Raw genomic sequence first — 121,896 nt, 5'->3', positions numbered from 1 at the left:
GAGCTGCCAACATCTTGAAAGACCCTTCCCTCCCTGGACATCAACTGTTTGAGTTGCTACCCACTGGTAGATGGTTCAGGTCCATCTAATCACAGACAAACAGACTTAAGAACAGTTTCTACCCCAGAGCCATATGAGAAGTGAATACTACTAAGCATTTATAATGATTGACAATGACCAGGATAACAACAGTCACTTTTGCACCACAAGTACATGTTTAAATTCTTTACAAGCTATATTATTTATCTATTTCTATTATTGCACTCAATTAAAATGTGCATTATACCCAAGGGCAATATTTAATTATCCAGTTTTATTGTATTATATTGTACTGTAGTATAATTTAATTATGTCCTTTATTTGTGAATGCACCTTTAGGATTGCTGCAATTGTACTACGTGCAATGACAATAAAAGGAATCTGAATCTGGAAGTAAAGAAATTTGTGCTACAAATATCACAATTCTCTTAAACCTTCCAGTTCATTGGCAAAATGAAGCCATTGTATTGTTAGGCACGGTTGGCACAGAGGGGTGGCATTGCCACGTCACAGGATCTGAACTGACTGGATCTTTGTTGAGTTGTTTCTTCTGGATAACCCTAATATATCTGCAAAGATTAGTGACTCTAAATTGACCTGGTAATGAGTTGTGCTTCAGATGGCCTGGAAACTTTGGACAGATATACATTTTAGGGTGGTTCCTGGGCCATTGCTATCAGGATAGACCTCGTGTTCTTTCAGTCCAAACCAGTAAGACATGAGTTTAAAAATATAAAGAGCAAAGCCTGGGACTTTAATGGCTAATCACTAAGAAAAAGGGTTTTGGTGGAAGCAACAAATGGATGCTGGTGTGAAATAATAACCCAAAATGAAGCACATTGGGTAATGGTAATCCCCTCACTCATTTATCTACAGAATAACAGTGAATTAATTGCAGTTTAAGGAGTTGTATGGTTCTTTGCATTTGTCATTTTGGAAAGGGTTCTTTACATTTGAAATGGGTTCTTTGGACTTTAAAAATGTGACTAATATGTGCACAAAACAGAAATCTTTAATTTCTTGTAGGCTACCTAACAGGATACTAACAGATCACACAATCCTGTACTTACCATATGCAGTAAAGAGTTCATTAAAAATCAGGAACCTACTTGTATTTTACAAATCTGTTATCATCTCTTAATGGCTATATATGGAGCCAGTGATAGATCTAAAGAAATAAAGATTACTTCTAGAACCTTCATGTAGATGGCTATTTTGGAAACTAAAAATGGTTCCCCTATGGCATCACTCTGATGATACATGTTAACACCATTAATTTTTAAGAGAATACTGCATGATTAGGAGAAAGTTGAACCAGTTGAACCTGATTTGTGTTGCAGTCAAGGATGAGCTGGAAGTCAATTAATTGTTAGGCCACCACAGCAGGATATGTAGGAGTCACATTTATTGGAGGTTTTAGGAACCCCTCGGAATGATTCAGTATTTGATGGAGCTGTTTTATTTAATTAATCTTGTGAAGTAATTTGGACAGCAAGATAACCGGTAAAATGTACTTTGTAAATACAACTTTAAAGAAAAAGCAAGTGGCCCCAAAGAGAAACCATGAAACCTAGTAAAAGAAAAACATGGCCTGCAGTAAAAGAAAGAAAGAGGACTAGAATAAATTTAGCAATGTAGAAACAGTATTTATTATGGAAAGAAAGATGAGTGATCCTTTTGATCACAGCCTTAAATAGGCATCTATTAAATGAGGCAAACACATGATGTTTGAATCTGATTTTATTATCAGAATGCTCAGTGTAATATAAATCTTTAAGGAATTACATTAATCTTAAGCAGCTAATTTACGCTTGTGTCGTATACGCACATTTGAGATGAATCTTCTGGTACTATTGACGTAAATTATCAAAATAATATGTGCATGGATTCAGTAAGGTGCATGAAATATCCCTTAGGAATTTTAGGCTCTGCTGACTCAAGAGCATCATACAGTCCCACGCCTTCTTCCTACAAACCTCCCTTTCTGCCTCTGTTCAAAGTGTTCTTTTGGTTTGTGTTCTGAGAACTGTGAAGACTATTGGAGTAAACTGAGATCACCATCATTTTTATAGCACCAGTTTAGGATGAGACTGGGATTTGTGACATGGTGCATGATTATGCTGGAATTATCAATTTGCAAAACTTGAGAGTCCACCTTAATAAAAGGCTAAGCGTCTCTGTGTCTGATGTGTGTCTGTGTGGTTTCCGTGTCTCTGTCATTCCAAAAGATTTTGATATGGATATTCTTTATTAAGGGTGTATCACAAACATTTTTATTGACAAAATGCATTGCATTTGTCGTTCCAATAGATAGTGCATCAAAAATATTTAACACTGCTTTTACGAATCTATGTCCAAATGGCATATAACAAAGATGTTTGCATTGCATGGTGCTCTGCAGGCATTAACACTGAGGTGTATTTTGATTACGTAGATTTCAATTTGTCTTAGACGGGTACCACATTGACATAAAGGGGCACACGTGTTCAGCAAAAATGCTTAGATTCTCAGTGGCATTCAAGTGATGCACAAATGAAATTAGGAGGCAGAATGTTTGTCCCATTTAAACATCATTACACTACCACTGCCAACATGTATTTGTGAGAAAAGGCAGGATAGATCCATGGATTCATCCCATTTACGTCAGATTGTAATCAAAGCATCTGTAAATTGTAGCAGAAACAGAGTCATCAGACCAGATGACATTCTTTCAGTCTTCAGTTGTCCAGTGTGTGTGATCAGGGGTCTACTGTAGTCTCATCCTCCTGATCTTAACTGACATGAGGGGATCACATCTTGGTCTTCTGCCACTGGAGTCCATTCTTTGCAAGATCCAAAGCATTGTGTGTTCAAGGAAACCATTCTGTACACCGCTGTTGTAAAAAGCTGTTATTTGAGTACATGCAGCCCTTCGGTCACCATGAATGTAGTCATCATGTCTGGCACCACAATACTAGATTCATTGAGTCCGGCCTGTCATCTTAACAAAGTGCTTTCACGGACAGAATAGACACTCAATCAATGTGTTTTGTTTACTGTACTGTAGCAGTCATGGGGACATTAAGATTCACACTGTTCAAAGATGGTGATTTCCTTATTTTATTATGGGGACTGCAGGAACACACCCATTCTTGACCCAGCACGCACACACTCACACACAGAGACACCGTTAGTGGCACAAAGAATGGATAATTAACAATGAATTATATAAATTGAATAATGAAAAAAGCCACGTGTGTTAGTGTGACAACACTAACAGTAAACATAATTACTGCCAACAACAGTCCAAAACAGTCCAGTATAACAAGGTCAGTTGATGATGGATGTGTGATTAAAATACCTTGTGAACAGCTTTCTGAAAGCAATGTATACTTTTATCGTGCCAGGTTCCTCATTCTGTGTGGGGTTTGAAGTGATTGGGACGCTCCCTAAGACAAAGACACATCCAGTCTGTATGAATTCACGTGGACAAGCAGGCACAGTACAGCACATAGTTACGGTGGTCAAGTCATAATCCAATTGTGAGTCTGAGGTGCATTACCAAACAGACAGATGATCGCAATCCCCCTGGTATCTTTTAGGCTTCTTTTTAAAGGGCCCACCTGCTCTATCTTCTTCCCAGCAGTCTCTATGCCCACCAAAACTGCCCAATAGTATTATACCACCAGGACTGCTGGGAGATGTGGGACATTTTAAGTTGTACTCCTAAAACAGTAACACTCTCTGTAAACTCTGTAAAATAGTCTGTTTCTGAAATGCTGGAGCCACAGCATCCATCCCCACTGTTCATACTACATTAAAAGTCACTTGGATCAATTGTTTTTCTATTGTATGATTTGGTCAAACAACAACTAAATCTCTTGATCATGTGTGCATGCTGTATATACTGAATTCAAGCAATATGATCTGCTGTTTGCAGAAGTAGGATATTAATGATAATGAGCAGATGAATCTAATGAAGTAGTCACTGAGTGTAAATATCTCTGGGCATGTTCCAACATTATAATCGTTCCTTATGCTGCATTTCTTTTCAAATTGCCATTTTTCGTTTTGAACACAACCACCCACTTTTAACTTTTCAGTACTTGTTCTGGTACTCTGTTTCATTTTGTTTATGTGATTTTCTTATGCATTAGAATTGTGTATTTTCTTTTCTGATACTAAGAAGCTTTACTATGTTTTTACCACATCCTGCTTTGAAGACAGTAACGCCCTGTTGGCAGGTGCTCCTTCTAAATCTATTATTTAAGCTCCAGCTACTTCAAAACTTTTCTCCAAGAATTTTCACTTAAAAATGTAACTTTGAGAATAGAATGCCTGATCTCTTACCGCCCTGTGTCTTACAGAACTGAATATGTGATTCAGTTACTAACCTATATGAGTAAAAATTGGCCTACATCAGTAACTTCCTGCCGCACTACAGTCCCATTTGCCTACTCTTGTCCAATGATGCCGTCAATCTTGATGTGCCCCAAACTAATCTGTGCTCTGTGGGTCACAGAGCCTTGCCTTCTATTTCACCTAGACTTTGAAATGGCCACCCCAAAACTATTAGATCTGCCAACTCAATGTATTCTTTTAAAAGGCAACCTAAAACACATCTGACATTTGACTTACACTGACATTTCAACCCTTTCAGTTCATTCTGTTTGACCAGGAGCTTATGACGGTACATGGTATAAACAGTTTGTCTATGGTTTTCTTCTAGCACTTTTAATTTTTTATTTCTGTGTATTTTTTCTTATTCTAATTCTGAACATTGTGTTTTTTTGCTTTATTTATATTTTATCAAGTTTTTAACGTTTAATATTTGTTTGTGTTTAGAGTTGGTTGTTTGAATGGTTTCAGTGGTTATACGAGTATATTGTTAAGCATTATGTACTTGGGTAAGGTGCTACATAAATAAAACCTATCGTTGCTATTTTATTATTATCATTATTTGTTCGCATTGAATTCTTAAAGTGTCATACTGATGACATCATGAATGAGTCTGGATTTTCCAGCAAGTAGTGCTGTTGCTGCAAGGCATATTTATTCATTACAACTTCTTTTTATTTCATGTTAGCCTTTTACTATTTAGGCGTGTGTAACATGGATTCTTTGTCTGAATCTTATTTGATCAAAGGGAAGGAAAAATTCCAGTAGATATTAAAGTATTTATGTGAAAAATAGAAAATTAAGCTGCGGTGGGCTGGCGCCCTGCCTGGGGTTTGTTTACTGCCTTGGGCCCCATGTTTTGGCTGGGATTGGCTCCAGCAGACCCCCGTGACCCTGTAGTTAGGATATAGCGGGTTGGATAATGGATGGATGGATGGATAATGGATGGATGGATAGAAAATTAAAATCTTAATCATCTGTTAGATAATGAAAGAAGCTCAGACCACATAGATCTGACAGATTGAAAAAATCCCCTCTAAAACGTTCACACTGACTACAATATTAAATATATCTACAAGTTAAGGTGTCTTACTTCCACAAACTAGGTACAAATATTTATTTTTCTGTGGATGCTGTACTGTAAAATTCAAGTGCCATGCCTGCAGGATCCCTTCTCTGAAGTTTGCTGAAATGCAATTCATCCACATTAGTCCAGAAATCCAAAGTGTTTTCAATCACCCTCGGTTAGTTTTTAATTTACAGTCCAATTGTTTTAATTCAACAATTGATTGGAATAAAGGAAAGCTAGTCAACCTCCAGTTTTATTTTAAACGTTTCCAACCTTTAAGTATGATTTGAAGCAAATATTTACAATATATTTTGAGTCATATTAGGAAGTTGCGTCTTGGTACTGTGAAGGAAAAGCAATTATGGTTGGCAATAATACAACTGATAGAAGGAAGCGAAATCAGAGAACTATTACAATAGTAGTGGGATGATCTTCCTGCTAATAGAATAGATGCCCTTTCTGTCTCAACATTTAAATCCAGGCTGGAAATTTACTACTTTAGTCTGGCATACCCTGACTAGAACTGCTGATTAGTTGTGCATACTGCATTTCTGTTTGTTAGTCATTTGTACAGATATATAAGTATCACAATAGTTTAAACTGTTAATAACACTTCTCTGTTCTGTTTCTCTTCTTGGTATTTGGATGCAGCATTTGATGTCACTGCTCTACTGCTAAGTGATCCTTCTGCCTCTGAAAAGCCATCTGAGATCGTGGGGGCCTTAGAATCAATGGATGGTAAGATTCTCGCATCAGATTGGACAACCAGCACCGACTCCACTATAGAAAACACAGGAGTTGGTAGGTAATCAGTTGGCCGAAGTCATCAGCACTGTGACTTGATTTTTGACTTTCTCTTGTATGATTGTAATAATCTCTATCGTTGTCAACTGATAATCTCTATCGTTGTCAACTGGCCATAGTTCATCAGTTTTGAAATATGCTTAATTAGAAGTCTACGTGACCATCATCATCAAGTCCTTCCATGAGAACCCTAAATACAAACAGGACTGTTTCACTTATGTTAGGTAGATTGCCCAGAGGGGACTGGGCGGTCTCATGGTCTGGAATCCCTACAGATTTTTTTTTTTTCTCCAGCCGTCTGGAGTTTTTTTGTTTTTTCTGTCCACCCTGGCCATCGGACCTTACTTATTCTATGTTAATTAATGTTGACTTATTTTTATTTTTTACTGTGTCTTCTATTTTTCTATTCTCCATTTTGTAAAGCACTTTGAGCTACATTTTTTTGTATGAAAATGTGCTATATAAATAAATGTTGTTGTTGTTGTTAATTAGTTCCTATCTTATTTTTTGTGTGTTTTAACAAATCTGCATTTACATTTACCAGCTCTTTATATAGTATTTAGTATAGTCTATACTTCTATTTTAACTGAGAATTGTTCACAGAGCTCTGCATCTCCATTCAGTGAAGACTGCAATACAAAAAATAAGTTATAAGAAGACGGTCAGAAGGAGTGAACAGGAGGACTTACACTGAGTACAGCCTTGTGGAGGAGCACAGTAGGCATTATACATGATAGAGTAGGATAAGCCTTGTATAGTTAGGCCCCAATAGGCTCTAGGTTTTGTTATTTTTAGTTGAGATTACTACATTCTGTCTCTATTACCCTTTGTCCTTTTGTTTACTCTTTATTTGATAATAAATTCCTTCTATTTTTTTGCTCAAATATTTGATGAGATTAACTAAAGGTCACAGTATATAAAAACACCATTCTAGCTCTTTTCACCAGATTTGAATATTCGTAGTGCTCATGTGAATTAAGAGACACATCTGAATTCCATTCATTTTCATTTTTATTTCCAGGCAACAATATTTGTAAAAATGGACTGAGGATGGTGCCTTTCAATCAGAACTGAAATGAATGGGCAGCAGATCAAAATTTAACATCCAATCAAATTGATTCCTCATACACATCCATCTTTGTTCCTTCATAAAGTAGGATGATAACGATTCATCTGCATAAAGTTGCTACCCACATTTTGTAGAAAACACTGAAGAGAACACCCACCTCTGTCTTCACCCAGGCCTGGGCAAGTGATGCTCTGTGCTTTGATATTCAGCAATGCCTGTTGCAAGGTTTAGCTGCCACTTGGCAGATACTGATGAATGGATTTGAACCATCAAGTGAAAAACTAATTAAGCCACATAACGCCATGACATTTGGATTATTGTAATTACACGTTACACAAGTCATAGAAGCACTTTCTAAGATTAGGAGACAAAAGGTGCCCCTGTGGTGCCTTCATGCTTGGCACTGTTAGGGGAGTCAGTGATGAAATGAAGAATAGTTAATTCCACTTGTAGCTCATTGGTACAGTATATCATGTACAAGTATCTCATAAGGTCCGTTGGCTTTGAGTTAATGGATGAACCCTATCCTCTTGAATTCTCATTTGGGTGGAAACAATGGAGATTAAGCTGAACGTTTGATTGAAGTGACCAGAGATAGTGGATGATAGGCTGGGAGTTCTGCTGTTAAACTTGACTTTGTTTTGATGGAAGTGTGCAATAGTTTGCATTATATGTTATATTCTACTACTGTCAGGCTCTATCTATCTATCTATCTATCTATCTATCTATCTATCTATCTATCTATCTATCTATCTATCTATCTATTCTGGATATTTTACTGTTAAATTGGGTGTTGTCTCAGTCTCGTAACTCTCTGATGCGGAGTGCTGCTCCCACTCTGTACTTAGCTTTTTTTGAGATTTACCAGTTTTAACAGGAGTTAAATTTCAGCTATTTCAAGGTAATTCTTCAAATATATAACTGTAGGCGGTTTACCAAGATGCAGTTAAAAAAATTACTTTGGGGATGTTCATGGTTTTGTATACATTAATTAAATATGAATTAATGAACTCACAAGCCCACATTAGCCTTTGCTCTTTTACCTTTTTCTTAGTATATTCTTATCATTTTAATGGACATTGTAATGCAGCTATCAGGTCCTGTTCTCGTCTCTGGAGAAATGCTAGTAAAGTTGTACTTGGCAGAGAGGCCTGACCTCTGTGGGCCTGCCGTCAGGAGCCTGGGAGTCTGAGAGGAAGCTCAACAATTGAGGGATGTGTGGAACAATGGGAATGCACTCAGCTTCCAGTTGGGAGCCTTTCAGCCAGTGCACTGGCCCGAGACGATGCGCATGGCATTAAACAGACCTCTTCCCCTCTATAGTTTCCTTCAAGAGGCTTTAGAGCAAGCTTAAAAGAGAGTGGGAGCAGCACACACACGGGGACTCGGGCAGCTGGACAAGGAACTCAGGAAGAAGAGCGAGAGATAAGTAAGTGTCCATTTAAAAAGTTGGATCAGGCTGGGCAGTGGCTGATGTCTGCAGAGACTTGAGACATTTAGCAACTTGGTGAAAGGATGCTGGGCTTTAAAGAAATGCTGCCGGGAAATGTAATGTGTGTCTTTATTGCAATGGGCAAGTCTCCAGTCAGCACTGCATTTGTACCGGTGATGGTTGAAAGGCTGGTGAAACAAGGCTGCAGCAGCACGGGTTGAGTTTTTAGTTGTTCAGCTACAATTGTGAGGCAGGGTGGAAGGAAAGGTCAACATTTGTTTTTCAAAGCTCTTTTCCTGTTCTCCCTGTTTATCTGGAAAGCCAACTAAATGCAGAAGGATGAGAAACCAGATAAACTGATGAGAAAGAGAAAACATTCTCCATGTCAATGCATAAAGGGACTTTGACATGCGCTACATTTGTAAAACTGGTATCTTAGCAGAAAAATGGCAAGCATCTACCATAGTGAATCAAGAAATGGGGTTGATAACTGTAACATCCTGGAGCAAATCACACTTCTGTGTTATGTTTTTGAGGCAGATTCTCTGCCTATGAGCATATACATTGTTTCCATTACATAATTAATGAATCCTACTGTTCCTCTCTGAGTCTGAGTATGGGGCCTCCAATATAAGCTAGTAGCTTACTGGCATTGGAGACAATATTTTGATTAAAATTAGCCAGTGGACCCTACAACACTTCAGTTTTGTCAATGATTGCCTGTGTGATGATGATCAGAGCTACCTTATGTAACTGTAAAGGATCTAGTGTTTCCTTGTGTGTTTAGGACCCTTCAGAAACACAGCCCCCCACACAAATAATGATTGATCCCATGCGCGACTGTAAGTCAGAATATGTCACTCCCCTACCCCTGTATGTCTGAACCAAACAATTTTATGTTTTGCACAGTTAGTGTACTATAGACTTGGAACACTTTGTTCTATGGGTCACTCCCTAGGTATCACTGAGTCAGGACCCCATGTTCCCAATCAATGCAGTCAGCCCATCTGCCTGAATGTGGGAGTCATGTCATCTCACCTTCAAGCTCTTCCAGTGATTTCCTGTGCCTACTTTAAGTGTGTGCACCAATAAGACATACCACTTAAGTTTAAATTTAATGAGGTGCTAGAAGTTTCAGGTTCAAGTATTTGTAATTAACAGTCTTCTGTATTAAGTCCAAGACCAGGGGCCTCATGTATAAAAGGTGCGTACACACAGAAATGTTGCGTAGGAACATTTCCATGTTCAAATTGCGATGTATAAAACCTAAACTTGGCGTAAAGTCACGCACATTTCCACGGTACCTCATACCCTGACGTACGCAAGTTCTCCGCTCGGTTTTGCAGACTGGCGGCACTCAGCGTCAAAGCAGTGCTACTGTTCTTGTGTGGTTACCCTTTATTTCTTAGATCCACATTCCTGACGTGGCTTTATAAATACACTGAAACTAACCTCATATTGTTTATTAGTGTAATGCATCTGATTGTAATTAACTTGTAACAATATAATGGTCCAGGGAATAGCCATAGTATTCCAAATACCATAACTGCTTTAGCATTGTTACTCTCACTGCACCATCTTCTACTTCTTCTTCTTTTTCTTCTTTCAGCTGCTCCCTTTAAGGGTTGCCAAAGCGGATCATCTTTTTCCATATTACTCTCACTGCACCACTCAGAGTATTTATATCACTGTATCTGAGTGGGAATCAAAGATCTACAGAAGCTGAGAAAGAGAATTATCGGTATACAGCATCAAGCCCACGCTGCCTTAGCCACAGCAAAACGTTTCAAAGCCTTTCCTGTACGGACCTTGCAGTTCAGAAACAGTTTCATCCCAAGAACTATAAACGCACCCAATCAGTCCATCAAGTGCTCCTTGTAGAACTGTTTGTACTTATAAGTACGATTACCCCACTGTAAACTTGAACTACAGTTATAATATTGTACAACCTGCGCCACTTTATAAAGCACATATTTATATATCATGACAATATCATTTTTAAGATGAAATGCAGCAAAATATGTTGATTATATTATACAGATAAAACTTTAACTTGTATTTTATTGTTAATAATTAAACATGTGAAGACATGGTGCAGCAGAGCTAGCAAGTTCACGTATTGTTCCTGCCTCGCGCTGTATATTTACTGAGGCTGGTGCGACACTGGAAGGATAGATGGATAGAATAATTAAACATGTACTATGAAGATATTTCAATGTTCCTTAAAAGTTTTGAAGAATCGTTGTTGTAAGCTTACAGATGGCTTAACGTCTATTACAGAGCTGTGTGGTGATTGGGTATTTGGGGAAAGAAAAGCAAGGACAGGAACTGGAGGTTAGTATGTTTGAAAGAGACAGCATTTCATCAAAGGACGCGCATAGCACAGCAGCATCTTGTGTGAGATGAACAATCACTGCGCCATCGTGTTCCCATGTTTAATAACATGCTTTCATTCCAATCATCATGAAAATCCATCCATCCATCTTCCAACCCGCTGAATCCAAACACAGGGGTCTGCTGGAGCCAATCCCGGGCAGGGCACCAACCCACCACAGGACACACACACACCAAGCACACATTAGGGACAATTTAGAATCTCGAATCCACCTAACCTGCATGTCTTTGGACTGTGGGAGGAAACCCACGCAGATACGGGGAGAACATGCAAACTCTACGCAGGGAGGACCTGGGAAGTGAACCCAGGTCTCCTAACTGCGAGGCAGCAGCGCTACCACTGCGCCACCCCATCATGAAAATGATATCACATATACATCTCAGTATTTTAATTATTCAGAGAGCTGTTATATTACGAATGTAATGGATTCTGTTTCCTGTCAGAGAAAGAGAAAGAACGGAAACACGTAGTGATTCACACACATAGAGCACATAGAAGATAAAATACAAAACAAAGCATTTAACATGCCTGAGAAACTAGTAAATTAAATGATTTTCAGATGAAGTTTATGATGTTCTACTTTAATGACAAAATAAACTACATAGTTAAAGTGGAAATTTCGAGATTAAAGTTGACATTTTGTGCTTTTTCCCCACTGTGTGCCTTTTTTTTCTCTGTACCCTACTAAGCTTTGATATGACACTTAGACGGTGGGCTACAACTCGCTTTTTCACAGCGACTTTGATATGTGACTTCTTTTTTATTTTGGCATTGTGTGACTTTGTGAACTTGAGCTTTCAAGTTTCTCCAACACGCTATGTCACTCGATCAACTTTCTTTTGTTGTTTATACCACTGTTTAAATCAACAAATAGTATGTTTTTCCTTTGCCTCCACTTGGTATTCGCTGAAATGATATTTCCCCCTGTGCTTTTCCCATTGTCTTTTTACAGAATGCTGAGCTTAAGGGCTATTTATATTGATTTGCATATTCAAAGAGGCGTAATTCTGGGAGGAACTGGGGCGGGACAGCAGGCGCATGCACCATCGTTATTTTTCACGCTGACCGGGATTTATGTAGCGGAAGAACGTGGAAGTTGGAGTACGCACAGATTCCTGCATCTGGATTTTCTGTGCGTAAGCATATTTCGGCTTTTGTGCTTACATCACAATATAGTGCGAGTTCTACGCATGCCGTTATGCATGAGGCCCCAGGTGACAACATCTAATGTGTAGGTGCACTTTGCCACCATTGACCCCCCGTGTATCTGTGAGTCAGGTCAGTTATGCTTCAGAGGACAGTGTGTGTCACAGCAGTACAGGACTGCTCAATTTTTGAATAAAGGGACAAAATCTCCCATATCCTTGTTTTTTTCAAGTAATTAGTGCGTCCCTGTAGCATGAATGCTGTAGGCTCCCTCATGTAGTCCCAGCCTGGCCATTGATCATTTCCAAGCCAGACCCCCTCCCAACACCTCTCGACAGATCAGTGCCAGTTCTCTCTACCCAGAAGCTTTTCCTTCCTGTGGAGTCTGCCCCTGTCAGTCCTCGGAGTCATTGGACTAGAGAGTCTCATGCAGAATGTTTCTCCGGGTTCATTTTGAAGTTTATGTTTAACCAGCAACAGAAAAAGGAGATTTGGGAATGCCACAGTATTTGAAGACATGAAGGCACAGGTAAAAAAAAAACAATGCTTTTCTATAATGTGAAAATGAAATTAAAATTCTGTAAAAGAATTCATATCTGATCATGCAAAGAAAGGGACAAAGGTCAGCTTAAAGCACCACAGGACTTGCCATGTGCGTGTGTCTTATAATGCCTTAGAAAATGGAAATGTTTGACATTAAGTGTAGACTGTCAGATGAAAAATAACTGAGGCAGGAGGGGGCAGAGTTATATTAGAGCAAGACTGAAGTGCTGAATGTGAGACAGATGGTTCTTAAAAAGATCACAGAGCCACTTGTACTCAGCATGAGAATTCAGAAGAAACTCAGAGGGCAAAAGTGAAGGAGACTCCTCTAGAAAGCAAAGGGACTGCCAGCACAGGGAGGCAGGGCGTACCACAAGTAATCTGTTTGGTATAAACAGTGCTTTTTATCTTGTCCGGTACAAATCACTATGTGTCAATCTATTACCTTCCCATCCTGTGCATTTAAAAGGAAATGTTCCCAGGAAATGGCTTCCATAGAGAACTGGGAGTGTTGCCCATAGGCCCATGAGCTAAGTGAGCTATTTATATTGTGTCATAAAAGCCTGAAGTAAGCAGGAACATACCAGTGTTGCCACCGAGCCGCTGTGGATTGTGTGCCTGCTGGAAAATTCTTCACATCAGACTGGGCAAATCTATTTTAATAATGGGATTCAATCCCATGGACTGTGTGGCTCAGCACTAATTTGCACTAGGGAAGAATGGAAGCTTGCGCTGTGGCTGACCTACTTGTAACATAAAGTGAGTGGACTACAACAACGAGACATTGAAGGCTTACTCACACTTCACTAGTGCAATGACTTAAAGTAGAATACCTTGCTCTTTTAAAATTTGTGCATCAACTAATTTGCTAAGCATCAGTATAAGGCTGTGGAGTGAATAGATCCATCAATCCATTCACTGGTTTATCCGTCCATCCATCCACTGATCCATCCATAAGTTTAGGGCTGTGGATTATGCAAACATTATAATAAGGCTAGCATCATTTCATATTATGCAAAGGACAAATAGTGACTTTGACATCTTGGCTTGAGAAACTAACAATAACTTTATTGTTAGTTCAGTTTGTATGTGTCAGTTACAGTGTATCAAATTAAAAACATTTTATTGTTATTGCAGCTGATGCTAAAAGAAAACAGTAACAGGATAAGACTTATTGTTATTTTAGTTTTGGTGTATAATCCATTTGTGAATTTTCTTACCTGCTTTTCCAGTTGGAGGTTCTTATGTTGCATTAATTACAAAAAAGTGTATTGCTGCTATAATCTGTGAATCTACCTTAGTGGTCACTTGAGATTGTACTTGGAATTCATTCATCTATCCATTCTTTATTCTATTTTCAAAGTGTTCATAAAATATACATAATAAAACAGGACTGAATTGCTGTTGTGGTTGCTGTATTTAATGCAATGACAAAAAGAAGAGTATTGTTATTCCGATTTGTGAATACGCAACATCTAAAAAACATTATTTTGTCATTCCAGATAATATACCTAACACAATAACTGTATTGTCAATTTACAATGTGTACCTCAGACTACATTGTTATAATATAACAATAAATTATCAATCTTGTGTAGCGCAGGTCAGGGTCACTGTGGGCTAGAACTGATCCCATCAGCACTGCATGTAAGGCAAGAAGCAGCCCTGACTGGACTGCCAGTCAATTTCAGGGCCCACTCATGCATGCCACCACAATGAAATGGACCGCATTAGAATTGTCAATTGAAGTAAACTGCATATTTTTGGGATGTGAAAATAAAATCTTCTGTAATAACAACAGCTGAACCAGAAGAAAATCTATGAAGAAATGGGGTGATCGTGGGTCCTTGTCACACCCAACGCAAATCTTAGCATCTTTAACTCTGCTGCCTCCAGCTCTTTCTCCTGCTTTCTAGTCAGTTCCACCATCTCCAACCCATATAACATTGCTGGTCTCCCTACCGTCCTGTAGACCTTCCCTTTCACTCTTGCTGATATCCGTCTGTCTCAAATTACTCCTGACACTCTTTTCCACCCATTCCACCCTGCCTGCACTCTCTTCTTCACCTCTCTTCCACAATCCCCATTACTCTGTACTGTTGATCCCAAGTATTTAAACTCATCCACCTTTGCCAGCTGTACTCCCTGCATCCTCACCATTCCTCTGACCTCCCACTCATTTACACACATGTATTCTGTCTTGATTCTACTGATCTCCATTCCTCTCCTCTCTAGAGCATATCTCCACTTCTCCAGGGTCTCCTCAACCTGCTCCCTACTATCGCTACAGATCACAATGTCATCAGAAAACATCACGGGAACTCCTGTCTAATCTCGTCTGTCAACCTGTCTATCACCATTGTAAATAAGAAAGGGCTCAGAACTGATCCTTGATGTAATCCCTCCTCCACGTTGAATGCATCTGTCACTCCTACAGCAGACCTCACCATTGTCACACTTCCCTCGTACATATCCTGTACAACTCTTACGTACTTCCTTAGCACTCCCAACTTCCTCATACAATACCACAGCTCCTCTCAAGGCACCCTGTCATATACTTTCTCCAGGTCCACAAAGATGCAATGCAACTCCTTCTGGCCTTTTCTAAACTTCTCCATCGACATATCCAGAGCAAACATTGCATCTGTGGTGCTCTTTCTTGGCATGAAACCATACTGCTGCTCACCAATCATCACCTCACTTCTTAACCTAGCTTCCACTACTCTTTCCCATAACTTCATGCTGTGGCTCATCAATTTTATTCCCCTGTAGTTACTGCAGTCCTGCACTTCCCCCTTATTCTTAAATATTACACTTCTTCATTCCTCAGGCATCCTCTCACTTTCCAAGATTCCAATAAACAATCTGGTTAAAAACTCCACTGCCATCTCTCCTCAACACCTCCATGCTTCCACAGGTATGTCATCTGGACCAACGGCCTTTCCATTTTTCATCCTCTTCATAGCTGTCCTTACTTCCTTCTTGCTAATCCATTGCACTTCCTGATTCATTATCTCTACATCATCCAACCTCTTCTCTCTCTTGTTCTCTTCATTCACCAGCCTCTTAAACTATTCTTTCCATCTGCTCAACACACTCTCCTCGCTTGTGAGTACTTTCCATCTTTATCCTTTATCACCATACCCTGCTGCACATCTTTCCCAGCATCTGTGATATTCAAAACGTGTCCAACAAATTAGATGTGCAGGTTACCTCAGACATATAATTGAGGTTCCGTTCCATCTCATGGCTGGGAGTGGCATGGTTGGAGACTGTGGCTGACAGGGAAAGAACCACAGCGACAACTGTTTACAATGAAGCACATTGTGCAGGCTGACTGATTGTTTTCATCATAAATTCAAGTCATACTCCCCAAACATAATAGACAGTCATACACGCTGCTAAGGTATGACAGATATGGCTACACCCTGGCCAGAGAGACGTGTGGTTCACATGAACCATCTTTCTTCAAAAACTGGAAGTCCAAGTGTTTTATAGTCTAATATAGTAAGCAAAACAAGAGCATATTCCATCCATTTTCCAACCTGCTGAATCCAAACACTGGGTCACAGGGGTCTGCTAGAGCCAATCCGAGGGCACTAGCCAATCCTGGGCAGGGTGCCAACCCACCACACACTAGAGCCAATTTAGAACTGCCAATCCACCTAACCTGCATGTCATTGGACTGTGGGAGGAAAACCACGCAGACGCGGGGAGAACATGCAAACTCCACACAAGGAGGACCTGGGAAGTGAACCCAGGTCTCCTAACTGCGAGACAGCAAGGCTACCACTACACCACCGTGCCGCCCCAAGAGCATATTACTATTGTAAAATTGGTATCTAACACTAAGAGGATCTTATTGAAATTAGATTATACTGCCTTTGCAGTAAGCAAATCTAATTAAGTCAGTAAAAAAAAGAGTTTTCGGTATTCCAATTTTAGTTACCAACATAAAATGACACCTTGTTTTTGCGTTGCTTTGTGTATCACACTCACAGTGGTGAAGTGGTTCCACTTCACAGCTTTGATTCTCGATTCAGTTTTCCTTTGTATTTTTGGGTCTTCACTGAGTGAGGTTTAGGTTGACCAGTCCTCAGTCTGTCTTGTGTCAGTGAGTTAGTGTTTGTGTATAATACTGTGTCATAAATGGAGTGCCATCTGCTCCATGGTTGGCTACTGAGTAACTCCAGTGTAGGCTTTGATTCTCCACACACAAAGAGATGGTGGGATGTGTCTAATGCAGTGACTTAAAATAAATATAAAAGAAGGAGGTTTTATTTTTGTCCTAGTTGGTGTGCTGCAGCAAATGCAGTTCATAAAGAGATCCGAAGAAGACTACATTGTCAATAGTTTATAAGTGTACCACAGTGACTTGGACAATGAAGGCTTTCTTGTCAATCGTTTTATCAACAAATGTAATGACTTAAAAAAGCCATATAATATTTCCACATTATTCGTGGAATGCAATGGTTTTGATTTCTTTGTGCAATACTATGAGTATCATCTCCAGACAGAGGAGCAGCTTCAGCGACAGACTGTTGTCACTGTCCTGCTCCACTGACAGACTGAGGAGATCGTTCCTTCCCCACACTATGCGACTCTTCAAATTCACCCCGGGGGGTAAACATTTACATTAAACAAAGTTATTGTCTGCTTTACCTGCATTTTTATCACTCTTTAATTTAATATTGTTTTTTATCAATATGCCGCTGCTGGAGTAATAGAATTTCCCCTTGGGATTAATAAAGTATCTATCTATCTATCTATCTATCTATCTATCTATCTATCTATCTATCTATCTATCTATCTATCTATCTATCTATCTATCTATCTATCTATCTATCTGAATACAAATGGTGGAAGACTTTACTGCTTTCCAGGTTCAATTATTAATGCAATTACTAAAGAACTGTAGGCCTTCCTATTGTTTATGTATAAAGTGTAAATATGAGGGCAAATCAAAAACTAAAGGCAATTAGGATATTATTTAGTAACCTCAACAGACAGAAGCTGATGCAATCCAACATGCTCGCAATGGCATATGGGTAGTATGAATGCGCACAGTGCAGTGCTCTGTCATTAGGCTAGTTGAAGTCAAGGTCAAATGAACATGGATGCTCAGCTGTGGGATTAGACCATTGTTGAACAACACACAGTAGTGAGATTTCTTTAGGCTGAGGGAGAGAAACCTGAAAGTGAAGCCTGGATTTTGCAACAAAAGAGGAAAAAGAATAGTGTCAAGAACATGTTGCTCCATGAAGATAACCCCACAAAATGATGTAAATATGCAACAGCTGCAGTTTGAATGTCTTCCACATCCCCCTTACAGCTCTGATCTAGCACCATGCGACTATCACATCTTCGGTCCACATGATAAGACTCTGTGCAGTCGTACGTTCATTACTGTTGATAAGATTAAGGAAGTGGTGCATACTAGGACTTGGGAACAGCTGAAAAGTTTCTTCTCTCAAGGAATGAAGAATTTAGTGGAATGGTACAAGAAGTGCATCGTCCTGCAGGGAGACAATGGGGAGGAGTGATGTAACTGTTTTGTTCATCTACTCACATTTACTGGTAAGCTGCCTTTACTTTTTGATTCTCCATTGTATACAGACATTGCTATTTGCTTCTGCTTTCCAGTATTAGTGCGATAAAGAAAGGAATCTCTGAAGCGTATGTGCCTTTGAGATCAGCCCACATTGTCAAGGATGCACACCAGTTTCTAGCAGGGTCCTAATAGGAGAAACAAGGGAAAAAAGCTGGGCTTTGCAGACGGTTCACTTTGACTAAACCAGGAATTCAGGGACTTGCCAACTTATCTCATTACTTTAAAAGAATGTGCAGAATCATGTCAGTACCAGCGAATGCTCCATGATGCTGTTGGTTCTGTATCAGAAAAGTTGACTAACAGAGAGCAGAACCTTGGCTCTGGGCAGGACTGATTCAGCATCTTTTGTGATGTCTGTATTATTTAGAGAAGCACTGATGATTGAGGATTCTGGAGAGAGTCACTTTCGAGCACTCTTGTGCTTCTGTTGGGAAAGGAGGACATTGTATATGGTTTGCAGGATCTGTGTGAGCTTCCTGTATTTGGTTAAGTATCACCTGTAATGCTTCACATAGTCACAGTGAGTTTTCCCAAGATGGAGTGAATGTGTGATACAATAGAGCTTTGTTTCTGTTACAATAAATAACTCAGCCACGAGAAAACTGAGGACATCAGCTTGTATCCAATAACGTCTCTCTGCGCCCGTTTATATTCAGTGCCTTTTGCAACTGCAAGAGAAAAGCAGATAGCATTTTTGATAAAAAATGGCCTGAGTCCCAGAGTGTTGGACTGAAATATGAGAAAAAAGGAAGTGAAGATCAGGGAGTCCCCTTAAACCCCTGTGCTTGTTGCCATTGGCCTCTTTTCAAATCCTCTTGCTGCTTTCATTTTTGCTATCTTAGCAGATTCATTACCACAGGCTCTCTCTTACGTTATATGCACCCATTGACTGTAAGGTCCTTCCTTCATTTCTGGCATTTTTCTGTGTTAAGATTTTATTTCACAACCTGCTAAGTGCTTTTCATTGTCAAGAAACCAGTCCAGGGAACAGATAAGACTAAAGACATTCCTTCAGTGTGTCTGGAGAGATTGGCTCACATTTACTGGCAAGCCAGCCAGAGCCAATATGCCCTTCTGTCTAGTGCTTCAAGGGCCAAATGAAAAAGTTGGTAGGCTAGGAGCCGACTGTCCCCTGTGAATAAAACCAGCAAGACACACAGAAGGAGGTGAGTGATGAAAACTTTTAAGATGATTAAGTCTCTTTATTATTCTAATTTGCTCTGACACTTTAACAACTCTGTGTTAGATATGAGTTCACCAGTGATTGCTACAGATAATGAAACCGGTATGCCTGCTATACAGCCTGAATAGAATGTAGCCTCCATTCTTGATTTTTGTAAACAAAATGCGGAAATTGAATGTAAGCGCTACATGTGTTCTTTCCTGTCTTTGTCATTTTCTCCAGATTCTTTGTTTGCTCTTGAATCCCAATGACATACATGTTTAATTCCTTTTGGCATTTCCGAAATAGCCTGGTAGGATTATATGTGCATGTGATTATGTGCTCTAGGATGAAGTGATGGCAAGTTTCTGGTGAGTGTGACAGGTTATTCCAGTAACCTTCCAGAAGGCTGAAGGATAGGATTAAAAATCAACAGAAGTAGTAAGAGTCCAGCTTGAGGGATATGTGAGGTATAGGCCTCAGATGTTACAGCTAAGGAAATTGGAGTTAAAGAATATTTTTGTAGAAAATCAAACATAAAAAGTGTACTGGAGAAGTATAAGTGGCTGAAGGTGCAGCTAAGAAATATGGCAGATGAAGGATTCTCCTGCAGAAGAATGGGAATTAACAGGTTTATCTGAACAAAAAGAACATCACAAAGTGAAGCTGAGTAGTAGGATCAGCCTGTGGAATATGGAATTTCAAAGGAATGTGAGCATAAGTGAGAAATATAGAAGATGAAGAATCCACTTGTGAAATACGGAGGTAAAATCTGCAGCTGAGGAATATGGATGTTAGAAGAGTTTTGAGACCTCAAGGGTCCAGCTGAAGAATTTAAGTCAGAAGGCAAGCATAATAACTAAAAAATGTTATAAAACATAATATTCTCAGACCTGAAAGAATACACCATAAAACTTGAGAATCCAGATGAGATGCAGAAGATCTTCCAGAGACAGCTGTTATGTATACAGGTACAGCTTCCCTGTAAATGGGACAAGTTTGCAGTGTGCCCTCCTTGTAACCTCCTGGATTTGGAACCTTGGCTTGTACTGTCTGTGGAGTAGAAAGGTGCACAGTTTGACTTGTTGATCTAAAGTAATATTCTTCATGCCTTCGAAGTTACCCTCTTTCTGCTTCACCACTGTACTGCTTTTGTTAAAGGTTCTCTGTGTATCTCTATAAAAGTGGTCAGCAAGAAAAACCAGAAGAAAGAAATGGAGAACCATTAGAGAGAATTGTAATAGCTAGTTGTTAGACAGCAGCAACTTCATTTTCAGAATCTAAGCAAGCAGAGGTTCTGACCTCTGAAAGTTCAGGAAACAGATGATTGTGCCTAAGAATTGAGGTAAGTGTTTAAAACTGATTGTGTAAGACCATGGGGTGTTTATCAATGCAGTCACATTAGCTTTGTTCTAACTTACTTCCTCATTAACATTATTTGGTTTCTTTTTGAAGTAATAAAGAAATCAGCAGTGGATAAATTGATTGATAGACATTTCATTAATCAGTGACTAATTAATTAATAAAAAAATAAACATACATAAACAGATTATATGATTAATAAAAAATCATTGTGGTTGTGGTTGATGCCCTGGTTTCAATCAAACTTAGACAGGACCATTGCAGGGCACACAGACACACACACCCATGCCCACTCATACAGGCAGTGCTTTTCATTTTGTTTTGAGGAAACACAGTGCCTTACAAAGAATCTATATAACTTATACAATAAAATAATTACATATCATATAGTGATTTATGATTGTGGTAAAGCTTTTTTCATGTGAGCCAGTTATGTGAGGCAAACTGTATGTGTTGATGTAATTATTCAAGTGCTTGAAAATTTAGCATTTGTCATTTGAATGATGTAACATGTGTGTTATGCTATTAAATATGATGAATCAATGTCTATTGTAACACAAAGGAATGTATTAAAAGGGAATAAAGTGTGTCTGAACTCTGTGGGTGGCTTTTCAGATTAAAAACTGTGCTTTTGGTGACCCCTAGTGGAAATAAAGTCAAAGGCTGTAATTGAATGTTAATCAACTTTTAAACTCCAGGCATGCATTAGACTGTGTGAGTGTCCTATGATATCCTTATGAATTTTGCATAAGGTGTGTCAATGAGTGGAATTCTAACTTCACTGGTATGTGTCACTGGTGCGATGGCTTTTGTTTGAAATTGTGCCTTTGGTGACTTTAAGGCAGCGTTTCTCTATTCTGAACCCTGCAGCCTTTTGTGTTGACCAATTTTGAAGTCAAATGGACAAGCCAGAATTTAATTGATGGTTACATTACTGCATATTTTAAAGCAGTATACTGTAAGTCACTTATGTGTGTGTGCTTTGCACAATGGAATAATTAGTTTTTCATTTATCATTTAATCCCCATCTTTCCATTTATTGAAACTTCTTAATTTAGACTTAAAACAACGGTTGCTGCTGCTCTATTCATTATTTTCTTTCCTGAATTCTTTTGTCAGGCTATGCTGGATCAGTGGTCTTTATACACTTAGCAATAACCCTTATGTTCATTTCTTTGGGATGTGAGAGGAAAACCCGAGTTCTCACAGAAGAGTTCACACAGAGATAGGGAGAAAATCAAAGTTCAAATGAAAAGAAAATAGCAATCTATAGTCCACAGCATTATTATGAATTATTATTTATTTATTCTAAACAGAAAGTGATACCTATCTTAGAAAGGTTTTGGATAACTGTGGATGGGCCAACACACATCCTTTATTGGTCTCTACAAATGTGGCTAAATACTTTTTAGTGTCAATTTTAATGTCTTTGGCAGGATAATGTTTTATGTGTCACGCGCTGATTCCTGCCTTACTTGACAGACTGGATTAGGTTTGTTTTATAACCAATGCATAAATGGGTAAATGTATCTGTGAACTTGTCTGTAATACGTTTTTGACCAACGGCTGTTTTTGCCCATGTAGAGTACCCTCCCTTCTGGCACCTGTGATCCCATCTCTGCCACATCTGAACCATGGGTTGAGGCTCTGGTTCATCGCCTTTTAAATTCAGCTTTCAACTTAGAAGCCTCATGCTAGTCTCCTTGATTTTCTTGAACATGCAGCCATTTTAATATCCTATTATGAGACAGCAGGTTATTTATGTTTTGCTCCTCTTTTTATTGATATTCTATTTATACTCCTTTCCACTGCTGTCTTGTGTACCTGTTGTCTGGGATGCCATCACAGTTGCTGTGTGTGTGGTTACATGATTTGCGACTGTTGTGCTAATTCATCATGATTGTTAAAAAGGTCACCTTTTATCCGAGTTGTGGATAAACCCTGTCGTTGTGTGTAGTCTTGCTTTTTCCCTAGTAACAAACCTTGTGATTTTTGCCTCACATCTCAGCTTTGATTACCTGTGCTCACAAATGTTTTTGACTTTTTCACCACGCAGCTATATATACCTGTAAAGCCAAATGATCTTTCCCAACTGCTAAATTTAGAGGCATGTCTGTCAGAAATTAAAAATGGATATGAGTATGAGCTTTCTGCTCTTAAATGCTGGTAAAACAGAATTATTGCTTGTTAGACCATCCAAATATGGACATTTGTATGAGAGCTTGATTCTTAGTATTAATGGCTGTTCTATCTGTGAAAGTTCAACCATTAAAAATCTTGGAGTCATTTTCAATAGTCGTCTTACACTTTAGTCTCAAATCAAGGCTATTACCAAGACAGCATTTTTTCATCTTAGTAATATTACAAGAATCTGACCTCTTCTCTGCGGTGGGCTGGTGCCCTGCCCTGGGTTTGTTTCCTGCCTTGCACCCTGTGTTGGCTGGGATTGGCTCCAGCAGACCCCCGTGACCCTGTACAGTAGTTAGGATATATAATGGGTTGGATAATGGATGGATGGATGAATCTCTTCTACCTCTGCGTGATGCTGAAACATTAACATATGAATTTGTTTTTTCTAGACTTGATTATTGTAATGCACATTTCTCTGGTCTTCCTAGTTGTGCTACTCGAGGTCTTCAGCTTGTTTGAAATTCTACAGTTAGAATCTTGATAAAAGCAAAACATATTGAACATATAAAGTTCCTTCTAGCTTCTTCTCACTGGTTACCAGTACAAGCAAGAGCTGATTTTACAGTTTTTCTTTCAACATATAAGGCATTGTCGAGCAAACGGTGCGCCGTGGAATTTTCTAGGGGCGCCGCGAAAACTTTTGTAAAATATTTTAAATTGCTAGTGTTTTTGAACTTTTGGTTGATTAAAAAGATGATGTTTAAAAAAAAATATTTTATGTTGGAAAAACAGATAACGGAAATTAAGTCTAAGAAACGCGAGAGACTTCAAATGATCGACAAGGAAATGCGCGTCTGTCTTTCGAAAATTGATCCTCGCATCAATCTCATATGTGCTGAAAAACAATCTCAACGTTCACATTAATTAAATTTAAGATTCATCTTTTGATTCCTTTATTAATAAAATGTCTTTCAAACTTGTAAAATTAACAGTTTTTATTGGCGATTGTCGTCACGACTTTATTTATGGGCAGTCCCTCAGGTGCGCCACTAAAGAAAATTTTTGGACTTAGTGCGCCGCAACTCGAAAAAGGTTGCCTTTCACTGATATAAGGCCTTGCATGGAGTTGCACCTCCTTACTTAGCTGAGCTAATTATGCCATACACTCCAGTATGTATACTCTAATGCTGGTATTTTGGTCTTTACCTCAGTTATATAAAAATCAGTTGGTCAAAGAGCATTTGCCTACTTGTGCCCCTTATCTTTGGAATGGCATGCCATTATGTGTAAGGAAAAGCACACTCAATCAATGCTTTTAAATCAAGACTAAAAACTAACCTTTCATTATAATGTGCCTTAGAATTCAGTCAGGTCTATCATTCTTGAAATATCCCTCCTTATACTTGTATTGTTCCTTTGTTGATATACCTCAACTTTTAATGTTTTAATGTCATTTCATTTCAATTTTACTAGATATTATTCCTTCAACATTGATATTACTTTATTTTAATTTCTGTTTTTATTTTCTTATTTTATATCTGGTCCTATTTATGTCCATGCTGCGTGGTGATTTTGCACTTAAAGTGAAGTTGATTGATTGATTTATTGTCTTATCTTCAGATCAGTCTCATAAAAACTAAGACTGCCAGTTAAAAGTAGAATATATTCCTGTCCCTAATAAAAGTGAGGAGCACCACTTATCTTTTACTAATGTTCTAAAAAAGAATGAATGATTGTGATAATAAATGCTTTGTGAAGCACTTTTTAATAAATCAGTCTAATAAAACTGACTTTTTTTTAAACATCACCATAACCTTTTAGGAAATGTGAAGGAAAGTCTTTTTAGTGATGCTGGCGACCTCCAGTGACTACGCTAAGGAAGTACGGAAAGATTTCAAACTAGCTTATATTAAATTAATTTACTTAAATGATAATATTTATCCAAAGTGACTTCATAATCTAAGTGCTGCATCACAGATATGGTAAAAAGGGAAGAACCATGAAAGCAGGCCAGGGCCTTCACTGGCCAGCCCAGAAGAGACACTCCAATTCAGCTAGTCCTCTAACTACTGCCATCTGGTTTTGTCCTACACAGGTCCAAAAAAAGAAGCTGACTTTAAAAGTTCAAACTACAAGAATCTTCCCAAAAATATATCCAAATACTCTACAAGAGGGAAGTTGATTGTAATTTTCTGACTTGTAGACATAAAAGGCATCAAAAAATCTTTATTAATGAATTATATATTAACTAAAATAAAAAAGAGAGAAAATGGAACAAAAAGGCACAAACAGGACAAAAAAGAGGAGAGAGAGATTAGGAGCAGGCGCTGATACAGCACATGACAAATCAACTCAGGATACCCAGATTAGGACAGCCATGCAATAGGTGACACCTCAGCTCCACACTAGTTCAGATGGAGTGGAACAGTGGGAGGTTTTGTATGGTGGCTGTAGTGCCAATTCTGCCACCAACCCCCAGATATTTCCCTGCAGGTTGGAGAGCCTACCTGCAGGGTTGGATGCAGATTAACGTCATACCGAGGACGAAGAAATTGCAGGTTAAGGTGGGTCAGCGGAGTAGAGTCATTTCGGGCATTTACAGGATTTGAACCGGCAACCTTCCGATTACCTGTGCAGATCCCTTTCTCAGAGCCACCACTCCGCTCTACAACAAAATAGGATTTACCCACAAAGCAATCACAAGTGAACAAGTCGAACTGAAAATCCAAAAAATGAGAAAGAAAATCCACAAAGCAGTAGTCAAACAAAGACAACATAATATTGACAGACATCTAATACAAACTTGGTGCTTATTGAATATAAAGCCAGAAGGAAGACCCGGCAACAGTGATGGCAGGGTGGCCCTGCCTCCTTGGGCTCCACCCAGAAAATACAGAAACTTACAGCACATTTAAAGAGACAGAGTACAACTAACATATAATAAACACATAAAAAAGAAATAACACAAAACATGAAAAATAATTATTTTAAGTGAACAAAAATATCCATGACACAGAAAATGAATACAAGTCAGGGGAAAAAAACCCTGGCTGTAACACAACACCAAAGATTATCATGCATTATCTAGTATGCCAAAGTGCATAATACAACTGTTTTGTAAATTTCTGTAATTTAGAGCTTATTGTGACCTTCCCAGGGTCACCAAGCAAGTCACTTCTGGGAATTTAGTCTGTGACGTTTTATAGCTAACATTCTCTCAATGGTTTTTAAAGATGCAATAAAGATTAATTATTACCATGCATTACTAATTATTACTGTATTTATGAAAGCTGTGCTGGGAGTTTATTTGGCTCGCAGGAGGTCTCATGGTTTGCTGGAAGGTGCAGGTATGGAGTCTGTAAGACAGAATCCTTCACTCTTAGTACCCTTCGAAGGAGCCGTGCCGACTGCAGTTTAGAGCAATGGGGAACTATATCTCTGCCACTACAGCATTACTAGACTAAATTAAACTCGGCAGAAAGAATAAATGTGAAACTTTGTGCATTACACTCTCATGCTTGAACTCCTAGTATAATGTGATGTTTGAAAAGGAAGTATCTGAGCAGGTGAACAGTCAGACAGTGACATGTGAGCGTTAAAGAGAGAGACACAGTGGCAGAGACCTCCTTAAGACCCCGAGAGAACCTGGATAGAGTGCCAGTTAGGGAACTCCACAGATTTTTGTTTATTATTTTTTTGATTCATACTCTGTCTCCATGCTGCCATAGCCAGAGAAGACACGCTTTCCTGTGTCCATGGATGTATATGTGATTTTGAATAGTTGTTTTTATATGTTTTTCCTAACTTTATTGCTTCTTTAGAAACAATAAGACCTCAGTCCAGCTGCAGAGGCAGTCTCTGAGGAATGGTCTTGGTGGAAGGACATTTGATCTGAGCCAGCCCAAGCACATGTGGTAATCCAATTCATCCACTTTTTAGTGCTGCACTTCTTTAAGTGAAAGTGGGCCTTTGTTTATTGGGCTGTCAGATGGTGGTAAAAGAAAACAAAGTGATTTTAGGGTAACACATTACAAAAGTTATCAGAGGATCAGTAGGATTGATGGAGATGTACTCTGGCAGATTGACCATCGGGACTCTCCTTTTCTAGAGGACGAGTAGACTATCAAGTAAGAGCAATGTAGACTCTTCTTCATTTGAACAAAAACAGCTGACTGTCTTTGTTTTGTCAGGTTGAAGAGGCAAGTTTTTCTACTTATGCCCAGGCCAGTAATACTGCCTCTCTTACACACAGTTGCTCTCTCTCTCTCTCTCTCTTTTACTGCTTTGAAAAGACAAAACAAAACAAAAAAGTGCAAATATGTCAGGCATGCAAGTAATGATTGTCACAACAGACCGTGTGTTTAGAGCGTCCTACACTGGGAGACTGCTGGCATTCTGTGGCGCCGCTTGGAACAGAGCAGATATTCAGGGTCTGTGGTACACTGGCACATGGCTTTCTGCTGTGCCCTCCCGCTACTACGGAGCATCTGGCTTGCAGGTTGGTTGGCTGAACAGATTAGCAAGATAGACAGACAAAGTTGAAGAAGAAAGATCAGACCAAAGCATTTTTGTACTGATGCCTGGGACGGGCAGATGGTAGGGGGAATTGTGTATTGAGCCTTTGGGGTTAAGCTCTTTAGGTCTGGAGTTCAAACATATATTGGCTTAAGAGATACAACGCTGTAGCTCTGCTTCATGCCAGTAGATGTGAAGTTAAACTTATGTTAGATGAATTTGGATGTTTTGTTTCATTGTACTTGTCTGAATGAGGAAACATAATATATTAAATCACTGCTGATGTTTAAATAGTCAAACATTTATTCCTCATGCAAAAGTTAAACTTGAAGTATTATTTTTATTGTTTTCTTATAAGACCTACACCAGTAAAAGCAGATATTAGAAATTAGTGCATTATCATCATTATTGTTTTATTATTATCAGTGGACTGGCATCTCGTTCAAGGCTGAGTACTGGTTTGGTCCTTAGGCAAAAATGTGCACAGAACATTCATTAACGATGAAGATTGTGATTATTACAGCAGTAACACATTGCCTTCCATTTCAACTCCTTTTGTCTGCAGAAAAAAAAAAGTTGTTATATATTGTATATTATTATTATTATTATTATTATTATTATTATTATTATTATTACTGTTGCATATAGACTGGTATTTTATCCAGGGACTGACTCCTGATCAGAGATTTTGCTTGATGTGAACCTATGCAAGTTCAAGAAAAATAAAGTATTTATAATTGTTAACTTTAAAAAACACAACAATAATAATATTAATATTATTAATAATAATAATAAAGAGCGTCCGGGGGCTGTATGCTGCCTTATGTGTGGACATCCAGGACAGGTGCTTGCTCTTAGTGACAATGTAAAAATAAAAAGAGTTTTAAAGAAATGATTGTATTATTATTACAACATCATGGACTAGAGCCCTTGGTCCTTAGAGGTTGGTTTTGACTTTGTGCCCAGGGTTAATGGTTAGGCACCGGCCCCTGAGCCATGCAAGTGGGTTAGAAAATAAACAAATGGATGGATTGATAAAACATTCTCAACTCCACTTACTATAATCCAGTTCAGGGTCATGGGAACATAGAACATATCGAGGCAGCATTACATTTGAGGCTTGATCTAGCTAGAACCCACTTGTACATGCACACACAAACACACACAGACACACACACACACACACACACACACTTGGCTAATTTAGAATCACCAGGTAGTATAACATGCACATTTTTATTGATGTGTGAGCAAATCTGGAGAACCCAGAGGAAAACCCACAAAGACGTAGGAAGTGCATGCAAACTCAGTATAGACAACGACCAAACTCAGGTTTTGAGCCCAGAGTGCTAGATCCATGAAGCTACAACGCTAACCACTGCATCATCATGCTTTCCTTGATTATTACTATTCATTTTTTGTTTAATATTCTTAAGTACTTAGTCTTTCCTTGGGCCTTTGAGTATTGGAATTGGGCATAGCTCTTTGCATCTTTTCATAAGAAAAAGTGAGTTTACAAATTTATGGATTATAATATTTGGATTCTTCTTCTTCTTTTTCTATTATTATTATTATTATTATTATTTTATGGGATGGTCATTCCATTTTCTGCTGTATTCTGCTTCAGGTCCCCTATTACTGCCTAGAAGAAGCAGGTATATAAAATGCATATCTTTATGCTTAATAATCTCTCTATTATAATAAAAAAAATCTTGGGTTGTAACGTGATCTTCTCGGAAGACACTTTAATGTACTGCGAGACAAGGCAGTTAGACAAAAGGACAGCTGCTGTACAGGCTTTTAAATGACTGATGCGCAGTGCGACAAGCAGAACACGCAGCTTGGTAGCAGCAGCAACAAGCCAGCAGCTGATCTGACCGCATCTCCTTAGCGTACATTCAGCCCCCCACCTTCACAACACAAGTGGCAGAGACGCGAAGTGGCTGGCGCTTTGCGTGCCCCAAGGGGTTTGAGGGCGTGGTCGAGTAAAGCGAGTAATAATAATAACAATAATAATAATAATTATCATTATTATAGTTGCTGTTGTTATTGATGTTATTTGTGGAATATTGCCTGGCCTTAATCTTCACAGATAAAAGGGGAGATGAGAAAAAGAATGATGAATAATATGTTGATTATCATGCTGTTTATCTATTTTCTGTTTATTTATTAACTTATTACTAATAATGGAGTAGTATCTTATCTAGGATTGTTTCCTGGTTTGGATCCGTTGCACTTGGGATTGCCTTCTGCTCTTGAACCAGGCGTAAAAAATGAATGTGGATGGCTTAATAATAATGACAGTTGCTCTGCCAGCTTGGTCATTGTTTGTGCGGAGTTTACAGTTTATTTGCATCTTTAAATGTTTTTTTCTGGACACTCAGATTTGTATCCTCATCCCAAATATGCGCAGGTTATATTAACTGATGACCATAAACTGACCCAGTATGGGTGCTGTAATCTGAACTGGTGTACTATACAGTGTTGGTCAGCAGATGGAACTGACAAGTCTAAAAGCAGGCTATGTGTGTTCAGTGAACTGATCAGTTAATAATAATAAAATAAAAAATAATCACCAACATCATCATCATTATTATCACATTACTTTTTTATGATTGTCTTTCTACCATGTCTGACAGAAATCAGTTTATGTTGTTTCAGAGTTTAAAAGATGATTTGTTATTTTTTCAAAACTTCTTTAATAAACTCTGGGGGTTTAACACTTTAATTTCCACTCAGCGTACGGAACACAAGCAAGTGATGGTCTCTAGCCAGGAGATATTTAAGATTTCTTTAGTTTGGTTCTCAAGCACAATAGGAGAGACACCACTGCATGTATCATTTCAAGATTGAAAGAAAACTCCTTCAGCTTTGATTACAGTTGCTATTGATTCAGAAATCTAATCCTACGAGGCTGCAGTGAGGAGGCAAACCCATTTCACACTCACAGGCAGGCTGCGTTAACCATCCCAGGAATGTATTTTTTCAGACTTGTCTGGATGATGTGGTTGTTTCCCAGGTTGATTGCGTTTGCACATGGTCCTAGATCAGAGGAGTCAAAGTCAGATCCTGGAGGGCTGCAGTGGCTGCATTGTTCAATTCCAGCCACTTTACTAATTATTAATAAATTACTGCTGCTAATTGAACAGTCTTCTTTCACCTTCATTTTGCTTTCTAAGATTCTGAACCCTTAGTTATTCTTTTGTCCTTTTCCAGTAGACATAATTTAATGACACACACAGTGAACTAACATGACCAGATAACTTGATCTCATTCGCACTTGTGTGTCCATCATACACTGACTGCTTCAATAAAATATTTGAAAAGAAAAGATGAAAATCTGAGATAATATCGAGCTATTCTACTCCACAAAAAATGTGATGATTTTCTCAGAAAAAAAAATGTTTCAAACATCTGGTGCAGCAGTATGGGAACAGTAACAAGCCAAAAAAATAAATAAAAAGCCATTCAGAACCAAGACAACAAAGACAAATAAAAAGCCATTCAGACCCAAGACAACTGGCTTTTAAGGAATACATTAGTTGGACTCAAAATGATGGCTTACCAGAAGCTCAATTTGAGGCAGATGAGTTAGTATCCTGTAATGTGCATTGCATCTTTTTATTGATTAGCTGCTGGTTAAGGAAAAAAGAAACAATTAAGGGTTTGTAATCGCTAAAGGCAGGGCAATTAAAATTATGGCAAAAGAAGGATGTTCAGTTTGTAGCAGTAATTGGTTTGTAAATAAGAAAGTAATTGAAATGAAAACGTGCAGCCACTGTGGCCATCCAGGTGCTGAGTTTGACGCCCCTAGATGAAGGGATAAACTGATCTCTAAAATGTCAGTGATGCCTTTAGAAGATCTTGTGGTTGATTTATTTTCACTTTGTTTGGCTCCTGCATCCTTATGTTAAGGTTTATTAATATATTTTGAATAATTATTCTTATTGTACTGTACCGCTTTTATAGTCAGCACTGTCTCAAGAGCATTACTGAACCAAAGTATTCATTCCACAGGCAGATTCTCCTAGACCAGTCAAGACAACAGTGATGTTTACATCTTCAAAATTCCGCTTACAGGATTGACGGACAGGCAGGCACATTCACTTCAACTGCATGGAATAAGACAGCTGCCAAATGCAGCCATGTCTCTGACTTATGGCCATTGCTTCTAGGACAGACAGCAACTCCCTGAGACTGTGAACCTGATAGGCAGGTTGGAAGAAGAATGGTTGGTTGAGTGGATGGATGAATGGATGAATGAATGGATGGATGGACAGAAGAGAGATGGCAAAAGTCCTAAAAGAGAAACATCCTCTTCACTTTCCAGGTCAATCATTTTGAAGCATATTTTCTTTGCTGCATGCATTCCATATTCACATTCCTTGAAAAATTCTATCTCTGTATACAGTATATAAAATTCAACGTCTGTCTGTCTGTATGTCTGTCCGCTTTTCATGAGAGAACTACTTAATGGATTTAGATCAGATTTTTTTCTATCATTTGCTTGAACATTCTGGTTGCTCTTGCGACTTCTCTCATTATGCTATGTATCGTAGTTCGCTTGCGGTACCGATTTATTTGCACGAATCTGAGAGACATGCAGCGGGCCGAGGGGAGGGGTGCAGGGACCTCCTCACTCACGCAACAGCGTCAGGGTATGTACCTTACCTCCACTTAGCTAGGAAATGAGAGAATAATACATTTATTTATATAGTGTCTTTCCCATGCTCAAGGCACTTCATAGAATTTAGGAAAGAATGGCAGGGTATACAGTATATAACATTGTACAAACCAGATAAATAAATAAAGAGGATTAAGACAGTAAATTCAGAAAAAGCCTAACAGACAACATAATTGGTGGTATAGCACACACATACAGGTTACATGAGCATCTTGACAGAGAGGTAAACTGTGAGAAGGGTAATAAAGTCAAGTAGAGCTAAAAGCCTTCCTGAACAGATGAGTTTTGAGTTGTTTTTTAAAAGAATTCATGGAGTCAGCTGATCTGATTAATTTTGGTAGGTCATTCCACAGTCTTGGAGCTATACAGCTGAAGGCCCTGTCACCCATGGAGTGTAGATTAGTGTGGGGCACAACAAGATTGCCAGAATCAGAGGACCTTACTGGGCAGGCAGGCACATAGTGATGGAGAAGGTCACTGATGTAGTTTGGCGCGAGGTTATTTAAGGCTTTGTAGGTTATTAGTAGGATTTTATATTCGATTCTGTAAGACACAGGGAGCCAGTGAAGACGGAGCAGGATGGGTGTGATGTGCTCACTGCTGCTGGTTCAAGTAAAGACTCTTACAACTGAGTTTTGAATAAGCTGGAGCTGTGATATAAGATTAGAAGGGGCACCTGCCAGCAGTGAGTTACAATAATCGATGCGGGATGTGATAAAAGCATGGACAAGTTTCTCAGCATTAGAAAAGGAGAGGAAGGAGCGAACACGGGATATGTTATAGAGGTGAAAGTAAGAAAGTTTCTTAATATGATTTATGTGGGCAGAATAAGAGAGGGAGGAATCAAAAATGACACCGAGATTCTTTGCAGTAGAGGTAGGTCTGATGAGATCACCGCCAAGATGGATTGGGAAGGAGCTCATTTTTTTAAGTTGCATTTTAGTCCCAATTTGTAGGAGTTCAGTTTTGTTACAAATTAATTTTAAAGACTTCTGCTCCATCCAGGTTTTAATTTCACTGAGGCAGGATGTGAGCTGAGAAAGCTCTGATGAAGAGAACTACTTAACGGATTTAGATCAGGTTTTTTCTATAATTTGCTTGAACATTCTGGTTGATTTTGTGACTTCTCTCATCACGCTAAGAATCATAGTTCGCTTGCAGGTGCAATATATTTGTGCTAATCCAAGACAGAGACTGCGGGCCAAGGGGAATTGGAAGCGTGACGTTAGGAGTAGGGAGCCGGGCCTTCCTCACTGTCCTGTTTCACTACTATGCTTGCGAAGCCACGGGGGACAGCTAGTATGCAATAAATGACTAAAAATGATCATTTCCTTCACTTTTTCTCATTTTGTGCCTTCTGAATTCGATGTATATTTTTAAGTTTTCCTAGCAGCGGTACATAAGCAATTCCCCAGAACAAGACTTGACTGTCATCCAACCTCCTTTTTTGTTATCAAAAAAAGTTATCAAAAGAGTGAGAGATGGTCCAGAGGTTAGTGCTGTTGCTTCATTAATTTGTTGTCTTGGGTCTGAATGCTGCATCAGGTGGATTGATGGAAAATAGATGGCAAAAATCCTAAAAATGCCTTCCTCTGTGAAGTCTGTGCATTCTTCCAAATGTCTGTGTGAGTTTTTCTTTGAGTAGTCTTCTTTTTTTCTTGTATCCCAAATACATGCATGTTAGGCAATTCTGATCTCCGAATCTGCAGTGTGTGATTGTGGGTGTCTTCACTGGACTGGCTTCATGTCCAGGACTGGTTCTTGTCTTATTTCTGCTGCTAACAGGACAGGCTTCATTTCTTGCAAACCTGAACTGGATTGAGGTTTTGAGAATGTTTTGTTATCATTATGGACATGTGTGTGATAGTGTCCTGCACTGAACTGGCATTCTGTTCTGGTTAAAATTGGACTCCCTAATATGGTGGTCTAAGAATGGATTGGAGTTATATTACTTTTATTTTTGCCACACTTTGGTCACCTCTGCCCTAATTGTTTAACAAAGATGCCTCTGACATACAAAAATTGGCTGCATTTACAACAAGCTCTGGGCACTCCCATCATTCCATTTGTAATTCAGATCATGACCTTTCAGTAACAGAGAGCTGATTAACTATGCACTTTCTCTCAAGATTATTTACAGGAGACAGATGCTTGGGCCTCTCTTTCAGAGATCATTAGCTAATGTCCATGCATTGCAACTGCACACCTTGACCTTTCATTTTTCTTTTTCTTTCTTCAGGCACGGAGAAGATCAGCCTGACAGAGCCACCTTACGGAACAGATGAAGGCTTCTTGCACAGATACGGCATGAGCTTGGGTATGTCCACTGCGTTAATTAGCTGTGCTCCCCAAATGTACACAAAAACTGAAAGATGAAAGCACAAGAAAATTTCAGCCTTGATGTCTGGAGTATTTCCCCAAGTACGGATTTGTATGGCTGCTCCCAGAGTCCAGCACTGGGGCAATGACAGGTAGCAGAGGCTAACTAGACTAAACATGAAGGCGTCTTTCATCCCTAAAGTAAAAGATACTGCAGTTTGTGCAAACTTCTTAGTGAAACTGAAAACTGAGAAATTGAGAAAATGTGTTTCTCTGGCTGAGGGTAAGCTTTGAACTTAGCCACAGGGCGCCTGATGCACATTTTCATCTAGCAGATGTGAGAGGGTCCATGAAGATGGCAACATCCTGGTGGAGAGCATATCTCTCTTAATGTTAAATGATCAGGAAATGATTTACAATTCCCAGCCCACCACCTTGGGTGAGCCTAAGACTACTATTTGCATTGAAGACAAATGTGCTAAAACACTCGCTGTAACTGTGAATAGTCGGCTAATTTTCATGCCAGCTGAATAAATTTCTATGAATCCACCAGTTGGCAGCAGGGACAACAGCATCACACAAAGCAGTCCTGTATTATTCCTTATTTTTAAGCAGAAAGAAAAAGTGAAAAAAAACAAGGCTTATTTAAATGTTTAAAAAAAATGTCACAATTCTTACTGTGTACAGTGCTGCCCATATCACATAGGCATTACAGCTTTTGCTATTTGACATTTGTTTTTTACTTAACTTCATTTAAAATTCCTATGCCACTGAACTGGATGAAGCAGATCTGATAGCAGATGGATAGATCATTTCTAAGAAGGGAGAAGCATAGGAAAGCACACAAACCTCTTCACAAACCTATCAGGCCAGAGGCCCAGAAAAGGAGAGACCTTCTCGGTTTCTGGGCTGATTATTTTTAACTTTGGGTATTTTTGTGGCATTTTTTCATGTATGCATTTTGAGTTGTTTTCTATACACACAAACACTGGTGCAACACCCTGTTTATTGTTGTGCAAACAAAAGCTTTCCTTCACTGGAAAGACTGATACAATACAAAAGGATATCTTGTTGCTTTTTTCTCCCTCTTTCCTGTGGATGTATCTGTCCTAAATGATAATAATTATAAAAGCAAGCTCCTCTGGAAGTCCCTCTGTAGAGCAGAGTCACCTCCTTTACACCATACTGCTCTCTAGTGGTGTCAAAATGTCATAACAATGAAATACTTGCATTATCACTCATTGATGTAAAAATAGAACATATAGTACTTTTTAACATATGTGCTTACCCTGAATTTATTCAACAAATAAATGTCAAGTTTTCCATTGTCATCTGATAGGCGTGTCTGTTATGTTAATTGGTAACTCTAAATTGGCTAAATATCACTGAGTGTGACTGTGTTTAAGAAACCCTTTAAGTAGACTGAACTGGTTTCCACCTTCCACTCAGTGCACCTGTCATTGGCACTGGACCCCTGCAAACCTACAATAAAGAAGTGGGCTAAGAAATAGACACATGGATGGACATCCACCATATTTTACTATTGCTATTCCACACATTTTCAAAGCAGCAAAAAAAAAAAAAAGAAAAAAGAAAAACAATTCTAAAGAGCCAAGTGAGAATGAACAAATTGACAATTATGTGTACTCAGTTACAAAGCACCTTACAAATGTAGTCAAGAAGAAAACACATGTATAAATCAGCCAATTTTTATTGTAGTTACCAAAGCTGTAGTCTGCATATTTTAAAATATGTTAATTTATTGCATCATTTTTATAACATGCCATTAATAATCAATCCTTCCCATCAAACATTTAACAAAGAATATTACATAAGTTAGTCGATACTCAACATTATATAAGTAAGTCAGTATTGATCTGTTTGATGTAGTGAAATTATGTATATCATCCTTTTATTTCCAGGGCTCCCTTGTCCATCACATGGACTTGCAGAACCTTCACAGTGACACTCGCTCATGCTGATCTGATTTAGTGATGCTGACTGACTTTGGGTTTGAATCCACTATTGCACAGGGTGGGATGCAAACGTTTTTATCTGACCATAAGTTTAGAAAGATGTAAAGTTTTAACTCACACAGTTTCACTAGAGCCTCACGCCTCTAACCAAAAATGGAATGGAATCCAATTTATGAAGTTTGGTCAAAAAGACTAATGTTCTGTTTATCCGATACATTAGTTATAAATGATTATATATTATTTCAGTTCGATTGGCTTTACAATTGTTTGCAAAGCTTTAGTTTATATAGCACTTGAAAGCAATACAAACATGATTAATAGTCATTAGGGTTTGAGGGCAGCAGTAGCTCAGTCGGTAGAGCGGGTTGTCCAGCAATCGGAGGGTTGCAGGTTCGATCCTGGCTCCCGGCATGAGAATGCAGCTGCTGTGTCCTTGGGCAAGACACTTAACCTACCTTGCCTGCTGGTGGTGGTCGGAAGGATTGGTGGCGCCAGTGTTCGGCAGCCTCACTTCTGTCAGTGTGCCCCAGGGCAGCTGTGGCTACATAGTAGCTTATCATCACCAGCGTGTGAATGGGTGAATGACTGTTGTCACCCCCTAGGGGGGTTCTTGAACTCTAGTTAGGCTATATCAAATACAGGCCATTTACCATTAAACGTTGTTGTAACCAGTAACTGCTGGTTCAAATCCTGGCACTGACAGAAGGAATGCCACTCTGTTGGGTCCTTGAGCAACCTTAATTGTTAACCTGTATTTGCTCTCTGGCCCCCAAAACTCTGAGAAAGTTGGGGTATAGGAAAAAGAGAATTTCTCCATGGGGATTAATGCAGCATACCAAAAAAAGAATATTTCATATGCGATCCCAAAGACTAACTGCCATTCATCAGTGTGTGTTTCAGAATAAAACCTCAGAAGGTAGGCAGCTCAACTTAACGTGTGTTACACTTATTTCAAAGCGGCGCTATTAAAGAATGCTCACCAAATACAAGTATTCAGAATGTAAAGCTCAGAAGTTGAGTTCCAGCGTGTGTCCTCAGTAAAAGCAGCCATACCTTCCCAGCATTAATTACAGAGCTAGCAGGCATATAATAATTGACAATTTATTATTAGCAAAGTCAAAATTCTATACAGTAACAAAACAGCATGAAGATATAAAGGCTACAAAATAGAGAATACTTGAAATGCACTGATAAGCATTTCAGAAGAAATACTTATTTTTCTTCTTTTTTATACATTTGAAAATTATCCTGAAAAGCTAAAGTTATTCACAGATTAAAGCTCATCCAATGGGACAATGTGTGGTCATAAAATCTTCAAAATACTGCTAAGAAGTACAGATTTGGGCATGGGAGTTGCTGACACTTTAAATGTCATAAAACCTACAGTTCAACCTCGTGAAAGCATACCTGGATTCTGAATTATTAGTATGTATGATTATAGGAAGATTTTATTGAGGTATAATTATTGTGTTTTACTTAGGGTCTCCCCCAGACTAGGGTTCCAATTTATGTTTTACATCTGTTTGGTTCATTTTTATTTGTTTTTCATTTATGTTAATGTTACTTTTATTGATTGTTTGCATTAATCTTTTTTTTTGATTGTGTCATTGGATATAAGTTGCCTAGGTTAAGTTCTTTGTGTTTTGTGGGTGGTCCCCCAAGAGATGGGACCATCTGCCAATCACTGCCAGGAACTGCTCACCATATTTAAAATCAGAGGGTTCCCCCATAGTTCCCGGCAGTTCATTTTAAATGCACTAGGAGGTTTTGTTGAGTTATTGTACTCCACTGTGCTTTTATGATTTTTTAGTGTTTTTTTTTCTCAAATCCTGACCTTTTATAATTTAATTCTGACCATTCTTTGGATTTGTGATTTGTTACTTTGCTTAACTTACCTTGTGTTTTAGACAACTCTTTGCCATTGTGCTCTTTGGAACTTCATAATATCAATGAACAGTAAGCCTTATTTTTATAAAGTTTCTGTGTTTGCCTGTTTTTTCTAGCTGGGGTTTTTCTGTAGCAGGTTGGATAATGGATGGATGGCTGGATTGGCTGTATAGTGGATGTTATTGGAAGTGCTTTGGCATCTTTTTGGAATTTACATGCTTTGAAACGCAGCAATAATACCAGAAAAATACTCCAAAGATTTACCATAACATTAGCATCAATCTAGGACCAAACATACCTATGAACATATTGCACACGTCATATGAATTTTTAAAATAATTCCAAAGAACTATGATAATAGAAAACTGGTTGGATGTTCTTTTGATTGACTGCTGGAAGGCTTTCAACAGCTGCAATTTTGGGAAGAAAGTCCATCTTATCCTAGAGTAAAATATTCCTCACACAATAAAAGAAACTCTTTTTTTCTGTAGACAAAGAGCAGTTTATTGCTGATGTAAATGTAATTTTCTTATGCCACACGCTCCAACTTCCTGCAGGGGTGAACCAGCAAACTCCCCATAAAAAGAGATATTAAGAGGCAATAGATTTAACTACTTTGCCCCCAGCCACCATCTGGGAGAAAGAAAGCCCTGGCTTGGTATCTTTAACAACCTCTGCTAATGTTTGAAACATATCAAAAATCCCAATGTTCACATGTTTACCCCATAAATCAAGTTTGGCTTTGAATGCAGCCACTATATCTGCCAACTTGAACAACAGGTATCTTCTGCCTCTGCCCCACGTGCTGATGCTCCACCACTGCCTCAGATGTTCCTCCTCAGGCTCCTCCAGCACTCCTCCAGCCTGGCTGGATACTGAGTCTGCAGAGTGGGTAAAGGTGGGGTCCTCAATAGTGCCTGTATGCTTGTTCATACTGTGAAGTTCTTGAACTCTTTTGTGAAATGGGAACGTCACGCTGAAGTGCATCACGAAGCACGACTGACGTGTCTGTGTAAGATTGTTTGTCCATTCCCGGGGCAGGGCTACAAGAGGCTCACAGCGCTGCAGTCAGGTAGGGTTGTGACCAGGTTAGTGGCCAAGTAATACTGTTCCCTGCATTTACAATGTTCCTTGCATCACCCATCGAGATCTTTTCTGTTTGCTTTGGCGGAGAGATGCAGCAGATCTGTGAGCCTGCTGTTGCCCCGGCAACAGATAAACAGTCTTCTACAGACGCGGTGATAGGACTTCGGGACGCTCTTCGGCGTGTTGTCCCATTGAAGGAGGTCCCAAGAGAGTTTAGAAACCTCACATTTTCTTGAATGAGCGCCGCATTAATAGAAATGTTTCTTGAATGAGCATCACTGAACCACATGAAAACTGTCTTCAAATGCAGCAGTTCGCATACGTATGCAACCTGAGATTTTTCTTCTTTTTTTGCATATAACAAACACATATGCATTGCATTTGTCGTTCCAACAGATTGCCCATCACAAACATTAACACTGTTATCGTTTTTTTGTGTCTGCCGTTTCTAAAGGAGGGTGGCAATGAGTTAAATTCCAATGGATGTTTTCAAATGTTGATGAGCAATAAGCAAAAGGTATCACTGAAATCCACAGAAAACCAAAACAGCAAAAAAAAAAAAAACAATACGAGGAAATTACAAAGAAAGAAAATGATTCTACAATGTTTCTGTTCGGGATCATTGTGTAAATGTGCACAGCTGAGCTGCGACCACAGAACTAATTGCTCTGTGGATGATTCTTTCAAGCATTTTAAGGTCACTTCATTGTAATGAAAGTATCTGCTGAATGTACTTTGTAGTAATGAGATTTCTATAGACTCGTCTCATATGGGGAAACTGTCGGGACCATAAAAATACTTTGTTGTAATACTCTCTCACCTCTCTGCGCCGCTGCAAAGCCCCGAAATGCATTCTGAAAAGTGTCCTCAATGAAAGGGGCAGCCATTTTGCTGTAGCCCTTCACTAAGTGAGTCTCCATTGCTGGCAGTTCTCTTGCGGCCCGGATGTCAGACGGCCGTGGCCTGCTAGTGGGCCTCGGACCGGGGATTGGGGACCCCTGTGTTAAACCATTCCTGTTTTGGGGGTCATCTGATTGTTGTCCCTCTAGTGCACCTGTTGTTAATGTCATTAACACCAAATCAGCTGAAACTGATTAACAACCCCCTGTGCTACTTAACTGACCAGATCAATATCCCAGAAACTTCATTGATGTGACGCTGTACTCTGATTAAAAAGTGTTCCTTTAATTTTTTTGAACAGCATATCAATCAATCAATCAACATTTATTTATATAGCACATATTCATACAAAAAAAATGTAGCTCAAAGTGCTTTACAAAATGAATAGAGAAATAGAAGACACAATAAAAGATAAACATAAGTCAACATTAATTAACATAGAATAAGTAAGGTCAGATGGCCAGGGTGGACAGAAAAAACAAAAAAAACTCCAAAGGCTGGAGAAAAAAATAAATCTGTAGGGGTTCCAGACCAAGAGACCGCCCAGTCCCCTCTGGGCAATCTACCTAACATAAGTCAAACAGTCCTCTTTGTATTTAGGGTTTTCATGGAAGGACCTGATGATGATGGTCACGTAGACTTCTGGCTTTCAGTCCATCAATGTTGGTGCATCATGTTGCTTTGAGTAGGTGGTGGTGGCAGGCCACCACCACAAAGAAACCGGAAAAGAAACAGAAGAGAGTAGGGGTCAGTATGGATTTTGGAGCAACTGTGAATAGTTATTATGAAGAACTGAACATACAGAGTTTCAGTATTAAGTTAAAGTGAAGTTATAAAAAGGCCATGTTAAAGTAATGTGTTTTCAGCAGTGTTTTAAAGTGCTCCACTGTATTTGTCTGGCGAATTCCTATTGGCAGGCTAATCCAGATTTTGGGTGCATTACAGCAGAAGGCCAACTCACCACTTCTTTTAAGTTTAGCTTTTGGAATTCTAAGGAGACACTCATTTGAGGATCAAAGGTTACAATTTGGAATATAAGGTGTCAGGCATTCCGATATATAAGATGGGGCGAGATTATTTAAGGCTTTATAAACCATAAGCAGAATTTTAAAGCCAATCCTGAATGACACAGGCAACCAGTGTAGTGACATCAAAACTGGAGAAATGTGTTCGGATTTTCTTTTCCCAGTTAGGATTCTAGCAGCTGCATTCTGCACTCGTTGCAAATGATTTATGTCTTTTTTGGGTAGTCCTGAGAGTAGTGCGTTACAGTAATCTAGTCTACTGAAAACAAAAGCGTGAATTAATTTCTCAGCATCTTTCAATGATATAAGAGGTCTAACTTTTGCTATGTTTCTTAAGTGAAAAAATGCTGTCCTAGTGGTCTGATGAATATGCGATTTAAAATTCAGATTACAGTCAACGGTTACCCCTAAATTTTTTACTTCCGTCTTAACTTAATTTTGATAAAATTGTCTAAGCACATTTGTGTTAAATTGTTTCTGTCGGGGATACTGTTTTTTTATACTGTATGTTTGTATTGATGTAGTGTTTATGTGAGCTCCACCAAATCAGAATCCTGCAATAAAGTATTTACTTATTACTTACTTATTTACTTATTACTTATATTGTGTCATTCTTCATGCACTTCAAGTACACATGAACAGAGTGAATCATGCCCTTGTTTAATCTGAGTCATAGGATGCTTTAAGATACCCCTATCAGAGTTTACTAGAGCTGAGAATGCTTAACAATGTTTTTTTCAGAGGATCTGGAGAGTCTTGTGAAGCAACGGCTCAGTGAGAACGCTATACGTCTTGAGGAAGATAGTTCAGATGGAGAAACTATTGGACTTGCTGTGGGAGAAACTTTCTCGACAGGTACTCTCACCCTTTCGTTTTAGGGAGAGGGTCTTATGGAAGCAAAAACTTGAAAGGAAGCTGAAACAAAATATCATAAACTTTCAACATCATAAGGTATATAATCTAACCATCCAAAATATATGTTCGGCTAAGGTTATGAACTTTTCATTCTGCTCCTTAAGTTAACCTGATTGATTGTCAAGATAAAAACAGGCACTGACAAGGTGTTTAGATCAAATGATTGTTGGATTGTGAGTTGGATGCTTGATCCCGATATTTAGCACATATTGTGTATTTAGTCACTGAGTTTTCGGACCTACAATAGTATGCTGTAGAAGATACTGGTTTGTGAGGATTTCTAGGATGAATTTTTCCAACATTTCTTTTGGAACATTCACTGATTAGTCCAAATGCTTTGATAGAGAGATACTAAAGGAGGATGTGCATGTTATTTTTCATCCCCAGACGTGATATTGGTGTTTTCAGTGGTGAGGCACTCAACACAGCAGCGGGATGCAGTCCTGCAGGAGGCAGCACGGACCCAACTGAGAATTTCAGAAAGCAACAGCCAGCAGGTGGCTGAGCTATTCAAGGTGATCTACTAGGATCTCTGCTTGTATTATGCATTAACTCTATGGTGGCATGAATGACTAACCTGTAACCTGTCTAAAAGTGAGATTAAACCTGTAACCTTTAATTATTTTAGCCTTTGGGAGGTCTTGCTGCATGCTCAGCTTTAAGAATTTTTCACTGACCAGTGGGATACAAATTACACATTATAGTCTTGAAAGACATATGTAAATAGTGAGGTATAACTGATTTAGTTAAAAAAAAACTGATCCATTGTGTTTCTTTGGCTTGCAGGACCTCTCAGCCAGGCTGGTCTCCATTCACACTGAAAGGGATTGCTTTGTGATCACCTTTAAGACAGTGGAGGAAATCTGGAAATTCTCTAGCCACCTTGCTCTTGGTAAAGTGACTTCACCTTTGAACTCACTATCTGTTTCATATCCCTGACTATCTGTAGGGGTTTGCAAATGCACAACAAAACCCTATCCATTCTCCACAAATTACATTGGCATGTGGAATTTTTGTAGAGTGATGCCATTGTATCAGCATTGCTCTCAGCTAATTCTCACTTCTAGGTTCCTGCATGAAAGAACAACATTGAAAAATTGTATCCATTGTCAACAGTACAGCCAGCCAATCACCCATAAGCCTAGAGGTGAAGGTTTTAGCTCCAGTTGTCAACAAGCTAAGTGGGCCACACAGTGAGAAAAGAAAATGACATGTCATACTAACACATAAAACAAAACATATATTTTGAACTGATGATGACATCAATATTTACTTAATAATTATTAGATTAAGTCTTTATAGAAAAATACACCAGTGAAGAAGAACATCAAAACAACAAGAAAATAGAGCACATTTTTAATGTTAGTAAGAACAAAACGAACCCTCAGAAACCCTGTTTATTTAATTAATAATTAAAATAGCCTCTACAATTTACTTGAGCATCTTTTTAAATAAAATACTTAACAAATGCGTATACATCATTAGTGAGCTTTCTGATGCTGTCGAGAGAAAATTCTTTCTTTATAGTCATGAGCCAAGTGAATGTTTGAACAGTGAGGTTCTGATCGCAGATTACTACACTTGAGATGTTCTGGAAAATGTGAATTAATAAAGCATTTTTCAGAGAAATTGTGCTTACTATGCAAAAAAATGTCTGTATCAGTAACGATAAATATGAGAAAACGGGAGCAAACTGAACAGCCTTCTTTATACTGCTAACAATTATTGTGCCAACAGCTCACTTCATCTTTTAATTTTCTGACTCCTGAATACAGAATGGGGGCACAGTGGCGCAGTGGTAGCATTGCTACCTCGCAGTAAGGAGACCTGGGTTCGCTTTCCGGGTCCTCCCTGCATGGAGTTTGCATGTTCTCCCTATGTCTGCGTGGGTTTCCTCCCACAGTCCAAAGACATTCAGGGTAGGTGCATTGGCGATTCTAAATTATGCTTGGTGTGTGTGTGCGCCCTGTGGTGGGCTGGCACCCTGCCTTCTGTGCTGACTGGGATTGGCTCCAGCGTGATCCTGTGTTAGGATATAGCAGGTTGGATAATGACTGACTGAATACAGAATGCACCATCTCTTGAGTACCATTATCTTTCCTCTTTTGTACATCCCAACTACTACTTGTCTTCATTTTCAATTTCCTAGTCATTGCATATAAGAAAAAGAACACACAATTAGGAGAACTCACAAGGCATCATAAAATTTTATATACAGTACATACAAACTGCAAGAGGATTAAGAGCCTTTACCTATAATGTGATTTTAGAAGATTTGCTCAACATAAATGTGCAGAAGACCAATGCAAATGATTTTTGTGTGCACGTCAATAACATCCTGATGTTTGTTTGGCAGCAAGTTTAAATGAGATGAGTCACAGGTTGAGAACCCCTGTTATAGACAGTGAGTTGTGATATGGTTAGAAAAGGATTATTTTTTAAAAATATATTCTGTCTTCTTTAAGGACATGGAAAATGTCATTCAATGACCAGCAAAGAACAAACAAATCGTGCATGAGGAGCACGTAATGGAACATAACATTTGTCAACCCTACAGATCGCCTTCTTTAGCTTGGATGATTAGAACATTAGAACAACTTGGATGAAAAGAGGCTGACAAGATTATTAATCCTATTCATCTATTTTTTTTTTTCAAAATAGCATCTAGCCAAGTTTTTAGGGTCCCCAAAATCTTACTATATAGTGCATTACTTGGTAGCTTATTAGTCTATAGTAATTTGTCCATAATGTTTGTGCAAAAGTTACTTCTATTAAATTCCCATCTGTATTCCAATGTTTTTGTTGAAGTATTCATTTTAAAGTAACATTCAGCATTCCCATGTTGATTCCTTTCATAACTGTGAATACTTCCTAATCTTCATTTCCTTGAACTGAAAAGGTTAATCTGACCTGAGCATTGCATTACTTGGTGTTTCTGGTCTACAGTAGCAGTGTCAGTATGAGATCCAGGTTTAATGTAAGTGAGAAGTTAGGTTTAAATGTGAACCTGGTTCCTTGATTCAGGGATTATCACAACTGCCTTGCCAATTAGCTAATAGATGATTAGCAGGCTGTACTGTAGTCAGTTCAGAGACCAACATTTTCAGTGTTGTTTCAGTAACAGTAACAATTCAACAATATCAGAAGCCTGTGGCAGTCAAAGACGCACTTTTAATTGGGCACATTGCCTATAAATGTAATCCAACATGAACGCATGTATAGCACAAAGGCTTGTACTGGCATCCTTGAGGCAGGTATGAATTAGAATTAGCAGATGTGAATCCAGAAAACCCATCGTCTACTTGTTGGCAAGGAGAGTGACACCAATGTACTTATATAAACTGAAACAAAACTCAGTGATACCTGATAAACCAACTGGTCTAGTGCATATACCATTTTTTGTGTTATTTAGCTAATTATTTTTATTAAACCTTGCTTGACTATTTGCTCCCCTAGGTTATCCTAAAAATATTAAAGTTATATTGCAGAAACCCAGAAAGAGCTGCTCACATTCTTATATTATATTATCTACCTCTGACTACTTGGAATGCTTGAGTGTCTCCCAAGTATGTAATCTGCTTTCCAACCTTAGAGTGATCAGCACATCCCTTTCATGTATCTCCCTAGATGGGACATTAGCCATGATTATTACTTAGTAGCTGAAGCACAATTCAGGACTGACTTTCTCCACCTTCCCATCTTTACTAGGTCATGTGGCACACTCTCTGGAGAACTTTCTCTTTGACCAGACTTTCTGGCTGGACACCACTCTCATCAATGATGTGAAGATCTGTGTTTCTGCTAGTGAGGAGCACCTTGCCACTGTCTACCTTGGATTACTCCTGCAGGAAGGTGAGACACCTCATTAGCATGACAAGTTCTTATTTTGACCACTTAATTAAGCCTTTTTCCCCACTGATTATATCCCATTATGGCTAATATTAGGTCTTAATTTGCTATTATTATCGTAACTAGTAACGGCATACTGCACGATAACATGCAGTGAATACACTTGACTTGAGCACTCATAGTTTTCTTACTCTTTCTCTGTATGTTTACTATTCATTTGCTCAGAGGTTATGTGCTTGCTGCTTCCTGAGCAGCTCCTGTTTTCTCCACTCTAGTGGATCACTTCTTCTCTTCTTCCATTGGCATCTTTTTCGTTAAAACTGATTCATTGAAACTGAAGTTAGTTTTTGAGTTGCAATTACTTATTACGTTTTTCTTAATTTTTCACTTAAGCTGGCACTTAAGTGTTCAATCTGCATCAAGAATGATTTAAGATATAAAGAGGTAGGGGAAATGACGGTGAAGGTGGTAGGGATGAGAACGGCACCCGTACACATGCGCCGCATTGATTCTACAATAAAATAAAATAAAAATAAAAAGAGTAATAAAAATCATCATCCTGAAAGCAGACAGTAGAGGTCATGTAGTATATGTGTACCAAATTTCAGGTCAATAGGTGAAAAGGTTTGCGAGCTACAGGTGATTTAAAATCCTGGACAGACAAACAGACAGCCACAGTAACATATTATATAAGAAGACTGAAATTATTTTCAGTTTTTCGGAAGTATTTTTTACTATTTTCTTGACCATTTTGTGCTTATAGGGCACCATTGTTTTGCGCTGCCATTATCATGATGCAACAATAACTACCTAAAAGTAGTCCCATAAGTTACACAATTACCATCATTAGGCACTGCTGTGCTTGTTAAATACACCACCATACAGGTTTGCAGATACTCTAACAAATACAACCTTCATGCATTCATTACTTTTGCTATTCAGATCTTGTGGTTCCTGACTGTTGTTTTGTTTGTTGCACTTTAATTTCTTGGATCATGATTTTGCCCATTTGAAAGACAGAACTGCTTTTAAGTTTGAATTCTTTGCTCATCTTTCTTTTTTTCACAAGAACATCATTGGCGTATTGGTTTCATTAAAAAAAAGTGTTTGAATTTAGTAGTAAGAGTTAATCTTTACGTGTTATTCATAAAGACTTGACCAAAACTTTTGGCTTCTGACTTTGATTTGGTGCTGAATTTGCTCTTCTTGTCTTGCAGTGTTCAGAACATTTGCCTGTCCTTTAGCCTGTTTTTGCTCTGCCCTACCATTTGTCATTTTCCTTAGTGTTAGGTGAAGCTGCAGGGGGTTCTTTAGTGATAAGACCTTTTGGTTGTTTCATTCAATGACTGTTATGAGATAGATAGATAGATAGATAGATAGATAGATAGATAGATAGATAGATAGATAGATAGATAGATAGATAGATAGATAGATAGATAGATAGAGTCTAGAAAAACAACAAAGCCTAAATATTTCAATTAGGCATCAAGGCCTACACACTTAAAAATCCTGGGGCCTAATAAAAACATTTAAGAGAGCAGGGAATCAGAAAACCCTTGGTTGAAGTAACATTACAGCCCTTATTCTAATAATAATAATACAGTTTATTTAAAAAGAATAAAAAAATGAACAAACAGCAACGAAGATGGTTGCATCAAAACAGCATTCCAAAAATGAAGACACACCAAATGCTTAATCCAAAAATAAAAATCCGAAGACAAGAGCAATAGTCCAAAAGCCCTTGAATGAAAAAGAGAAATAAAAAAATCCAGAAGAGCAAAGAGAATCCAAAGATTTTTGCTGAATGATATAAGTATGAAAAACAATGCTTCAGCCAAGGTATTGAAGTAACACCGGCTTTATATAGGACTGAGGATAGTCACACAGCTAAAGCATAAGGGGGCTCCACCCCCTTAGGCTGAGAAGACAAGAAAGAATCTCTACTAATAAAAGGCAAACCCCTCACTCACTGACTCACTCATCACTAATTCTCCAACTTCCTGTGTAGGTAGAAGGCTGAAATTTGGCAGGCTCATTCCTTACAGCTTACTTACGTTAAGTTTAAGGTTAAGCAGGTTTCATTTTAAAATTCCATGCGTAACAGCCACAACTGAATCCTACTTACGCACATATATACGTCCATAGCCTGCAGCTCGGTCGCCATGTGAGGCGGGGTTGTGTCCTGCGTCCCCCGGCCTCCCACGTAGTTGGCTGCCTGCTTATATTGCGTCCCCCATCCCCACGCCTCCCACGTAGTTGGTAGCCTGCCTTATATAGATTTAAATGCTTAAACGAGCAGAGCAGACACGCTTGCAAACAACACTGAAAACTCTCTTTTGTTTATTTATTTATACTTTGCCTTTTCTCTGTGCAGTTTTTCCCCATTTGTTGTATCTTAATAATGACAATTTAAAACGAGCAGAGCAGACACGCTGGCAAACAACACTGAATAATCAACGGCTGCAAGTACTTTAGCTAAATAATACATTAATTAAACAATTAGAAGACCTAGAAAAGTAGAATGAAAATCAAGATGAAAATACTGTTAAAAAGAAAAAATACATTATTCCTATATAACTGCTTGGTACATTTTAATATTTTTTTTTAGAAAACTTAGTTTTCTAATTTCGATATTGTTCCCTAAACACAGAACTTGGGAAATATTAGTTCACTTAATTAGCCCAGGGGTTCAATTAAAAACAGATGCTGGTTGGAACAAAAACCTGCAGCCAGAGGGGTTCACCAGGACCGAGTTTGGGAAACACTGGTTTACATTGTTCAGGTACCCATTTTCTTTATCGTTCCAACCGTAACCCCATTAACATGTCTATCGAGGTGATCACCATCGATCAAAGAACTGTCACTTACCGAGTGGTTTCCATGCCCGCAGATGCTGCCTGCCTTTTCCATTCTCTTTGTTACATATTGCACGGCCATATCAGGCTCACTCTTGATATCCGGAGGAGCATTGTGTCTTATGTATTGAATGACTGGGACAGGTTCAAGGTGTGGACTGATGACAGTACAGGAGATAATTATACTACACAGGAGCACTATAAAACTGAAATGCTTAAGCCCTTTATCTATGGTTCTGCATGTGAGTTGATAGCTGCCGCTGAATTATTCGGTTGTTGCTTTCAAGTGTACCGAAATGGCCAAATATTTTACACCTTTGGAGAACCGCCAATGCCTCTTAAACATCTTAGATTCACAGGTGACAATTTGAGTAGTGGACACTTTGATGTTTATGAATATTTCAACTCTCAAAAGCTGGATGGGAAGTTATCGATGAAACAGGTTGTGTGCTTACAACGCCTGACAGATGCCGAATGTCACTTCAACACAACAAGTCCTGCAAAAACTAACATAATTGAAACAAACCATGAAACTGAAACCGATTATGACAGCAGCAATCCAAGCTGTGAAAAAACAGTAAAAAAGGTGGTGTGTCAGACGTCATGGTACATTTTCTGATGCAGCTAGATGGAAACAACTTTGTGACGCTGCCGCCAAATACTCGCAGAAAAATTCACAAGTTAATAGACATGCTGTCGCTAGAGTTTCTCCACACTCTGAATCCTCCAGGCACTCCTGAGCATAATCTAATTTTGAAGGTTGGGGCACCAATAATGTTACTCAGAAACTTACAGCCACCAAAACTTTGTAACGGCACGAGACTTCAGGTCACGTGTCTGCTAAAGAACCTAATTGAAGCAACTATTTTTACTGGCAGTGACTCAGGGGAGAGAGTTTTTATTCCTCGCATCCCCGTTATACCCTCTGATCTCCCATTTCAATTAAAATGCCTCAAATTTCCAGTAAGGCTCTGCTTCGCAACGACAATTAATAAGTCTCAGGGACAGACCCTACATAAGGTTGCCATTGATTTGAGGCAAGATTGCTTTTCACATGGCCAACTTTACATTGCATGCTCAAGAGTAAGCTCAGCGCACAGCTTGGTCATATTACAACCGGTGTGCCGAACTGACAACATGGTATACAAAGAGATCCTTAACAAATAATTATTGGTATATTTTCCCTCAGTTTAAAAAGGTTTATTTTTCTTATTAATAAAAATTTAAAAGCAGTACTTTGCTGCTGCGATGCGTGGGTATTTTGCTAGTAATGACATAAATAAAAAACTCCAAAAATTATAGAATAATTAAGGAACAGAAAAACATTCAATGAAAAGTATTTAAATACTAGAAGAAAGAAATACTAAAAGAAAATATTGTGACTAAAATATTTATATTAAAAAATATTCCAAAATAAATTATATAAAACATCAAAGTAAATAAACGTAACCTCCAAAAATTATTTCTCTTTACCATTTGTCGATATAGTTTATGTTACCTCTAAATAATATCTTTCTAATATTACAAATCACACGTTTTAAGTGTTGTGGGTTTTTAAGTGTTTGTGAATTTCCCCTTGGGATTAATAAAGTATCTATCTATCTATCTATCTATCTATCTATCTATCTATCTATCTATCTATCTATCTATCTATCTATCTATCTATCTGAGTTTATAAATGAGGTAAGAAATTTGGAGAAGAAGCTCAGAGAAGGTAGAATTGAGGGAAAATTAAAAAAATCTGAGGGGAAATTTGAGTGAACAATGAATGGAAGAGAAGCGGTAAGGTATAAGAGGAGAGAAGAAAGGCAACCAAAAGCTGGTACATTCTGAGAAAAATAAACAAAAAGGTGAAAAATGAGATGAGAAGACAGAGAAGGTTAGGTGAAAACAAAAAGAAAAAGCAGCGGACAACACCATGTGAAGAAAAAATGTGAAACAGTGTGCAGCTCACAAAAAGTCAAGATGATATAAGAAAGATAGGAGCAATAATAAGGAAATGAGGGATAGTAGAGAGGGAGGGAAAGAAGAAAGGAGGTTAAACATATTCAGGGAAGCACTATAATAAAGGAAGAATATAAAATATAAAAGATAAAAAAGACAGTACACCTCTTTGGGCTTCACCTTGTCCACTCTTATAGCTATTTCTGTAGCAGTACCACCTTAGCACCCAAAGCGACATTTGTGTTTATGACAGTGTGTACAGACTTCATTCAGCTTTCAAGGGATGGACTTTGAATCAGTTTCTGTACAGCCCTGGTTTTCCATTAACTGGTATAGAAAGTTGCCCACTGGTGATAGGTGGAGTAATGGAATCCTTGTTGAATAATGTGGTAATAATAATAATGTCCAAGACTAGTTTGAAAAACTTACCATAGTCAACAATGTGTACCCTGGAGCCTAAAACAGACAGGGCCCAAAATGGGAGTGGCTGTCCATTTTTTTTTAATATTTTCTACTTTTCTCTGGATTATGTTGTACAGATTGGAATGCCATATTTCACCTTCTTCTCTTTTCAGGAAGCTTCTATGCTAAAGCTCTGGTCAATACTTCAGGCCTGGGTGATGAAGACTTCAGCACCAGGAAGAATGATCTGATGTTGGTGAGGAACATTGGACTTCAGAACCAGTGGGAGGGCATGGTGCTTTCTACTGGGCGCTGTGGCCTGGTACCTGTGGAGGCCGTGCAGCCGCTCTCCTACCCCTTCTACCAGTGAGTGCCAAGGTGCCAGGGATGTCTTTTTATTGTTTTGTCCCCTTGCCATTGCTTACCCTGATAGTGTCTCCTGCAAAATGCCACTCTTTAAAACTACTAATGACAATTCCTTGTTTACTTTGGGGGGCAAAATAGATAGTCATGCTCAATCGTCAAAGAGACTGAGTTCAAATGCAGATCTGTTTGCTGTCTTTGTGACGTTTGCATGTTCTTCCCATGTCTGTGTGGATATTTGTCTGTGTACTCTGACTGGTGTAAGTTAGATTGATTGGATACTCACTATGAATGAGTGAGAATGTGTGTATGAATGTGTGCTGTGATAGACTGGCACCTTCTCTACAACTATTTCCATTTTGTACCAAGTGCTGCCAGGTTGACTATATCTCTATGACTCTTCACTGAGGAAAATTCTGAAATTGATTGAACTTCTACATTCTTCTAGTTATTTAACAGACATTTTTATCTGATATGCTTAACTCATCAGCTTAAATATGGCACAATTATTTCCATATTTGGGCAGCCAACAACCTTGCACACTAACTTGGGGTCACACAGCAAATCAGTGTTTAGATTTGAATCAGCAGCCACAGGGTTTTATCCAATGCCATACACAATAGACAACAAAGTCAAAATATTACAGACTTGCTCTGATAATGTAAAGAAAGCATTTCTCTGGCTCATATGCCTTGGAGATGGTAGCATTCCACCAATTCTTCAAAGAGCTTGCTAGAAAGCTTGAGGGGCCCTTGTTATGTCAGGCACTAGACCCCTGCTTTTGAATCAGCACTCCATACGAGGAGACAATCATATGCTTTTAGCCAGTTTTCATTAGTGACGCTGCCAGGAATGGACAACAAACTCTTGGCATTCTACAAAAGGAAATCACAAGTATGATTGCAGCACTACATAAACAAAGATCAGTTTCACGTTTCAGTTTGTTTAATATGACTGCTACTCTTTCTGATTCTGGACTGGATCATGTAGCGTGATTAAAGATGGATTTTGTATGGCAAACAGGTTTGTCTGTTTTCAGTCAAATAAATCTTTTCCAAGAGCCTGAGCAAGAAATTCAGTGATGTCAAAGCTTTCTGCCTGCCTCCTGGTTGCAGGTTCCTCTCAATCACCACTAAATTAATTCTATTCACTGTTTGTGTTCAGTGTCCTCCTTTTTTATCTCAGGATATCAAACTGCATTGCTTCTGTTGGTTAAAGATGTTTGGTCACATGACTTCCATACTCATGGGGTGACTAACCTGCCTGTCGGTGTTTGATTTCCTCATTTTAGCACACTTTGGGCCATTTGGATTGTCTAATCAGTGTTTTGCCACTCGTGCATGAGGATGGCTCCATCTAGCAGGGAATTAATGAGCGCCATCTGACCAGTGCACACTGAAGCCACCCATAATCCTTAAACTAGATTAATCCAGTTCAGGGCTGCAGGAGGTCAAAGCCTATCCTTGTATCTTTGAGCTCACTTCAACCCTTGGTGGTGTGACAGTCTATCACAAGGCACACTCAAACATACCATCATCAATTTAATTTGAATTTACAGAGTACTAACTAGAACCTGGTGGAATCAATAATTTGAACCTTCATCTCCATCATATCCCCCCTTACATAATTCAGTTAATTCAACATTTTGAATTTTTCCCTTGGGCAGTATAAGAATAATACAGTTAGCAATAGCACATCTTCTTCACAGCTCTAGGAAAACCATGAGCAATACCTAGCTTGGTCAGGTCACACGGTTAACATGTTCAAATGGTGTCCATATAGGTTTTTCTGGGTACTTTGGTCTTATCCTACATCCTCTAGAGGTAAAGTTATTTAAATTGGTAAATCTAAATTGGTGTGCACATGTGTGTCAGTATGACCAAAGGTGGACCGTGCGCTACCTTGTGTGGAGCATTGCTGGGATAATGTTTACCTTTTATGGGGCTGAACGTTAAAAAGTGGATGGATGGATTTGGTTAATTTATTGTTCATTAACAGTTCTTTAAAGCCTAACTATTTATAACACTGGCTAAACCAACAGAGCAGAACCTAGCAAAGATGGCTTACACAGGATGGATTGCACACAACAAGCAATTATTGTTGATATGTGACTGCAGTTCTCTGGTACATGTACATTGTACATATATTGTATCACGTCAAATTTGGCATAGTGCCTGAGAAGGTAGTCTGACTAGCCACACTGACTCATCACATGACACCAAACAAGTCACATGACCTGTCAGTATGTTGAATTGGATTACATATGAGCTTGGATTTCCCCTTAGCACCTCCTGCTTTGGACTGAAAACAAAGAAAACTAATTCCTAATGCCTTAACTCATCACAGTACAGATACACAAGAGACCTAATTATATGAGATAAAAATACTGTATCAACATATACGGTATATCAAAGAAAATATGCAATTAGAGCTATGGGTGACCTGTGATTGGTTATGGTATTCTGCTGAGAAGGAGGAAATTTAGGTGACAAGTGATCTGGAGATGAAGCATAGTCATGAAACAGCCAAGATCCAATGCCAAAAAGGTAATTCCAACCAATACATTGAAAACAAAACACAAAACAAAATCATAGTTAAAGGGTCAAAAGCAGGAGTCGAAAACCAGACATACAAATCTTGATCATCATGTTTAGTTTTTGTTTCATATCTGCAGGCTCAGACAACCACTTAGTAACAGTACACAAACTCTGACCAAATACAGTCTTTGATTCATGTTTGTTTCTTCCTAATCTGAAAATTACATTTACTGTATAAAGACTTACAATATTTATTACTGGGCATGAGTGCAAATCGGTATTGTCAAATTACTTTTTACATTTGTGTTTTTGAGCAATGGATTCTCTACAACCACAAATATAATGTTTGGATGGTGTCATGTATTGCATATTGTGCTGTTAATTGCATTTTTTTTGTTTTGTGCAAGGATGTTAACACTAAGAGAAATTCCTAGCTACTATGATACCTGGCAATAAATTCAATATTCAATTCATTTCAATTCAATTCAAAATGAAAGGCATCCAGGAAAATAATATATTTTTGCAATAAAGCATGAAAAATTTCAACAACCAAAAAACAAAGGGAAACCCAGGAACAGCATCTATGTTCATTTGGCCTGGCTTCAACTAGACTGCGCGTGTTTGAACTACCCATAAGCCATCACAAACATGTTCGATTGCTGTCCATTGCTGTTACTGTGTAATTTTCAAATCACCTCTAATTTTTGATTTACTCTCATATATGTTCTTTTTTTCCATGTCCAACAGCCACTACTGATGGCAAAACAAATTTCCAGTATGGGAAGAAAGATTCGTGCATCTCTGTCAAGAAAACAGATTTAAACTTATATTTTATATATTTATTGGGTACTTCTTTGAAAAATATTATGCTTATGAAATATGATCTACAATTAGCCATTGACCCTCCACAACCAGCAAATAACAATAGGCCAGGAGTGGCCAGACTTTTTCGGCTTGCAACCTACTTTTAAAATGACCAGGTCGAAATGATCTACCTACATTAAAAATGCTATATATATATATATATATATATATATATATATATATATATATATATATATATATATATATATATATATATATATATATATATTCATGGCATTCGTAGTCTGAATCACAATCTGATTGTATTAGTGGTTACCTACCAAGTAACGCTTGTGGTGGTCTGCAAGTCGGCAAGTAGGTAACCACCCATACAATCAGATTGTGATTCAGACTACGAATGCCATGAATGCAATTACCCCGTTCTACATACTGTCAAATAAACTAATCACACGCCGTGGCACAACGTAAGGAGGCTTCACTGCTGACGTCCAAGGTTCGATCCCCAAGAGGGGTTGCAGTGAGTGTGTACGCCTGATGAGCCCAGAATTAGTGCTAAACACGTGTCGTGTACTCTTTGCGTTATTTGACAGTAAAACTATGCAATATATATATATATATATATATATATTGTCATATATGGCCAGCCGTTCATCCCAGCCAATACCCCCACGCCGCCAGGTGGAGCCTTCCCTGCAGCATGGAGGTGCCCCGAATGCCAGCAGGACATCATGGACATTGGAGTCTTTATTCACAGCCCTGCTAGATACCATGGGGGCCACTAGGAGTTGCTGCAGGGGGGAACAGCAATTATTTGCCTTACGCCTCGGAAGTATGTCTGAGTCACATGGACAAGAGGAATGACGTGCTTCCGGGGTGAAGAAGAAGACTTTTTATCTGTCCCAGAAGTGATAGGAGATCACATGGACTGGGGGATTGGAAACACTTCCGGGTCAGGGACTATAAAGGACGCTGGGAAATCCCAGACGAGTGAGCTGAGCTGGGTGGAAGGGTGGCAACGCGTCTGGGAGTGGAGGAATTGTTTATTGTGTATTTGATAGTTATTTATGAGTATTGGGGAGAGGAGGGTGCTTTGTGCACTGCTGTTAATAAAGTCTACTTTTGGATTTTTATCTGGTGTCTGGCGTCTTGGACAAGGGTTCAAGGGAGCGATAGCGCCCCCTATCTGTCACTATATATATATACTGAGTATACATTATATGGGGTGCCAAACAGGCAAACATAATGATTTTCGGAATATATTAAGTCAGTCTTTGGAATATATAACACCAAAATCTGATTATATAAAGTCAGCGGCAGAATATATAAAGTCAAAGCCTGATTATATAAAGTCTGCGTCGGAATATATAAAGCCACTCCTGAATATATAAAGTCAGTGTTGGAATATATAAAGTCAAGTAAAGCTGAGTCTTGAAACCGTCTGTCAATATGCTACACTGCTTGTAGCATATGCTGTCATGTTGCGCACTAGCCTTCCATTGCGTCTCCAGCTCTGATACGAGGTTTTAAATGTTTCTCAAATCAAGGCCCTACAGCTTTGAGGACAGATGTTGCATTTTTCATTTAAAAGCATTAACTCAGCTAATCATATTGACCATGGAGTTCTCTTTTCCTTGCAGCTGTAAATTAAGCTCATTCAACATGTTGGTCAGATAGGAAAAAAAATACCAAGTCTAGCGGCCATTGATCGTTATTAAGTTTGCTTGTATTCTGCATCTTTAATGACAAGAAGAAACTCCTTTTTCTCCTGCCAGGGGTCTTGAAATCTCTGCGATTTTAGCTCCCTCTCCTTTCTCTTTCTCAGATCGCTTTTCGGAAGGAAGTTAGTTTTGTAGTTTTTATGAACAGTTCGAAAGTGCCTTTCCACATTTTCCTTCTTTGGAATAGCAATGATAGATTGACAGATCAGACAAACGCACTTCGATTGTGACATTCATCTTCTAGTTCCACATTCAGCCCATAACCTCCCCACCAACCCAACAATTTTTTTTTTAAATCCTTTCTTTAGTCGATATAATTTGGAAGGCTAACTAGATCACTGAGATAGCTGGGGTTTTGCAGTAGCTCATACGTTTGATTGTGCATGCAGGATGACTAGTGTGTTAGAAGAAACGAGATCTCAGACTGGCCGCCCTGTATGTCAATCAAGTGGCAAATGCCATAGGGAGGATATATGATAGACTAACATTTTAAAAAAAAGTTTTTGAATGCAACACGATCTATCTGCACTAATTTTCCGATCTACCGGTCGATCACGATCGACGTATTGGGCACCCCTGCAATAAGCCATCATTTGATGAAATTTTTATATTACATGAGTTGGAGTCTGGTGTCTGTGAAAGCTATTTCAGCCACCATAAGTTTGTGAGTTTTTAACCACATGACATTGTAATATGCTATTAAAAATGTATTTTATGCACTCTGGTAATACATGTCATTTCATTTTATTATTAGAAGGTCGACTCAGGTTGGATGGTTGGGAGACAAAGTCAGAGAGGCGAGATTGTGCTGGTTTGGACATGTACAGAGGAGAGATGCTGGGTATATTGGGAAAAGGATGCTAAAGATAGAGCTGCCAGGGAAGAGGAAAAGAGGAAGGCCTAAGAGAAGGCTTATGGATGTGGTGAGAGAGGACATACAGGTGATGGGTGTAACAGAACAAGATGTAGAGGACAGGAAGTTATGGAAAAAGTGGAAACTCCTAACGGGAGCAGCCAAAAGAAGAAGATTTTTTAATATAATTCAGTGTTACAAAAGTAACAAAAATATTGATATATCTCTTTTAGATTGAGTAAATAAAAGAAAATGTAATGCTCCAACCTTCAGAACAGTTAACCAAGTTCCTGAACGCACCTGAATGCTACTCTGGGTCTACATTGTCTATCTTGTTTTGTTCAGCTGATTACACTGCTTGTACTGCACATACTGCACATCTGTACTTTGAGTTTAGGCTCTGGGGTTTGAACCTTGTTTAGGAAGGAACCATAATGAGTGCCAAGAATAGTTCCAGTTTGGTAGGAACCTCATTACGTGGTGCCTTCAAATAATGTCTCTCAATGTATGTGTAAAGTGCGTTGGAATGTTTTTCACTATGATGCTTTATAAATCATGTTCAAGATGTTTGTAGTTTAGCTAGACCAATGGTAAAATTTGCTCAAATTTTGTTTTTCTAGATGGTTCCTCAAGACTTACCCTGGCAATGCTGGATGTCCACCTCCTGACAACCACCATTTTCCAACTTCCATTGGTAAGCTGCCTTGATTTGGTTTCTTTTTCATTTGTGCAGCCTTCTAGGCTCATTCGGCAGTGAGACTACTATTAAGTAATGTAGTTCTGAGGGAGGACATGAGATTTGAGGACAACAGAAGCCAGTGTTAAGTGGTAAAGCTGAGAAGCATAGTCAGAGATATATTTCAGAAGAAGCTTTCCCAAGGTTTAGGAAGTGTAGGAGGACACGTGTACCAGGACCTTCATCTTGGGGTATTGCTCAACATTACCAGACAAGTAGGAGATGAATATTATGTGGACAGAAGCTGTTTTATAATTGCTTTATAATGTTTTGATGGTACTCATGGTTTTGGTATTTAATGGAAAACCAGATACCCTTGTAGCAGATCATTTGAGGTGAGGTTTTAAAATTCCATTACTGTGAAACATAACAGAAGTTGTGGACTATTGAAAGAGATGCTGCTGGAGTGGGAACATTCATTTGTCTCTCTCTTTCTCTCTCTCTTTGTTATATATTTCTCATATGATCTTTTTTTTTTAAAAAAAGCTCAGTCTCTTTCACTCCACTCTGTAAATCTAAATCAACATTTACCCAGTTCTGGTGTGCATGTCACAATACTGTACGTTCTCCCACTAATTTTCATCTTTCAGGCACTGGCAGCTGCATTGCTTTGGTGGACAGCAAGACACTGGAGACTGATGAGCTCAGCTTCAAAAAAGGTGATCGCATTGAGGTTTTGGGATTTCTGCTCTCCAGCCTCGACTGGTTTGTGGGCAAAAACATCTCAACTGGGAAAAGAGGCTTTGTCCAGAAAAAGCAGGTGGAGCCAGTGCATGTGCGACCTCTGTAAGTCAAATGGCTGGTAGGGTTTTGAGAACACCAGGCTTTAGGGGGACCATCCCAATATATGTGTTCCAGAGGAGAAGTTTCTCTAGTCATTTGTTTTAGTGTAACTAAATTTCTTGTATTTGCACCTCTGACTTCTAATTTCCAGTTTTATGTATTCGCTCTTTGAAATTACCTTTATATGAAGTGACACCAAGAAAGGTGGAGGAACCAAGGGTCCATCAAACTACTAACCTGTTGGTACCTTTGTTATGCCAGCCCTGATATTACCTTTGATGCCACACAGGCTTTACCTGAATGCAGATTAATTCACGCAGACCTCATATGTGTGCCTCTTGCTTTTTTTCCTTCATCTACAGGGATGCTTGGTTACTGTTTGTGAGTGAAGATGAGATGAAATCACTGACCTTGTCTGATCCTAGTGATGGACAAGGCTGCCAGAGTCTCCTCGGCGAGCTTTTAAAAAGTGACATCAGCACAGTTTACAGATTGAGTAAGAATTAAGAGATTTCTTTTTATAGCTAATAATATTTGAAAGGATAGTACTCTGGTCTATGTGCATAACTTTGAAAAATTCATCCACAAATAACAAAAAATTACGTGACACTTTTAGTGCTTAGTACATCCTGAGCAATGTTTAGTACTGGGTAGTGCATTATGATGGTACTGTAGTCAAAGCTGATCAATATTTGTTTTCTAATGTGTGTTTACTGGGGATATGTTTCTTCAACCTGCCTATGTAAGTGAAGAAGTGGGTGATGCACTGAAGATCTAAAAATGGTTTTAAGCTGTCTTTCATGTGTACAGAAGCAGAGCTCCAGACTGATTGATACAGCTTTGCATTTCCTATGAAATGATAATTTGAGGATATGTTTATTTTATAGTTGACAGCAAGTTGTTTTTGCATTTTACTTTGCCAGACATTAATGTTGAACATTTTAGCCTATATTGTAGACAGACAATCTTACTATTGCTATGAACAATTTGGAGTCAATCCAGTGTACCTTTGGAGTACCACAAGAGGGCAGCACATGCTTTTCAGATGGCTCTCTATTGTGCACACAAAGCAATCAGTTTATTTTGACTCTCTATCTATCTATCTATCTATCTATCTATCTATCTATCTATCTATCTATCTATCTATCTATCTATCTATCTCCTTTCAGTTATGTGAAAGTGATAAAGTGGCTACAGTATGTTCAACATTCATTATTTAGATGACTCTGAGAAAGCTAATTTCATTTCACTTTAATACATTCTTATAATGTGTACTTCTGTTTAGAAGTCTTTCAACACTACAGTATATTTAAAGTAGAGCGTAAAATTACATTCAAAAATTCTGAGGTGGGGGAAAGGCTGGTGTGCATTTTTATCTTGGAAATAGATATTGTTTCCCAGTTTCATAGATACATATACTGTGTATATACATATAAAGTGCATTTATCCAAGGAGTTTTTTTATATGAATACTTTTTATAGCATCCAAGTGATAACAGAGAAAAGATAAATAATAATATTAGAGTGGCCAATGTCCTCATGAGTTCACTCCAGGTACTTTAGGTAAGGACTCATTATCAAAATGAAGCTTTTTTTCTCTCCGTGTGGTCTTCAACTTTCCCAATGGTTTTGTTACTAAAATATTTTAGTGTGGTGGAGTTCTGTTTTTACAATGAGATGATGACTTACTGTATTTTGATCAGGTATAAATAAATCCCAGGTCTAACAGTCTTACTTATTGTATCCCTCTAATGAAATAACTTTCCTAATGATTCTTTTTTCTTTCTCCTTCAGACAGGCTTGCTGGTTGTGAATTTCCAGATGTGAAGAACAAACCAAAGCCAGGTGAGAAACTCAGTGTGCACACAGAAATATTTGTTCTAACTTAAGAGTCCCTCCTCTTTATGAATTTAAGAAATTCTTCTGTTACTTCAAGCATTCTCTCTGCATTACAATCTTTAAGCTTTTCAGGGACACAAGCTGGGCACAGCCAAAGACTGTGAAGACAGAGATACATCTGGTATCTTTTTTCAAAGGCTTCACCCTTAACCAAGCTGCTCTCAGGGAGGTCTACTATGATGAATTTATGTTCAAGCTCAGTAGGGGTCACCATTGTAAATAGCTGTTTATAAATCAAGAGATGTACTGCCAAAAATACTCCACAAAGAATTTATTTGTCCTTGCTTATGATGTTATGGAGAAAACACTCCTTTTCGTTTGTGCATGCTGAAATAGATCTCTAATTCTACTTTTTCAAACTACCGTTAATTCTCGTCACTCAGAAAAGTGGGGTGGGAATCCATTAGTAGCCTAATCCCCGAAATTTAAAGCTCTCAGAATAAAACACCAATCCAGTCATCATAGGACAGTTTATGTTCACTGAGTGAATGAATGTCCTAAGAAAATGTGACAGAGATACAGGAAGAATGTACAGCCTCCACATAGACAGAGACCAATCTGGGATTTAAACCATAGTTTCCTGTAGCTGGGAGGCAGCAGCACTAAGCATTATGCCACTCAGTAAAGGGTTTCACATTTAGAAAAGGAGTTCCTCAGTAACAGAAAAGTGACAAAATACAAATTTGAAACAAACATTTTGAAACAATGCATGCTGCTTTTATACCTAAATGTAATCAGTCCAGTGCTCTGTTTTTGTGTAATTTTTCTTGTTGTTGCCTTTCAAAAATTTGTGAAGGTTTTTGAGTATTGAATTCTATAAAATATATTCTTTAGAAATGCACTAAATAGATTTAGAAACTCTGGATTTTTACATGTACTGGTAAGGTTGTTAGTGCTGCTGTTCTATGATTCACTGATCTGGGTTCAACTCCTGTACTTGCAATTGCCTGCGTGGATTTTGCATGTTATTTCCTGTATCTGCAGGTTAGGTTTACTGGGTAGTATAAATTGGCTCTGTGGATGTATACATGAGGAAGCCCCGTGATTGTCGTGGAATATAAAAAACAACTTTTCTCTGTCTTCAAAGAAGGCAGTTACAGAGTACAGATGAGAATGCAGAACAATTCTTCATTTACACAGAGTTATGCACAAATGTCTTAGCCCATGCAGTCAGCCCTGAATTAAGCAATTCATCTCCTTTTATATTTTATTTCTTATACATCACGTCTCTTAATATGCAGACCTTTATCTCCTCCTCCTATCAACTAAAACCACCAGTAATTTCTGACTCTTGTCAATTCCCCCATTATTCTGAACACCACTTCATTAAGAGGATTCTCCCATTGATCTTAGCACCGCCTCATAGGAGTGTGTGGGCTTTCCCATCAATTTATCGACACATTCTGGAGTGGTGTTTGTTACTCATTTACTTCATTCTAACCCTGGTGTATTACATTGGTAGCTTCTCTAAGACATGACAGAGACCTCAAGTGCTTAAGCTTTAAGTTACATTTAGATAACCTTGTGTTACATCCATGATTTTCCTTATGCTTAATAATTCATTCTATTATAGCTTCACATATATACCTGCAATAGATTTTTCTCTTATTAACTAAAAGTTCCATATGATACATTGGCACCCTATACTTGGTGGATTATTACCTTTTGCCCAATGCCTCTGGTATAGGTTTTGGCTACCTATGACCCTGAGTACAATTGAAAGTGTTTAAGAATGTTATGTTATATTGGTTTCTAGGCAACAATCAAAGGAGGACAGTTACCTGGTGTGACATGGTGCACCTGTACCTACTTTAATTTGAATTAAATTTGAGAAATCAGAAAACTTTGCTTAAATATCTGTTCTACTACTATTGTAGCTATTAATTATCAGCTGTCCTCTATATGATTAAATCTATGGACCTTTAACCAATGCAGCTGCAGTTATTAAGATGCTCTGATAACTGCTAATTACACTCTGTTTATCATGGTGACTAGGACTACTATCTAACACAAACAAAGTCCTTGTCTGGGTATAGTCTGGGCAGAGTTTTCATGTTCTTCTAATTGTTTAACTTCTGAATTTTGAAGATGTACATGCTTAATTAACTCTTTGAGGGCTGAATATTTTTTACCAGTTTTCTGAAAAGCACACAAAGCAATGGTTTCACACATAAACAATATAAAATGTCTTTTGCTGCATGTCAGCAGGCTGCTGTCAGCGACTTTAGTAACAGCGGCTGCACGGGGGCAACTCAATGACCAGCAGGAATACTGTGGGCCGGCTGCCTGGCAGTCTTCACGCAGCAGTAGCAGTCGCAGTGTGACACAATCTGGTTTGTACCTCTTGTCATCATAAGAGGCAGTCCCCCCATGTGAATGGTGGCGTAGGTGCATTAGCTACATGGACATGTTGAGCTCCACGATCAGCTGACGCTGGCCCCTAACTTTCGTTTTCGATCTCCAGATCACTTACATCAAAATCCGACAGCTCAGAGTCTGACTCCGCATTATGATATGTAAAACGTTGTCCACAGAGTATTCTGCTTTGTGCATTCGCTTTGGTCTTTCACCAGATGTCGATGGTATTTGAGGGGTTGTTTGCTCTTCAGTACTCATGCACACGCAGTAAATCTCGGTCAAATCAAGCTAACTTTAAAGATTTAGAGCCGAACTAAAACATAATGACGACTTTTGTAATAGGTTACAGCTGATTACCGACCTCTACCCCTGAATTTCGACAAAAGTCGACATTCACCCTGAAAGAGTTACCTGATGACTCTATATTGCCCAGTATGGCTGAATAAAGGTGTGTGTGAGCCCTACTGGCATCCCACTTAGGATTGTTTTGTGACTTATGCCTATTTCTGTCCAGATAGGCTCTGGCCTAACTCCCTCAATACCCCAGCTCCACCTGCACTAGATAGATTAGAATATGAATATTAATTTCTGACAATCACATTTTCTCTTTTCCAGAAGACAGAGACTCACAAAGAGTTCTGGGACGATCTCCTTCTGAAAAACTCCAAAACGGCCTTCGTGATGACCCTTCTAAAGAAGCATCCCCTTGCAGCTTACCAGGTAGAGCATACCTACCCTGTTTGGAAGACACTTTTCAAGAAATGGACACCCCCGAAGATGATCCAAGATTCTTGGTGGACCTAAACACTTGGGATGTGGAGAACTTGGAGGCATTTGATCCATTGCTTACTTACCTCAACCAGGACACATTTGTGGTGCCATTCCTCACCTTATATGACCTCTTCTTCTCCTTCCTGAAGTCCACATTTTATGGTTTTTCAGAAGAAGAGGACCTTGTTCAGTATTTGGAATGTGCCCGTGAATGGGCGAGAAGGAGTAGGATGCTCTGGGCACTCAGGAGGATCTGCTTCCTGCTGGGTAGACTATGTGCCAAAAAGCTGAAGTTTTCCCAGGCTAGGGTTTACTTTGAGGAATCCCTGGCTGTATCGGTCAGTGGATTTGCTGACCCTTTTCTATTAAGTGCCTTGTATGTAAATCTGGCCGCCATCTATCTGAAACAAAAAAATCCAGAGAAGTTAGAGTGCATCTTAGAGAAAGCCAACACACTGCTGGTGTGCATACCGCAGCACCTCTTTAGTTCAGTGCATGAGTTTGAGGTTCTGAAGCTTGTCATGAGGAAAGCCATCATGAGCAAGGACACACTTCTGGAAGCCCGCTGCTGCTTCCTGGCCTCTGTACTCTTTTTAAAACTACACAAGAATGATGAAGCTCTGCCATTTGTGGAGCGCCTTCAGTTTCTTTCCATCAGTCTTTCTACTCACAGAGCTGTGGCTCCCATGGACCTCAACTGGATGCTTTGTAAATTGTACTCCAAAAAGTACCTGCCACATCTGGCCTTGGCATCACTTAGGCTAGTACCAGCTCAAGCTACTTCACCAGAGGCTGCCCTGCACAAGGTGGAGCTTTTTATTAAAAACAATTTCCGCCTGTATGGCCATGGTGCTGTTGATGAGGTGCCCCTGCATGCGCAGGTCACACTGTATCTTAAAGAAGCCCTTGATATAGCCAAGCTAAATGGAGACATTAAAGCAGAGCGAGACCTGTGTCTTTGTCTGGTCAGCATTTTCCAGCAGTACAAGGCATTTGGGGAAGCGGTCCGATATGCTGAGGCTGCAATGGTCACTAGCAGACAAATAAATGAAGAGGAAGCCTTCAGAGCTGCAGTGCTGTTGGCCTGGCTACACATCCTCAATGGTCAGAGGAACCGTGCCAAAGAAATGCTGAGGCAGCTGCTTGAGTGGCTACATGAGACTGATGGTCCAACACAACAGGGGGTGGTACATAACCTGCTGGCTATCTGCCTGAGTGAAGAAAATGATGTCCAGGGAGCTGCCAGAAACTTTCACTGGGCGGTGAGAAAAGCACAGGAGACAGGAAACAAGAGGAATCAAGCCCTGGCACTGGCCAACCTTGGCTGTCTCACCCTGGCTCTCAAGGCCTACACCCTGGCAGAAAAGTACCTGCTTGAGGCACTGAGACTGTTTGCTGGACTTCTGGATAGTGGGACTGATGCTGAGCATGTGCAGGTGTGTCTTTGGCTGGCCACATGCTATGCAGACTCACAAAGGCCAGAGGATGCAAGGTTATGTTATGAGATTGGTTTGCTGATGGCAATGGCTGCCAAAAACATGCAGAGTAAGTAAAGAGGAAAACCAGGGGAGTGGAAATGGTGAGGGTGAATCTAAGAGGAATGGAGAGATGGAGTTTTAGTGACCAGGAAAAAAAGCAGGGCATAGGGTTTCAAAATGCAGTGTGTTTGCCTCACTCTCAAAATGAGAATCACACTCATCAAATGTATATGAGTGACCACAAATGGCAGTGGAGTCAAATCTTCAACCTGCAGGTCAAGGTACAGTGGAATAAGAGGTCTGTTTGAATGTGACTTCCAAAAGTTCGCTTTCCCCCTCCTGTCTATTGTTTGCCTCATCAGAGAAGCAGTTGGTTTCAAAATGGTACAAATTGATTATCCATGTGGTTCCCCAGGGGATGTTTTTATGACAGTGGTATCCCATATAATAACCTGCCTTCTTGTAAGGGGGTACCTTTATAGATTTGTACTCAAAAAAACTATCTGGCACACTTTATCTAGACATCACTAATTTCAGAACCAACTAAAGTTCCTTATCTCATTCTTCTGGACACACTGGATTTTTTTAACATACTGCATTTATATTGTTCAAAGTCAGTCCAAAATAAAATTAGTGTCCATCAGAGAATGGCATCAAAAGGGACTGTTGAAGTGTCTCTGCTCGCTGATCACTGACAGTTTCAGGAATAGAGCATCCTGGTACAAGTGTTTTCATTTCATTCATTCATTCATAACTTAAAATTTTTAAAGCATGCTTAGGGGCGGCACGGTGGCGCAGTGGTAGCGCTGCTGCCTCGCAGTTAGGAGATCCGGGTTCGCTTCCCGGGTCCTCCCTGCGTGGAGTTTGCATGTTCTCCCCGTGTATGCATGGGTTTCCTCCGGGCGCTCCGGTTTCCTCCCACAATCCAAAGACATGCAGGTTAGGTGGATTAGCGATTCTAAATTGGCCCTAGTGTGTGCTTGGTGTGTTTGTGTGTGTCCTGTGGTGGGTTGGCACCCTGCCCAGGATTGGTTCCTGCCCTGTGTTGGCCGGGATTGGCTCCGGCAGACCCCCGTGACCCTGTATTTGGATACAGCGGGTTAGAAAATGGATGGATGGAAGCATGCTTAATTCAAGTTAGAGCCACAGTAGGTCAGAGGCTATACTGGGAGCACTGGGTGCAAGACAACTATCTCCTGCCCACACCCAAATTCACACTAAGCCAATTTGAAAGCCCTGAAGTGTCTTTGAAAATGTGGGAGGCAAACCGAGTACCCAGAAGAAAAAACATACAGACAAGGAGAGAACATGCAAACACTGCACAGACAAGCCAGTAGGCACTGCATTTGAAACCAGGCAGATACTGGAGCAATAATCAATGGACAATTATGCTGCCATTCATTCATTCATTCGTTCAGTCAATCAGCACAGGGAAGAAGTGAATTCAAACCTGTCCCAGTAGCATGATCTGCAAGGCTTAAACTAGAGATGAGTGAAACAAGCAGGCTTTGATTCTCATATTGTTTAACAAAAACTGACACTAACATTTATTTTTCAGGCACACTAAACTAACAAAAAATAGTTTTTGGAGGCTTTAAAGTTTTTTATGGGATGGAAGATAAGGAATATGTTGTTTTCCAAAAGCGTCATTCACACTTTGGTGTTTACTTGTGTTCTTTTCTTCATCTGTATAATGCAGGTGGTCTGTCAAACACCACTAACATTAATGCTATTTATGCCTCTTGACCACATCAACATGGAAGGGTGCAGTGCATTTTTTAAAATGTATCACAATGAATATTTTCCACACAAAGACACACTAAAATGCACAATAATGCACATTGCTTTATTGTTTTCACTATTTCACTGCACGGGAGTGATCAAAGAAAAGGTTTTTGGGTTGTAGTGGACGTTAAAAGAAACCATTAAACTGTGACATCTAACTATTAACATGATCTGCTCCTTTCAGTGGGTGATATTATAGTTATTTTTTTTCTGTGTAAAAGGAGGTTTGAATTTAATGATATTTTCTGTTGTTTAAACATTTAACACACAGGAAATTAACAAATACCAATATGTAACATCCAAGGTGGGTGAGTTATCTGGAAGTGACAAATCTGTCTGGTTGCCCTTTAGGGTACTGATTCTCATTCCTTATCAGTAGCTCAGATGCTGCCACATTTTTCCTTCCTTATTTTTGAAAGCCCACTGTGATGACAGATGGGCACTGGTCAAAAGCAGACAACCGACATTTAAAACTTTATGCAAATATAACAACAATTATTAAAAACTTGATAAACCATTTGCAGTAAATGTTTAACATGCTTTAGGAAAAAGAGCACTTTGGAAGAAAAATGCTAATTGTTACAAATGTAACAATTGAAAATGGGCTGAGGTAGCAACTTGAGTCTTGGGGAATGTTGTATCAAGTTAAGAATGATGAACCTCCACTTCATAAAGATGGGGTGTTTTGATAGCTTGTCTCCATCTTGGATGATTTTGCTTGTAAGTTGCTTGTTTTATCTTGGTAGAGTAATATATGTATTGTTCTACTTTCCCCTATTGTATTATTAATATGTAGCCTTAGAATGCCTAATCTCACAGACTTACCATTGTTAATAAGGTATTATTGTATATAACTTATCCCCACCTTCCCTTCTATATCTATAACCGCAGGCAATTAGATGTAGTAAAAAGACAAGCAGGAGTTAAGTTACACATAAAATAATGTATTACTGATAATATTCATAAATAATAACAAAATGCAAAGTACGTTTGAATATTGGCAACCATACAACCTGATAAAATGGTGATGTGTAATTCAGGTGGCACACAGACTTTTAGTTACTTAAAATGTCTCTAGTTAAGGCATCATTGGTGCTCAGCTTTCAGCCACATGTCTGTTCAAAATGGCTGCTGAGGTGTGCTCTTCATTGTGTTGTCTTCATCATCACAGGTTAACAAGAGAGATGCTTCTTCATCATATGTTGGTTAGAGAGAGAGAATGTGGTTGAGCAAGCAAATTTATAGGTTTTCTGTCCAACACCTCCAGCCAATCCAGACAGCCATATCTCAGACCAATGGGAGAAATAGTACATTTTAACACCTGCAACCCCCCAAGACCATGTGTTTAGCTAACCTGGCTTTGTGTGGGGGATGAGACAAAGACTTTAGCAGAGAAATACTCATCAAACTGGTTTAAGACACATCCCCCAAATCCTGTCATAAAATTACAAAGAGACAGTCGTAAAAAGGGGGTGGGGTGGGGTGCAAACATGAATACCTCTCATCACTTGGTTTGCATAAATTATAAATAAAGACATACAAAACATTTATCAAGTTATATGCAAAATCCCACATCACAACACTGCTTATCAACCAAACAGCATGGGCTGTGAGCAGAAACTCACACAAGGGCAGGCAGAGCATGTAACCTCCTCAGAGACGGCATGAACTGAACTGGACTGCAAAGCAACTGACAAAAATAAGATGTCTCATGTACGGCAGCCTAACAGTGTTGGGCAGATTATTTTGATTTTATCTGTTTATTGTAAGTGGTTTACTGGTCATCATTCAAAATCAATTAAGTAAACATCGCCATAATAGTGTTATTTTTAAACAATGGAGAAGTTTATTTAATGAATAGTTGCAATGAAAGACAGTTACTGAAAGAGGCCAGAGATAAGAACCACTGAGCTTGAGGGGTAGCTGGGTGCCATTACTTTGCAGTTTTCATTTTACCAATGAATGCATAAATGCCAACTAACCATCTCATGTACTGCTCCCTGTAGGTCAACTACTGGCTGCCCAGGCTCTGAGCTGTTTTTATGAACGGGTCCTGCCAAACCACAGCTGCTGCATCCTCTACTATGAACACTGTCTCACTTTGTCCCAGCAGCTGAAGAACAAACAGCTTGAGGGGTCACTGTTGGATATCCTGAGTGAGTTGTACCTGTCACTGCATGCTGAAAAGTAAGCACATCTGCCTTCCACTTGCAGTTTGGGTTTTAATATGTCTAACAATTAATATTCCAGATGATCTGCTCAAAAACTATAACTTACAAAAGACTGAGACCTGCTAAGTATAAATTGTAAAACATGATCAAACATAGCTTGTTATTCTCAGTACAACTTAAACCATTTCAGGACTGACTTTGTGGAATATCGCACATTCATCCATGTATTCATCCCTTAGCTCCAGGCAGAAGAGAAAGCCATCAAGATACCTGTACACTGTCAATGGATAAAACTACCACTTAGTCACTTAGTCATCACTTAGTCAGCCATATCATTCAATGCTGATAGTTACATGGTGCTTGTTATAGTCACGTCATCAGCTGCAACAGGTAGGTAAAGCATTAAAACAGTGATAGACTACCATATATTTATTTGTAATACTCTCCTCATATTGATAGGTGTAATGATGGGCTGCCTCATGGATATAAACTCCTAGAACAGAATGTTGGTTGTTGTTTGTGTGGGACTTACAAGTTTTCCCTTTGTCTATATAGCTTTCGTTATTTTTTTTTGTCTGGTTATTCTGGTTTTCCTCCCACTCCCCACAAAATGAGCATGTTAGGATAAGTGGTGATTTTAAACTAGCCCTGTGTGGGTGGGTACAGTATGCGAGTGGTACTTGAGATAGACAGGCACTTTATTCAGGCTTGGTTTCTGCCTCACATTGCAATGATGCTGGGGTACAATCTGGCTCGCCATGACCATGAATTAAATTAAATGGGTTTGAAAATGATATTTTTATGTTTTCTTTGCTCAAATAGCACACATTCAGGGAGAACCTGAAAGGCTTGCTATTGACCACAAAGGAAAAGTCAACACTTTTGACAATGCCTCAGTTAACTTTTATAGTTTTAAACCAGGAGTGGGCAGTATTGGTCCTGGACGGCTGCAGTGGCTACAAAGGTCAATTATTGCTGATGAAGCACTTATTGCTCAAGTGACATTTTTCTGTTTCATTTTACTACTCTCACTTGTTAAGGTCCCCCACCCCGATTGGTTATTTCAGTCTTAAACAACTGAATTCACTATTTTTAATGGCTCTTTATAATAATAAGATGCAAATGACAAAGGAACCAGCAGTTCTCCATCTAACCTGTTACCATTTACACTTGTGTGGATTCATTATGCACTACTTGGTAAATAAAACACTTAAAAGAAAATGTGACAGACTGAAAATTATACGTTTTAGGCTTCGCATCATTTAGACGATATCCTTGGAAAGCAAAAAAATCTATGATATAAAAACATTACATTGCAGACTAACAAGCCATAAAATTAAATCAGGTCTGAGATTGGCAAGGATTTGTTCCTAATTAAGCCACTGGGATGGAATTAAAACCTACAGCCGCTGCGGCGTTCCAGGACTGATGTTGCCCACCCCTGTCTTAACCTCTCATTTGGTTAGGATTGGCTAAAATACCATAGAACAAGGCCTCCCTCCAATTTGCACTGCTACAGTTGATAAAATCTCACTGAAAAACATCTTCCCGAGCAATTTCTTACCTCTGTTGTAAAACGTTTCTTAATTAGTAACCAACGTGAAGCCTCTTTAGAGCCCCTCTGCCTCACTTTGTACCAAAAGTAGTTTGCAACTTGAACAATGAGAGTCAATGTATTTCAAGTTTTTCTCAATTGTTCAGACACATTTCTCATTCTCATTCTCAAAATCTTAAATGAACAGTAAAAGCAGTTCCCATAATACTATATCACCTGTTCAAAGTACCTTGTAAAGCACTCAAACCTACAGCAGGGGTCCCCAACTCCAGACCTGGACGGCTCCAGTGGCCGCAGGTTTTCATTCTAACCCTTTTCTTAATTAGTGCACTTTTTTTGTTGCTAATTTAATTCTTTTGAATTAATTTTAATTGACTTGTTTTTTAAGATTTGCTCCCTTGAATTTCTTCATTGTCCCTCTGAATTGCTTAATTTCTTTCCTTGAATGGCACCCTAACAGAAATGAAGTGTGAAATGAGTGAGCCAACAGAAGACTAGCTAAGTCAGGGCATGAAACTCCAATCAATTTCAGTCCAACCAGTTGCTTAATTAGGCACACAGTCTTGTCATTAATTAAATCCATTCTTTAATTCCCTGGCTTGTTGCTGCTGTCATTGTGCAATTGCAGAAATATCCAAAATTGTTAATTTTCTCTTTTCTAAGAGCACTGGTAAAATGTTTTGGGGACCTGAGCAGATCAGCATTCCTGAGACCTTTACCTTTCTTTATTTTCAGATATTGTATGATCAACAATGTTGGTTATGTTTTGTTCATCGTGTTTTAGTTCATATTGTATCTCATGAATGTTTGGCTGCTAATTCAGGAAAAAGAAACAAGGGGTTTGAATCTTCAAGTGCAAGTCAAATAAAATTAAATCAAAGGAAGTTAATTAGGAGCAAAAGCAGATCACTAATTAAGAAAAGGGTCAGAATGAAAACCTGCAGCCATTGGTACCCTCCACGACCAGAGTTGGGGACCCCTGAACTACAGTACAGTGCATCTGGAAAGTTTTCACAGCGCATCACTTTTTCCACATTTTGTTATGTTATAGCCTTATTCCAAAATTGATTAAATTCATTTTGTTCCTCAGAATTCTACACACAACACCCCATAATGACAATGTGATAAAAAGTTTACTTGAGGTTTTTGCAAACTTATTAAAAATAAAAAAACTGAGAAAGCACACGTACATAAGTATTCACAGCCTTTGCCATTAGGCTCAAAATTGAGCTCAGGTGCATCCTGTTTCCCCTGATCATCCTTGAGATGTTTCTACAGCTTAATTGGAGTCCACCTGTGGTAAATTCAGTTGATTGGACATGATTTGGAAAGGCACACACCTGTCTATATAAGGTCCCACAGTTGACAGTTCATGTCAGAGCACAAACCAAGTATGAAGTCAAAGGAATTGTCTCGAGGCACAAATCTGGGGAAGGTTACAGAAAAATTTCTGCTGCTTTGAAGGCCTCATTGAGCACAGTGGCCTCCATCATCCGTAAGTGGAAGAAGTTTGAAACCACCAGGTGCCTCATGTATAACGCCATGCGTAGAACTCGCACTATAACATGGCGTAAGCACAAAAGCCGAAATGTGCTTACGCACAGAAAAATCCAGATGCAGGAATCTGTGCATACTCCAACTTCCACGTTCTTCCGCTACATAAATCCCGATCAGCGTGAAAAGTAACGCTCGTGCACATGCTTTATGTAACGCCCCAACTCCTCCCAGAATTACGCAACAAAAGGAAGCTGATCGAGTGACATAGCGTTCACAAAATCGCACAGTGCCGGAAATAAAAAATAAGTCACATATCAAAGTTGCCGTGAAAAGGCGAGTTCTAGCCCACTGTCTGAGTGTCATATGAAAGCTTATTAGAGTACAGAGAAAAAAAGGCACACAGTGGGGAAAAAGCACGAAATGTCAACTTCAATCTCGACATTTCCACTTTAATCACATAGTTTATTTTGTCATTAAAGTAGAACATCATAAACTTCATCTTAAAATCATTTAATTAACCAGTTTCTCAAATCACATCGTAATTAAAGTAGCACGTTAAATGCTTTGTTTTGTATTTGATCTTCTACTCGTATGTGCTCTATGTGTGTGAATCACTACTTGCTTCTTAAAACAGCTCTCTGAATAACTAAAATACTGAGATGTATATGTGATACCATTTTTATGATGATAGGAGTTAAAGTATGTTATTAAACATGGGTTTCACTTCGATGAAATAATTTATTGCAGCAGTACTCAGGAGCGGCTCTAGGCTTGTGGTGACACTGGGCAGCAGAAGAATCGGTGGCTCCTTCGCCCGCCCGTCAGTAAGGTAGCTTATGCACGGCGGATGGCCACGTCCGTTTACAGACATTGCATAGCCGCCTCGTGCTCATGACACAAGCATTCAACTTTTGCCGAAATTTGTCACTGAGTTTTTAGCTGTGCTGTTATTTTCTCTTTGTGTTTTATATTCAATATATATTGGCGTAGCCGCCACTGCAGTCCTTGCTTTTCTTTCCCCAAGTAACCGATCGCCACACAATCAGCTCTGTAATAGAAGTTAAGCCATCTGTAAGCTTAGAGCGCCGATTCTTCAAAACATTTAAGGAACATTGAAATATCTTCGTAGTACATCTTTAATTATTCTATCCTTCACGACACTCCCAGTGAAGAATATAGATTATTTAAATGTAAAGTTTTATCTGTATAATTTAATAAACATATTTTGCGGCATTTCATCTTAAAAATGATATCATCATCATATGTAAATACGCACTTAATAAAGTGGTGCAGGTTGTGCAATATTATAACTGTAGTGCGAGTTTACAGTGGGGTGATTGTACTTATAAGTACAAACAGTTCTACAAGGTGCAATTGATTAACTGCATTTAAAGTTCTTGGGATTAAACTGTTTCTGAACCGCGAGGTCTGTACAGGAAAGGCTTTAAAACGTTTTGCAGTGGCTGAGACAGGTGTCCTTGAAGCTGTATACCGATAATTCTCTTTCCGATCAGCTGCTGCTGTGATTCACACTCAGATACTGTGATATAAATACTCTGAGTGGTGCAGTGAGAGTAATATGGAAAAAGATGATCCGCTGTGGCAACTCCTAACGGGAGGAGCTGAAAGAAGAAGAAGAAGGAGAAGTGAGAGTAACAACGCTAAAGCAGTTATGGTATTTGGAACACTATGGCTGTTCCCTGGACCATTATATTGTTACAAGTTAATTACAATCAGATTCGTTACACTAATAAACAATATGCGGTTAGTTTCAGTGTATTTATAAAGCCGCGTCAGGAAAATAAGGTGTAACCACACAGGAACAGTAGCACTGCTTTGACGCTGGGTGCCGCCAGTCTGCAAAACCGAGCGGAGAACTTGCGTACGACAAGGTATTCGGTACTGTGGAAAAGTGCATGGCTTTATGCCAAGTGTAGGTTTTACACATCGCGATTTGAATGTGGAAAAGTTCTTACACAACATTTCTGTGCGTATGCACCATTTATACATGAGCTCTTCCTAGAGCTGGCTGGCCATCTAAACTGAGCGATTGGGGGAGAAGGGCCTTAGTCAGGGAGGTGACCAAGAACCTGATGGCCACTCTGTCAGAGCTCTAGAGGTTCTCTGTGGAGAGAGGAGAACCTTCTAGAAGGACAACCATCTCTGCAGCAATCCACCAATCAGGCCTGTATGATAAAGTGGCCAGATGGAAGCTACTCCTTAGTGAATGGCACATGGGATCCCTACAGTGAAGCATGGTGGTGGCAGCATCATGCTGTGGTGATGTTTTTCAGTGGCAGGAACTGGGAGACTAGTCAGGATAAAGGGAAAGATGACTGCAGCAATGTACAGAGACATACTGGATGAAGACCTGCTCCAGAGGGCTCTTGACCTCAGACTGGGGCAACGGTTCATCTTTCAGCAGGACAACCACCCTAAGCACACAGCCAAGATATGAAAGGAGAGGCTTCAGGACAACTCTGTGAATGTCCTTGAGTGGCACAGACAGAGCCCAGACTTGAATCGTATGAACATCTCTGGAGAGATCTTAAAATGGCTGTGCACCGATGCTTCCCATCCAACCTGATGGAGCTTGAGAGTTGCTGCAAAGAGGAATGAGCAAAACTGGCCAAGGATAGGTGTGCCAAGCTTGTGGCATCATATTCAAATAGACTTGAGGCTATAATTGCTGCCAAAGGTGCATCGGCAAAGTATTGAGCAAAGGAGGTGAATACTTACTGTATGTACATGTGATTTCTCAGTGTTTTTATTTTTAATAAATTTGCAAAAACCTCAATTAAACTTTTTTCACATTGTCATTATGGGGTGTTGTGTGTAGAATTCTGAGGAAAAAAATGAATTTAATCCATTTTGGAATAAGGCTGTAACATAACAAAATGTGGAAAAAGTGATGCGCTGTGAATACTTTCCGAATGCACTGTATATGCCAAAGTGCACAAAGTCAATTTTGGTGTTTCCAAATGGATAGCACTCTTTGTTCATTGTGTGGACACTGAGGCACAATCAGACGGGTGCTGTAATGTTCCGAGAATTAAAAATACTGTTCTACACACCCAAATACAAAAATGTTTTTAGTGTAACAGTATTCATATATCTGAGTACAGTGAAAATAAAAAGCAAGTGGGAAATTGCAATGCAGTTTTTCATAATGGTTTAGGTGCATTTCCTGCAATATATATTGTTTTTGAAAAACAGAAAGGAGAATCATAGAAATTATGTTCAAAAATACATCAAAACTGTGACAAAATGAAGCACTGCTAGAAAAGTTCTTTAGCCATTCCTGAAAACTGATTTCTTCACCAAAAGTAGCACACAAACACACACACATCACATTACTAGACCTTTCCTAGAACAACTTACACAAAGATGTGCTTATTAGAAAAATACAAATAATTTATTTACTTTTTGCTCTTTTGTTGTTTCATTGTCAAGAGAGAAAATAAAATAATAAACTTATTTGCAGTAGTATTTCCTACAAAACTGAAGTGCATAACACACACCAAAGGAACAGGAATAGAAAAATGGTTAATATCTGAAGGTGCAAGTCAGTTAGACATATGGTTTAAAAGATAATAAGGAAAGAAAAAATCAAGGTCCGACATTGTCCTGCCTCTTAAGAGGGTCTGACCACATCACTTCATCAAAGCTACAACACACATTTTCATTAGCCATACAATAAGGGAAGTATCACCGGGAGTGATTAATCCAGCCCTGGGCTGACCCTACATCAACATCACCACATGCTTCTGCCGCTACCTGAAGAAGAGCCAAACACTCATAAAGATGGCAGTCATAAAGCCTCCATTGTCATGTGAAAAAGAATCCTTCGAGTGGATTAAGTAAGTGAGGAACACAGTGGGGGAAACTGAAGAATAAATTGGGGATAGTCAATGACCGAATTGTGTACTGCAGTGCTCAATTGAACCTGATGTTATCCAAGAGGATAACAAATGTTGTCTGCTCTAGATCCTTTCCATGGACAGGTGGAATAAAAATGCCATGCAGTGTGCCCAGGAATGTACATGATGAATGCTGTAGGGTTCAAGAGTGGCATGGTGATAAAGGATGCCATTAGGACTAATTGTAGCACACATGGTGATGCTTACCTCACAATGTCCACAAAAGCATAATGGCCATGATGCTCCTGACTTGTCACCTTATTTTAGCCAGGCTGAAACCAGCCTAATTCATGAAAATATATTGTGAATGGCAGCAGAATCACTCTCCATGATTGTCTGTTAGACAGAAAAAGACAACAGCAAATTACTTACAACAAATGTACTATATATTGGTAGAGATAGCTGCGGTGGACTGGTGCCCTGCCCGGGGTTTGTTTCCAGCATTGTGCCCTGTTTTAGCTTGGATTGGCTCCAGCAGACCCCCGTGACCCTGTGTTAGGATATAGTGGGTTGAATAATGGATGAATGGTAGAGCTAGATGAGTCAGTGATACTAAACAGCAGAACAGTGCACAGCAAAAGGTCATACAATTAAGTAAAAATATATGAGTGTATTAGCACTATCATATGTTGTATTGTAGCGGTTAGCTTACTGGAACATATTTATTTCACGCTCCTTTGACTCTCACAGATTTTCATTCAAAATATGCCTTTAACAGCTGCTTCATTCTCAAATGGTTGTGGCTTTGGACATGATTCAGTGTAGACAGACTAACTTAGTGATTGTCATTGAATTTTGCTTTGTTGGACGCTATTTTATGTTTGTAAAACAGGTTCCACTTCAGGTGTGAAGAGTTTGTGCCTTCCTATGTTTCCTTATCATCCCACAGAGTTCTGCAAAACAACACTTGCAAATGGGCTAATTGCTGGATAGTGCACTACCATACATCCAGAATATAGATTATGTATGTTACAGCACAATATGGTGTAATAAGCTGGCAAATCAATGCACACATATGTCATGTATATGTATCAGGCTTTAATAATTGTGTCTGTGGGTTCAGATTTTGTGTCTCATAAATCGTGAAAAACTGTAAATATACATTTTAGGATTTCAACAAAAACAAAACACAGTATTGGGCGGCACGGTGGCGCAGTTAGCAGACCTGGGTTCGCTTCCCGGGTCCTCCCTGTGTGGAGTTTGCATGTTCTCCCCATGTTTGTGTGGCGGTGCTCCGGTTTCCTCCCACAGTCCAAAGACATGCAGGTTAGGTGGACTGGCAACTCTAAATTGTCCCTAGTGTGTGCTTGGTGTTTGTGTGTGTCCTGTGGTGGGTTGGCACCCTGCCTGGGATTGGTTCCTGCCTTGTGCCCTGTGTTGGCTGGGATTGGCTCCAGCAGACCCCTGTGACCCTGTATTTGGATTCAGTGGGTTGGAAAATGGATGGATGGACAAAACACAGTATAGACTGGAAAACAATATCTGAAACACAAATACTGAAATCACCAAGGGTAAAATATTCTATTATCCATCAATTCTCTCCTCTCTGTTAAGTTGTTAAGATTTCATCAACATCATATCAGTTGCCTTGCAAGGTACAAAGGGGAAACCTTCTGGTAAGATTCAGCCACCCTTGGAAAACCTCAGCTATGATCACGTAACATGCAGCATTAATTGCCTCCAGTAAGAACATTTGTTTATCGGACTAACATGGCTACATACTGAACACTTTTTACCTCTGTGCTGAAATAAATTCCTTAATTGTGTTGAAAAAGGTGAATAGAGTGTCAGAATCTTCATCAATATTTGCTGGTGGCCAACAAACTATCCATCCATCCATTTTCCAACCCGCTGAATCCGAACACAGGGTCACGGGGGTCTGCTGGAGCCAATCCCAGCCAACACAGGGCACAAGGCAGGAACCAATCCTGGGCAGGGTGCCAACCCACCGCAGGACACACACAAACACACCCACACACCAAACACACACTAGGGTCAATTTATAATCGCCAATCCACCTAACCTGCATGTCTTTGGATTGTGGGAGGAAACCGACGCAGACACGGGGAGAACATGCAAACTCCACGCAGGGAGGACCCGGGAAGCGAACCTGGGTCTCCTAACTGCGAGGCAGCAGCGCTACCACTGCGCCACCGTGCCGCCCTGCCAACAAACTACTCTATCACTAAATTGACCTGGTGAAACCTAATATTGGTAGGTCAGGCCTCACCATTACTCTGTTAATCTCAAAAAATAAGACATTGCATAGGCCATTCAGGAAGTCTGTAAAATGCTCTATGCTGTAGGGCCCAAATGGCAGGAACATGGTGGATTACACCACTTTCTAATATTGCTATGGACATTGTTATGCTATGACTACGCTGCTCTGGCACATCCATTGTGGATGGCCCATGATGGTACTGCCATATCACCTGATTTATTCAGGCTGAATCCAGCTTTATCCACATACGCAAAGTGTAGAGTGCTATTCACCTCAATTTCCACCACCCTCTGCAAAACACACAGCCTTGTATAGTAGTGTAGATGTAAAATAGCGCTATGGCCAACTGCATTAATGTTGTCACATTCTGTGGTACCATTTTCAAAATGGAGGGATATCTTTGAGAAATGTATCTGAGCAACTGAGAGAAACTGTAATACCACTTAAAATGTTCTTGTATTCCTTGTTCTTTCTGGGTGGAGCCCCAGGAGGTGGGCCACCCTAATGTCACTGCTACTGGGTTCTCCTTCTGGCTATTAAAGGCTGTGAGGAGGAGAAATTCAGTAGTAGCTCATTGAGTTGTATTGGAGTTCTGTGCAAGAATTACCTTTCTTGTTATTTTCCTTCTGGTTTCTGGATTTTTGTATCACATAATGGATCGCATCTTGGAACTTGTTTGCTGAGGATTGCCTTTTTGGACAAATTCTTCTGTATGCTCTGTTGCACCTTTTTGTGTTTTTTTTTCTATTTTTATTATTAAGTCTTTATTTATTAAGATTCTTTGTTGCCTTTCTCTAGACCAGGTTAATGTCAATTCCCTCTCTTGTTGGGCTTTTTGATATGTATTTTGGGACCTTCCTTTATATTTTGAATTGTTAAGCCAGCTTTCTCCACTTTGGCCCTAACCAGACCGAAGCCTACAGGAAGTTGTCTGGGGCAAGTTGGTCTGGAGTATCTTCAGTGCTGGTGAATTAAGGTTCTGACCTCCTTTACAGTTTGTTTTGGAGGCCTCAAATCCTTTTTGACATTTTCAACTCTTCTTCGTACAACATTCTTCATAAAAATCCACTTAAATTCTTTCTGTGACAGAATAGTTGTGCTCATTAATGGCTAGTTACTGTAAGCAGGCATCTACATTTAGCCACATAAGGCCAGGTAAGAAAAGTAAGTCCTTGTAGGCTCTGCCATAAGTCCTTCATTTATTTAGCTCATTTCATTAAGTTAAGAGTGAGTGTTTTCAAAGTATCCTTAGCTGTATGAGTGGTTTCCTTTTTCTGATTTTTTTTTCATGTAATATCATGATCTGATAATTCTCAAATTCCCTTTGTTGTTTCATGAATCTCTACTACTTTATTTTTTCTGTCCGGGGTGATCCTTTGACAGGAGGCTTCTCTGAAGGTGGTGCTATGTTTTCCTTTTAAATATCAACTTTCCTTAGACTACACAGCAAGCATAGCCTCTATCCTGGGTAGCCATTGGCATTGTGATTTAAGTGAAAGGTTCTGTCCAAAGCATCTGTTTAATTCTCTGTAATACAAAACACGCACAGGGTCTCGTCAACTTCATCCCCTGTAATACAAAATATATTAATATTATACATATTTAAATTTAACATTAAAATAAAAATTATGAAAGTAATAAATAAAACACTATAGGAAACCAAAACAAAAACTCTAACCTCACACCAGCCATTATAGAACTTAAAGCGCCAGATAAACATGTCCTTTTCCTTTATGAATGTTTAATTTACATGGGATGTCGATGTTAACTTCCTCTCATTTCTGTAATTGCACTGTTTCCTACTTAAGTTAAATTTAACAAAATATCCCTGATATTCCTGAACGGTTATAAATGGAAAGCTACTTAACCTCCACCGATCAATCGGTCCCTCATTTCTTGATGACATTTCACCAAGCAGTCTTTTTTAACCATTTCCAAATTAATTTCCAACAAAACACAGTGTAACTGCCAACATATCCTTATTAGGTATCTGAGATGTCAATTAAAAAGGTCATATGGGTATTATCATGGCAGGGAAATGCTCTGCCTAACTGAGGCATTGCACCTCTTAACCTCAACCCTGCTATGGTGATCTTTCATTGTACACATGGTGCTATGATGATTTTGTATTTTAACTGACAGAACCAGTATGGTCTCATACTACAAGAAATAGTTCTGTAGTGCTTCCACATATCATTTGTTGGTGTGAGGGTGGTTTTGCACCACTGTAGACATTACTAGGGTGACAGCATGGTATTATGTGTGTGGTATTACATTACAGTAAGCTTTGGATTGTTAACGTCAGAAGTGGGAAGCGTGTGTGGCTGGGGGATAAGTATTGCCTTTCTCTAAGAGGAGTCATCTTGCATTGTCATAAGCAGTACACTTTGACATTTTGACTAATATTTCTACATTCAGCATTATATTGATGGCTCATTGCTGCTGCACTACAATGTTGTGTTTTTATTATAGGATGTACACAACTTCTCTGGATTATACCAAGCAGAGCCTAAGAATCTCTATTGACCTTGGGATGAAAGACAAGGAGGCCAAGGCATGGCTCCGGGCAGGAAAGACTTATTACAGGATGGGAGAGGATGAGCTGGTAGAAATGTATCTGCAGGTAAGGAGAAGCACTTTTAAGAAATTAGTGCTTCACACAATGCTCCTTGAATTACAATTTCCAAATATGCATTAATAATACAAATGTAACTAATGTTTTAATCATAAAGGCAGCTGTTCAAATCGCTCAGAAAACTAAAAATACACATTTCATCTTGAGGATTTATGAGGAAGCAGGAGATGTTTTCTATGAAGGGGACAGAAATCGGCAAATGGCAATCAACTTTTATAAGGTATTTGGCCTTTGAGCAGGTTGTACCTTCTTTGATTTAAAATGATGCATGAATGTGTCTTCTTATAACTCGTACTCATTTAAATCATCAGGATGGTGCTATCTGCCTAGCAAGAAGCATGGGAAATCTCGACACAGAACTTCGCTTGGTCAACAAACTCGTTGACCTTCATGTAGCTATGAAGCAGTTTGAGGAGGCCTTGCCACATGCTAACCTGGCAGTGAGACTTAGCTCATTCACAGGTAAATAAGCAGCTTAACCTTAGATGGCGTACACTACAGGCACTATGTTTTCCTCAGCTAACCTACAACTGAATGAAAAAAGAATATCATTTTTGCTACCATCTAAAATGAGCAGAAAATACTTGTAATCATGTAATGTAAGGTAATTATATTTGATAATGCCTGAAATATCGCACAATCAAATGCAACTTTATAAATCTCTTTGCGACAATTTGTTCTGATTCACAGTATATTGCAGTATGCTTCAGATAGAAAAGACATTTAAGAAACATGCAGGAAAAAGAATCAATAATAAACTATTCTGTTACCATTATTCACACAAAACAATCCATACTGGCTGCAGGCACTGCTCAGCAGAACAGCAAATGTAGGCAGCATTTCTTTCATTTCACAACAGCATGCACCTTCCCACCTCACCGGTGAACATTTGGTCTCCCATTGGAGTTTTTATATTTTTTAACATTTGGTCTCTCATTGGAGTTTTTATATTTTTTTTTTGTAGGGGTTATATGAATAAGCTTCATGGAACAATGGAGACAATTGCATATATGATAGTGGTTTTGCTAGATATGAGACCCTGGAAATGAGGTTGGCATGAGACTGTGGTGAACCCACAAATGTGCACAGTTACTGATGAGATACTTCTATGTTTGAACATAATTCTTGTGAATGCTGCTGCCTCCTAAAAAGGCCTCCAACCCCTTGTGGACTTTCATCAGTACATATTGTATTTACTGTCATTTACCATTACCTACGCCATTTCTTCAGGCCTGTTTTCACTGTCACTATTCTGTTCTGTATCTAAGGCAGACAAGGAGTTCAAATAAAGAGATGGGATGTGAGCCACTAGCTCTGTTACTTGAAAAAGGACTTGATTATGTAAAGTGTAGATGGATACAGAGGCATAGCTGGACAACCAAATGTCAGGAAATTAACTAGTATTAAAAAAAAACATAAAAGAAAAAATAGTTGTGAATAGTTAATGGCTGACAAAAATGTCTTTGCATAGGTCATTGCTAAGAAGGGAAAAGAACTAGCACATAAACTTGTCTTGCTCAACTGGAAGAATCCTAACCCACCTCTTTTAAGAAACATGCAGTGGGCAACTGATGTTACAGTATATACGTTTTAAATTGGAAAAAATCTAATTCTCACTTAGAGGATCTGTTCAAAACTTTTTTAAAGCCTGGCAGGACCTAATCAATAATATTTTAGAATAAACATTTATATTGGGGGGAAAGACTCCTTTCTCTCTTTACTACTCTCAATAGTTTTACTCTGGCTGTTGGCCTTCCTCTCTTTCTCATGGGTGGGAGTTGATTTGAATTTAGTTTTGTTAGGTTTGACTTGATTGTATGGAATGTTAAATGCTTTTAATAAATTCAATTAAAGATCAAATAAAGAAGGAAAATGAAATTACAAGCAAAGAATCATAAGCAGAGTGGCACAGTGGTACAGTGGTAGTGCTGCTGCCTCGCAGTTAGGAGACCTGGGTTCGCTTCCCGTGTCTGCATGAGTTCCCTCCGGTCGCTCCGGTTTCCTCCCACAGTCCAAAGACATGCGGGTTAGGTGGATTGGCAATTTTAAATTGGCCCTAGTGTGTGCTTGCTGTGTGGGTGTGTTTGTGTGTGTCCTGCGGTGGGTTGGCACCCTGCCCAGGATTGGTTCCTGCCTTGTGCCCTGTATTGGCTGGGATTGGCTCCAGCAGACCCCCGTGACCCTGTGTTTGGATTCAGCGGGTTGGAAAATGGATGGATGGATGGGTTGGAAAATGGATGGATGGATGAAAAGCATAATGTAGAGTACTAAATGTGACCATAAGTATGGCATGATGTATGCAGAGTATAGCATTCACCTATAGGGCCAGTTAATAGTCACCAGTTAAGTTAACCTGCATATCACAGAAAAACATATAATAAAGATAAATACACAGATTTGGGAGGGGGAATTGTGTATGCAAACTTCCCCCAAACAGTGACAGTGATAGGCCGTGATTCAAGCGGAGTCTCTCATAGCTATGAGACAGCACTGTGCCATCATGATGTGCAAACCAAAATGAGTGAAGTTTATATCTGAAGCCGGCTTTGTTTTCTTTGAATTTTTCAACAGACAACCCTATCCTGAATTCTACACATTCTCTGGTATTTTGTGCAAATATTTAGGGATTTCTGGGGTTACCTGACTTTTTAAATCACCTTTTATTAACCTATCCATTTTCTGAACTTACATTGTCCAATAAAGTGTTTATTTCATTTAATAATTACTTTTAGCTACAAAGATCTAAAATGTTTTTAAGTGCATTTTCATGCTTTTTTCTCTATTTATACATGTACCCCTAACTATATACACACACACCCCTCTAGAATGGATCAACATTATGTCCTACAAATACAATCTAGCAAAAGCAAGAAGCATACAGACAGCATGAGATGTCAAGTAGCTGCCAGTGTTGAAAAACAGTGAACACTAGAGGCAGTAATGCCCCCAAACATGCAGTATGTGCTCTCGGTGGCTCTTAGGCATGGGCACAAATATGATTCTTTTGAGAAATGGCTTGGGTTGAAGTTTGTAGTTTCTTCCATGGTAGGGATTTGTGAAATGATTTGCGTGAAACTGAATTTGCCGCAAAACTCCCTCTTTCATTTGCAAAAAACAGTGAAATTCATGTCATCAACACAAGATGTTTAGTTCTGCATGGAAGTATTTCCATGCATTCATTTTGCATGCCTCTGCCTGTCATTTAATATTTAAATAAAGATCTCTAGTGAAAAAAAGATCACTGAACTATCACGTGTAGGCATTGTGTTGAGCTGTGTTGTTATTCTACTTGCTCAAACTTGGTGATATCAGTCATAAAGATTTATCAGTAACACAAAACTCCATCGGGCATGGAGCAGACATAAAATCAAGCTCATCTGTAGGAAATTGGCGGGTAAAAGCCTGGGAGGTGGAGGGGCAAGAAGCTTTCCATGTAGTTAGGTTTTCTGTGAGTTGCATTTTGGTGGGTCTTCGTGTTGAAAATACGGAGAACAGCACATATGTATAAATGCGATACTCTCTGCATGTTATTTAGAGTGAGAGGCATACATAGAATTAATTGTGTGCTGGAAATTATCTGCATTAAGCAGCTATGGAAAAGAACAAAGGTAAACATGTTAGAGTGAATGAGTCTTTAAGGGGAAATATTCCTTATTTTTCATTTCATAATTCCCACAAAATTCTTCCTAGTGAGTTTCATATTTTAGAATTGCAAAGTCACCTGTGAGATGTCATCACCACTCCCTGGGCTCTAGAAGGTAGGTGCCCTAGCAGTAGGCACAATTGACTGGCCTTATGACTAGATAAAAGCTAATGAATCATGAGGTAGGAGGCAAGAGAGGCTAGGGTCTGGGTAGATAGATAGATAGATAGATAGAGAGAGAGATAGATAGAGAGATTGAAAAAGAAAGAGAGGAGATGAGAAAGGGTGCAGGTCAGCATTGTACTAAGACGAGCAAGTGGACAAACAACCCTACCAGAGTAACAGTGGTGCCAGAGAGGCAACATTTTTTTTTTTTTATTTTAAGTGTGTTAATTTCACCCTAATCACCCTAATAGGTTTATTCAATAACCACATCACATTTTTGTATCTTTCGTCACCTGTGTGCTGTGTGGTTTTCTGACCTGGCACTTCCTGTCCCATTTTATTGTGACAGTAGTTGGTGCTCTTGTACATCTCCAACATCAGCCAAAGATACCTGACGAATTACAGTAGTAAGGGCATTTATTATGCAAAGATAAACAAAAAGTGAGGTGGGCAAAAGTATTAACATAAAATGTCAAATTAATAAATCAAAAGTAAAATCTTGCAGCAATCTTGGGCCTTACTAACAGGCTGGCATCCTTTCCTATCCAATGGAGTGCCTTTCAATTCACACATATCTGGCACAAACCCCACTGGTGCCCTGTGCTCCTGCTTGGTTTGATGGCTTAGGAGAATCCATCCAAAGTTCTACCTTCCCACTTGTCAACCAGACAACTGGGCACCCTTGATGGCTGTTAGGCCACATGTCCCCTAGGCATACACCCAGGCCAGAGCTCTCTTTCTTGTTTGTGTCAGTGCCTCATATTATTTTTCCAGGGCACTGATCAGACCTACACGGCACACTGCTCCAGTCAGCTGCTTACACACACACTGATACTTAGAGCAGCTTTGTCACCACCGGTGTGGCTTCTTCTTTTCCTACTATGAGTTTGACTAAACCGTTTTTCAGTAATGCTAGTTCCAAAACTGCTTTTTCTCTCTCTACCAGCCAGAGACCCTGTCACATTATATAGCACGTTTGTTATTTTAGCTTGTATAGTTATTAAGGTGTAAGAAGTGAATTATAACCTAGAATAGTTAAATATCATTTGCGATCATTTCAAAATGTAACAAACTTAGAGGTCAATTTGTTTTGAATGAAGGACTTTTTGGGCTAGCCTACTTTCTTGGTACAATTGTAGTATGGATGAGGCACTTATTTTGTTGGAACAAAACTGGTGTTTGACACTCTATCTGTTTCCTTTGCATACTTTCAGGAGATCAACTGAAGGAACGCTCATCCCTTCATCGGCTAGCTTCAGTGCACTTCTCATTAGAGCAGTATGAACTAGCAGAAAATTATTATTTGAAGGCCCTCTCCTTCACCCCCTTGCTTTTAAATAAAGCGGACCAGGCCAGCTATTTTGCTAAAGTCTACTACAAGCTGGGACAGCTGACTTTGCACAAACTGAAGGTAGGTGGCAGCATTTTAGCTTATTTTTTGAGTGCAGAGGAGAACAAGTCACAGAATTCAGTGTAGAATTGATAGAAATTTCTTGATTACATTGTGCTCACTATCTCAGTATAAATTCACCAAATGTTTGTATACAGTATTGACTTTGATGTGCTTTTTCCATTTATAGAATAATTAAAACATTAATGGGCTACAGTTTTTCTCAAGTGGTTGCCCTTATCATTTTGAAAACTATTCTTGAGGCAAAGACCCCACTCTCATCTCTCTAAAGCTGATGTTACAATTACGTGACTTCAGGTGATGGGGTATGTCAGATTTGCCAACTGCTGTTACTTATCTCCTTTTTGGACCATGTTAATTTATACAGGGTGGAGCATAAAGATCTCCCACATTTTGAAGGGGTATAAAAAATGAACAAAGCTATCTAAAACAAATTGTATACAGTATAGTTCTGAAAAGTACATAAAAAACAGTTTTGTTTTAATGGGTTTTAAAAGTCATATCAGACAAATGGTGGCCGTTGTTGGCAATACATTGCTGAAGACATTCCCGGAAATTCTCCATCACTCTCTGGGTCATCTCAGGTGGAATGGTGTTGATTTCCTGTCTGATCCTTTCCTTCAAATCCTCAAGAGATCGAGGACGATGTTTGAAAACCTTTTCCTTTAGGGATCCCCAAAGGAAAAAGTCACATGGGCTTAAATCTGGTGACCGTGCCAGCCACCCCACTTCTCCCCTTAAAGAGATCAAATGCCCAGAGAACATTTTCCTCAACACTCAGAGCGAATGTCGTGTTCTGTGAGCTGTGCCCCATCCTGTTGAAACCACACATGCTCTGTTCTACGTCTGCCAGGTGATTTTCTTTTCAGTGTGGACCCAGTTGCTTGAAGGTTAGAAATCCATAGGAAAATCATTTTCCGATCTGGTGCAGATGCACTTCAACCAAGCATGAAGTGTGTACAGAACGCTCACTGCATCGCTATCACAGAATGGTTGTTGTCATAATATGTCATGAACAGTATCATCTCCAGACAGAGGAGCAGCTTCAGCGACAGACTGCTGTCACCGTCCTGCTCCACTGACAGACTGAGGAGATCGTTCCTCCCCCACACTATGCGACTCTTCAATTCCACCTGGGAGGGGTAAACGTTAACATGCATTTTTATCACTCTTTAATATTGTTTTTTATCAATATGCTGCTGCTGGAGTATGTGAATTTCCCCTTGGGATTAAAAAAGTATCTATCTATCTATCTATCTATCTATCTATCTATCTATCTATCTATCTATCTATCTATCTATCTATCTATCTATCTATCTATCTATCTATCTATCTAATATGGTTGAACAAAAAAGCCCCGATGTTCACCAGTCCAACTCATGATGGGTACTGAAAATGATAGAGCCTAACCTACCGAATGGGACCAACCCCACCTCTCCACCCCCACTACAGCCCACACAGTTCTCCATCGAAATGTTGGAGATCTTTTTGCACTACCCTGTATGACTGAACATCCCTGGTATGCCACGTGTAGCAATCATGTACCAACCATCCAGCACACTCACGCTTGCCCCTTTTCGTGACAGCCAATAATACGCTACCTGATGTAGCCGGCACAGTACGAAGGTTTAACAATATGGTGAGTTTAGCCACAATTTCTGCCATTTTTGTTTTTCTTTTTTCTATTCTGTTGTGTTATGTAAAACACAAGACATCAGACAGATGTGCTTCTCTTCTGTTTGTGAGGTCCGAAACACACTTTTTCTTTATTCCTCATCACTACATTAAATCCTTTGTACATCCTGGTGAACATTCATTAGTTGTCAGCTCACATGCACACACTGCCTTCCCCTACAAGTAAAGACAAACCGGAGCAAGTCGTGGACTAATTTGATTAAGTCATTGGGCATGTCACTTTAGGTGACCAATTCAAGATGGCACACCACTGATTGCCTCTGACTTACTAAATGAAGGCTACAACTGAAAATCGATGTTAAAGTCACAAAATGTGACATAGCCTTTAGTTTCTCCGGTAAAGGGAAAAAAACTGCCTTAATCACTTTGACCTTATTGTTGTCTTCTAGGATGCCTTTGATGCTTCAGGTTACTTCCAGCTGGCCCTGGCTGCTGCTCTTGAGGACAAACAGGCTGAAAGCTTAATTTGCACTCGACTAGGAGAGATATACTCCAGTTTTCTGCCAGATGAGGAGAAGGCGCACTTCTTCTTTAGCAATGTTCAGACACTCAAGATGGACACAACTGTTTCTGATGACACAAGACTACAGCAGAGGTGAAAAAAGAAGAGAGCTCAGATCAGGCATGGGCATGCCCTGCCTCAAGAAAAGAGGGACCAGAATTTGCAGAGTTTTGCTTTTTAAGATATTATCCAGGTTAAGTGAGGATGGACATAATGACGTGAGCACTTTCAGCGTTGGACTAATTCAGCTCTGACTGACTAAAATGGATTGTCTTTACAAGTAGCTTACCACTTAACTAACACAATTGCCAAGTGAATGATCAAGTAGTTTTGAATGAACAGATATCTAATTTTTTTTAATTGCACACAGGATTCTAGTCTATTTCATTCTGAATGGTTTAGGCCAAAAAATGATGGTCACTTTTAAACTGGTAAATGTTCCAAATGTGTCAGCTACTTGTGTCTTGCTCTAGTAACATGTACACTCACTTCTCATAGCTGTCCTGGTATTCACTGGAATTTTCTGTGATTATTCATTCAGATATAGGCACACTGAAAAAAAAAATATGGAGATACATGGGATTGATTGCTAGTTCCAAACATCATTTGGCCCTACAGTTAAAACTTGTAAATAGAAGCTCCTGCACCCTGAGCCTTATGGGTGATTTATGTCACTCCTTGAAATTTTGTTGAGCACTTTTTTCTTCTCTTATACTCTTATTTATCTGATAGATATGGTTGAACTTTATTTATATTGAGTTTTTCATGAGTGGCAACTGTCAATGATGACTTCTCTGTCAACCAGCTAGATGTTAAATATATATTTAATATATATATATATATATATATATATATATATATATATATATATATATATATATATATATATATATATATATATATACAGTATATATACTGTAAACTTTGGTTCAGGAAGCATTGTGGTGCTGTGTTTGTTGAGCTTTTATTTGTAATAGAGAAAGTGATATGAGGCTGTGGTGAACAATGGCCTCTCTCCAGTCACACAGCCAATAGAGTTACACCAATTCTATACAACATAACACCTCTGATTTTGCTTTCTTCAATTTATTTTTATCTGGTCTGGCTTTCTGATGGCTAGCATTGTTACATCTCATAAAGAGAGACTTTCAGTCTTTGATACTCCTTTTTTAGGCAGTTTCATTGCCGTGTATGGATTAGTTCAGTCTGTGATGTTGACAGGGATAATTATTAGCCTCCCTACAAAACACCTGGGGCCTCATGCATAAAACTTACTTATAATGGGAAACACGCATAAGCTATTTCTTATGCAAAAGTTGGGATTTATTAAACACGAACTTGGTGGGAAAATTGTAAGAAAGTTACAGAAAGTTTTGACCAGCCATAGATCCTCTGCTGACATTTTTGGTTTTGCCATTTTAGTGAGTTAGGTGGCAGGACAATGAAATGGACAGATCTTTTTTAATTGTGTATTTCAATGACACATGAATCATATTCTGATGTCCATCCATCCATCCATTTTCTAAACCCGGTTGTTCTAAACCTGCAATGAAACAGGGATCACGTGATTTCTGTGTGATGGACTCTGTAATATACAGTAAGGTCCAATTCAGCATAAAACACCAAGGGGATGTCTAAATCGGCTTATAAGTTAGCCACCATCATAACAAAGAACACAAGGACAATTATATTAATATGATGCAGAGCGTTGAATTTTATGTTTGTTTGTCTGTGTATGTTAATTGTGGCAAAATTAGCACTTTCTTATTTTAATAAATTTGAAAATCTACCCATAGCTTAGCATTAAGGTGCAACTTGATTGATTTTTAAGTTAGAGTATTTTCTGTTATTTATTTGCTTTATTAAAGAGACAGATGTCACATTTTGTGAACATTTTCCAACAGGGCAATGAGTGACGTGTAATGGAGATTTGCTCAGACCATCACACCACTGTTTCTACAGGCAGGTATAAACTGCGCTACAGTTTAACCGCTCTTGCTAACTAATGAGGTTCTGTTTACCATCAGGAGTACCTTTATGGTGTGCAAAAGAGGAAAATACTGTAGACAATCTATTCAAGTTGAAATAACCTATCTCAAGCTCCACACGAAAGAGTGAACTAACCAGTAATTGAAACTATACACAGATTTCTCTGTCTTTTTTAAGTATTGGTGATGTGTAAGTGAAAGTTGCTTTGGGTAAGATAGATTATAGTATTTATTGAGCCATCCATCCTCTAAATCCACTTATCCAAGGTATGGGCAGCTGCCTATACTAGCAAGCAATGGGTACAGGCAGGGACAACCCCTGGATAAGGGTGCAGGGTGATCATGCAGACACACAGATTAGGGGATGACTTAGCATCGTCAATTCACCTATTCTGCATTCTTTGGACTGTGCAAGGAATCCAGAGTAATGACACACATGCAAAATCCACACAAAGACCACCCAGGATGCAACCCCCAGACTTCTCACTATGAGACAGCAGTGGTACCACTGCATCATTGTGCTCATTGATTAACATATAGGATAAAATACCCTTTATATGTGACTTATTTTAGCAACATAGGCCATCCTTTGAGGGGATGGAGCACATCCCCCTGACCACTCTTAAACTCCACCAAATGTCAGTAACACCTCAAGTTCACATTCACTGAAATTCCCTCTTTGTTCTCTTAGTTTGAAAGTAAAAATATCACTCAGGAACATGCCCAAATGTATATGGTAATTAGGCCATGAATATTCATAAAAGGGCATTTTTAAAGCCATACATGGTTACAGGTCAGTGGTGATAGGGAGTGGCTACAAGCACTATGTGCACGAATGTTAAGTTGATTTGAGATTTATAAAGGAACTTGTAGTGTGACCTGGTTTATGTATGGTTTTATAAATCATCTTTTTCATACATATGCTGTTTTTGCGTCTCTAATGAGATCTAATGGAATCTAAGTAACATTTTATACATGAGGCTTCTGGGCCTCAAATGAGCACCAGGTATAGAATGAGTAAAAGTAAGAATGGAACTGGAATTGTTGTGGCATAAATACCAGCCTATTCCTGGTATGGAACTGAATGGGAGTAAATGGGAGTGCACAGCAAATGTCAGGTTTCAAACTGACCAGCAACACACCTCCAACTCATTTTTATTGGCATGGTAAGTGCACATGTGCTGTGACAAAGCAGATGTCAAAGCAAAGCATACAGCAATATTAAAACAAGACAGTGGAGAAATGTGAGCACAATAAATAGAGATTTATATTAAGATTAAAATAAACTGTGAATTTAAAATATGTGCATATTTAAAATATTTTATATATAATAAATCTTTGCTTTTATGCAGGCATATACAATATGTTTAGAGCATGTGGTTTTATTTATATATTTTTATAGTATATGGCATGAGTTTGAACCTTACTCTGTCATGGAGACATGCATTTTTCCATTATATCTTGTATCTCCTGACAAAATGGTTATGCAGCCATAGTTGTTAAGTTGTAGGATATCTGGATCTGTACTTATCAGCCTGTGGAACTTTGAGTCCCTCTTTATACCATGTATCTGAAAGCACAGCAGGAAGTCCTGCTGTTTCTCCATCTCCCCCAAATGATACCTGTCACTTTCTCTCCTTCCTGGCTCTCCATGTTTGGTGGTGTTTGACAGTCTCCATTTCCAAAGCACTTGAAGGGTTGTAGCCTGTACGGATTTTTATTTCAATTAATTGGAACTCCTATCTAAATTAGGCATATACATATTTACTGCATTAGACCTTTATTATGCCTCTACAAATTAACACCGTAATATTTACCGTCTATAGAATTTAAAAAATATATGATTGCATTTTGTAGAACCTGACATTTTGCTGTGTCACTTATTTTGAAATGCCATTTTTATTCAAGCAGTTAGCTGCTAATGATTTCACAGTTGGAAAGGAAACTGAAATAGCTGGCTCTCGTTTGCATTTAGTGCCCTTGTCCTCTCCTTTTCAATTGTCATAATTCTAATACAGTTATAACTCAAAATCTATAGAAATATGAGATAGGAAAAAAATATATAGACTGTTTGTTTACCTATGGAAACAATAAAAATATCACATTAATTTGTGTTTCTAACTGCAAAATGACAGTAACAAAAAGCAGTTAAGTAACAATCACACAGGACATCCATACTGATATGGACTAGGTAATGTGTTAGGAACGAAAGGATGCCACATCATTTGATGGAAATGAAAATTATTAACCTACAGAGGGCTGAATTCAAAGACACTCTGAAAATCAAAATGAAAAAATGATGCAGCAGGCTAGTTCATTTTGCCGAAATTTTATTTCAGCAACTCCAAATCATACTCCATAGTTTGTATGGCCCCCACATGCTTGTATGCATGCCTGAAAATGTTGAGGAATGCTCCTAATGAGACGACAGATGGTGTCCTGGGGATCTCCTCCCAGATGTGGACCAGGGCATCAGTGAGCTCCTGGACAGTCTGAGGTGCAACCTGGCGGTGTTGGATGGACTGTAACATAATGTCCCAGAGGTGTTCTATTGGATTTAGGTCAGGCGAGCGTGGGGGCCAGTCAATAGTATCAGTTCCTTCATCCTCCAGGAACTGCCTGCATACTCTCGCCACATGAGGCTGGGAATTCTCATGCACCAGAAGGAACCCAGGACCCACTGCACCAGCATAGGGTCTAACAATGGATCCAAGCATCTATCCTGTAGAGGTCTGTGTGTTCCTCCATGCATATGTCTCCCCAGACCATCACTGACCCACCACCAAACCGGTCATGCTGAATGATGTTACAGGCAGTATAACATTCTCCATGGCTTCTCCAGACCCTTTCACTTCTGTCACATGTGCTCAAGGTGAACCTGCTCTCATGTGTGAAAACCGCAGGGTGCCAATGGTGGGCCTGCCAATTCTGGTATTCTATGGCAAATGCAAATCAAGCTCCAGGGTGCTGGGCAGTGAGCACAGCTCTAGAGGACGTCGGAGCCCTCAGGACACCCTCATGAAGTCTGTTTCTGATTGTTTAGTCAGAGACATTCACACTAGTGGCCTGCTGAAGGTCATTTTGTAGGGCTTTGGCAGTGCTTTCTTGCCCAAAGGAGCAGAAATCGGTCCTGCTGATGGGTTAAGGACCTTCTACGAGGGTCCCTGTCCAGCTCTCCTAGAGTAATTGCCCGTCTCCTGGAATCTCCTCCATGCCCTTAAGACTGTGCTGGGAGACAAAACAAACCTTCTGGCAATGGTACGTATTGATGTGCCATCCTGGAGAAGTTGGACTACCTGTGCAACCTCTGTAGGGTCCAGGTATCGTCTCATGCTACCAGTAGTGACACTGACTGTAGCCAAATGCAAAACTAGTGAAAAAACAGTCAGAAAAATGAGGAGGGAAAAATGTCAGTGGCCTCCACCTGTTAAACCATTCCTGTTTTGGGGATCATCTCATTGTTGCCCCTCTGTGCACCAGTTGTTAATGTCATTAAAACCAAAGCAACTAAAACTGATTAACAACCTCCTCTGCTACTTAACTGACCAGATCAATAACCCAGAAGTTTCATTGACTTGATGCTATACTCGCCAGTGAGACCCAAACCTCAAAACGAACACACAAAACCAGGTTCAACTAAATAGATGTTTATTGTACAAGTTCCTCCAACAAGCACCATGTACAAGTTATCACCCCACAATCACCTCTCCTCATTGCACTGCACTGCCTTTCCTCCAGTCGAATGTTGCTTTCCTTCCTCCCAGCTCCAACTCACCTGGACAAGGGAATGCAGGAGTACGTCTGGTGCCAGGGCTGCTGCCTGTTGGAAGTACTTCTGTGTCTTATGGAAGTCCAATACAGTAGGGGCACCTCTCCTTGCAGCACCATCTTGTGGCACCCACGGTGGGCTCTGCTACCGGAGTACAACCAGCATTCCTTGCTTGTTCTCAAATGGGTGCTGATATGGAAGGCTGCTACCATCTAGCACCTAGGGGGAATAAACACCCCTCAAAGATAATCCTTCCCTGTCTTCTTTAATCCCAACCAGGGAAGGTATTATGCACATGCCCAGTTGGGTTGCTTGTCTGTTTATCTGGGGGTTCCCAGATTTTTGATATCTTGAAATAGATGCTTTTTCAGATATATTTAATTCAAATTGGGCTACCTAAAATGCATGTCCAGATATCTTAAAATATATTTTCAGATATCTCTAAACGTTAATTTGGCTTGCCATATATCTGTCACTTGGCACATGACTTTCAATGAAATGTTTTTTAATATCACTCTGCCAATATGTGACTATAAGCTATCTGTCCCTTGTCTATTACTGTTGATTGTCTCCTATTACTTGATCAGAACTTGACTGCAACCTACCTGTTCCTCAATTATCCCTTATCCTGTGCTGATTCTGTTCAGTCACTTGGCTAATATCAGAACAACTGGTAAGGACTGTTTACCTTCTTTCTATGACCTTCTTTAACAAGACTCTCTTATTTTCAACCCTACAACTTCAAACAGACACAGCTTAGTGATGCTGACAGCTCATTTTATAATCCTTCTGATATGAGTGCTTTTCATACTAAAATGTACAGTGAAGGCTCTTATTATGACAGTGGGTGTCAGGGCTCTTTTATTTTCCTGTCCCTGATTTCCTGTCATTATTTATATGTTTATGGACAGAATTTCTAGGCACAGCCAGGGTGTTGAAGGGGTCCGGGTTGGTCGACTCAGGATTGGGTCACTGCTTTTTGCAGATGATGTTGTCCTGTTTGCTTCATCAGGCCGTGATCTTCAGCTCTCTCTGGATCGGTTTGCAGCTGAGTGTGAAGCGGCTGGGATGAGAATCAGCCCCTCCAAATCTGAGACCAAGGTCCTCAGCTGGAAAAGGGTGGAGTGCCCTCTCAGGGTTGGGGGAGAGATCCTGCCCCAAGTGGAGGAGTTCAAGTATCTCGGGGTCTTGTTCACGAGTGAGGGAAGAATGGAGCGTGAGATCGACAGGCGGATCGGTGCGGCATCCGCAGTGATGCGGGCTCTGCATCGGTCTGTCGTGGTGAAAAAGGAGCTGAGCCGTAAGGCAAAGCTCTCAATTTACCAGTCGATCTACGCTCCTACCCTCACCTATGGTCATGTGCTATGGGTAGTGACTGAAAGAACGAGATCGCGAATACAAGCAGCTGAAATGAGTTCCCTCCGCAGGGTGTCTGGGCTTTCCCTTAAAGATAGGGTGAGAAGCTCAGTCATCCGGGAGGGGATCAGAGTAGAGCCGCTGCTCCTCCACATCGAGAGGAGTCAGATGAGGTGGCTCGGGCATCTGATCAGGATGCCTCCTGGACGCCTCCCTGGTGAGGTGTTCCGGGCACGTCCAACCGGGAGGAGGCCCCGGGGAAGACCCAGGACACGCTGGAGGGACTATGTCTCCCGGCTGGCCTGGGAACGCCTTGGGATTCTCCCGGAAGAGCTGGAAGAAGTGGCCAGGGAGAGGGAAATCTGGGCCTCTCTGCTCAAGCTGCTGCCCCCGTGATCCGACCCTGGATAAGCGGAAGAGGATGGATGGATGGATGGATGGATAATTTCCTGTCAGCTTGCATGTCTTATAAGACTCCAAATTGTTTCATGAAATCACTCCCGGTCCAGTCACACTCTTGCTGACATTCCACATGCACTTTCAATATATTATTCTATGTCTTCTTATCTCTGTCTTCATTTTCCATTCTCACTCTTCAGGTTGCAGGCTGCTTCCTGGCAGTGGTGGGAACATGGCAGAGTTGCACTCTCATCGACTCAAAACTGTATCTGTTGTTTTGTTTTGTTTTTTTAATTTAGGTGACTTTCCCTCATGGGATCTTTTTGGTCATGACCCTATTATAATACAGTGTTCTATGCTGCTTTAAATAGGCCTGAACTTGATTTACATTACTACTGTATTTGTACAAATGCATAAAATAATTGAAACACAGTATATGAAAATACAAAAGAAGAAATACATTAATAAATTTATACACATGGTGATAATAACTAAAAATGTAAGTAGTTAGGTCAAATTGTGCAAGTGTCAATCTGTGTAGACCTGCTCACCTTATGTTACATTGCAGGTACTCTGGAATTATACAGCAGAAATATCAATCAATGGAAGTTGTTCTGTGGGTGAGCCTGTCTGTGTTTGTGTACTGACTGCTAAGCTTTGTGTAAACCTCAAAGCATTTCAGAGCATTTTAAAGACTTTTACATATTGTTAGTATTGAAATAACTTTAAACACTTCCTGTGTTTCTGTATAGTTTAGCTTATCATTGATGCATCACAATGTATTTAGAATTGTGACTTGCTGTGACTGTTGCCACACAGCAGCATTGGTGCCAACATGAATCAAATAAGTGGAGAGCAAATTCTGCAGACAAAGTTTCATATCTGGAGAAAACCTGAGGTTAGTAGAAGAATGCTTGCCACTTTCAATGTACCATCAAAATCAAAGTGAACATTATTAGACATGCATGGGAAGTGTGTTATAATTTAATACCAAATAAAGAAAAGAAAACAAGAAAAAAGACCAGGCAGCAGAGTGAAATGAGTGCTTTACAGTTACAGAATGAGATGCATGGCAATGGATACACTAAACCCTCTGTTCTAATGCAGAGTAGCTGAAATTTCTCCCGCAGAACTACAGTATCTCCATAAAGCACTGTGCTCTGCATGCATGATTTGCTTATCATGAACAGCACTGAATTTTAGACACTTTTAGCTTTTTTTTTCAGACATTCACATTTGGGTGGAAAGATTTAAGAGTTTGCTGACAAATTAGTAATTAGAAAATTGTAAGTGATCAGGATGTTAATTTATTAAGCACAAAGCCAGGCTTAGCTCCCATATTACACATAATGTTTGTGGGGTAGGCACCAACTCTGTGTGACCTGATCTGCATCAGTATGTAGGAAAATAGATGGACTGATATTTTCCAGCTCTGTCTGATAGATACATTCACTGTTCTGTTAGTGGCATTACTTGAAAGTATGCACACTATCTTGTCAAGCATATTTTAAACTTCAGCAATTTAATTTGGCCCCAATCAACAGCTCACTACTGACAGCACTCACTGCTCAAGTTTAGGAATTTCAAATTGGCATTGAAGATTCAACAGAAAAGGACTTCAGTAATCCTTTTATTTAAGCAAAGCATTAAACTGTAATGCATTTGAGGGGTCTGGTTTTCAACTACTTTTTGAAAGGCACTGTAAGCTACTATGGAGGTTTTTTTTTTTTCATTTCTGATTTATAGGAAATAGTCCTGCAATTTGGAATACCAAGAAGATCAATGTAAAATTTTTGCTTATAAGTTATATTGTGCTCATACTGTAAGAGTTACTGATGTATGCTTTGAAGTCACTTCAGCTGTTTTGTCCTTCTATTTTGGCACTCTATACTTGAAAAGCCCTCATTTTTATATCATATTCTGTGCAGGAAATTACACCTTTATGATAAAAAGAAAAACCAATAGGTGTCTTCAGAGAAAATGTTCAGAAAGACTTGAAGTTGTGTACATCAATCAACCCCAGGGGTTTCAATGTCTAATGGGATGCGAGTGGTCAAAGTTACTACTGTTCACAAAACTTAGAAGAAGTGGGGATCAGTAACATAGATGTGCTTAGTATTGTTTTATGCTATTTCGAGGTTGCTGGTCACAAATACGATAATGTTTTTGATATTTTCTTTACCGGTGATTGTAACCGTCTAAGAGCCAATCTCAGAAGGTTAAACAAAACAAATTTCAAACTTGAGCATGTGGAGTATTGTTATAGACTATTTCAACGTCGGTGGTTGCTATTATCATATTGTTTTTGGTTTATAATTCTTTATTAGGGATCTACTGTTCTATGGACCTTTATCAGAAGGTGAAAAATGACAAATGTCCGTTATAATCGAGTATACAGTATTTAGACTTAAAACATATAAATTTTAGCATGCATTTTAATATTTTAAATCTTTGAAGGAGCTATTCTCATTTATTAGGTATTTCTACCTGTTGAAGTAAATCATTACATTTCTCAAGAACATATCAAATTAGAGACATTTTTCATAAAAACATGAACAATAAAAATCCTGCAACTACAGTAGCATAGGACATAAAGAAATGGCAAAATAAAATTAAACAATCAACATGATAACTAAATTAAACACTTAAACTGAGTGAGCCTCACCACAAGTCTAGTAATGAAGTAGAAATATTCCCACTGCTCCCTTCTTCCAATGGCCAGTCTGTCCACACCATCCCTACTAAATCAAGAACTCCTGCCACATCAACTGGAATGGCCATTGATGAGCTCATCTCCAGCCATCAGTATGGGCTGTCCAGCTGAGGACCACGTGAGGAGACAACTGAGGAAGCTACCCGTGGAAAAGCTGCAGGACCAGATGGAGTCAGTCCTTGAGACCTTAAGGCCTGTGCTGACCATCTTTGTGGTGTCCTCTGACATCTCTTCAGACTGCTCCAAAGACTTCAGAAAGTGTCTCTGCTGTGGAAGACATGCTATATTGTTCCTGTTTCTAAGAAGGCACCTTCTTGCCACCTAAGTACAACAAACCAGTGATGATAGCAGTGATAAAATATAAGCTAAGATAAAATCATTAAGAAGTCTGTTCAAGCTGAATGTCAGAACTTCAAGCTGACTCACTTTAATGATCGTAATACAAATCACACAAAAAAAGAAAGTAATCTGAATTATTTCACATTTGTAAGGACTTGTTTGGACTATATATAAACAACATAAACAAGGAGATCAGGATTCATGTCTTGGGTGCTTCCTCCATGAAGTCTGCTTATTTTGCTTATGTCCATATGGGTTTCCTCCTACACTCCAAAGATATTTGGATTTGGTAGACTGGTGATGCTAAATTGGCTCCTAATGTGTGAGTGTGTGTGTACAACTTGCAATGGGCAAGGCATCTGCCTAACAACCCTACTCTGCATAAGCAGCCTCTGAAAATGGATGGATATAAAATAGGGAGACATCCAATATTTAGTTATACTTGAGTACAAATAATATCACGTACTTTAAAACTTATACATGAGTAGTTTTGCCATGAGCAATTTTTATTTGTACTTGATACACTTTCCAGTAAGATATCTCTACTTTTACTTGAGTATGGCTATTTAGTACTTTATACAATGGCTCACCAGAACTCCTCTTACCTGCATGATCTGATATGAAATATCAACAAATATTTGTCAGTCTTAGTAAAATGCATCACACCCATAGCAACCACTAATAAACGATCTTCTCCTTTATGGCTGATAGCTCCATGCATCCCTGCAAGTTAAGAATAGAGGAAAAGAGAGCTAAGGGACTTGAACCATGAAGTCAACAGGCTGCATTTGCAATTGATGTTGGGTATGCAAATAAGGGGTCAAAAATTGAAGGGGATGAGTTAAAGTAAATATCAAATTAAGTACAAAACAAGATAAAGAAATAGGCTGTTAAAAACTATGAAGGATGCATAAGAAAATGAAAAACAAAACAAAACAATAAAGCTGAAGGAAAATAATGTAACAGAGCCTAACTGAGTATCATCAGGTACAAGGCAGGAGCCATTTCAGGACAGGGTGCCAGCCCTTCACAGGTAAAGTGAAAGGTGTATAAAGAAAAGGGATATAAACATAAGAAAATTAAGGCTGGTAGAAACAAAATTCAAAATGTGATAAATAATCAAAACATACTTAAATAAAAGTAATTAAGTCAGATCAGTACCAGATGAACCCATCCTGCTCTCACCCAATAATAGGCATGGCCTGAGAAAAAGAAAGAAAGGAAGATGGCGCAAAAGGCAAGTTTATGGTTCAGTCTAAGGCAAAGTAGAGTGACTGGGAGCAGATAATTGTATGCTTTGAAGTCACTTCAGCTGTTTTGTCCTTCTATTTTGGCACTCTATACTTGAAAAGCCCTCATTTTTATATCATATTCTGTGCAGGAAATTACACCTTTATGATAAAAAGAAAAACCAATAGGTGTCTTCAGAGAAAATGTTCAGAAAGACTTGAAGTTGTGTACATCAATCAACCCCAGGGGTTTCAATGTCTAATGGGATGCGAGTGGTCAAAGTTACTACTGTTCACAAAACTTAGAAGAAGTGGGGATCAGTAACATAGATGTGCTTAGTATTGTTTTATGCTATTTCGAGGTTGCTGGTCACAAATACGATAATGTTTTTGATATTTTCTTTACCGGTGATTGTAACCGTCTAAGAGCCAATCTCAGAAGGTTAAACAAAACAAATTTCAAACTTGAGCATGTGGAGTATTGTTATAGACTATTTCAACGTCGGTGGTTGCTATTATCATATTGTTTTTGGTTTATAATTCTTTATTAGGGATCTACTGTTCTATGGACCTTTATCAGAAGGTGAAAAATGACAAATGTCCGTTATAATCGAGTATACAGTATTTAGACTTAAAACATATAAATTTTAGCATGCATTTTAATATTTTAAATCTTTGAAGGAGCTATTCTCATTTATTAGGTATTTCTACCTGTTGAAGTAAATCATTACATTTCTCAAGAACATATCAAATTAGAGACTTTTTCATAAAAACATGAACAATAAAAATCCTGCAACTACAGTAGCATAGGACATAAAGAAATGGCAAAATAAAATTAAACAATCAACATGATAACTAAATTAAACACTTAAACTGAGTGAGCCTCACCACAAGTCTAGTAATGAAGTAGAAATATTCCCACTGCTCCCTTCTTCCAATGGCCAGTCTGTCCACACCATCCCTACTAAATCAAGAACTCCTGCCACATCAACTGGAATGGCCATTGATGAGCTCATCTCCAGCCATCAGTATGGGCTGTCCAGCTGAGGACCACGTGAGGAGACAACTGAGGAAGCTACCCCGTGGAAAAGCTGCAGGACCAGATGGAGTCAGTCCTTGAGACCTTAAGGCCTGTGCTGACCATCTTTGTGGTGTCCTCTGACATCTCTTCAGACTGCTCCAAAGACTTCAGAAAGTGTCTCTGCTGTGGAAGACATGCTATATTGTTCCTGTTTCTAAGAAGGCACCTTCTTGCCACCTAAGTACAACAAACCAGTGATGATAGCAGTGATAAAATATAAGCTAAGATAAAATCATTAAGAAGTCTGTTCAAGCTGAATGTCAGAACTTCAAGCTGACTCACTTTAATGATCGTAATACAAATCACACAAAAAAAGAAAGTAATCTGAATTATTTCACATTTGTAAGGACTTGTTTGGACTATATATAAACAACATAAACAAGGAGATCAGGATTCATGTCTTGGGTGCTTCCTCCATGAAGTCTGCTTATTTTGCTTATGTCCATATGGGTTTCCTCCTACACTCCAAAGATATTTGGATTTGGTAGACTGGTGATGCTAAATTGGCTCCTAATGTGTGAGTGTGTGTGTACAACTTGCAATGGGCAAGGCATCTGCCTAACAACCCTACTCTGCATAAGCAGCCTCTGAAAATGGATGGATATAAAATAGGGAGACATCCAATATTTAGTTATACTTGAGTACAAATAATATCACGTACTTTAAAACTTATACATGAGTAGTTTTGCCATGAGCAATTTTTATTTGTACTTGATACACTTTCCAGTAAGATATCTCTACTTTTACTTGAGTATGGCTATTTAGTACTTTATACAATGGCTCACCAGAACTCCTCTTACCTGCATGATCTGATATGAAATATCAACAAATATTTGTCAGTCTTAGTAAAATGCATCACACCCATAGCAACCACTAATAAACGATCTTCTCCTTTATGGCTGATAGCTCCATGCATCCCTGCAAGTTAAGAATAGAGGAAAAGAGAGCTAAGGGACTTGAACCATGAAGTCAACAGGCTGCATTTGCAATTGATGTTGGGTATGCAAATAAGGGGTCAAAAATTGAAGGGGATGAGTTAAAGTAAATATCAAATTAAGTACAAAACAAGATAAAGAAATAGGCTGTTAAAAACTATGAAGGATGCATAAGAAAATGAAAAACAAAACAAAACAATAAAGCTGAAGGAAAATAATGTAACAGAGCCTAACTGAGTATCATCAGGTACAAGGCAGGAGCCATTTCAGGACAGGGTGCCAGCCCTTCACAGGTAAAGTGAAAGGTGTATAAAGAAAAGGGATATAAACATAAGAAAATTAAGGCTGGTAGAAACAAAATTCAAAATGTGATAAATAATCAAAACATACTTAAATAAAAGTAATTAAGTCAGATCAGTACCAGATGAACCCATCCTGCTCTCACCCAATAATAGGCATGGCCTGAGAAAAAGAAAGAAAGGAAGATGGCGCAAAAGGCAAGTTTATGGTTCAGTCTAAGGCAAAGTAGAGTGACTGGGAGCAGATAATATATATTTTTTATTTTTTTAACAAAATTGCCTCTACAGATATCTGTATATATATATATATATATATATATATATATATATATATATATTCCATCATCTGTCTGTCTGTCTGTCCACTTTTCACGAGAGAACTACTTAACAGATTTACATTGCTTTTTTTTGTATAATTTGCTTGAACAATCCAGTTGATTTTGCAACTTCTCTCATCGCGCAAAGTATCATAGTTCACTTCTGGTACCGATTTATTTGTGGACATCCGAGAGAGTATCAGTGGACCAAGTGGAGTGGGCCGGGGCCCAGGGGTTACCTCCGCTTACCTAGCGAACGAGAGAACTACTTAACGGATTTAAATTGGGTTTTTTCTATAATTTGCTTGAACATTGTGGTGGATTTTGTGACTTCTTTTATTGGGCTAAGAATCATAGTTCGCTTGCAGGAGTGAAATATTCGCACTAATCCAAGACAGAGGCTGCAGGCCAAGGGGAGGAAGAAGTGTGAAGTCAGGAGCAGGGAGCCGGGCAGGGCCCTCCTCACTCACGCTTAGCTAGTGATACCTGTTTGTTTATTGGTTTTTAAAGTTTGTCCTGTTTCACTACTATGCGGGACGGTTAGTCAGTTATATTTTATTTCACCTTCACCTGGAGACAAAGGATGAAAGAAGGACCTGATTAACTGCATTGCTTACACAACTGAAACTACCAAATTAACTGGTGCAAGCACATCTTTATACAGCAACCTAACAGAACACATACAAAGTATACCAAAATAATAGTTTCCTAACATAATTCATTATGATAGAAACACATTGATAGAAATGAGGAGCGAAACAGTGAGCTTCACTGCCCTCTGGTGGTGTAGGCTACGGGTATATTTGGTTATTTTATAAGGTTAAAAAGTGTTAATCTGCTGTTACAGTACTGGCTACAAAGGGCAACCGTAATGTCAGTTTGGGAGCCAACAACATCTCATGCTTTCTAATAAATGAATATATGTTTTGTCATTCTAGCCCTGATCATTTTAAACATCCCTGGCCATACTGGTCACAGCTTGTCAGCCTAATTCAGTGGCTCTCTAACTCAATTCTCGGAACGCCATGTCACTGCAGGCTTTTGTTCCAATGAATCTTTGATTTTAATTGGACCCATAACCTAATTAAGCAAGTTGTTATTTCCAGTTTCTGTGTTCTAAAGTCGTTGCAGATTTTTTTTCAGTCATTCTCCTACCCGCTATAAAATTACGCATTTAAAACTGAAGCAAAAATTAAAAATATTTTGAAATGTCTTCTAAATGTAAAAATCACTCTGCTGTTCTTTTGTGAATCCAGAACAAGAGAAGCAAAAGGACCAAGTAAATTAGATCAATGTGAGGTAAATAACCGACTGATTGTGAAACTGATTAGAACAAAAACCTGATGGTCCCCAGGTCCAGCAGATGAGACATAAGACTAAGGTTCACGGGTCTTATCTGTTTGTTTCCCCAAAAACTTAAAGAAAATGTTTTGAATGTTAAGCAAAGAAACCATGTCCATCCCTGTCCATACTACCACATTTTCGTTTAAGAAATGCAGAGATATGCCTCTATTTTATTCTTTTGTCTACACTAGCCCAACAATTACAAACCCTGATAACGAAGACACCAGAGACGAATACTATTATAAAACGCAACATCAGTGCTGTAACGGGGATAGGAAAAAACGGATTTGACTGAGAACGATACTCGCGATCGCGCTCTGGTTGGTTCGTTCCAATTTCGTGGCCACACTCTGACTGGATTCTACTCATTAGGACATCTCATTCACTGATTGGTCACGAAAGAAAAATGATTTCAGTATAACAGGCCGGGCATAGAAGAGTTGTTTTCCAGGTGTCTTGTTGTGCTCTTTAGCTGTATCCATTCTATTGTGTTTTATACAGTTTGAATGCCACTTCCATAAGCAAAAGGCAAATAATGTATCGATCGCTACAGTTTTGCGATAAATTCAGTGGTATACGGGGTTACTGTTGTAATGAAAAATTCAAAGCCCCATAAAACTCAGTTAATAGCCTCTTATCATTCTTTATTACTTAAACTTAATTCGTACACTAAGAAGAAGCACATTCCACAGCGAAATTAATAATAAGACGCTTAATGAAGTGGGTGGGTGTAGAATGCAGGTAAGTTCACAATATCGCAGGACAAATAAACAAAAAAGCACAGTGTAGTGCGCTGAAGCTGTAGACATACGCAGGCCCGCCCACATGTATTCGTAGTTTTACAAATGTTGCTTACTGTAGTTCTAGATGCACTCCGATTGCTGTAAACGGCTTATCTCCTTGCGAATGAACATAGAGCTGATCACTTTTTTTAAGTATCGGTTTAACATTTTAGGTGTTTTTATTTAAAAACAAAATGACCACCGCCAGTTCAAAAAGATCTCTTTGAACTGTAATTGTTTTAACACATGGGGACTTCACTGTGGATAACCTTTGTCATTTTCTGTACGTTGTGAAGAGTCCTGTACGTGAAAGTGTATAAAACACAAAGTAATCGGATTTTAATGGGGTTCTGAATTTTTCACTACACAGTCTTGTCAGGGAGTTTCTGCCCCACGTACGCATGCTCAGTGTATGGGAAGGTTCGCATCATATGTGTTTTTGGGTATTTCAGCATTGAGATGGATTCGTTTTGTTAAATAATGCGAAGACTCCAGTGTGGATGGAAATCGTTTCAATTTACAAACTCCATTATTAAATGAAAATGTTGTAGTCTGGACGTAGCCTGCGATGCTTATGTCAAGACATAACAAGTTTACTGCTTGATTCAGTAGTTCAGGAACGTATTTTTATTGAATGGCAAGTCTTCATTCATGGCTCACTAATTTCATTATACAATTCCAGTGAATGTCCAGTCATTTATTGGAAAGCTGAAGTACCAGCTAAGAGAGCAGAAAGGTTATATTTATAGGGTGGTCCAGATCTAATTATGCAATTTTCATTACGCTATAACTTATTAAGTTTTTATTACATAGAAAATCACTCGAAAAATCCCGGACCATCGAGAAACGTGCGAACTGACGACATGAAGAATCGTCATTGCGCTGACCTGGAATCTTCCCCGCATAAATCAAAGTCATCCAGGAGATCTGGATCTGCATAATTAGATCTGGACCACCCTGTATATAAGTCTTTTATGCTAAACAAACTTTGGGATAAAGTCATATGTCTGTCACTAGAGGGTGCTGGAAGACCTTCTTTTATTTTATTGTGAGGTTTACCATATTAACAGATGAATGAAGCAAATCCATGAAATTGTTGCAAAAAAGAATTAGACCTTGTGGAAAAAGGCATTAAATGTATTTATTGATTGTACAAAAGCATTGTTATTCTGGCAGTTTTGGTCATGTTTTACACATAAAAAATCTTTCTCAAACATGCATAATTCAGGTCTTTTGGCAAAAATGGAAACTTATTAAAAAATGTGCTCACGTCTGATCAGGAGGATGACGAAGAGATGAGATTTAGTCCTATGCAGTCCACTTGCAGGTATCGACTGTCAAAGTATTCTAGTATGAGCAAGTCTAGCACCCCTTTTCTAATTCTGATTCATCCTGCATATTTATTATCATACACATAACCAAGCAGACATTTTCATAACCTGTTATGACCCCACAGACAAACTCAGTCACATTACAACCCTTCAAAGAACACTGCATATGTCTAAAGGAGTGAATCCAAAGCAACAACTGGAAAATGCAAATTGTTTATGTGAAAGAAGCTTCAGGTAAAGAAGCACACAGATCAGTGTGTAGTATTACACCCGTGCAGATCCTGGTAATACAAAGAGAAAATGAGCACTCATATCACTTTCTCTACTTAATTTTTGCATCAATCTCTATTAACAAAATGTGTGCTTCATGGATATCAGGGATATGTCCTGCAGTCACCTTGCAATCAGAAGAGTCATTCCAATAATAGAAGGTGGTCCTGCAAATACCAGCATAGAAATGCAGGGTCCTTTAAAGACCACAGCGTCCTGTGTGCGAATTGTGTAGCAATAAACAGAACAGCAAGAACAAGAGCGAAGCAACCTAGAGAGAAGAAATATAATGCTGACCTGGCATTCAAGGGTGCAGATGACCCAGTGTCTGGCAGGTGTGTCTGACCCCCTCCATAGAGGTAAGAAGGACTTGCTAGAGGTGCTATAATATCCTGGTTGCTACAGGGCACATATGTATGGCACTGTGCTGTCATTCTGGTAGTGTGGATGGCTCAGTTCTGCCTTATAAAGCCATTATATGGCTTAGGACTCAGTGTTTCCCAGTCTCGGTCCTGAGGCCCCCTGTCGCTGCAGGTTTTTGGTCCAACTAGCTTCTGTTATTAATTGGACTCCCGGGCTAATTAAGTGATGTGTTATTTCCCAAGTTCTGTGTTTTGGGAACAATATGGAAATTAGAAAACTAAGTTTGGTACCTCTCGGATATATATATATATATATATATATTCCCAAAGCTTTAGTCAGGGATGCCAGGAATTTCTTTGGATCTTGGCATGATGTCTACTTTTGACCGGCTGGGATGCCTTGAAGGACCAGAAGAGGGTCTCCTAAATAATAAAACCATCATTTAAAAACTGCATTTTGTGTTTACTTGTGTTATATTTGACTAATGCCCTGGATCACATGGGGGCCGCCACCCTGGTTGCTTTGGGGGCCACGGGTAGAGGGCTTGGAAGTCCAGCCCTGTAGGGGCCCGTGGTCACCGCCGGGGGGCGCCCCGATGCTTTTGGAGCCCTGGACCTCAGCACTTCTGCCACACCAGGATGTGCTGGGGGGGAAAGAAGAAGGAAAACCGCAGAGAGCTTCTGGGAGTACAGCCGGCACTCCCGCCACACAGGGGCGTGTCGGTGGGTGATTGCCGGAATTCACCTGGAGCACATCCAGGTGCTAATAAAAGGGGCCGCCTCCTTTCATTCGAGGCTGGAGTTGGGTGGAGGCAGGACAAGGCAAGAGAAGAGAGAGTAGAGGCGGACCAAAGAAGAAAGGTGTTGTGTGACTAGGACTTTGGGGGGTTTGTGTGCACATAAGACTTTTGTAAATATTGTAAATAAACGTGTAGTGGTGGAAAAAGAACATGTCTTCCTGTCTATGTCTGGGCTACGTTCACAATATATATATATATATATATATATATATATATATATAGAATGTACCAAGCAGTATATGGTGATAATGTATTTTTTTCTTTTTATCAATATTTTCATCTTGATTTTCATTCTACTCTTCTAGGTGTTCCATCCATCCATCCATTATTCAACCCGCTATATCCTAACTAGGGTCACGGGGTTCTGCTGGAGCCAATCTCAGCCAACACAGGGCGCAAGGCAGGAAACAAACCCTGGGCAGGGCGCCAGCCCACCGCAGGGCACACACACACGCCCACACAGCAAGCACACACTAGGGACAATTTAGAATTGCCAATGCACCTAACCTGCATGTCTTTGGACTGTGGGAGGAAACCAGAGCACCCGGAGGAAACCCACAGACACGGGGAGAACATGCAAACCCGGGTCTCCTAACTGTGAGGCAGCAGTGCTACCCACTGCACCACCGTGCTGCTTTTCTAGGTGTTCTAATTGTTTAATTAATCCATTATTTACTAATTAGTGGGTCTGAAGCTAAAGTACTTGCAGCCTTTGATTATTCTGTGTTGTTTGCCAGCGTGTCTGCTCTGCTCATTTTTAAATTGTTTTTAATAAGACACAATGAAGGGGGAAAACTGCACAGAGAAAGGACAAAATATAATGAAATTAGCAAAAAAGAGTTAAGCATTTAAATCTATAGCAAAAATGAAAATATTTCTAAATGTCTTATAAATGTAAAAATCATGCTGCTGTGCTTTTCTGAATGTAGAATAAAAGATAAATAATACCAGCTAATTAAATGAGATCAGTGCTATCAGGTGTTGCCACTGATTAGGAATCTGGTTGGAACAAAAACCTGCAGCCACAGGGGGCCCCCAGGACCGAGGTTGGGAAACACTGGTTATGTGTACAGAGACTCCACTAGAGGGAGTGCTAACTTGGTGTTTCTGGTGAAAACACAAGGCCATCCTGAGCCCAAAAGCAATTGAAGGGTTGGAGCAGACATGACCCAAGTAGGAGATTTATGGACATTTCCATGCTAAAGGCCATTTGACTGCAAAATCAGGTAGGGAGAAAAACAAAGTGAAGAGAGGAGTACTGGCATGATAATTTAGTAGTTGACTGAGGTAGCCACCTCACTGGATTGACAGGGGTTTACAATGTGAATTAGACCTACAGATCTTGCTGCTTTAGCTCAGATTATTTTGTTCTCTGAGTGCTCTATTTTGTATGTCCTACCTTGAATGGAGTTTATGTAGTAAAAGGACCAGTTTAGTAACATTTTCCTTCTTGTGTCATGTTTGGAGTGTGGCGAGCTTCCCCAAGACACTCCTCCTATCACAGTAGTTACAGATTAGTTAGCACTGGAGATAAGAAAGTAAAGTTTCAAATAGGGAAGGATGGGCAAGGGGAGAAGGGATTTTAATACATTTGTGTTTTTATAGCATTATGGAAAATATCTGAACACCATAAGTTTACAACTGTGCCCAATCTGCAGCTGTCCATTGCTGGGAAGAACACAAATGCTTGAACATACTAAGAAAATATAGCCAATATGTCATTCATTGCATAGTTTTGCTTAACAGGCAGAAACCGCAGTTAAACATTTGTGCATGTAAGTCCCATTGGATAAATGAAGCCATTGTCAGCAGCACAGCATTGGGATCAGTGGCGGTCTGTTGATCTCTTGTCTTTTTTTTTTTAGGGAAGCTGACATTGACACAGATGTGGCATAGTTCATTGATTATGGTCTTGTGTTGAACAGCTCGATGGCACTTGGCCATCTCCATCATTGTTTCAAACAATTCAGAAAGTGTGTGCTTTTAAGGAAGGTTGTGATGACACTGACATGAATTTCATTCATTGCATGGAAGGTTTTTGCCACTGGCTTGTTTTAAAACTAAGCAATTTTAAGTCTGTCACTGGTACGAGATTGCCACCATTGGCTATGGTTTGAATTATCACTAGCAAGGTTTGCCAATGCTACTCTGAGCCAAGCCCAAACTGTCTTCCAAATGACTTATCGACAATGAAATGGAGTTGAGATGCTGTTCTTCGGTTTGATTGCTAAGATTGGGGCAATATTGGAGCTGCATCATTAGTGCCATCACAGTGCTGCATCATTAGTACCATTTTTGATGATATTTGTTCAGTTCTTGACTATAACTGGCATTTTCTGATAATGTGGATCCTGTGTAACGGTTTTGGATGAGTGTTTCAAATTTTTAGGCTTTACTTTACATTAACTTTGTTATGGCTGGCTCCAGCACTAAGACTCTGTGGCTGAACATTTCATTTCTAACAATGAGCACCAATAAAAAACAAATCAAACACGGGTTAGGATTAAATGGAAAATAGTGCTATTTGTAGTGACTGGCATTAAACAGCAACGCGCGCTTCAATCCAATGTGTCTCTAGCTTTCCATTGAAGTCTCTTCTTAATCAAAAGGCTAATTAGCTGTTTAGAAAACAGAATTCGGGGAGCACAGATTTGCTGTACAAAATTGCCCTAGAGTTTTCTTGTTATTTGTATATTTTGAACTGAATCAAAACAAATATTATTAAATATACATATTTTTCTTCATGTATTGTAAAAAAAAGCTATAAAAAAAACAGTCATCTGTTGATTTTATAACTTGACAAATACCACTAACTCATTTTGAATGTTCTTTTCAGGAAATAACTACCTGCACAGTCTCCATCAATTTACAATAATTCCATATCATATTCCACTTCTATAAAAACATACACTGCTACTCAATATGTATTTCGTAACTGTGACTCTTTTAAAAATAAGAGCGCAGCATTTTGAGCAGTGCTTCCCCAATTTGCAGGCACACGCTCAGTACTGGTCAATCTTTGATAGCATCTCATCAAGAGGAACAACTCGGAGTTGGTGGCACCTCTTCACACAAAGGGTCGTGGGAATCTGCAGCAAACAACCGAGTCATGTAGTTAAAGCAGAGACCCTGATGGCTTAAAAAAAAAAAAAAAATGCCTGGATGAGATATTTGGACAACTTGGCTATTAGCTGACCAAATGATTTTGATGGACTGAATGTCTCTTCTCCCTCTTTTTTTAATTTATTATTATTAAAATTACAAGCACACATATTATAAACATGGAAAGTAAAATGTGACAGGGAAAAAAAAATGTTTTAGGCATGCCCTGTTTGCGGTCCCATGCCAATACATTAAAATGAGCTCATTTTCTCCAACGTACCAGCTAATGGAAGATGTAAAATTTTATATATTTTTTTGTCTTTGATTTTTTTCATCTAGCATTTACAGTCTCCCTTTAGCTAATGTTTAAAGTGAGCTGCTACTAACTGGAAAACCAACTGTCTTGGATTACAACTCTCTGCTGCCATTCATTTTATTGAACCAGCATTGTCAGTTGTTTTTTCTTTTGTTTTCACGCTGACCTCCGTAGGTTTTTCAGACACATGCTGGACATGATTTTTCCTGTAAGGTGCACTGCACTGAACTTGTGTTTCTGTTGAAGTGGTTTGCTTTAAATTGTTATTTCTGTCTGTTAAAAAAGAAAAAGATGGCACACTCACGTACTATCTGGTACCATCTGGTACATGAATCATTCTTAACTGTGCATAAACGTTTATACCCTTCATAGTGAAACTCATACACTGCATATAAAATGTAGATTCTGTGTAATGAAACACTGAAACACACCAACTATATTGTGACGTGTCTCACTGCTGCATGGGCTGTGGGGAATGGGAAACAGGGCTCGGGTAGAGTCTAGCAGAAAGCAATTTTGGTAAGGGCACCTTCCTACAGAGAGCTGAGTGACAGGGGTCAGAGATAAATGACAGTGCTTTTGTGCCAAATGAGAATTGTGTGGTTGGTGATCATAAAAAATACGAGTTAGGCAGTAAGACAGAATCAGGGTGAGAACAGAGTGTGCAGTTAAAGAGCAGGCAAGAGGCAGGCAGGCCAAAGGCATACCTGTTTAATTATTTTAGAGTTTCTCAGTGACCCAGACAATGGAGAGCCTATCATTTAGATACGCTATAGGTATCGTTTATATCACAACACTCACAATAAAAAGCCAGTCTGCATCTGTGGACTCACCCAGAAAAGTGGCTCCTGTGTAGCTTATTCAACAGATCATCACATTGGTGTTAGGAGTGGGACCTGCTTATTAGATGGCCAGTGTCACTCACTCAATCAATCAATCAATCAACATTTATTTATATAGCACATATTCGTACAAAAAAATGTAGCTCAAAGTGCTTTACAAAATGAATAGAAAAATAGAAGACACAATAAAAAATAAACATAAGTCAACATTAATTAACATAGAATAAGTAAGGTCCGATGGCCAGGGTGGACAGAAAAAACAAAAAAAACCTCCAAAAGCTGGAGAAAAAAAATTAAATCACGTCAGCATGGAGATGAAATGAAGCAGCAGTCAAAGCAGAGTTGTGAGTGAATTTAAAGAAGTGTTTGTGCCATATCCAAGTTTGGGTAGCTTTCATTGAGGAGAACTACAGAAGTCAGGGCATGTTTCCAGCCAACGTGAAAACATGAGGGCAACTTACACCCTCCATCAGAGCAGTTTTCACTTATGAGGCTAGAAGTATGCAGCATGGGCTATTGCTCTAGGAAGCATTAATTTTAATGTGGGGCCAGATGGTGCGACAGTAACTAAAGAACTCCAGTGCTACAGTGTGTTGGTGTGCTTTCTGAATTTAGTGGATATATGGCTGGTCGAAGGATTATGGAGCTGACAAATATAGATGGAGAAGCAATATGTGTTTTGACTCAAGGCACCGTGGCCTCACAGAACTTTCAGCTCACTTGAGTATTGTGTATGAATAGAAATGTAGTGTCTAGGTGTGTTGGAATAAAGACACACCGGGTGGGTGGAACTTTGTTTAATATTGACAAATATGATGGAACTAGATCCTGGAATGTGTACCACACCCTTTTTACGCATGATTGCCAAGAAGAAGGGATGGAGTGTGGAGGAGAAAGCTGTGTAGCTTGTTGCAACTTTGGATAGTAATGCATTGGTGGTGCAGATGGATGTACCAGAAGAAGAGCTGTTAAGCATCCATACACTAGAAACAGCTTAGGAGTAGCATTTTGACTGGGTGGAAAGTGTCACTGTAATAAGGCAATAGCTAGAGCAAAGAGTTTGCAGGGCATCTGAGGCACTGGGGGCATTTGCTGCAGATGTGCAGCCTCTGGTGCAATAGGGCTATCCCCATTTTGACCGATCAATTCAGGCAGCAATGGCTAAGGAAGTATTTCTATAGGTTTGAACCCACCATGTCTCCAGCAACAGATCCATTTTGCTATTCCTGAAACCTCAGAATAAACTTTGTCTGCCATGCAGGAGGCATAACATATAGGAATTCGTCAGGCTGATATGGTGGAGCACTTTAAAAAACTGCTGAAAACACATTACTTTAACATGGCCTTCTCATAACTTCACTTTAACTTAATCCTGATACTCTGCATGTTCAATTCATCATAATACCTATTAATAGTGGCTCTAAAATCCGTACTGACTCCTACTCTCTCTTCTGTTTCTTTTTCTGGTTTCTTTGTGGTGACGGCCTGCGCCACTATCACCTACTCAAAGCATCATGATGCAACAACATTGATGGACTGAAAGCCAGAAGCCTACGTGACCATCATCATCAAATCCTTTTGTGAGAACCCTAACTACAAAGAGGACTGTTTCATTTATGTTAGGTAGATTGCGCAGAGGGGACTGGGCGGTCTCATGGTCTGGAATCCCTGCAGATTTTATTTTTTTTCTCCAGCCGTCTGGAGTTTGTTTTTTTTCTGTCCCCCCTGGCCATTGGACCTTACTTATTCTATGTTAATTAATGTTGACTTATTTTATTTTCTTACGGTGTCTTTTATTTTTCTATTCTTCATTTTGTAAAGCACTTTGAGCTACATTTTTTGTATGAAAATGTGCTATATAAATAAATGTTGTTGTTGTTGTAGTTAAATACCATAACCATCAAGGACTCCTCTACATTACCTTGAATTGATGAGTCCCTGGATCTTTGGCAGGGTCAGCCTGGTTTTCCTCACTAGACTTACGAACTGGATACTGGCACGTGCCACTGACACCTGAAGCCTAAGACTGAATTTTCCACTGGGATGTTGCTCTGGCAGTTTCAGCTCATGCCCTTTGGCCTTTGCAAGTTCCCAGCCACATTCAAATGGTTGAAGGATAAGGTGTTGGAAGGTATGTCTGGTATTCAATGCCTTGTCTTGATTTACTGTTATATGACAAGACGTTCCAGGAACCTCTGGAGTCCTTGTTGGGAGGTCCTTGAAAAGCTCTGTGTGGGCAACCTCAAATTTCATTCTGCTAAATAACATCTTCTCAGGAGAGAAGTGTCATTCCTGGGCCACTGTGTAAGTCAAAGGAGTATCACAACAGAGAACAATAATGTGTCTGCAATGGAAAAGTAGCCAGAGCCATAGGATAAAATGCAAATTCAGGAGGTCCTTGGATTGGCCTCTTACTATATTTGTACCAGGATGGAAACAATTACGTGTAGACACAGAAAAGTTAATCACTCTTGATGAATAATCATCAAAAGCACATTATCAATACTACAGTGCACCCGGAAAGTATTCACTGTGCATCACTTTTTCCACATTTTGTTATGTTACAGCCTTATTCCAAAATGGATTAAATTCATTTTTTTCCTCAGAATTCTACACACAACACCCCATAATGACAACGTGAAAAAAATTTACTTGAGGTTTTTGCAAATTTATTAAAAATAAATAAACTGAGAAATCACATGTACATAAGTATTCACAGCCTTTGCTCAATACTTTGTCGATGCACCTTTGGCAGCAATTACAGCCTCAAGTCTTTTTGAATATGATGCCACAAGCTTGGCACACCTATCCTTGGCCAGTTTCGCCCATTCCTCTTTGCAGCACCTCTCAAGCTCCATCAGGTTGGATGGGAAGCGTCAGTGCACAGCCATTTTAAGATCTCTCCAGAGATGTTCAATCGGATTCAAGTCTGGGCTCTGGCTGGGCCACTCAAGGACATTCACAGAGTTGTCCTGAAGCTACAACAACAACATTTATTTATATAGCACATTTTCATACAAACAGTAGCTCAAAGTGCTTTACATAATGAAGAATAGAAAAATAAAAGACACAGTAAGAAAATAAAGTAAGTCAACATTAATTAACATAGTATAAAGTCCGATGGCCAGGGTGGACAGAAAAAACAAAAAAAAAAAACTCCAGATGGCTGGAGAAAAAAATAAAATCTGTTGGGATTCCAGACCATTAGACTGCCGTCTAATGAAGGACTTGATGATGATGGTCACGTAGACTTCTGGCTTTTGATCCATCCATAATTGTTGGAACATCATGATGCTTTGAGTAGGTGGTGGCCACCACCACAGAGAAACCGGAAAAAGAAACAGAAGAGAGAGTAGGGGTCAGTACAGATTTTAGAGCCACTATGAATAGTTATTATGATGAATTGAACATACAGAGTATCAGGATTAAGTTAAAGTGAAGTTATAAAAAGGCCATGTTAAAGTAATGTGTTTTCAGCAGTGTTTTAAAGTGCTCCACCGTATTTGCCTGGCGAATTCCTATGGCAGACTATTCCAGATTTTAGGTGCATAACAGCATAAGGCCGCCTCACCACTTCTTTTAAGTTTTGCTCTTGGAATTCTAAGGAGACACTCATTTGAGGATCAAAGGTTACAATTTGGAATATAAGGTGTCAGGCATTCCGATATATAAGATGGGGCGAGATTATTTAAGGCTTTATAAACCATAAGCAGAATTTTAAAGCCAATCCTGAATGACACAGGCAACCAGTGTAGTGACATCAAAACTGGAGAAATGTGCTCGGATTTTCTTTTCCTAGTTAGGATTCTAGCAGCTGCATTCTGTACTCGTTGCAAACGATTTATGTCTTTTTTGGGTAGTCCTGAGAGGAGTGCATTACAGTAATCTAGTCGACTGAAAACAAAGCATGAATTAATTTCTCAGCATCTTTCAGTGATATAAGAGGTCTAACTTTAGCTATGTTTCTTAAGTGAAAAAATGCTGTCCTAGTGATCTGATTAATATGCGATTTAAAATTCAGATCTAAGAGGATGAGAACAGATAAATGGCCTCTGTCTGCATTCACCCGCAAATCATTTACTACTTTAACGAGTGCAGTTTCTGTGCTGTGATTTGTTGGCTGTGCGCTTAGGGTCGTTGTCCTGCTGAAAGATGAACCGTCGCCCCAGTCTGAGGTCAAGACCACTCTGGAGCAGGTTTTCATCCAGGATGTCTCTGTACATTGCTGCAGTCATCTTTCCCTTCATCCTGACTAGTCTCCCAGTTCCTGCCATTGAAAAACGTCCCCACAGCATGATGCTGCCACCACCATACTTCACTGTAGGGATGGTATTGGCCAGGTGACGAGCGGTGCCTGGTTTCTTTCAAAAGTGACGCCTGGAATTCACACCAAAGAGTTCAATCTTTGTCTCATCAGACCAGAGAATTTTGTTTCTCATTGTCTGAGTGTCATTCAGGTGTTTTTTGGCAAACTCCAGGCGGGCTGCCATGTGCCTTTTACTAAGGAGTGGCTTCCGTCTGGCCACTCTACCATGCAGGCCTGATTGGTGGATTGCTGCAGAGATGGTTGTCCTTCTGGAAGGTTCTCCTCTCTCCACAGAGGACCTCTGGAGCTCTGAAAGAGTGACCATCGGGTTCTTGGTCATCTCCCTGACTAAGGACCTTCTCCCCTGATTGCTCAGTTTAGATGGTCAGCCAGCTCTAGGAGGTTTCGAACTTCTTACACTTACGGATGATGGAGGCCACTGTGCTCATTGGAACCTTCAAAGCAGCAGAAATTCTTCTGTAACCTTCCCCAGATTTGTGCCTCGAGACAATCCTGTCTCGGAGGTCTACAGACAATTCCTTTGACTTCATACTTGGTTTGTGCTCTGACATGAACTGTCAACTGTGGGACCTTATATAGACAGGTGTGTGCCTTTCCAAATCATGTCCAATCAACTGAATTTACCACAGGTGGACTCCAATTAAGCTGCAGAAACATCTCAAGGATGATCAGGGGAAACAGGATGCACCTGAGCTTAACTTTGAGCTTCATGGCAAAGGCTGTGAATACTTATGTACGTGTGCTTTCTCAGTTTTTTTATTTTTAATAAGTTTGCAAAAACCTCAAGTAAACTTTTTTCACATTGTCATTATGGGGTGTTGTGTGTAGAATTCTGAGGAACAAAATGAATTTAATCCATTTTGGAATAAGGCTGTAACCTAACAAAATGTGGAAAAAGTGATGCGCTGTGAATACTTTCTGGATGCACTATATATAGTGAACCTTTGCTTATTTGTCAGTACATATAAACCGGCAAAAACATAGAAGACTGAATTCATTAAATTAGCTTTAAGAATTTCTCAACATAATTTTATGCTAGGGAAATTAAAAGCAATAGATTTCATACATTAAGTATGCAAATATACAGACACCTGAGGCATTACAACAACTTCCATGAAGTTACAGAAATAGCTTACAAAAACTTTATAATTGCCAGATACATCATTCACAATTTAAATAACAAAAACAGGCACACTTTTTGTAGAACTGAGCCTATGATTGGTTTCATGTACAGTAGTCCCATAATTCAAGCAACTTTACTAGCATCCCACCAAAAGAAAAGGAGAAAATGACATAACACAAACACACACATAACATAATTGTGCAAAACCTATCATTAGTCCAGGAAAAACACAAAACCAAGTCTACTTTGTTACATGGGTGGAAAATAACTAAGGGTATTCTCACGCTAAAAAAGGAGAGAGAAAAAAGACACAACGTTACAACTGTGCTATTTTCACCAGGTGTTGTCAAAGGAATAGTTTTTAATTTGTTTAGTGGTGAAATAACTTTTACTCACCTCTCATGAATCCTGCTTTTCCCTTCTGTGTGTTATCCAGGTTTCCCAAGTATCCTTTGGAATCACACCTTAGAAGTTTCTTGAAAATAGCCCAAAAGCAGCTCAACTGAAATGAACAGTAGTGTCATTCCTTAATAGTATCAGTATACAACATTCAAATAAAGAAATTCTTGACATTAGAGTACACAATTTTGAGGAGTAGCATTGGGTGGGATATCTGAGGCTAGGGATCTGCATTAGAAATTGGAAGGTTGCCAGTTCAGCAACGCCCTTAACCTGCAATTGCTCCATCCTGGGTATGACAATCTGCATCCAATCCTGCATGTAGGTCCTCCCACCTACAGGGATAAACCTGGGGGTTGGTGGCAGAATTGGCACTCCAACCACCATAAAAAAACTAACACTGTTCCATTCCATCTGAACTAGTGTGGCGCTGAGGTGTCACCTGTTGCATGGCTGTACTGTACTTGGGTCCTAATCTGGGATCCTGAGTTAGTTTGTCATGTGGTGGGTGAGGCAATGCTGTGTATCAGCGCCTGCTCATCACCCCTCTCTCTATCTCTCTTGTATGCCGAGGTTGCAGCTTTACATTACATTTCTACTCACAGAGAGGCGATGTGTTGTATGACATTTAGCACAGTCAAGTAACGATTTCATGGGGCTATGTAGAATAACGACTCTATAAACGTAAAAACACAACATACCATAGAGCCAGCTTTCATATCACATTCCAAGTATTTTAACACAATGGCAGTTTTTTTTTTATATAAAACGATAGATTTTTTTGTAACTTTTTTGTTTTTGTTTTCCCAGATGTAAAAGTATCTTTTTGAATATAAGGCCCAGTTTCTTTCTTTCTTTCTTTCTTTCTTTCTTTCTTTCTTTCTTTCTTTCTTTCTTTTTTGTTTCCCTGCAATGTCAGATAATCGTGCCCATGAAAGTGGGGTTATTTTAAAAGCCTTTAGTTCTCTTTAATGACTACTTCAGCTCTAGCATTGAGTATGCTGTGTACGCGCGATAGTCGTCCGTTATCTGCCTAATTAGGCTCAGGACTTAAATCCGAGTTCGGACACTGTTCAGGCTTTGTAGAGGGTTTCCATTTTTTCTTGTTTATCAAGTACTACAATTCGTAACGTTATGTATATTAAGCTTAACACAGCTCATACTGTTGTTTTTTACGTTTTAAGAATCACAAAAACATAATCCGCGAAGCCATTTTTCCTTGCAGAAACCAATCAAAAATAGCCCAACTTGGGGTAGAGAGTGTGCGTTCCACGATCCACGTACCTGCTAACTGTTCTCTCCATAGTTGTACACATCCTCTTAGATGCTGCATTGACTACTGTTCCCATTAGCGTAGATACGTGATCCGCTTGTAAACTCGTACACGCTTAGAGACATGCGTACTCATTTTTTAGGCTTCATACCGTTCGAGTGGAAAGACCCTTTTGTACCTTCTTTCCGATAGTGCATAGTGAAAGGTGAAAAAAGAACAAAGTGGTCAAGGGTACGATCTACGTATCTGAGGCAATTATTCGTAATATTTGGGGCACCTTCCCTGTTTAGCGTTCACAGAAGATGAAAAATAGGAGACGTGTTGAACTGCAGCCCATCTTTAAATACCCTCGGGGGAACACAAATACAGCAGACTGCTTGGAATAAATAGCATAAACAAAAGTGTTTGAAGGGGGCCCAAGTTACTGGCGGTATTCTGTTTATGGCATACTGATCAAATAATTCGGAGCTACTGGAGAAGCCCACCGTGATGATTCGCGAAAATGTGTCAGACAGCCGGTACTCACTGGTACTGTAAGAAAACGTACCGATATGGTCAGAGCCGTTCAATGCGTAAGACGTCATAGATAGCCGCCTAGCACCTCTTCACCCGGCGGCACCGTTTCTGACACCAAAGGGGACATGGATCGTCACGATATACTGTGCTACTGTACTTTCAATCGGTCGAAATGCGGGAGAAGTGTCCCCCGTAAAGATTTCTGAGGAGGTGCGGGTACTTGCCGGTATGCTAAGAAAATTTGCCTGTACTATATATTGAAATTTGGAATGGGTACCCACAGAAGGCTCTGATTGACAGCAATATTACTCGGTACGTTCAAAAAGCTTCCGCGCTTTAATATTTCATTAGAAACGGTAAGGGCGGGAGGTGCAATAAAAAGTTGGTGCGACGCTGGGAAAATTGCATCGCAAAGGAAGATGACTATGTAGAAAAGTGATGTAATTTGTTTTTGAAATTCTTAATAAATAGAGTTAAAAAATGCGGAAGCTTTTTAAACGTACCTCATACAGTATCCAAAACGACTACTATTAGCAAAGCAACGATCAAAATTTCATCAGCCTTCTGTTGTGCCCAAATTGATAGGAACATTAAATATAATATTTTAAGCATTTTTTGCTGTCTCATCGATTTTATTTAAAAGTACTGTACAACTATTATTGAATGACGTAACAATGACCAATGACTGTCAATTATAAAATTCTGAGCAGGTAGTTTAAATACAACCCCATCCAATCTCATTATTATTAATATCTTTGAAACACTACAATTATGCACATATTAAGGATAATATGTACCATATGAACTACGACATCCATATACTGCTGTATCAACACTTGAAAGTAAAATATTATTACTCACCACCACACAGCACACAATAAATTTTGAATGAATTTTTTGCCATGAATACATTTACACAAATCAAAAAATTAATGTATTGCTGTTTTTCTATGTATTTTAAATCTGACAGAGAAAACAACAGCATTATTTTCTATAGCACATTTTCATACACAGGATGTAACTCAAAATACTTTGCAAGATTTCAAGAAAATAGTTGCAAGAAAAGTAAAACAAATTAAAATTAGGTAAGAATAAAAATGAATAAATAACAACAATCAACCAATACAAACATACAAAAAATAGACATAAAATTAGAGGTACAGACTTGGTATCATTTTTTAAGTTAAATGGCTGGGTAGAACAGGAAAAAATCTCCAGAAAAAAACAGCACTGCAGGGTTCCAAGGCCAAAAGAGTGGGTAATACTAATAGAAAAAAAAGAAGAAAAAAAAAAAAAACTAGCAATAAACTTTAAACACACATAAAAAGGCTTTCTGTTGTGAAAACGGATTCTTGTCTTCAGGTTTTTAATTTTCTTGCATTTACAGTTTTGAGGCATTCGGTCAAAATTAAAGGTAAAACTGTTGCACCCTCTAGCATTAAAATAAGAAGATGACCACTCCAATATGGCCGCTCTGCTGGCATGCCTATCTGAAGTGAATGTGTCATGCATGTGTATATTTCTATGGTTCTTTCTCTTTTATTGCAACTTGTCCATTGATGGTTGGCTTAGAAGAGTTTCACAGTTTTGGCACTTTCTATACTATGAGAGGGAATGGCAGGCTGGGTGGGCAAGGAACTGCAGCTGGCACCTGGAGAGTGGTGCTGT

At 39.2% G+C, this 121,896-nt stretch overlaps 1 protein-coding gene across 9 annotated transcripts; it reads left to right on the top strand.

Annotated features, from left to right (window-relative positions):
- The first annotated feature begins 8,649 nt into the window (after positions 1-8,649).
- On the top strand, positions 8,650-89,581 carry sh3tc2 (SH3 domain and tetratricopeptide repeats 2). Of its 9 annotated transcripts, none has more exons than XM_039773943.1 (18): positions 8,650-8,787; positions 34,578-34,655; positions 42,273-42,386; positions 42,834-42,961; positions 43,233-43,338; positions 46,155-46,298; positions 51,670-51,862; positions 58,413-58,486; positions 59,119-59,314; positions 59,674-59,807; positions 61,105-61,155; positions 64,183-65,883; positions 69,608-69,788; positions 81,438-81,588; positions 81,698-81,820; positions 81,912-82,062; positions 86,623-86,819; positions 88,904-89,581. In XM_039773943.1, exons 2-18 carry the CDS (start codon positions 34,646-34,648, stop codon positions 89,111-89,113), a joined length of 3,864 nt encoding a protein of 1,287 aa, XP_039629877.1. In that variant the 5' UTR covers positions 8,650-8,787; positions 34,578-34,645; the 3' UTR covers positions 89,114-89,581. The 9 variants fall into 9 exon arrangements, 8 of the variants coding, with proteins under 8 accessions (XP_039629877.1, XP_039629876.1, XP_039629880.1 ...); XM_039773942.1 differs by lacking the exon at positions 8,650-8,787 and adding an exon at positions 12,714-12,860; XM_039773946.1 differs by lacking the exon at positions 8,650-8,787 and adding an exon at positions 13,614-13,633.
- The last annotated feature ends 32,315 nt before the right edge of the window (positions 89,582-121,896 follow it).

This window comes from Polypterus senegalus, chromosome 13 (genome assembly GCF_016835505.1).
Source record: "Polypterus senegalus isolate Bchr_013 chromosome 13, ASM1683550v1, whole genome shotgun sequence".
Classification (NCBI taxonomy): domain Eukaryota; kingdom Metazoa; phylum Chordata; class Cladistia; order Polypteriformes; family Polypteridae; genus Polypterus; species Polypterus senegalus.
Note: the sequence above shows the minus strand (reverse complement) of the source record. Positions and strands in the feature narration are given on the sequence as shown.

Bases quoted from the DNA above. Each gene is read 5' to 3' on its own strand.
- sh3tc2 (XM_039773940.1), top strand. From the start codon at position 27,589: ATGGCTTTCTGCTGTGCCCTCCCGCTACTACGGAGCATCTGGCTTGCA. The intron at 42,962-43,232 runs GTGATCTACTAG...TTTGGCTTGCAG, and splicing joins AGGTGGCTGAGCTATTCAAG to GACCTCTCAGCCAGGCTGGT. The intron at 65,884-69,607 runs GTAAGTAAAGAG...TGCTCCCTGTAG, and splicing joins GGCTGCCAAAAACATGCAGA to GTCAACTACTGGCTGCCCAG.